Source organism: Dendrobates tinctorius, unplaced genomic scaffold, assembly GCF_039654945.1.
Source record: "Dendrobates tinctorius isolate UK_male_01 unplaced genomic scaffold, ASM3965494v1 ptg000016l, whole genome shotgun sequence".
Classification (NCBI taxonomy): Eukaryota; Metazoa; Chordata; class Amphibia; order Anura; family Dendrobatidae; genus Dendrobates; species Dendrobates tinctorius.
The window spans coordinates 403,513-512,998 of NW_027361684.1; the positions used below are offsets into that span (position 1 = coordinate 403,513).

Sequence of the window (109,486 nt, forward strand, 5' to 3'; positions counted from 1 at the left end):
AGGGTTGGAGAAGAACCCTTTTCAAGTTCTAAGCACAAGGCCGGGGTCCGGTCCCTGAGGTTGTACGGATACTAATGGTCCTGCAGCAGACACCGGAGGAATAGAAGTAGTGACCACTTTATTCCCACACAAGACTTGGGGGCACAACAGCAACATATTGGTGAGCCGGGACTTAGTAGCAAGGAGTCCCCGAAGCAGGCTACAGCTGTCTTCCGTACAAGTAGAGTTCATAGGAACGTCTGACAGGAGGAACTCCAGTGTAACTCAGTACTGGAGTACTTCACTCAAAGGTGCTATAAGAGGAGATGTTCAGAAAAGGCACATATGTTGGCGGAGTGTTGGAAAGGAGTATTCCATCTGGCCTGGAGGTTGACTGAGTCCCTAACTTGGAGGACACGGCACGGAAGCGGGCACCTGTTTGTGGAGCGCCCCACCAGGGCCTAGCGGGGTACTCGGTACCGGGCCCGTTGATCTCAATGGGAGTTGTCACAGAAGCTGTGACCCGGTCCGTGGCCCTGGGGCTCCATGGAAAAAAAGGGATGAATGAACAATAAAATAAAGTTTATGAATAGTTTGTGACACCACCTGTGGTGTTCGGCAAGTGAGGTGTTAGGCCGACGCTGCATGCAGATCCTCTGGGACTGGTGGTGGGTTGCAGCCAAGATGGTGAAGCTCCCCACAGGTGGAGCTGTAGTCCCAGGGCAGTGTAGATGTAGCAATGGAGGAGAGGCATAGGCGGTGTAGAGGCCGGTGCCCAGATGTAGTAGTGCGGGGTGTAGTGATGTGGGAATAAGTGGAGGACACCAGGGCATGTAGTTCCAAAGCTTTACTCACAGTCTGCAGTTCACACAGATGCCTGCCTCCGTGCTGTGTCCTCCGGGTCCTGGGCTCAGTCAACCCCCAGACAAGATAGGATGCTCCCTTCCAACACTCCGCCAACATGTGCCTTTCCGAACGTCTCCTCTATAGCGCCTTTACGTGAAGTACTCCTAGTACTGAGTTACACTGGAGTGCCTCCTGACAGATGTTCCCAAGAACTCTACTTGTACGGCAGACAGCTGTAGCCTGCTTCGGGGACTCCTCACTCCTAAGTCCCGGCTCACTATCCAAGTTGCTGTTGTGCCCCCAAGTCTTAGATGGGAGTAGTGCATTTACAGCCCACTACTCCACCGGTGTCTGCTGCAGGACCTTCAGTATCCATACAACCTCGGGGACCGGGCCCCGGCCTTGCGCTTAGAACTTCTAGGCAGGGTTCTTCCTCTAACCCACGTCCTCTGTGTTCCCTTTAACTCCTTCTTTCCGTACTAATCCCTCTCTCTCATAGAAGGTCAGGTTTCAGTCCAATGTCTTTCTCCTTCTTTCTTTTCCTGTGCCAGCTGGCTCAGATCACTGAGGCAGCTGCAGCACTCCTTCCTCCATCCCTCTTCCAGGGATCCTCACTCCTCTCCGAGTGACTCTCTCTCTCCCACTCATTGACTGACTGACTGAACCTTCCCGCTCCTTATGTATTCTAAACTCCACCCGCCTCCCAGCACGTTTCGTGATCCAAGCAGGGAACCACCAAAGGTGCTCTGCTACTCTCTAAGCAAGGAGCCACAATGTGGCTTTGCTACACTACTTTGTGGTGAGGGGTGCAGGTGTTGGAGCGTGGTTAGGAGTTCCCACCTTACCTGGATGGTGGGGCACCGCACCTCAGGAGGAGGTGCAGTACCTCTGCGGCGACTGAAGCCCCAGGGGTGCCACATTTGCACAAGAGACTGTGAGTAAAGCTTTGGAGCTACACGCCCTGGTGTCCTCCACTTATTCCTGCGCCAACCTGCCCAGCACCGCTACATCCCTCGCGCCTGACACTACACCATCTAAGTGTCACTTCACCTACACTGCCCTTGGACTACAGCCCTGCCTGTGGAGGGCTATAACATCACTGCTGCACCACACCATCTGTCCCAGTGGATCTGTCTGCAGCGTCGGCTTACATCTCTATTGCCGAATACCACAGGTGGCGTCACGAGTCACTTATAAACTTTCACTACCATCAGCACACTGAAACAACCCCTTTTACAATGGGCGCCCAGGGCCACGGGCCGCGTCCCAGCTGCCATGACATCTCCCATTGACGCTCATCGGGCCCGGTACCGAGTACCCCACAGCCCTGGGTGTGAGGGCGACCCACCTGTAAATTATCCTCTTCTCTTGTCCTGCAGTGTTTGCAGCATTGGTGTTTTTGTATTGTTTAGGGGGGGTGTGAGGGGGCTTCTCAGCTAATTTTATATGGTTGTAGGATTAGGATTGTAGGAACATTGATTTTGTTTCTCCTCATAGACCTACTAAGTGTGGGTTTGGGCTGGGGTCTTTCAATCCCTATTAGGGGTTTTTTCATGTTTTCTATTGCATGTTTTGCATTTTTAATGGTTTTAAATTTCTTCAATGTGTTGTTGGGTGTCATAATAAAGAATTTATACATTTTCGTATTATGTGTCTGGTGATCCCTGATTTGTACATGCTTCTTTTTGTTGTCTTTGATAATGTACCATGTCATGACTGAGACGGCCACAAAGATGGAGGCCTACTATCTGCTGTATATACTGCGGTCAGTCAGAAGTGAATTTTCAGTAAAATCTGTGTATTTGTGGATTATGGCCTCTCTCATTGAACTCTGCAACACCTGGTCCTGGCCGGTGGAAAACAACGACACCATGCGGTCTGCAAGGGCGTCTCGCCATCACAGCGACAGTCCGTGTAGGGTGTAAAACATGAGTACCTCGCCCACGGCCACCGCCCCGCGCCATGCTGTTATGTCATTCTTTGGCCACTTTGAATCCCCCCAAAAATGAATGAGATCAGAAAGCTGTATGGACCCCAAAATGGTATTGATAAAACAAGCCCTGATACCACTCTATTTGTTGGTATGGCTTTGGGAAGCCAAGGAGCAAAAACTGGAAGCTGCCAAAATCAATCAGTCCATGCAGCTGCTGGATGTGAATAGATAAGTAAGCACCTTCTCATACCGCACTGTGTGCACAGCGGCCACACACAGCACAGCACAGCACATCACATTTCTCAGCCTTATACTGGCTGCATTACCCAATACCTGCCGCCAGGGGGAGCACACCGTACACGTGGAATATGCTGCCAATGTGATGGACAGGAGGGAGAACCAACCAGAGAGTTCGGGCGTCTGCCCGCCCCGCCCGTCTCCACCAATCACTATTGGCAATCCTGTTGATTTACTGTACTGTACAGTTAGAGGCGATGTATCCAGCAGTATCAGCGCTGCGCCCAGGAGCACAACAACCGGCAGCTGGTGAGTTAACCTTTCCTGCAATCTCCAGGGTGTATCTAACGGGGTATCTAAGCTCTGGTGTACAAGGTCTGGAGCCCCCTGTGCCTCCTGTGCTTTGTCCTGTTGCGTCCTATGTCCCTTATTAATCCATACTCGGACTTAGTTATACAAGTTGTTATATAGTTGAGTGTAAAAGTCCAGTCACCTCACATTACATCTCTATCTACACACTGTATAAGTAGGTGAGTATATAAATAACATATATACTGGGAGACACATAACACTGTGTATACTGTATATAGTGTATAAGTAGGTGAGTGTATACATAATATATATACTGGGAGACACATAGCACTGTATATACTGTATATAGTGTATAAGTAGGTGAGTATATACATAATATATATACTGGGGAGACACATAGCACTGTATATACTGTATATAGTGTATAAGTAGGTGAGTATATACATAATATATATACTGGGAGACACATAGCACTGTATATACTGTAGATAGTGTATAAGTAGGTGAGTATATACATAATATATATACTGGGAGACACATAGCACTGTATATACTGTATATAGTGTATAAGTAGGTGAGTGTATACATAATATATATACTGGGGAGACACATAGCACTGTATATACTGTAGATAGTGTATAAGTAGGTGAGTATATACATAATATATATACTGGGAGACACATAGCACTGTATATACTGTATATAGTGTATAAGTAGGTGAGTGTATACATAATATATATACTGGGAGACACATAGCACTGTATATACTGTATATAGTGTATAAGTAGGTGAGTGTATACATAATATATATACTGGGGAGACACATAGCACTGTATATACTGTAGATAGTGTATAAGTAGGTGAGTGTATACATAATATATATACTGGGAGACACATAGCACTGTATATACTGTAGATAGTGTATAAGTAGGTGAGTATATACATAATATATATACTGGGGAGACACATAGCACTGTATATACTGTAGATAGTGTATAAGTAGGTGAGTATATACATAATATATATACTGGGAGACACATAGCACTGTATATACTGTATATAGTGTATAAGTAGGTGAGTGTATACATAATATATATACTGGGAGACACATAGCACTGTATATACTGTATATAGTGTATAAGTAGGTGAGTGTATACATAATATATATACTGGGGAGACACATAGCACTGTATATACTGTAGATAGTGTATAAGTAGGTGAGTGTATACATAATATATATACTGGGAGACACATAGCACTGTATATACTGTAGATAGTGTATAAGTAGGTGAGTATATACATAATATATATACTGGGAGACACATAACACTGTATATACTGTAGATAGTGTATAAGTAGGTGAGTGTATACATAATATATATACTGGGAGACACATAGCACTGTATATACTGTAGATAGTGTATAAGTAGGTGAGTATATACATAATATATATACTGGGGAGACACATAACACTGTATATACTGTATATAGTGTATAAGTAGGTGAGTATATACATAATATATATACTGGGAGACACATAACACTGTATATACTGTAGATAGTGTATAAGTAGGTGAGTATATACATAATATATATACTGGGAGACACATAACACTGTGTATACGGTATATAGTGTATAAGTAGGTGAGTGTATACATAATATATATACTGGGAGACACATAGCACTGTATATACTGTATATAGTGTATAAGTAGGTGAGTATATACATAATATATATACTGGGGAGACACATAGCACTGTATATACTGTAGATAGTGTATAAGTAGGTGAGTATATAAATAACATATATACTGGGAGACACATAACACTGTGTATACTGTATATAGTGTATAAGTAGGTGAGTGTATACATAATATATATACTGGGAGACACATAGCACTGTATATACTGTATATAGTGTATAAGTAGGTGAGTATATACATAATATATATACTGGGGAGACACATAGCACTGTATATACTGTATATAGTGTATAAGTAGGTGAGTATATACATAATATATATACTGGGGAGACACATAGCACTGTATATACTGTAGATAGTGTATAAGTAGGTGAGTGTATACATAATATATATACTGGGAGACACATAGCACTGTATATACTGTATATAGTGTATAAGTAGGTGAGTGTATACATAATATATATACTGGGGAGACACATAGCACTGTATATACTGTAGATAGTGTATAAGTAGGTGAGTGTATACATAATATATATACTGGGAGACACATAGCACTGTATATACTGTAGATAGTGTATAAGTAGGTGAGTATATACATAATATATATACTGGGAGACACATAACACTGTATATACTGTAGATAGTGTATAAGTAGGTGAGTGTATACATAATATATATACTGGGAGACACATAGCACTGTATATACTGTAGATAGTGTATAAGTAGGTGAGTATATACATAATATATATACTGGGGAGACACATAACACTGTATATACTGTATATAGTGTATAAGTAGGTGAGTATATACATAATATATATACTGGGAGACACATAACACTGTATATACTGTAGATAGTGTATAAGTAGGTGAGTATATACATAATATATATACTGGGAGACACATAACACTGTGTATACGGTATATAGTGTATAAGTAGGTGAGTGTATACATAATATATATACTGGGAGACACATAGCACTGTATATACTGTATATAGTGTATAAGTAGGTGAGTATATACATAATATATATACTGGGGAGACACATAGCACTGTATATACTGTAGATAGTGTATAAGTAGGTGAGTATATAGATAATATATATACTGGGGAGACACAAAGCACTGTATATACTGTATATAGTGTATAAGTAGGTGAGTGTATACATAATATATATACTGGGAGACACATAACACTGTATATACTGTATATAGTGTATAAGTAGGTGAGTATATACATAATATATATACTGGGAGACATAACACTGTGTATACTGTATATAGTGTATAAGTAGGTGAGTGTATACATAATATATATACTGGGAGACACATAGCACTGTATATACTGTATATAGTGTATAAGTAGGTGAGTATATACATAATATATATACTGGGGAGACATAGCACTGTATATACTGTAGATAGTGTATAAGTAGGTGAGTATATAGATAATATATATACTGGGGAGACACATAGCACTGTATATACTGTATATAGTGTATAAGTAGGTGAGTGTATACATAATATATATACTGGGGAGACACAGCACTGTATATACTGTAGATAGTGTATAAGTAGGTGAGTATATACATAATATATATACTGGGAGACACATAACACTGTGTATACTGTATATAGTGTATAAGTAGGTGAGTGTATACATAATATATATACTGGGAGACACATAGCACTGTATATACTGTATATAGTGTATAAGTAGGTGAGTATATACATAATATATATACTGGGAGACACATAGCACTGTGTATACTGTATATAGTGTATAAGTAGGTGAGTATATACATAATATATATACTGGGAGACACAGCACTGTATATAGTGTATATAGTGTATAAGTAGGTGAGTGTATACATAATATATATACTGGGGAGACACATAGCACTGTATATACTGTATATAGTGTATAATTAGGTGAGTATATACATAATATATATACTGGAGAGACACATAACATTGTATATAGTGTATATAGTGTATAAGTAGGTGAGTGTATACATAATATATATACTGGGGAGACACATAGCACTGTATATACTGTATATAGTGTATAAGTAGGTGAGTATATACATAATATATATACTGGGGAGACACATAACACTGTATATAGTGTATATAGTGTATAAGTAGGTGAGTATATACATAATATATACACTGGGGAGATACATAGCACTTTATATAGTGTATATAGTGTATAAGTAGGTGAGTATATACATAATATATATACTGGGAGACACATAGCACTGTATATACTGTATATACTGTATAAGTAGGTGAGTGTATACATAATATATATACTGGGGAGACACATAGCACTGTATATACTGTATATAGTGTATAAGTAGGTGAGTATAGATTCAAGATTCAAGATTCAAAGAAGCTTTATTGGCAGGACTAAATACACATTAGTTTTGCCAAAGCAGGTGTACAGAAGGGAATAGGGATAGGGACTGTAGGGATGTTGGGAAGGGGCTGTAGGAAAGGTGGATGGGGCAGATCCAGGTTGGGGCTATAGAAGTCCATGGCATAGGGAAGGTGGATGGCGGCATGGGGGCAGATCCAGGATGAGGCTATAGAAGTCCATGGCATAGGGAAGGTGGATGGGGGATTGGGGCATATCCAGGGTGGGTGCCATAGAAGTCCATGGCATATCAGAGTTCTCTTTCTCGCAGTCTATGGCATTCGTTCACATATTGCGCTGCTATCTCCACTGCTCTCTCTTCTTCCCCCAGCAGGATGTATGTTTTCTCTTCCTCCTTCATGGTGGTGAAATCCGGGAAGAGATGTGAGAGTCTCCTGAAGTGAGTGTCCCTCACTGCTGAGTACTTGGAGCAGTGTAGCAGGAAGTGGGTCTCATCCTCCAGGGCCTCCTGGTCACAGTGTTGGCACAGTCTTTCCTCCCTGGGCTTGTAGCTCTGCCTGTGTCGGCCGGATTCGATGGCCAGACTGTGGGCACTGAGTCTATACCGGCTCAGGATCTTGCGGTCTTTGGGGTCCTGGAGTTTCTCCAGGTATGGAGCCAGTCTGTAGTCTCTCTGTAGACTCTGGTACATGGTCAGTTTCTGTGAGCTGATGATGTCGTTCTTCCAGTCACTTACGTACCTCTCCTGGCCTTCGTCTACCATCTTCCTGATTCCGGCTTTTGTCAGGTTGTTGTGATTGGTTTTCTGGTCAGGTTGGGTTTGGGTGAGCTGTTCCGAGGGTCCTGGTTTTTCTGTTTCCCCTACATGTGTCAGGGCTTTATGGTGATGGGAGCTTGGATTGCTCCTACGTAGGTGAGCCCGGAATGACAGTGCCCTCTTTAGAACCGTTAGTTGTAGAGGGAATCTGCCCAGCTCGGCCCGGCAAGCACTGTTGGAGGTGCTCCGATGGACTTGGAGGAGGTGCTTGCAGAATTCCAGGTGGAATATTTCTGTTGGGCTTGAATCCCACCTTGACCAGTCTGAGTAGGTGTGAGGACCCCAGATTTCGCTGCCATACAGGAGGATTGGGGCGATGATAGAATCGAAGATTTTTAACCAGACCCTCACTGGTGGCTTTAGATGGTAGAGTTTCCTTCGGATGGCATAGAAGGTTTTGCATGCCTTGTCTTTCAGGGTCTCTATGGCTTGTTTGAAGCTCCCTGATCGGTGAATCTCTAGGCCCAGATAGGTATATTTGTCCGTTCCTGTAAGGGCGCAGTTGTTGAGGATAAATGAAGGGTGCTGGTCTGATTTTCTCTTTCTCTTCTGGAACACCATGATGTTGGTTTTCTTTAGGTTGACCAGTAGGGCCCAGGTGGAGCTGAATTTCTCTAAGATTTTCAGGTTGTCTTGGAGGCCTTTCTCGGTTGGTGACAGAAGCAGCAAGTCATCTGCATACAGCAGGAATTTCACCTGCACGTCGTGGAGGGTGAGACCTGGTATATACATAATATATATACTGGGGAGACACATAGCACTGTGTATACTGTATATAGTGTATAAGTAGGTAAGTATATACATAATATATATACTGGGAGACACATAGCACTGTGTATACTGTATATAGTGTATAAGTAGGTGAGTATATACATAATATATATACTGGGGAGACACATAGCACTGTATATACTGTATATAGTGTATAAGTAGGTGAGTATATACATAATATATATACTGGGGAGACACATAGCACTGTATATACTGTATATAGTGTATAAGTAGGTGAGTATATACATAATATATATACTGGGAGACACATAGCACTGTGTATACTGTATATAGTGTATAAGTAGGTGAGTATATACATAATATATATACTGGGGAGACACATAGCACTGTATATACTGTATATAGTGTATAAGTAGGTGAGTATATACATAATATATATACTGGGGAGACACATAGCACTGTATATACTGTATATAGTGTATAAGTAGGTGAGTATATACATAATATATATACTGGGGAGACACATAGCACTGTATATAGTGTATATAGTGTATAAGTAGGTGAGTATATACATAATATATATACTGGGGAGACACATAGCACTGTATATACTGTATATACTGTATAAGTAGGTGAGTATATACATAATATATATACTGGGGAGACATATAGCACTGTATATACTGTATATAGTGTATAAGTAGGTGAGTATATACATAATATATATATACTGGGGAGACACATAGCACTGTATATACTGTATATAGTGTATAAGTAGGTGAGTATATACATAATATATATACTGGGGAGACACATAGCACTGTATATAGTGTATATAGTGTATAAGTAGGTGAGTATATACATAATATATATACTGTGGAGACACATAGCACTGTATATACTGTATATACTGTATAAGTAGGTGAGTATATACATAATATATATACTGGGGAGACATATAGCACTGTATATACTGTATATAGTGTATAAGTAGGTGAGTATATACATAATATATATACTGGGGAGACACATAGCACTGTATATAGTGTATATAGTGTATAAGTAGGTGAGTATATACATAATATATATACTGGGGAGACACATAGCACTGTGTATACTGTATATAGTGTATAAGTAGGTGAGTATATACATAATATATATACTGGGAGACACATAGCACTGTGTATACTGTATATAGTGTATAAGTAGGTGAGTATATACATAATATATATACTGGGGAGACACATAGCACTGTATATACTGTATATAGTGTATAAGTAGGTGAGTATATACATAATATATATACTGGGGAGACACATAGCACTGTATATACTGTATATAGTGTATAAGTAGGTGAGTATATACATAATATATATACTGGGGAGACACATAGCACTGTATATAGTGTATATAGTGTATAAGTAGGTGAGTATATACATAATATATATACTGTGGAGACACATAGCACTGTATATACTGTATATAGTGTATAAGTAGGTGAGTATATACATAATATATATACTGGGGAGACATATAGCACTGTATATACTGTATATAGTGTATAAGTAGGTGAGTATATACATAATATATATACTGGGAGACACATAGCACTGTATATACTGTATATACTGTATAAGTAGGTGAGTATATACATAATATATATACTGGGGAGACATATAGCACTGTATATACTGTATATAGTGTATAAGTAGGTGAGTATATACATAATATATATACTGGGGAGACACATAGCACTGTATATACTGTATATAGTGTATAAGTAGGTGAGTATATACATAATATATATACTGGGGAGACACATAGCACTGTATATACTGTATATAGTGTATAAGTAGGTGAGTATATACATAATATATATACTGGGGAGACACATAGCACTGTATATAGTGTATATAGTGTATAAGTAGGTGAGTATATACATAATATATATACTGTGGAGACACATAGCACTGTATATACTGTATATAGTGTATAAGTAGGTGAGTATATACATAATATATATACTGGGGAGACATATAGCACTGTATATACTGTATATAGTGTATAAGTAGGTGAGTATATACATAATATATATACTGGGGAGACACATAGCACTGTATATAGTGTATATAGTGTATAAGTAGGTGAGTATATACATAATATATATACTGGGGAGACATATAGCACTGTATATACTGTATATAGTGTATAAGTAGGTGAGTATATACATAATATATATACTGGGGAGACACATAGCACTGTATATACTGTATATAGTGTATAAGTAGGTGAGTATATACATAATATATATACTGGGGAGACACATAGCACTGTATATACTGTATATAGTGTATAAGTAGGTGAGTATATACATAATATATATACTGGGGAGACACATAGCACTGTATATAGTGTATATAGTGTATAAGTAGGTGAGTATATACATAATATATATACTGGGGAGACATATAGCACTGTATATAGTGTATATAGTGTATAAGTAGGTGAGTATATACATAATATATATACTGGGGAGACACATAGCACTGTATATACTGTATATAGTGTATAAGTAGGTGAGTATATACATAATATATATACTGGGGAGACACATAGCACTGTATATACTGTATATAGTGTATAAGTAGGTGAGTATATACATAATATATATACTGGGGAGACACATAGCACTGTATATAGTGTATATAGTGTATAAGTAGGTGAGTATATACATAATATATATACTGGGAGACACATAGCACTGTATATACTGTATATACTGTATAAGTAGGTGAGTATATACATAATATATATACTGGGGAGACATATAGCACTGTATATACTGTATATAGTGTATAAGTAGGTGAGTATATACATAATATATATACTGGGGAGACACATAGCACTGTATATACTGTATATAGTGTATAAGTAGGTGAGTATATACATAATATATATACTGGGGAGACACATAGCACTGTATATAGTGTATATAGTGTATAAGTAGGTGAGTATATACATAATATATATACTGTGGAGACACATAGCACTGTATATACTGTATATACTGTATAAGTAGGTGAGTATATACATAATATATATACTGGGGAGACATATAGCACTGTATATACTGTATATAGTGTATAAGTAGGTGAGTATATACATAATATATATACTGGGGAGACACATAGCACTGTATATAGTGTATATAGTGTATAAGTAGGTGAGTATATACATAATATATATACTGGGGAGACACATAGCACTGTATATACTGTATATACTGTATAAGTAGGTGAGTATATACATAATATATATACTGGGGAGACACATAGCACTGTATATACTGTATATAGTGTATAAGTAGGTGAGTGTATACATAATATATATACTGGGGAGACACATAGCACTGTATATACTGTATATAGTGTATAAGTAGGTGAGTGTATACATAATATATATACTGGGGAGACACATAGCATTGTATATACTGTATATAGTGTATAAGTAGGTGAGTATATACATAATATTTATACTGGGGAGACACATAGCACTGTATATACTGTATATAGTGTATAAGTAGGTGAGTGTATACATAATATATATACTGGGGAGACACATAGCACTGTATATACTGTATATAGTGTATAAGTAGGTGAGTGTATACATAATATATATACTGGGGAGACACATAGCACTGTATATACTGTATATAGTGTATAAGTAGGTGAGTGTATACATAATATATATACTGGGGAGACACATAGCACTGTATATACTGTATATAGTGTATAAGTAGGTGAGTATATACATAATATATATACTGGGAGACACATAGCACTGTATATACTGTATATAGTGTATAAGTAGGTGAGTGTATACATAATATATATATATTGGGGAGACACATAGCACTGTATATACTGTATATAGTGTATAAGTAGGTGAGTGTATACATAATATATATACTGGGGAGACACATAGCCCTGTATATACTGTATATAATGTGTAAGTAGGTGAGTATATACATAATATATATACTGGGAGACACATAACACTGTATATACTGTATATAGTGTATAAGTAGGTGAGTGTATACATAATATATATACTGGGGAGACACATAGCACTGTATATACTGTATATAGTGTATAAGTAGGTGAGTATATACATAATATATATACTGGGAGACACATAGCACTGTATATACTGTATATAGTGTATAAGTAGGTGAGTGTATACATAATATATATATATTGGGGAGACACATAGCACTGTATATACTGTATATAGTGTATAAGTAGGTGAGTGTATACATAATATATATACTGGGGAGACACATAGCCCTGTATATACTGTATATAATGTGTAAGTAGGTGAGTATATACATAATATATATACTGGGAGACACATAACACTGTATATACTGTAGATAGTGTATAAGTAGGTGAGTATATACATAATATTATATATATTATATATAATGTATATACTATATAATATTTATTATTTATGTACTTACCTACTTATACACTATATATATACAGTATACACAGTGCTATGTGTCTCCCAGTATACAGTATATATTATGTATATACTCACCTACTTATACACTATATACACTATATACAGTGCTATGTGTCTCCCCAGTATATATATTATGTATATACTCACCTACTCATACACTATATACGGTATATACAGTGCTATGTGTCGCCCAGTATATATATTATGTATATACTCACCTACTCATACACTATATACAGTGCTATGTGTCTCCCAGTATATATATTATGTATATACTCACCTACTTATACACTATATACAGTATATACAGTGCTATCTGTCTCCCCAGTATATATATTATGTATATACTCACCTACTCATACACTATATACACTATATACAGTGCTATGTGTCTCCCAGTATATATATTATGTATATACTCACCTACTCATACACTATATACACTATATACAGTGCTATGTGTCTCCCAGTATATATTATGTATATACTCACCTACTTATACACTATATACAGTGCTATGTGTCTCCCAGTATATATATTATGTATATACTCACCTACTTATACACTATATACAGTATATACAGTGTTATGTGTCTCCGCAGTATATATATTATGTATACACTCACCTACTTATACACTATATACAGTATATACAGTGCTATGTGTCTCCCAGTATATATATTATGTATATACTCACCTACTTATACACTATCTACAGTATATACAGTGCTATGTGTCTCCCAGTATATATATTATGTATACACTCACCTACTTATACACTATATACAGTATATGCAGTGCTATGTGTCTCCCCAGTATATATATTATGTATATACTCACCTACTTATACACTATATACAGTATATACAGTGCTATGTGTCTCCCCAGTATATATATTATGTATACACTCACCTACTTATACACTATATACAGTATATACAGTGCTATGTGTCTCCCCAGTATATATATTATGTATATACTCACCTACTCATACACTATATACACTATATACAGTGCTATGTGTCTCCCAGTATATATTATGTATATACTCACCTACTTATACACTATATACAGTGCTATGTGTCTCCCAGTATATATATTATGTATATACTCACCTACTCATACACTATATACACTATATACAGTGCTATGTGTCTCCCAGTATATATTATGTATATACTCACCTACTTATACACTATATACAGTGCTATGTGTCTCCCAGTATATATATTATGTATATACTCACCTACTTATACACTATATACACTATATACAGTGCTATGTGTCTCCCAGTATATATTATGTATATACTCACCTACTTATACACTATATACAGTGCTATGTGTCTCCCAGTATATATATTATGTATATACTCACCTACTTATACACTATATACAGTATATACAGTGCTATGTGTCTCCCAGTATATATATTATGTATATACTCACCTACTTATACACTATATACACTATATACAGTGCTATGTGTCTCCCAGTATATATTATGTATATACTCACCTACTTATACACTATATACAGTGCTATGTGTCTCCCAGTATATATATTATGTATATACTCACCTACTTATACACTATATACACTATATACAGTGCTATGTGTCTCCCAGTATATATTATGTATATACTCACCTACTTATACACTATATACAGTGCTATGTGTCTCCCAGTATATATATTATGTATATACTCACCTACTTATACACTATATACACTATATACAGTGCTATGTGTCTCCCAGTATATATATTATGTATATACTCACCTACTCATACACTATATACACTATATACAGTGCTATGTGTCTCCCAGTATATATTATGTATATACTCACCTACTTATACACTATATACAGTGCTATGTGTCTCCCAGTATATATATTATGTATATACTCACCTACTTATACACTATATACAGTATATACAGTGTTATGTGTCTCCGCAGTATATATATTATGTATACACTCACCTACTTATACACTATATACAGTATATACAGTGCTATGTGTCTCCCAGTATATATATTATGTATATACTCACCTACTTATACACTATCTACAGTATATACAGTGCTATGTGTCTCCCAGTATATATATTATGTATACACTCACCTACTTATACACTATATACAGTATATGCAGTGCTATGTGTCTCCCCAGTATATATATTATGTATATACTCACCTACTTATACACTATATACAGTATATACAGTGCTATGTGTCTCCCCAGTATATATATTATGTATATACTCACCTACTTATACACTATATACAGTATATACAGTGCTATGTGTCTCCCCAGTATATATATTATGTATACACTCACCTACTTATACACTATATACAGTATATGCAGTGCTATGTGTCTCCCCAGTATATATATTATGTATATACTCACCTACTTATACACTATATACACTATATACAGTGTTATGTGTCTCCCAGTATATATATTATGTATACACTCACCTACTTATACACTATATACAGTATATACAGTGCTATGTGTCTCCCAGTATATATATTATGTATATACTCACCTACTTATACACTATATACAGTATATACAGTGTTATGTGTCTCCGCAGTATATATATTATGTATACACTCACCTACTTATACACTATATACAGTATATACAGTGCTATGTGTCTCCCAGTATATATATTATGTATATACTCACCTACTTATACACTATCTACAGTATATACAGTGCTATGTGTCTCCCAGTATATATATTATGTATACACTCACCTACTTATACACTATATACAGTATATGCAGTGCTATGTGTCTCCCCAGTATATATATTATGTATATACTCACCTACTTATACACTATATACAGTATATACAGTGCTATGTGTCTCCCAGTATATATATTATGTATATACTCACCTACTTATACACTATATACACTATATACAGTGTTATGTGTCTCCCAGTATATATATTATGTATACACTCACCTACTTATACACTATATACAGTATATACAGTGCTATGTGTCTCCCCAGTATATATATTATGTATATACTCACCTACTTATACACTATATACAGTATATACAGTGCTATGTGTCTCCCCAGTATATATATTATGTATATACTCACCTACTTATACACTATATACAGTATATACAGTGCTATGTGTCTCCCCAGTATATGTATTATGTATATACTCACCTACTTATACACTATATACAGTATATACAGTGCTATGTGTCTCCCCATTATATATATTATGTATACACTCACCTACTTATACACTATATACAGTATATACAGTGCTATGTGTCTCCCAGTATATATATTATGTATATACTCACCTACTTATACACTATCTACAGTATATACAGTGCTATGTGTCTCCCCAGTATATATATTATGTATATACTCACCTACTTATACACTATATACACTATATACAGTGGGGAAAAAAAGTATTTAGTCAGTCAGCAATAGTGCAAGTTCCACCACTTAAAAAGATGAGAGGTGTCTGTAATTTACATCATAGGTAGACCTCAACTATGGGAGACAAACTGAGAAAAAAAAATCCAGAAAATCACATTGTCTGTTTTTTTTTCATTTTATTTGCATATTATGGTGGAAAATAAGTATTTGGTCAGAAACAAGCAATCAAGATTTCTGGCTCTCACAGACCTGTAACTTCTTCTTTAAGAGTCTCCTCTTTCCTCCACTCATTACCTGTAGTAATGGCACCTGTTTAAACTTGTTATCAGTATAAAAAGACACCTGTGCACACCCTCAAACAGTCTGACTCCAAACTCCACTATGGTGAAGACCAAAGAGCTGTCAAAGGACACCAGAAACAAAATTGTAGCCCTGCACCAGGCTGGGAAGACTGAATCTGCAATAGCCAACCAGCTTGGAGTGAAGAAATCAACTGTGGGAGCAATAATTAGAAAATGGAAGACATACAAGACCACTGATAATCTCCCTCGATCTGGTGCTCCACGCAAAATCCCACCCCGTGGGGTCAGAATGATCACAAGAACGGTGAGCAAAAATCCCAGAACCACGCGGGGGGACCTAGTGAATGAACTGCAGAGAGCTGGGACCAATGTAACAAGGCCTACCATAAGTAACACACTACGCCACCATGGACTCAGATCCTGCAGTGCCAGACGTGTCCCACTGCTTAAGCCTGTACATGTCCGGGCCCGTCTGAAGTTTGCTAGAGAGCATTTGGATGATCCAGAGGAGTTTTGGGAGAATGTCCTATGGTCTGATGAAACCAAACTGGAACTGTTTGGTAGAAACACAACTTGTCGTGTTTGGAGGAAAAAGAATACTGAGTTGCATCCATCAAACACCATACCTACTGTAAAGCATGGTGGTGGAAACATCATGCTTTGGGGCTGTTTCTCTGCAAAGGGGCCAGGACGACTGATCCGGGTACATGAAAGAATGAATGGGGCCATGTATCGTGAGATTTTGAGTGCAAACCTCCTTCCATCAGCAAGGGCATTGAAGATGAAACGTGGCTGGGTCTTTCAACATGACAATGATCCAAAGCACACCGCCAGGGCAACGAAGGAGTGGCTTCGTAAGAAGCATTTCAAGGTCCTGGAGTGGCCTAGCCAGTCTCCAGATCTCAACCCTATAGAAAACCTTTGGAGGGAGTTGAAAGTCCGTGTTGCCAAGCGAAAAGCCAAAAACATCACTGCTCTAGAGGAGATCTGCATGGAGGAATGGGCCAACATACCAACAACAGTGTGTGGCAACCTTGTGAAGACTTACCGAAAACGTTTGACCTCTGTCATTGCCAACAAAGGATATATCACAAAGTATTGAGATGAAATTTTGTTTCTGACCAAATACTAATTTTCCACCATAATATGCAAATAAAATGAAAAAAAAAACAGACAATGTGATTTCTGGATTTTTTTTTCTCAGTTTGTCTCCCATAGCTGAGGTCTACCTATGATGTAAATTACAGACGCCTCTCATCTTTTTAAGTGGTGGAACTTGCACTATTGCTGACTGACTAAATACTTTTTTTCCCCACTGTACAGTGCTATGTGTCTCCCCAGTATATATATATATATATATATATATATACTCACCTACTTATACTCTCTATACAGTGCTATGTGTCTCCCCAGTATATATATATATATATATATATATATATATATACTCACCTACTTATACTCTCTATACAGTGCTATGTGTCTCCCCAGCTCAGGCCATGCACTCAGTCACGTACATAATGCCGGTAGTCAGTCTCCTCCCTGTGATGTGTGCACTGATTGCTATGTAAACTATCTACAACTCCTAGAACTAATGTCCATGTGCTGAGTACTGGAACTCTGGAAGGAGCCCCTCTGTTTATCAATAGGAAAAAGGCACAAATCCAAAAAAACTGTGTGTGGGTATATGTAGTATATAGTATTTAACTTGGTTACAGCCCACAATTCCTTTACTATAAGCTGATTGATCTCTCCCTCTCTACATCACCATATTGACCTGAGTAGGAGCCGTTAACAAGTAAATAACAAATCAAACCTCCTGCTAGGAAGCGGCTACCAGATTCTTCGCAGCATAGGCCATGTCATCACTAGTGCCAAAATATTCACTTGCTGAATAAATGTTTACTGTTAGGCTTCCAAAGCAGAGATAGCGATGCACCGTGCCGCTTCATTTCTGGGCAGCTGCGCAGTTGGCCTTTGAGGCTAGGGCTACACGAGCGTATATTGTCTCCTCCGAGAGAATCGGATCAGTTATGGTAATGAATCTCCGATCAATCTCTGATCCAAGTGTCAGCTTACAGTCATCCGATTCTGTCGTATGAGAGAACTGTAGCACAGGTGAGAAGATGGAGAACAAGATTTCTCCATCTTCTCCATTGTGTCAGTCTGAGAAAATTGGATAGCCTCAATCCCCTGATGACGCCACTTGTCTGGTGAAACATGTTGGGGAGTCGATAATTTTGTAAATAGCATTAGTCAGGAATGTGGATACTAAATGAATATACAGTCATATGTAAAAGTTTGGGCACCCCTATTAATGTTAACCTTTTTTCTTTATAACAATTTTGGTTTTTGCAACAGGTATTTCAGTTTCATATATCTAATAACTGATGGACTCAGTTATATTTCTGGATTGAAATGAGGTTTATTGTACTAACAGAAAATGTGCAATCTGCATTTAAACAAAATTTGACCGGTGCAAAAGTATGGGCACCCTTATCATTTTCTTGATTTGAACACTCCTAACTACTTTTTACTGACTTCCTGAAGCACTAAATTGGTTTTGTAACCTCATTGAGCTTTGAACTTCATAGCCAGGTGTATCAAATCATGAGAAAAGGTATTTAAAGTGGCCACTTGCAAGCAGTTCTCCTATTTGATTCTCCTATGAAGAGTGGCATCATGGGCTCCTCAAAACAACTCTCAAATGAACTGAAAACAAAGATTATTCAACATAGCTTTTCAGGGGAAGGATACAAAAAGTTGTCTCAGAGATTTAACCAGTCAGTTTCCACTGTGAGGAACATAGTAAGGAAATGGAAGAACACAGGTACAGTTCTTGTTAAGCCCAGAAGTGGCAGGCCAAGAAAAATATCAGAAAGGCAGAGAAGAAGAATGGTGAGAACAGTCAAGGACAATCCACAGACTACCTCCAAAGACCTGCAGCATCATCTTGCTGCAGATGGTGTCACTGTGCATCGGTCAACAATACAGCGCATGCATAACGCCTTTTTGTATGACCAAACAACTCAATCTTTGTTTCATCAGTTCACAGGACCTTCTTCCAAAATGTAACTGGCTTGTCCAAATGTGCTTTTGCATACCTCAGGCGACTGTTTGTGGCGTGCTTGCAGAAACGGCTTCTTTCGCATCACTCTCCCATACAGCGTCTCCTTGTGCAAAGTGCGCTGTATTGTTGACCGATGCACAGTGACACCATCTGCAGCAAGATGATGCTGCCGGTCTTTGGAGGTGGTCTGTGGATTGTCCTTGACTGTTCTCACCATTCTTCTTCTCTGCCTTTCTGATATTTTTCTTGGCCTGCCACTTCTGGGCTTAACAAGAACTGTACCTGTGTTCTTCCATTTCCTTACTATGTTCCTCACAGTGGAAACTGACTGGTTAAATCTCTGAGACAACTTTTTGTATCCTTCCCCTGAAAAGCTATGTTGAATAATCTTTGTTTTCAGATCATTTGGGAGTTGTTTTGAGGAGCCCATGATGCCACTCTTCATAGGAGAATCAAATAGGAGAACTGCTTGCAAGTGGCCACCTTAAATATCTTTTCTCATGATTTGATACACCTGGCTATGAAGTTCAAAGCTCAATGAGGTTACAAAACCAATTTAGTGTTTCAGGAAGTCAGTAAAAAGTAGTTAGGAGTGTTCAAATCAAGAAAATGATAAGGGTGCCCATACTTTTGCACCGGTCAAATTTTGTTTAAATGCAGATTGCACATTTTCTGTTAGTACAATAAACCTCATTTGAATCCAGAAATATAACTGAGTCCATCAGTTATTAGATATATATTAAACTGAAATACCTGTTGCAAAAACCAAAATTGTTATAAAGAAAAAAGGTTAACATTAATAGGGGTGCCCAAACTTTTACATATGACTGTAGTAGCATAGGATAGTGTAGGTCCGTGGCGACACTGTGCTACATCTTAAATAGAGTGACTTTGATTAGGGGATACCTCAGAGAGTGATGACAATGAATGATATACAAGATAGAGATTGGGAGTATCCCCTAGTTCGTCTGAACTACATACTGACCTCTGCACCTTTAATTGTGTATTCCTTTTAAATAGTGTAAATAAAAGTTAAACTTTAATAGTGTTTAATTAGGGATTTTATTACCTTTGGCAATTTGATAATCAGAAAGCGGACTGCACTCTGATGTCATCTAAGTGCAGTCAGATGTATTCCACGCACCCATAGACTTGAATAGCTCAGTGCAATCTGATCCACTCGCTGCATGCTGCTATTTAATTCTCATGCCGAACTGGCAAGAGAAAAAAAAACGCTGATCAGCACTGCCTCATAGATCAACATTGGTCTGACTGCTATATCCGATCAAACATCTATATACACTGCTCAAAAAATAAAGGGAACACTAAAATACCACATCCTAGATGTCACTGAATGAAATATTCCAGTTATAAATCTTTATTCATTACATAGTGGAATGTGTTGAGAATGATAAAACATAAAAATGATCAAGGTAAATCAAAATGAATATCCCATGGAGGTCTGGATTTGGAATGATACTCAAAATCAAAGTGGAATATCAAATCACAGGCTTATCCAACTTCAGTGGAAATGCCTCAAGACAAGGAAATGATGCTCAGTAGTGTGTGTGGCCTCCACATTCCTTTTCGACATCCTTTCAATGCTTGGGCATGGTCCTGATGAGGTGGCGGATGGTCTCCTGAAGGATCTCCTCCCAGACCTGGATTAAAGTATCCGCCAACTCCTGGACAGTCTGTGGTGCACAGTGGCGTTGGTGGATGGAACGAGTCATGATGTCCCAGATGTGCTCGATTGGATTTCGGTCTAGGGAAAGGGCAGGCCAGTCCATAGCATCAATGACTTCATCATGCAGGAACTGCTGACACACTTCAGCCACATGAGGTTTAGCATTGTCATGCATCAGAATGAACCCAGAGCCCAGTGCACCTGCATGTGGTTTCAAAATGGGTCTGAGGATCTCATTCTGGTACCTAATGCAGCCAGGGTACCTCTGGCTAGCACATGGAGGGCTGTGGTGCCTTCAAAGAAATGCCTCCTCATACCATTACTGACCCACTGCCAAACCAGTCATGCTGAAGGATGTTGCAGGCAGCAGATCGCTCTCCACGGCGCCTCCAGACTCTGTCACATCTGTCACATGTGCTCAGTGTGAACATGCTCTGTGAAGAGCACAGGGCGTTAATTTCAAATCTGCCAAACACTGGGTTCTCTGGCAAATGCCAATCGTCCTGCACGGTGTTGGGCTGTGAGCACAACCCCCATCTGTGGACGTCGGGCCCTCAGACTATCCTCATGGAGTCAGTTTCTAACTATTTATGCAGACACATGCACATTTGTGGCCTGCTGGAGGTCATTTTGCAGGGCTCTGGCAGTGCTCCTCCTGTTCCTCCTTACACAAAGGCGGAGGTAGCGATCCTGCTGCTGGGTTGTTGCCCTTCTACGGCCCCCTCCATGTCTCCTGGTGTACTGGCCTGTCTCCTGGTAGCACCTCCAGCCTCTGGACACTATGCTGACAGACACAGTAAAGCTTCTTGCCACAGCTCGCATTGATGTGCCATCCTGGATGAGCTGCACTACCTGAGCCACTTGTGTGGGTTGTAGAGTCCGTCTCATGCTACCACAAGTGTAAAATCACAACCAACATTCAAAAGTGACCAACACATCAGCCAGAAAGCATTGGTACTGAGATGTGGTCTGTGGTCCCCACCTGCAGAACCATTCCTTTATTGAGGGTGTCTTGATAATTGCCAATAATTTCCATCTGTTGTCTATTCCAGTTGCACAACAGCATGTGAAATTGATTGTCAATCAGTGTTGCTTCCTAAGTGGACAGTTTGATTTCACAGAAGTTTGATTTACTTGGAGTTATATTCTGTTGTTTAAGTGTTCCCTTTATTTTTTTTGAGCATTGTATATACGCTTCTATGAGCGAGGCCTGACACTGACTATACAGTCTGCAAAGCAAGGAAGGAAGCACCCAATTAGAAGCTGTAATTTATAAGAAGAATGTATCCCAGCAATGGACGGGGACCTCATGGAGGCGCACACAATGTGATTTCTGCATTTACCTTGGAGTGCTGTCTGAATATCGTATTTATACAACCTGCCAATGAAGCAGTGCTGCGCCCATAGAAATGACGCTTTCAGACCTCAGCAAATAAGACATTTCATGAGAAGGAAAAAATAGGAATGTAAATGTGGAAAATAATGCAAAGTACTGCTAATAATGAAAAACATAGTAATAAATACATATAATAATACAAAAACAAACCATACTTAGTTGTAGTAAACCGTATACTATATATATGACATTCAGTTTAGAAAATCTAACATTTCCATGCCTCACCCATGAACTACAATGTAATAATAGTTTTGCATATCTAGTGACCTTTATGTATCACATTGTTCTTCTGAAGAATGACTGATCTATGTGGCTTCACATGATTGTTTTAGAATGTGGCTTCACCTGCATGTTTTAGAGTTTACAAAAGGCAACGAATGTGTCTATAACACTCATGGAACATAATAGAAACCACTTGCGGTATCCTATGGATGCTGGGAATGACAGCTCGGCCGCCTTATGGGATCGAGGGCTGGCTGAGCGGTCAGGATTGTGAGTGACAGCTGTTATGAGCTCATTTTCTGCTCCACCAGTTGAGAGTTCTCCTTCCGTTCTCCCTCTGGTGGTGACAGGAGGTAGTGAGGTTGGTTTAATTGGTAGTGATCTGCCACCTGGTGAGGAAGATAACGATTGGATCTCTGGAGTATCAGACTAGATATAAGACAGCCGACGCCCTATCCTGATGCTGGTGATTCAGTCTGCTTCTCAGGTCTTGGACTCAGCTCTGTTCCGGTCTTCTCAAGTTAAGTTTGTTTTTGCTAATGTTCACACTTGCTCTTGTTGGTCAATTCAGTTTTTTGTGTGGTCAGCCAGCCCGGCTGGGCTGTGCTGAATTTCCATTCTTATTTATCTGTATTTGCCAAATTGCCTTTTTTGTCCCGTATTAGATTGGCCTCTTTTTGCTCTGTCTCAGAATATTTCAGAGTGCTGATATAGTGGGAGAAGTCTAGTGACTTCAGGGTTAATTTTGCTATCAGTTGTGTTGGACATTTTGGTAGGGTTTTTGGCAGATTGCAGACAGTGTCTTTCCTTTCCTGTCCTTTCTAGTTAGTTTGGCCCCATCGTTTGCTCAGCCTATTTTCCTGCCTTTGTTTGTGTTTTCATCTTGTTTCACCGTCAATACATGTGGGGGGCTGTCTTTCCTTTGGGGTCTGCTCTGGGGCAGTTAGTTTTCCTCTTTTCCTGCTTTAGGCTTATTTAGCTCTCCGGTTGTGACGAGGCGTCTAGGACCACCATAGGAACGCTCCACGACTGCTGCTAGTTGTGTGTTAGGATCAGGGGTCTGCAGTCTGCATAGTTACCAACCTCTTTGGTTTTCTGAGACTTAGCTTGTGTTGTTTTTTATTTCCTCCTCGGTGACCCGTTCATAACAGAATCACCAGCCATACCACAGATTCTAGGGTATTCAAAAGCAGGGAAAAGTTGTTAAAAAAAAAAAAAAGAAAAGAAAAAAAGTGTCAGAATTTTTTTATTTTTTATTTATTTTTTCCTCTTTTTTTTTCTCTGGGGCCGTACGAGGATTTTTTTTTCCTAATGGAGATTAAGCAATTGCCTGATCGTGTGGAGCAACTTGCTGCTGAAGTACAGGGAATTTACACCTACCTCATTCAGTCACATGCTGCTGAACCTAAGATCCCTACTCCTGATGTGTTTTTTTGGGGATCGGTCTAAATTTCTGAATTTTAAGAATAATTGTAAATTATTTCTTGCATTCAAGCCTAACTCATTGGGGAGCTCTGTGCAGCAGGTTAAAATTGTCATCCCCAGGATTGGGCGTTTTCGCTGACACCTGAAAATCCTATTCTGACTAATGTGGATGCATTTTTTTCAGGCCTTGGGGTTGTTGTATGATGAACCTAATGCCGTTGATCAAGCTGAGAGAACCCTGTTGGCATTAAACCAGGGTCAGGATCCTGCAGAGTTATACTGTCAAAAATTCCGAAAGTGGGCGGTCCTTACTACATAAAATGAGTGCATTGGCAGCTCTCTTTCGGAAAGGTTTATCAGAGACCGTAAAAGATGTTATGGTGGGATTTCCTGTTCCCTCTGGTCTGGATGGCTCTATGTCATTAGCCATTCAAGTTGATCGGCGTTTACGTGAACGTAAAACTACACGGGAGGCGCTGCCACCTTTTGAACAAATGTCAGAACCTATGCAATGTGATGGGGTTTTGTCTATAAAAAAAGATTATAAAAAAAAAAGATTATAAAAGATTATAGGGCGCAACGTCAGGAGTTTAGAAGGCGTAATAAGCTGTTTTTTCTGTGGAGACGCCTCTCATACTATTTCTGTCTGCCCTAATCGAGAGAAACGGTTTGCACACACATTTGCTGTGGGCAGTGTACAACCTAAGTTCCTTTTGGCAATTACTCTGATCTGCTCCTTGTCCACGTTTTCCACTAAGGCTTTTGTGGATTCAGGAGCAGCTCTGAATCTGATGGATTTGGACTTTGCTAAACGTTGTGGTTTGTCCATGACACCTCTGCAAACGCCTATTCCTTTGAGGGGTATTGATGCCACTCCGTTGGCGGAGAATAAAACCTCAGTTTTGGACCCAGGTCATAATGCCAGTGGCCCCAGACCACAAAGAAAATTGTAAATTTTTGGTGCTGCATAATTTGCATGATACTATTGTTCTGGGTTTCCACTGGTTGCAAACTCATAACCCAGTTTTGGATTGGAAATCTGTGTCTGTGGTGAGTTGGGGTTGTCAGTGTGTTCTTAGGGGCGCTCCTGTTTTCTCCACCTCTCCTCAGTCTCATGATATTCCTGATTATCTGGCTGAATTCTCTGATATATTTAGTGAGAGTAAGTCTTTGCCTCCTCATAGGAGTTATGACTGTGCAATTGAGTTGATGCCTGGGTGTAAATTTCCCAAGGGTCGGCTTTTCAACTTATCTGTACCCGAACATGATGCTATGCGATCCTATATTAAGGAGTCGTTGGAGAAGGGTCATATTAGACCATCCTCGTCACCTTTAGGTGCTGGGTTTTTTTTTGTGGCCAAGAAAGATGGTTCATTAAGACCGTGTATTGATTATCCTTCCCTTAACAAGATGACGGTTAAATATCAGTACCCATTACCTCTGATGTCTGATTTATTCTCCAGAGTTAAGAGTGCCTGCTGGTTTACTAAGCTTGACCTCAGGGGCGTATAATCTTATTCGCATCAAGCACGGGGATGAATGGAAGACAGCGTTTAATACTCCGGAGGGACATTTTGAGTACCTGGTGATGCCTTTTGGGCTCACTAATGCCCCTTCTGTCTTCCAGTCCTTTATGAATGATATTTTCCGTGACTTTGTGGATAAGTTTTTGATCATCTATCTGGATGATATTTTGATCTTTTCTAGTGATTGGGATTCCCATGTGGAACATGTCCGGACTGTGTTCCGGATTTTGAGGGAGAATTCCCTGTTTGTTAAGGGATCGAAATGTCTCTTTGGTGTACAGAGGATTTCATTTTTGGGATTTATCTTATCTCCATCGACTATTGAAATGGACCCGGCCAAGGTACAGGCCATTTATTATTGGGTTCATCCTACTTCTTTGAAGGCTCTTCAGAAGTTTTTGGGTTTTGCTAATTTCTATCGTAAATTTATAGGTAATTTTTCTAGTATTGTCAAACCGCTGACTGATCTGACCAAGAAGGGCGCTGATGTGCTGAATTGGTCTCCTGAGGCTGTTTCAGCATTTCAGGAGCTTAAGCGGAGATTTACTTCAGCTCCAGTTTTGCGGCAACCTGATGTCTCACTTCCATTTCAAGTGGAGGTAGACGCTTCTGAGATTGGTGCAGGAGCTGTTTTGTCCTAAAAAGATCCTGTGACTTCTAAGATGAATCCCTGTGCCTTCTTTTCTCGAAAGTTCTCCCCATCTGATCGCAACTATGACGTGGGGAATCGGGAATTGTTGGCCATGAAATGGGCATTTGAGGAGTGGAGACATTGGTTGGAGGGAGCTAGACATCAATTTGTGGTCCTCACCGATCACAAGAATCTGACTTATCTGGAGTCGGCCAAGCGCTTGAATCCTAGACAGGCTAGATGGGCCTTGTTTTTCACGCGTTTTATCATAGAATCATAGAATCGTAGAGTTGGAAGGGACCTCCTGGGCCATCTGGTCCAACCCCCTGCTCAAAGCAGGATTCGCTAAATCATCCCAGTCAGATGTCTGTCCAGCCTCTGTTTGAAGACTTCCATTGAAGGAGAACTCACCACTTCTCGTGGCAGCCTGTTCCACTCATTGATCACTTTAACTGTCAAAAAGTTTTTTCTAATATCTAATATGTGTCTCCTCCCATTCAGTTTCATCCCATTGCTTCTAGTCTTTCCTTGTGCAAATGAGAATAAAGTTGATCCTTCTACAATGTGACAGCCCTTTAGATATTTGTAGGCAGCTATTAAGTCTCCTCTCAGTCTTCTCTTTTGCAAACTAAACATTCCCAAATCCTGCAACCTTTCCTCATAAGACAGGGTTTGCAGACCGGTCACCATTCTGGTCGCTCTTTTCTGAACTTGCTCCAGTTTGTTGATGTCTTTTTTAAAATGTGGTGCCCAAAACTGGACACAATATTCCAGATGAGGTCTGACCAAAGAGGAGTAGAGGGAAATAATGACTTCACGTGATCTAGACTGTATGCTTCTGTTAATACATCCTAGAATTGCATTTGCCTTTTTTGCTGCTGCATCACACTGTTGACTCATATTCAGTCTGTGATCTATTAGTATACCCAAGTCTTTTTCACATGTGCTGTCACTTAGCCCTATTCCTCCCATTCTATATATGCTTTTTTCATTTTTATTGCCCAGATGTAGTACTTTGCATTTGTCCCTGTTAAAAACCATTCTGTTAGTTGCTGCCCACTTCTCCAGTTTATTTAAATCTTTTTGAATCCTCTCTCTCTCTTCTATAGTATTAGCTATCCCTCCTAGCTTTGTGTCATCAGCAAATTTAATCAGTTTACCCTCAATTCCTTCATCTAAATCGTTGATAAAGATGTTGAACAATACAGGGCCCAGGACAGAGCCCTGTGGTACCCCACTTGAGACATTCTTCCAATTGGATGTGCAGCCATTTACGACCACTCTTTGGGTCCGATCACTAAGCCAGTTATGAATCCACCTAACAGTTGCCTTGTCCATTCCATACTTAGTCATTTTTTCAATAAGGATTGTATGAGAGACTTTGTCAAATGCTTTGCTGAAGTCAAGATATACTATATCTACAGCATTTCCTTGATCCACCCAATCAGTGATACCGTCATAGAAGGAAATTAAGTTAGTCTGACATGATTTATTAGTTACAAACCCATGCTGACTCTGTTTAATCACTTCATTCTTATCCAGGTATTGACATACATGTTGTTTAATAATTTGCTCAAAGATCTTTCCTGGTATAGAAGTCAGACTCACCGGCCTATAGTTGCCTGGGTCCACCTTCTTCCCCTTTTTGAAGATAGGAACAACATTTGCTCTTCTCCAGTCTTCTGGCACTTCTCCTGTTCTCCAAGAATTTTCAAAGATTATGGAGAGGGGTTCAAAAATTTCTTCTGCTATCTCCTTCAGTACTCTGGGGTGTAATTCATCTGGACCTGGAGACTTGAATTCATTTAGGTTAGCTAAGTGTTTCCTCACTATCTTTCTGTTTATAGATATCCTGGATTCTTCTATTCCCTTAATAGGACAGTGAATAACAGTTGATGTTACATTTCCTTTCTGAGAGAAAACAGATGCAAAATAGGAATTTAAAAGTTCAGCCTTCTCAACATCCTGTCTTACCATTTCATCATTTTCATCCTGTAAAAATCCTATAGCATCTTTGACTTTTCTTTTACTTTTGACATATCCCCAAAATCCTTTATTATTGCTTTTGACATCTCTTGCAAGCCTCAATTCATTTTCAGCTTTAGATAATCTGATTTGTGCCCTGCAGGTTCTGCAGACAGCATTATATTCTTCTTTAGATATGCCTCCCTCTTTCCATTTTATAAACATTTTTTTCTTCCTTTTTAGCATGTGCTTAAGTTCTGTGTTCATCCATCCTGGTTTCCTTAAATGCTTCCTATTCTTCCCTCTTTTCGGAATTGTTAACAACTGTGCTTTGAGAATTTCATTTTTCAAGATTTCCCATCCCTCCTGGACATTTTTGTCTTTTAGGATATCCCATCCCATTTTCAGGAGTTTTGAGATTTGGAGAGTTTACACTCATTTTCTGCTCAGTTTCTGCTCCAAAAGCCCTGTGTGCACATAGCCTTAGGGTGAATTTAGAAGATTTTATACCATGGCTGACCTGTATGGGAGAACTCTTCAATTTTCTTGCAGTGCCCCCATAGGAAAAAAGAATTGCACCATTCCACTGAAATAAACGGTGCCTGTGTAACGCAGAGATGTTTTGAGTCCTCCAGTTCAAGAGTCCCTTTACGTAGCTTCTTCGAGAGTTCCGAATGGGGAATCGGCCACTATTACCACAGAATCCTCTAATAGGGCAGTAGAAAATAAATTTTCATATTTATCACAAAGCCTCAATGGAGGTCAGGCAAAATGGAAAGCACAATTTCTGCCCTGATTTCCTAATCATTCGGCTTTGGTTCAGCACTGATGAATAATCCTCCTGATTTGTTAGGTTTTCTTTCATCATTCCGTTTGAAGGCAATTTAAAAGGATTAGAGAGAGAACTATGCTTCCTGTATACTGTCTACAGCACAGCAGTTTATAGATGACAATTTATGTCCAAAGTCCAGTTGTCATAGTGAGAAGTTGTAAAGATTGGGAGTATGTGGCTTTTTTCAGTACTCAATACCGATCTGGGGCTGACGTCACTTCAAGGCGCAGTGGAGTGAGCGATGCCAGAAAGGATACTCTAGATCCAAAATCTTACAAACTGACTTGTATAAAGTTGGTATCCCCTGACAGTGCCAAGTTCTGAATCAATTAGCTTATTCAATACAACCCATGCTAATTGCAATATGTGTTTAAATATATTGATAGGTCACCTCTTTCACAAATGGGTCATATTTTATGTAAAGTACTCAGTGGTGTAACTTGAAGTTCATGGAACTCAATTCAAAATCTTCAAAGGGCCTTAAAGGGGTTATTCCCCCACCAAATAAACAAGCTTTTCCTTACCTTTGGGATAGGAGAGTATGTGCTTATTGCTGGGGGACATTCAATGGTTCAGAGATTGGGGCTTTAGAACCCTGAGACCTGGGCTTTGTAACCCTGTAATGAATCAAGTGGAGGTGAGCATGCTCAGCCTCTATTCTTCTCATTGTCTGTGGGACAAGCAGAGTGCTATAATTTGGAGTCCCATAGAAAAAAAAATGGAGCCAGGCCACGCATTCGCACCACTGCTTCATTCATGAATGTGCTACTGAGTTGAGCCCAGGTTCTAAATCCTTGATCTCAGGATCCAAGAGGTCGGGCTCCCAGCGAAAATAAGCTACACCTTATCTAATCTTATCTTACTTTTTTGGGGGGGCAATAATCCTCTAATAATATTGGTCTACCATTTGGATTAAAGCCAGGGTTGGAAACAAATGGCCCATGGGCCGTATTAAGCCCACTAAATTATTTGGTCTGGCCCTAACCAAGGCAACCATTTCTGCACAGTAACTGAACCTTCTGACGGCACAGGCTTCTATTCTCTACAGAACACACCACCACACTTACACCTGGAAGACATGCGTATACTATCTCTACCACATCTTCAGTGCTCACATCCATCACATCCCCCCTCATTAAGTCTTGGTGGAAGCTTCGGTGTGTAATTTCTATCAGCATCCCCCTCAGTAAAGTTGCATTTACACGGAAATCTTGTCTTGAATGGGCATTCTTAGAAACACTTGTTTCACAATAGTCTTTTCAGTGTAGTCGGGCTGCCGATCACCCGAAGATTGAGCAAAACACGCATTCATTCGGCGAAATTACGCTTTACACAGATCAAAAGATCATCGTTGTCGGCAGCGCGTCGTCTTGTGTAATCAAGACTCGTACTTCCAAGAACAATAGCAGCTTATGTTCACTGAGATATCTACTACAGATCCCTCGGTGCGCATTGTTTACTGCAGTCTGCCTATGTAACAAGATATTAAAGAACCTCCAGTCGGTTAATGTTTGCCGATCGGCAGACGTTTAGAGCCAATGGTTGTTCTGTGTAAACAGCTCTTGGATTTGATTGAATTATCTCTGTGATTTCAGTTTTCCCATGTCTACCGGGTAAATCCTTGGCGCTCTTCTTTTGAATATGATTGCGGATGTGCACCAAACTTATTGGCAGATTCCGTTTTAGTAGTGTGACATGTCACAGTGACTACAAGGTTATGATCTTTCCTAGAGAAATTAACAAATGATTTTTTTTTGTTGAAACCAAAAGGAGAAGCAGTTCCAGCCATCAAATAAGGGCAAGTTAATTAAAGGTTTGACCAAATATGGGATAATTTATAAGTTGATAATTTTGTACGTCCCACAGATGATGTCATAAATATCTAAATGGCCCTTGGCAGAATGGTTCCCACACCCCTTGGTTTAAAGTGATATTTTTGGCCACCTCTAGGCTGAAGAGCTGGGGTGCAACTGCAACCCCTGCACATACTTTTGTTATGTATTTGGAAGTACTCCAGGGGGCTGTACTGGGATTGTTACGCATTAGATTAGAAAAAAAAAGGACCAACAAATAAACCAAAAATATATAACAACCCCAATCATTGTTTTGAATGAGTTCATCCAGTCATTGTTCGTTACAGTAAAAATCAGCCATTTATATAAACTTTCACCTACTGCTCCAAAAAGCGCACCCTAAGGCCACATGCACACATTCAGTATTTGGTGAATTTCTTACCCCAGTGTTGGTAAGCCAAAACCAGGAGTGGGTGATAAATGCAGAAGTGGTGCAAATGTTTCTATTATGCTTTTCTTCTGACCGTTCCACTCCTGGTTTTGGCTTGCAAATACTGGGGTAAAAAATTCACCAAATACTGAATGTGTGCATATGACCCTATAACCTCTCTTTAAAACATGCAAAATTTGACTCTACACTTCCTCTGTGTCCACAAAAGACCCAAAACTCAGTATTATTGTGCATATTGTTCAGAATATCATATACTTACAGTACAGGATGACTTGGATAAACTATGGGCAGCAAAATGACAGATGCGGCTCAATTTCTGAAAATTATAAGGTTGCACATTTTGGTGCTATTATATACTGTCTATATTTTTAATGGATCACTACTGAGTGAGTCTCCAATGGAGAAAAACATAGGTGTAATTAATAACAAACTTGTCATGATCCATGCTGGATTATGACAGGTTTTGAATAAGTAACCTTTTTTTCCTTTGAGCTGGTTGCTTGGAGTTGGTTTTGTCCCCGGTGGCCATTGGGGTTATTGCACAGTGGAGTCTTTTGTTCCAGTTTGCCCCCGGTGGTGGTGAGCGTTATTGCACGGGAATCTCTATCAGGTGTGAGACTCTGGCTCCTAACTATAAAGGTGTGTCAGGTGTTCTCACTCACTGTTGGTGATATTGGTGTTTTCCAACCATCCTTGGTGAAGGAAGGAGCTAGAGAGAGTTCCTGGCAGCTTAGTCAGAATCCTGGAGTGGCAGCTATGGTGTCAGCGAGGAGTTCTTGAAAAGCTTGGTAGAGTGGCAGCTATGGTGTCAGCGAAGAGTTCTTGCAAAGCTTGGTGGAGTGGCAGCTATGGTGAAAGCTGCACTCAGATGCTGGACTCTGTTGCTGGAAGAGAGCTGCACTCAGAGTCTGGTCTCTGTTGCTGGAAGAGAGCTGCACTCAGATGCTGGACTCTGTTGCTGGAAAGCTGCACTCGGATACTAGACTCTGTTGCTGGAAAGCTGCACTCAGGTGTTGGATCCGGTTGGAGGAAAAGATGCACTCAGGTGTCGGACTCTGTTGCTGGGAGCATTAGCAACAGAGCAAAGCTAAGTGGTGTTTCCCTGTTTGTCACTTTCCTCAATGTGTGTTTTAGTGCAGTGGTGGGATTAGTTTCTGCACCGTCCACTTCACTAGTAAGGGATTGGTTCAGGACGAGCTAGGGATTTCAGGTATCCTGATCGGCGCCCGGTGCGGAACCGGCCTAGGGATCGTTAGGAGTGTAGAGACACTGACTCAGGGGAGTGCAGGAGGTCTCCATGTCCCTGTTCCCTATCGCAGGGCCACCATTGTAATTGTTTCCCCTTCCCCCGTGTCTTGTTGTTTTAGTTACCGGCCTGCGGGTCGTGTCACACAGGGCAGTTACACGTGCTGTGTCTTGTTGTTTTAGTTACCGACCTGCGGGTCGTGTCACACAGGACGGGTCCACGTGACAAAACTAAGTTAGAACATGATATTCTTCTGAATCAAAACTAACAAGATATTGTCTTAGGAAAGGAATGGTGTCTAGAGGTGAAAGTATCACTCTTCCCCTTTATGAAGCTGTGACCCCCTTGTAACACAAATGCCGGCGTCATTCAGTTTCCCCCTGCCTCCTCCCAGACATACCTCCCAGGCCACACCGCAGTGTCCCCGTTCCCTGCTCTTGTTCCCTGTCCTGCTTACGCCGCACAGGTCTCCCGGTGGCACGTCTAGTGTGCGTGGTCCCTGATTAAAGAGGTAATTCGCACACTTTAGAAAAGCCCCTAGCCAATGGCTGGGAGGCATCAAGTATATAAGGCACACTCCCCAGTAGGGAGGTACCAGAGAAATGCCTCCACCTTGATTTAGTTAGTGTTTTGTAACTAGTCCGTTGCCAGGTCTGAACTAGAATATGTTCCTGAAACCCCGTGCAGTCTGAACCAACATCTGTTCCTAAAACCTGTGTTGTCTGAGCATAACCTGTTTCTGAAACCCCGTGTTGTCTGAACCTGAAACCACTTTGGTCATACCTGAGCTTGAAACCGCTTTGGCAGTGCCAGAACCTTCTCTGACGGTACCTAAACCTGAAACCGCTCCGGTGGTACATAAACCAGTACCAGTGTCCGTTCTGTCTTGTGTTACAGAATCCGCACTGTCTGAACCAGAACCAAGTATTTGAATCTTGTCCCGCCAGTAACTCCCAAGTTATTGTCCGTGACTGTGATCCTGATCCTTGGGCTCAGCTGCTTCACTACTGGGGACTGCCCAGTAGTGGTACTTAAAAATAAAACTGCATTCCTTAATCTTCTATTTTTTTTATCCTGTGTTTTTTCCTTATGCTGAAAAACTTGTTTTGACTGAGAAATATATAAAGAAACTCTTTTCTGCGTGTCCCACAAGCTCAACCATATCCTCCTCACATTCTCACTGTCCTGTGTCCAGCTGTAAGACAACTGGCTGCAGCAGGAGCCTCCCCCCTCTGCCTTATTTTCAAAAGGACAAAATATTGTGAAACTTTTTCCCGACCCAAAAGTCAGCAACTAACCCAGGTTCTCTACATGACTTCTACATGTCTGTTTGTAAAAAAATCTACAGGTTATTAAACTGTGGTGATCACAATATCTCCTGATTACTTTTATCATTCATTTCTTGGGTTAGTCTTGCCTCTGTAGAGACAGGATTTCATCACATGCTTTATTATACTTTTTATTCACAGGGATTTAAACACCATAAAGAACTATGGCAAATTTTAAAGGACATGCCTTACCTGGGAGCTTTTTCCTCATGTTTGGTCTTTGGTGGTCGGTGAAGTACCCCCTGAAGTATGCCTGCAGGAAAGTGAAGAAGGTCTGTTTCTTTGGGTCAAAAGTTGGATTTCAGCGTGTGGAAGTCATAGAAGGAGCAGTGAAGGCAATATTTGCTTTAGTAGGTGTGTATTACTGTCGTCCTTTCTCATTAATTTGCTGATAAAGTCATTTTCCTAATGTCAGGTTGACCAGACCTGAGGCCTTAGATTTCTGCATTCACAATGGAATTTGTGTATTGTTCCAAGAACAGATGGGCATTTTCTGTTATCTGTATAACTAACTGTGTCATGTCCCAGTCACAGTGGGGATAATCATATTAAAAGAGTACCAAAGAAGTTTGGCAAAGGAAATAAAAGCAAAGGTTACAAGGCAGACCTGCCGAAATTACATTAGGTACAGTAGGTTTTACGGTGGTTGACCATAAAGGGGTTAATTCATCATACCTCTTACATCAGTTGCTTGGTAAATAAAAGTGGCCAATTTTTTTTCACCAGATCCTCCACTTTAGGCTTTATTCACTCATCATTATTTGTATGCCAAAACCAGGGGTGTCTCTAAAACATAGAACAGGTGTCAATCTTTCAATTATAATTTTTTTCTGTAAGTTCCACTACTAGTTTTGGCATACAAACACTGATGAAAAATACTGACCAAATACTGACGTGTGAATCAGTATTTGGCCAGTATTTTACATCAGTATTTGTAAGTCAAAACCAGGAGTGCGTGAAAAATACAAAAGTGGTGACGTATTTCTATTCCTCTGATTGTTCGAATCCTGGATTTGGCTTAAAAATGCAGAGGTCAAAAACTCAAAGGGCTCTCTCACGCCAGCTAATAAATCAGACAAGTGCAGTCAGATAAAAAAAAAATCATCATCATCATGCTGTGAGTGGATGCGAATTTCAGATCGCAATCTTGAATGTAAGTCAGTGGGTGTGAGGAAAAAAATCTCACGGCACTAGGACCATCCGTGTGCCTGTCGTGCGATTTTTGCTCACCCATCTCATAGGAAACCAAACATTTCATTAGCTGAGTACAGTATATTCACAGCATAAACCATCAAAATAGAATAGATTTAAAGATAGAATAAAAGAAAAAAATGGCGTGGGGTCCCTCATATGTTTGTTAGCCAGCTGAGGGAAAGCCAACAACTGGGCGCTGATGTTTATAGTCTGAGAATGGGTTAATAAACTTGGAGCTTCCCAGGCTACTAGTATTAGCTCACAGCTGTCTACTTAGCCTTTACTGGTTAATAACAAGGGGAGACCCCCCCTAAAAAATCAGGGTCCCTCCTATTAATAATAACCAGTAAAGGCTAGTCAGACAGCTGCAGGCCAATATTAATAGCCTAGGAAAGGGCCATGGATAGTGGGCCCCTCCCATACTAAGAACAACAGCCCTCAGCCGAGCCAGAAATGATGCTCTTCCCACTTGCCCTGATGTGGTGGAAGTCTGGGAATCTTCTTGTCTATTACCCTCTTCCCAGACTATAAACATCAACCTCCAGCTGTTAGCATATTTAGAAAAATATGGGGGGACCCCACACCATTTTTTCCCCTTTTATTTATATAAATAAGCTACACATGCCCTGTCCAGATTATATACTCGTATATCACTGACTTCTATCTATATCTGTATATAAGATTGCATTATTAGTTTGTAAGCTAAGTTGAAATGACAGAGAATTACTGTTTGTAAAAGCTGATGTTAAAGTCGCATTGCTTACGGATTGTATATGCATGTCACACGGATGTCAAACGGATGCTACTTGTTAAAAATTGCATTGTACTTGCATGACATTCGTCCTACTCTCCTGGATATACATCGAACCGAATTTTTAAATGCTAGTGTGACGCCAGCCAAATACTCAACGTGTGCACGTGGCCTTATTTACACCAGAAAGTGGAGTAGTACATTACAGCAAAATCCTTCCTCAGCTCATAGCTGGCATAGAAAACAGATTATGGTGTATAGAAAGCTAAGGATTCACCAAATGTGTTAGGATGCATCCACCTCAATGAGATGATTTTTTTTTTTCATACTGGCACATGACACACCATCTTTGATGACTTGCCCATGATGTATTTTGAACTTTTTTGCTGCGTTTTTATTTTTTATTTTTTTTTTAAAGTGAACAGATTTTATAGATGTAACTACTTTCTCCTATGCATCTTTTAGGAGATTACAAAATAAAAAACACAATCAAAAACTCTTGAAAAGAATGCTGTTAAAAAGGCTTAGAGACATTTGGGGAGGAATGTATCAAATGCTGTAGTTTTGCTGGAGGCAAATACATATACAGCCCTGGCAAAAATTAAGAGACCACTGCACAGTTTTATAAAAATCAGCTTCTCTACATGTCTGACAGCCCCTTCCATTCCAGTGTCAGTTGAATTCCAACTAGAGTGCACCTCATTCTACTTACTGTGCTTCTGATTAGGTGATCACCTGAACCAAATCTTATTTAACAAAGCAAAGTATAAAAAAAACCCTGCTGTGGTGTTCACAATCTTCTTGCAATAGGACAAGCTGAATGGCAAAACAAGTGCTAGTAATATCCCAAACGTAATAGGAATGAAAAAATAACTTTTAACCATGCCAAAGGCGTTGAAAAGAAAAGTCTTGAGTGAGGAAAAGAAGGGCTCGATTCTGGCCTTACTAGCAGAGGGATACAGTGAGCGTCATGTTGCCTCCATCCTTAAAATTTCTAAGAAGGCAGTCCATTACAACAAGGTCAAGTAGCAGGCATTGGGGACAACAAAGCTACAGACCGCAGAGGGCAAAAACGACTCTCCACTGACCAGGATGACCATCATCTTATTTGAATATCGCTCAGCAACTGCAGGATGACATCAAGTGACCTACAAAAGGAATGGCAAATGGCAGCTGGGGTGAAGTGCATGGCAAGAACAGTTCCTAACAGGCTCCTAGAGGCAAGGCTCAAGTCATGTAAAGCTAGAAAAAAGCCTTTCATCAATGAGAAGCAAAGGAGAGTCAGGCTGAAGTTTGCCAAAGACCATAAGGATTGGACCATACAGGACTGGAGTAAGGTAATTTTCTCTGATGAGTCTAATTTTCAGCTTTGCCCAACACCTGGTCGTCTAATGCTTACACAGAGACCTGGAGAGGCGTACAAGCCACAGTGTCTTGCACCAACTGTGAAATTTGGTGGAGGATCAGTGATGATGCGGGAATGCTTCAGCAAGGCTGGAATTGGGCAGGTTAATCTTTGCGAAGGATGTATGAATCAAGCCGCATACAAGGTTATCCTGGAAAAACAGTTGATTTCTCATGCTCAGGCAATGTTCCCCAACTCTGAGGACTGTTTTTTCCAGCAGGACAATGTGCCATGCCACACACCTAGGTCAATCAATGTGTGGATGAAGGACCATCACATCAAATCCCTGTCATGGCCAGCCCAATCTCCGGACCTGAACCCCATTGAAAACCTCTAGAATGTAATCAAGAGGAAGATGAATAGTCAGTCACAAGCCATCAAACAAAGAAGAACTGCTTACATTTTTGTACCAGAAGTGGCATAAGGTCGCCCAAAAGCAGAGTGAAAGACTGGTGGAAAGCATGCCAAGACACATGAAAGCTGTGATTAAAAATCATGGTTATTCCACAAAATATTGATTTCTGAACTCTTCCTGAGGTAAAACATTAGTATTGTTGTTTCTAAATGATTATGAACTTGTTTTCTTAGCATTATTTGAGGTCTGCAAGCACTGGGTTTTTTTTTGTTATTTTGACCATTTCTCATTTTCTGAAAATAAATACAAAATTTAGTGCTTGGAAATTCGGAGACATGTTGTCAGTAGTTTATAGAATAAAAGAGCAATTTACATTTTACTCAAAAATATACCTATAAAGAGAAAAATCAGACAAACTGAAAATTTTGCAGTGGTCTCTTAATTTTTGCCAGAGCTGTTTATAGTACAGTATGTAGGGAAGGTGACCTAACGGACGGACGGACTTGTCAGAATAGAGAGAGGAAGGTTTGCACAGTTTAGACAGGTGTCAGTTATTACAGTGGGAAAACAGCTAGGAAAGTGTAGTGGACGTGCAGTACCTTGGGTTGATCATTAGAGGGCAGGGAGGAGTGTGACCATAGGACTTGACATCAGCTTAGGGCTTAAGAAACCGTTGGTCATGGGGGGCGGAGTTAGAGGGAACCGGGAAAGATATAAATTTGACAGGAGGGTTCCAGAAAGTTCCAGTCCCCAGGGGGAGCTCAAGTGACAGGAAGACTATGACAGTTGGTGCACTGTGAGGAAAACCAAACCAGGGGACTGAGGAGAGAGAAAGTTAGGGGGATGGTCCTGACACGAAGTACCGCAATACAGGCGAGGCCCCAGGGGCAAGCACACCGAATTAAAGACGACAACCGACTAGTAAAATTGCTGTTGGTGTACAGGCCTAAGGCGACCACAGTGACTGAGCTGTCAGGAGTGTCGTGGAGTTGAAAAAGGGACGGTGCGTATAATCACGTCTCTGGTGAAAAGCACGTTGTGTGTAACAGTGCCTGAAAACGGAGGGCCGAGAAAAGGGATTGCGGTGTATCCGTGAGGGCCGTCAGTCGGACAGCGGAGAATAAACTTGGACCTGTTGCACCCGAAACCTGCCTCCATCTTTTGTCTGTGACGTCTCTGCCCGGAATACAGAGGGACCACCCCCCAGCCCGGCCCACCGACCCTACACTTGGCGTAGTCGGCAAGATCAACGCCGCTAATACAATATCTTCTGCGGCAGGCCTGCCTCTGAGGAATCGACACGGACTTGGACTGCACTGTGTGGATTATAAACCCCTGTGGATTACAAATTACCAACCTGTGGATTACAAATTGGGAGCGCTGTGGCGCATCTGCGTTGCCAGCAGAGGATCCGGGGCAGTACCAGGTCCGGAGAAAGATGGCGGTGCTACTTCAGCGCAGAGGAGAGATCCAGGTGTTTGCTGTTGTCCCCAATGGACTGGGGCCCCCTCCTACGTATCCCTGGGGACAGCAATATGTACCAAGAGGCCGACGCCCCCACATACTGGACCCTGACAGGTGGGTGGAAAGGCCTGCTGACGCCCCACCCCGCAGAAGGAGTGGCATAGAAGAAAATTTTGGCTGCGGCTGTCTGGCGCCATTCGAGTGCTGCCCATCGGACGATATGCGGCGCTGTGGATGTCGGGGCATCGGGCGCCTGGAGTGGCAGTGGCGCCGGGAGGTCGAGTCACGTCAGAAAATATCTCCCCCAGAGTCACAGGCAGGAAGCTGGATGCTGAGCGGAGAAGTGGAACCTTTGCGGAGCCAGCGGGAGCGGCAACTGAAGATACCAGCAGGGAATCTGCCCGCGGAGCTCCTGAGCCTGGAGGCTAGCCCCGTCGTACGGCAGGGTGAAGAGCGGAGACTGCAGGAGGAGCCGCGCAATAACGTGACGAAGGCCACGGTGCCGGGGAAGGTAAGAGTTCCCCCGGCCCCATCAGTGGCTCCGCAGGCGGCCCCCACCATGCAGCCGCAGCACGCAGCATCTTGTACCCCCGAGAGCCTGACCAGGGAAGGTCCTACCGTCTACGCGGAGCTAAGCGAGGCCTCCGCTCCTGACCCCGAGCCATCCTGCCCGGTGTCGCCGGTGCAGAGCCTGCCGCCAGAAGACGCTGTTGCGGTATCTCTGCTGATAGCGACCTCATCTCTGAAAGCGGTCGCTGCTCCAGCTCAGTCTGAAGTTCCAGGTGCGGCCTACCCCGCGGCTGCAGCTATGCCGGTGTTGGAGCCGTCTGAGGCCTATTTGTCAAGCCCTGTGGCCCAGTCTCCGGAGGACATGGCTGTCCCTGGTTGTCACCCGGCCCCAGCGGCTGCTGGACCTTCGACAACACCAGCCGCCTCTGCCCTGTTTTTGTCCCCGGCTAAGTCCCGCCCACCGGACTCCCGGGCTCACACCGGACCGTCCGTTTGGGTCGTAGAAGTGGTGAAAAAGAAGAAAGCCAGGGAGCAGGAAGTATGGAACCTGCTTCATGCAAAGGGGGAGGCTGGCATGGCGGCGACACGATCTATGGGACGGCTTGTGTATACAAATATACCCAGGGGGTATGGGTTCATACGCGATCTGGCTACCAGCCAGAAGGTTTATCTTAATGTGGCCTCTATTCGTCACGGCCGGGCTCTACACGAGGGGGACTCGGTGTCGTACTACAAAGAGTACTGTCCCCGCGGCTACTACGCGGTAGCTGTGATTGCTGAGTCCGAAGGTCACGAACCCCCGTAGAAAGAACTCACAGGACACTCCTTACATACCGGGAGCTCCACGGCTGTGGGGCCACTCGCTACCGGCCACTAGGAGGTGGCTTGAACGTTCGAATTTTCGTTGCACCGTTGTGCAAATCACAAGGACAGTTTGCGTCCAAGTTAATGGAAAAAAAAAAGGTTTAATATAAAAATTGAAGTTTTTTGTGTGTTAAGCCTGACAAAAGCGGGGATGTAAGAAGAGAGGGAGTGTCCTTGTCAAAGGAAGGGGGAGAAAAAAAAAAGTAAGAAAATGGGTACTTGTGATATTATAGAGTTGTTCAGATGTATGATATGCACAACAAAATGCAACAGGTCCGGGTAAGAGAGGGTCTGAGCGACCAAAGGGAAGTGTGAGACCCAAAGGGGTCTATGTGTTGAGAAGGTCTGGGAGACCGAGACGCTGACCATGACGTGTAACCAAAAGAAAGGCAAAGAGATGGAAGATGTGAGAAAGACAGTCGTCCTAGGTGAGGTCCCTGACACCACGACACCCCTGAAGGAAGAAGGCGGACGCCGACAATGATCTGGTAGGTGTAAGGCCTCGATCATGGCGTACCGGATAGTGGAAGGTGACAGAAGGGGAGAGTAGGGGAAGGTACACGCCGGAAAGAGAATCCAGGTGTACCTAGCCCAATTTGAAAGACGTTGTCATGTGGCGTGCGCGCTGGCGAGTAGCAGTAGGCTGCTCGGAGCATGGTGCTCCCGGTTTGGTTCGGCCCCCGCGGGTAGTGGGTTTGGCCCAACAGCTGGTCCGACAACAGAAGGTAGGGTAAGTTTCAGAACGACGAAGGCAGGGATTACGATTGTCGAGGACGGCAATAGACAAAGGAAGGGGGAGTGTAGGGAAGGTGACCTGACGGACGGACGGACTTGTCAGAATAGAGAGAGGAAGGTTTGCACAGTTTAGACAGGTGTCAGTTATTACAGTGGGGAAACAGCTAGGAAAGTGTAGTGGACGTGCAGTACCTTGGGTTGATCATTAGAGGGCAGGGAGGAGTGTGAGCATAGGACTTGACATCAGCTTAGGGCTTAAGAAACAGTTGGTCATGGGGGAGGAGTTAGAGGGAACCGGGAAAGATATGAATTTGACAGGAGGGTTCCAGAAAGTTCCAGTCCCAGGGGGAGCTCAAGTGACAGGAAGACTACGACAGTTGGTGCACTGTGAGGAAAACCTAACCAGGGGACTGAGGAGAGAGAAAGTTAGGGGGATGGTCCTGACACAAAGCACCGCAATACAGACGAGGCCCCGGGGGCAAGCACACCGAATTAAAGACGACAACCGACTAGTAAAATTGCTGTTGGTGTACAGGCCTAAGGCGACCACAGTGACTGAGCTGTCAGGAGTGTCGTGGAGTTGAAAAAGGGACGGTGCGTATAATCACGTCTCTGGTGAAAAGTACGGTGTGTATGTAACAGGGCCTGAAAACGGAGGGCCGAGAAAAGGGATTGCGGTGTATCGTGAGGGCCGTCAGTCGGACGACGGAGAATAAACTTGGACCTGTTGCACCCGAAACCTGCCTCCATCTTTTGTCTGTGACGTCTCTGCGCGGTATACAGAGGGACCACCCCCCAGCCCGGCCCACCGACCCTACAAGTATATGTAGCAATAGTGGAATTCATGTATTCATTAATTGCAGGGGGCTGCTGCAAAGTGTTCATGTATGTATATACACAATCTTTTAATGTCTATTTGCCTTCTATACTGCACAGTGCTGCTATAAGTAGAGCTCCGCTATCTCTGACAGTCCCCTAGACAATGAACAGAAGTGGGTATGACCGACCTCCCTGCTCGTCAGATGGGACTCTGCAGAGTCCTGATCTAGGGACTCTCAATGAACAAATTATCCTATAACGTATAAATTTAGCTCAAACCCTTTCACATTAGAGCAAATTGTTCTGAGCCTTCTACTTTCGGTGGGTCCATTGAACTATCTCATGTATAAGGGGGGGTCGCAATTTTTTCCCTGAAGTCAAGCATGTTTAATTTCGAAGTTCAATCCTTTTGTTCTCAAGGGAAATAAAATGCTGCACTGGGTGTCTAACTTCATCTTCCCCACTGATAACACCCGCATGCTGGGCCAAGCCTCGCATTCATGTGCATGGCTGTGAGCTGACCGCTATTGCACGTAAGGTGCCATGCTGCCAAAATCTTGCTCACACGTGGTGGCAAATGACTGTATTTTTTTAAGGTGAAATTGAGTTATTAGCTATAACGTTGTGCGGCTGTTGGGCACCACTTGTTGGTTTCGTATCGTCTGATCCCTTTGTTCATTTATTGCAATCACCATATTGATCTGTATAAAATATAGTACATTTTTGCATACTTTGAGACATGTTATCCCAGGGGTGTACTCTGTATAGGGGCCCAAGAGGTACGGGGACCAATTCTACCTCCAAAGCAGGTGGAATTGTGCACCATGAGGAGCTCTTGGGCTGCAAGGAGCCCATATATTGTCCTTGCACAGGGGCCTCTTCTGCCTGTGTCCACCAGCGTGTTCTCAGTTCCCGCACTATCTGATTTTGGCTCCACTGATGTCTGATCTCGTTGCTGCGCTATCAGCGTATTATAAAGTAGAGCAGCACTTGGGCCATGTGGTTTTCCTCATGTGAAGCTGCTAATTTTTATCATTTGTCTAAATCCTCCTTTCCCCCCAGGGATGTTAGCGGAGCAGTTTGTGCCAGATGGGCCTCATCTCAGATTGTACGACCAAGAGGAGAAGCAGTGGAGCCATCTAATGAACTGGCAGCACTCCACCATGTACTTCTTCTATGGCATCTCAGGTGTGGTAGATATCATCACGCACACCACCAAAGCCGTTCCTGTAGCTATGGACAGACTGATGCTGGCCATCGCCGTCTTCGTGGAAGGTATTCATCTCTCTGATATTGCTGCGATACATTACAACACAGTCTGTACATACTAATGGTGACAATGCTATCTGTTCTTGTTTCAGGATTCCTGTTTTATTACCATGTTCACGGCAGGCAGGAGCTCGACATGCACATTCACGTGCTCCTCTTATTTGCAGTTTTCGGGGGAGCGTTGTGCATCTTTCTGGAGGTCTTTTTCCGGGGTAACATTATACTGGAATTGTTCAGGTCAAGCTTATGTATCTTACAAGGCAGCTGGTTCTGGCAGGTAGGTGAAGATTCTGAAGTTTTGATTCATTCCTCTTTTCTGAGAACATTTACAACATTATTCTAATTTGGTCGGCTTTCCAAAAGTGGGTAGGGTGAGCAGGAGAGGGCATGGCCAATGGTCTGGGAGACTTCATATAATTTAGGCCTGAAATTAGATAATGGAAATCTATAACCAGCTTAGCTTGTGTTGCACGCACCACCCAAAAGGTGCCAAAATTAATTTAGTGGCTTGCAACTTTAAAAAAAAACCAAAACGTGTCTCTTCCTACACCAGATGACTCCTGTGTTTGAGTGGCAAATAAAATGCTAGTTTTGGAAAGCTCAGCCAACTGTGTCTCGGTATACTTCCTACTGCTGCATTTATGTGGAGACTTTGAGATAAGCAGCTGCACTTACAGACTGACTCTATGGGTCACAGGGTTAGCTCCCAAGCAGGGCATGTGTCTGTGATAGTCATAGCGTCTAAAAGGGGCAACGTCTTGCCCAGTGTCTAAGCCAGGGGTGCACAACATTTTTTTGCTTAAGGGCCAAATTGTCACACTGAACCAATCCCAATGGCCACAACCATTTTTGAAAGGGTACTTGCATTTACATATCACCAGAACCACCATCAGTACATGTAGGGTATGTGCACACGCTGCGGATTCTGCTGCGGATCCGCAGCGGATTTGGCCCTGCAGATCCGCAGCAGTTCCGTAGACAGTGTACAGTACTATGTAAGTCTATGTGATTTACAATCCGCTGTGCACATGATGCGGTGTTTTCACTGCGGAAAAGCTGCGGTTTTAAATCCGCAGAAAGAATTGACATGTCAATTCTTTCTGCGGATTATGCTGCGGTTTGACACATATTCCATTGTCCAGGTGTCAAACTGCAGGTCACTTTACCTGCTGTTTTACCTGCGGATCCGCACGGAAAATCCGCTGGTGAATCTGCAGCGTGTGCACATAGCCTAATACATCACCAGAACCAAGTTTTTAGCATTTAAAGAGGATTTGGAGAGTTTCTGCAAAAACTCGATATATCTTTCTCATAATCTCAAATCTTTATGTTAGGATTTTTTTTTAAGTTTTAACATAGCACGTTATGGATTGCTACATGTGTACAAGACAAGAACCACTGTCTGCACATTATTTCAGTACGAGAACCACCGTCAGTACACGAGTTTAACACCAGAACCACAGTCAGTACATGAATGAAACACCAGAAACACCACTTAGACTGGCATAAGAGCAGGCGAAACCTAAGTCCTTTTTTGGTTTATGGTTGCTATCGACAGGCTTGAAAAGACTGGAGTTGTTAAGCAACAGATCCTTAGTAACCAGACGTACTACTGAGCTGTATACAGGAATAGCACTAGTGATTGTGGAAACCAAGTTCTGTCACTTCTCACATCAAGCTACAGTATGTGAATAGTTAGAAGTTTCTAAAATACATACATTAAGGTGGGGAGTTTCCTTAAAATGTTCACATATGCAGCTGTTTTGAGAAAAGCAAACTTAGTTATGCAGAATTGTCACAGAAAAAAGGCAAAGGTGTCTGTGTCTGGTCTAACCGTCGGTGTTCGGGACATTTCTGTTAGTTTCGCAGTTGTTTTTCCTGAATGGAACAAAAATACTATTCACAAAGCGAGAAGCAGAAGACTGATCTATATTAATGGGGTTTTTCAGCTTCTCAGTTTTCCATACACACTGCTGGGCCAGGTAAATTGGTCGGATATTTGTCCATTACCAGCTGGGTGGGCATTAGAGAGTTGCGGAGGCCGCCGCCCCACCCAGCATGCAGCAGCATCTCTCCACTCTTCGGCACAACCCCCTCCAGATAAAATAATTAACAAAATAATACCGCCATATACTACTGAAATATGGCTTAGGCCATGGTCACACATGCGAGAAACACAGCCGAGTCTCGCATGTTAATACCCAGCACTGCCGCCAGCACTCGAGAGCGGAGCGTGCAGCTCCATGTATTGCTATGCAGCCGCATGCTCCGATCCAATTGTCGGCGGCAGTACCGGGTATTAACATGCGAGACTCAGCCGTGTTTCTCGCATGTGTGATCCTAGCCTTAGTGTCTAACTAATATGGTCGTCTTGCCACCTAAACACTGTGCCATAAAGCGCCCAAATAGTAATGGATAGTGCAGTGTGTATCTTCTTTTTTTTTTTTTTTTGGGGTGGGAGGGGGTCTCGAGAGGAGCATATAGCTAGAGGCGAGGAGCTACGCATGGTAAATATTACAGGAGACTTGCAAGTCAGGAAAGACGGTGGTTTGCAGCCTGTGCTGGAGATGGGGTGCGGCGCCACCAGAGGGCGCCCGCACCCCATCTCCAGCACAGGCTGCAAGCCGCAGTCTTTCCTGCTGGCTGTGACTGCACGGAGGTGGGTGGGCCGGCAGCGGCGGGGTCCGGCGCATGTAGTCAGGCGGCGGCGGGTCCTGGCGGCGATCCGGCAGCAGGTCCTGGCAGCAATCCGGCGGCCAGTTCGCGGCCGAACTGCATCTGTCGCTGATAGGTCGCGGCCGGCTGATCAGCGACGCGGGATTTCCGTTACAACCAGACAGACAGACAATTAGATGATTATATATATAGACTATCTGAAGAGCCCGGCACTGCCCGGGCATAGTAACTAACTACGGTTAGTTATAACAAATTATAATGATTATATCTATATCTATATATATAAAGCTGGGTGTATAGCCCCGCCCACTCCGCATACCACTTTCACTATAATATCCCACATCATCCCGTCAGCCAGAGCCACCGGATTACTACCCCTAATATCCCACATCATCCCATCAGCCAGAGCCACCAGACTACTACCCCTAATATCCCACATCATCCCATCAGCCAGAGTCACCGGACTACTACCCCTAATATCCCACATCGTCCCGTCAGCCAGAGCCACCGGACTACTACCTCTAATATCCCACATCATCCCATCAGCCAGAGCCACCGGACTACTACCCCTAATATCCCACATCGTCCTGTCACCCAGAGCCACCGGACTACTACCACTAATATCCCACATCATCCCGTCAGCCAGAGTCACCGGACTACTACCCCTAATATCCCACATCATCCCGTCAGCCAGAGCCACCGGACTACTACCACTAATATCCCACACCGTCCCATCAGCCAGAGCCACCGGACTACTACCCCTAATATTCTACATCATCCCGTCAGCCAGAGCCACCGGACTACTACCCCTAATATCCCACATCATCCCATCAGCCAGAGCCAACGGAGAACTACCACTAATATCCCACATCATCCCGTCAGCCAGAGTCACCGGACTACTACCACTAATATCCCACATCATCCCGTCAGCCAGAGCCACCGGACTACTACCACTAATATCCCACACCGTCCCATCAGCCAGAGCCACCGGACTACTACCCCTAATATTCTACATCATCCCGTCAGCCAGAGCCACCGGACTACTACCACTAATATCCCACACCGTCCCATCAGCCAGAGCCACCGGACTACTACCCCTAATATCCCACATCATCCCGTCAGCCAGAGTCACCGGACTACTACCCCTAATATCCCACATCATCCCGTCAGCCAGAGCCACCGGACTACTACCACTAATATCCCACACCGTCCCATCAGCCAGAGCCACCGGACTACTACCCCTAATATCCCACATCAACCCGTCAGCCAGAGCCATCGGACTACTACCACTAATATCCCACACCGTCCCATCAGCCAGAGCCACCGGACTACTACCCATAATATCCCACATCATCCCGTCAGCCAGAGTCACCGGACTACTACCACTAATATCCCACATCATCCCGTCAGCCAGAGTCACCGGACTACTACCCCTAATATCCCACATCATCCCGTCAGCCAGAGTCACCGGACTACTACCCCTAATATCCCACATCATCCCGTCAGCCAGAGTCACCGGACTACTACCACTAATATCCCACATCATCCCGTCAGCCAGAGCCACCGGACTACTACCACTAATATCCCACACCGTCCCATCAGCCAGAGCCACCGGACTACTACCCCTAATATTCTACATCATCCCGTCAGCCAGAGCCACCGGACTACTACCACTAATATCCCACACCGTCCCATCAGCCAGAGCCACCGGACTACTACCCCTAATATCCCACATCATCCCGTCAGCCAGAGTCACCGGACTACTACCCCTAATATCCCACATCATCCCGTCAGCCAGAGCCACCGGACTACTACCACTAATATCCCACACCGTCCCATCAGCCAGAGCCACCGGACTACTACCCCTAATATCCCACATCATCCCGTCAGCCAGAGCCACCGGACTACTACTACTAATATCCCACACCGTCCCATCAGCCAGAGCCACCGGACTACTACCCCTAATATTCTACATCATCCCGTCAGCCAGAGCCACCGGACAGCTACCCCTAATATTCTACATCATCCCGTCAGCCAGAGCCACCGGACTACTACCCCTAATATCCCACATCATCCCATCAGCCAGAGCTACCGGACTACTACCCATAATATCCCACATCATCCCGTCAGCCAGAGTCACCGGACTACTACCCCTAATATCCCACATCATCCCGTCAGCCAGAGCCACCGGACTACTACCACTAATATCCCACACCGTCCCATCAGCCAGAGCCACCGGACTACTACCCCTAATATCCCACATCATCCCGTCAGCCAGAGCCACCGGACTACTACCACTAATATCCCATACCGTCCCATCAGCCAGAGCCACCGGACTACTACCCCTAATTTATTCGGTCGTCCATGACAGCACCACCTGAGCAGCACCACCTGAGAGAGGGGATCCGCCCTTTAGGAACAGGAAACCTACAGATACAAAAGGGTGGCACCTCTCCCACGCATCAGTTGGTTTCCTGTTCCTAGAGGACAGGACTCTCTACAGATCGTCAGAATCATCATGGAATACCCAGGCCGGCTGACCGACCCAGGTAGCAAGGGGGTCTCCTACCTCGGTCAGTGCGGGGTCCCTGGAAGCGCCACGGTGGGGCCGGGTAGGTCACCACGGCAGTGGACGAAGCAGGTGGAGCAAGGGTCCGGTGGATGCCGTCTCCAGAGCCAGCACCTGGTAGGTATGCCCCGGTGCGCTTCCCCAGGCCCGGTCCTCCGGGTCAGTGCTGTCTCCTGGCCGGGCTCATGGCGGCGGGCGCGGGGGGTGCTGGCACTCCGGGCGGGCCTGCGCGGCTCCTTCGCGCGCGCTCCCGCAGGGCTCTGTGAGCGGCGGAAGTGACGCGGCGGAAGGGGCGGAGCGATGGCGCCGATACCGGAAGTCGGGTGCCGGCGGCCTTCGGCGCGCGCCGCGGGTGCATGCCGGTCCGGGGGTCGCGCGGCGACCCGGCGAAGGCGAGGGGGGCCGGAGCATGGGGGAGGGAACGCAAATGCCGGGGGGTGGTGCTAGGACAGTATGCCTGCTGACCCGGACAGGAGGCCATATAAGGCAGATGGGGACGCCGCTGGGGTGCTTCTGAAGGCCCCAGCAATGGAGACGTCGGAAGCCCCCTTAGTCCAGCAGGACGAGACGCAGGAACACCCGCAGAAACAGGCGAGTGGCCAGCAGAAGAGACAGAAACGAACCAGCGACCAGAGCCGAGAAAGTTCCTCCAGAAAGGACCCCCCTGCCTCCCTCCGTGATCCGGTACCTGCCTCATCTGCATGGGTAAGAGATCTCCGTGAATGTACCCTGATGCAGTGTTCCTTTATGCTTTTTTTCAGGGGAAGAAGGTTACGGGAAAACAGAAACACAGGGAATGTGCCCTCTGTAGTTCCCCCCCTTCCAGATGGCCACCCTAAAAAATTATGCCAGCCATGCATACGGCAGACGGTAGGAGTTATTAAGGACAGGGAGTCCAGGGGTAGATTGTCAGGCCCTTATACTCTCCCCCGTTTATGCAGGTAGCGGAAGAGACACCTGACTTCACTTCAAACCTGAGAGACATGATCAGGGCAGAAATGAAAGCTTTACCTCAAAGAGAACCTTCTAGGAGAAGAGAGGCTAGTGGTTCAGGCTCGGAGGCCTCAGTCGCCCCTGGGAAGGGGGACAATTCCTCGGACTCCTCGGCCTCATCGTCGTCTTCCTCGGATGAAGACTCTAGCCGGTTCTGCTTCCCCTTAGACCAGATGGACAAATTAGTGAAAGCTATACGGTCCACCATGGGGGTAGCGGACAAAAAACAGGAACTCTCAGCACAGGACATTATGTTCGGGGGGTTGGACCCCAAAAAACGTAAAGCCTTTCCATTAAACGAAAAGGTTCAGAGCCTAATTGATAGAGAATGGAAGAGACCGGAAAAAAGGGGCTCCATGCCACCAGCCTTTAAGCGGAGATACCCCTTCGAGGACCCGGTAGTAAATAGATGGGATAAAGCCCCGAAACTAGATGCTGCAGTAGCCAAAGCATCTAAAAAATCCGCCATACCATTTGACGATATGGCCTCCCTGAAAGATCCGTTAGATAAGAAAGCGGATTCTTTCCTTAAAGGGACATGGGAGATGTCAGCAGGCGCGTTAAGACCAGCGGTAGCTGCCACCTGTACAGCCAGATCCATGATGGTCTGGCTAGATCAGCTAGATTCCGAACTAAGAGATGGAGCATCAAGATCATCTATTCGGAAAAATTTACCCATCATTCAGAATGCCGCAGCGTTTTTAGCCGATGCTTCTGCAGACTCTGCAAGAATGGCGGCAAAAGCCGCAGGTCTGTCTAATGCAGCGCGAAGAGCGCTCTGGTTAAAATGCTGGCCAGGAGATATTCAAACCAGGTCCCGTCTCTGTTCCATTCCCTGCGAAGGGGAGTACCTATTCGGTCCCGTCTTGGACGAATTGTTGGAGAAAGCTGGAGATGACAAAAATAAATTTCCCAGTCTCCCGAACCCCTCGTACAGACGTCCCTTCGCCAGGAAAGGGGTTTTCCGGAGAAGGCCGTCCAGAGATCAGGGCAGATGGGATGATAAAAAAAGGAAAGGTACAGGATTCATGTTTGGGGGAGGGCGCCAGGAAGGTCCAGCTCGGGATACGAAAAAGCCGCCCCAATGACTAGTTGCCCCGGTAGGAGGGAGACTAGCTGCCTTCTACCCATCCTGGTCTCTGATCTCTAATAGCAGCTGGATATTGGGGATAATAGCCGTGGGACTACGACTAGAGTTTTCTAGGGTTCCCCTTGATCAATTTAAAATCACCCCTCTCAGGTCATCTGCGGCAGAACAAGCTGCCCTGGAAGCCGAGGTTCATATCCTGTGCGCTAAGAAAGTCCTGATAGAGGTTCCAGAGGAAGAATGGGGGAAGGGATTCTACTCCCCTCTGTTCCTGGTCCGCAAACCGGACAGCTCCTTTAGGACAATAATTAACCTTAAAGCCCTCAACAAATTTTTGGTCATACGTCCCTTTAAGATGGAAACGATTAAATCTGCAATAAAATTGCTGTTCAAAAATTGGTTCATGGTGGTGTTAGATTTAAAAGACGCATACTACCATATACCCATCCATGCAGGCCATCAGCGGTTCCTCAGAGTGGCGGTTCATTTGGATGGGTCAATTCGACATTTCCAATATGCGGCCCTCCCTTTTGGAGTGGCAGTCGCTCCCCGAGTGTTTACTAAGGTGATAGCGGAGGTCATGGCCCATCTACGTGAATCAAACATTCTGGTGATCCCCTACCTGGACGATTTTCTTATTGTAGGTAAAACGGCGAACCATTGTTTACAACAGCTACAAAAGGCAATGTCTGCCCTAGAACGGTTAGGATGGTTGCTGAACGTCAAAAAGTCCCGGTTGCAGCCAATGAAAGTCCAACAATTTTTGGGCCTAACCCTGGATTCTGAAAAACAGGAATGCCGTCTGCCTCCGGACAAGCTCGTTCGCCTCCATTATCAGATCCTGAACGCCTCCAATAACCCCACCATGTCCCTCAGAAAAGCCATGTCCCTTCTAGGCTCTCTCTCGGCCTGTATCCCGGCAGTCCAGTGGGCCCAGTTTCATGCAAGGAAACTACAGAGCGAGGTCTTATTACATCAAAAAGTCCTTGGAGGTTACTTGGAGGGTCAGCTAACCTTATCCCGTAACACAAGGGAGTCCCTAGAGTGGTGGTTACACAAGGATAACTTATTAAAAGGGGTGCCCTGGGAGTATAACGTAACCCGCATAGTCACCACGGATGCTAGTCCTTACGGTTGGGGAGCTCATATGGGTGAAATTTTAGTCCAGGACCGATGGCAACATCATCAGTTAGGAATGTCATCTAACCTAAAAGAATTAACGGCAGTAGAACAGGCGGCTAAAAAGCTCCTTGTGTATCTACAGGGCCATCATGTATGAGTGTTCTCCGACAATCAGGTCACCGTGGCATACATCAATCACCAAGGCGGGACTCGTTCCAGACCCCTGATGTTGGTAGCAGAACGGTTGTTCCATCTAGCAGAACAATACTTCCTATCTTTAACAGCATTGCATATAAAAGGAAAAGACAACATCACGGCAGACTTTTTAAGCCGCAATCGGCTAAAGCAAGGGGAATGGTCTTTAAACACCTCCATATTCAAACTGATTGTTCAAAAGTGGGGATATCCAGAGGTAGACCTATTCGCCACCAGAGACAACACTCAATTGGAACAATTCTGCTCCCTGAATCCCAGAGAAAATCCTCTGGCGGTAGATGCCTTCCTGATAAACTGGGACTTCAAACTAGCCTACGCCTTCCCTCCCCTATCTCTTCTACCCCTAGTGATGAGGAAAATCAGGAAAGACAGATCAAGGGTGATAGTTATCGCTCCGTTTTGGCCCAGGAGAGCATGGTTCTCATGCCTCAGGACCATGTCGGTGTCCGATCCTTGGGTTCTGCCGGACATCCCGGATCTCCTGTCTCAGGGCCCAGTCTTCCATCCTCAGGTGGCTGGCCTTCATCTGACGGCGTGGAGTTTGAACGGTCATTATTAGAAGAAAAGGGTTTCTCCACAGACCTAATTAACACCCTTCTTAAAAGTAGGAAAATCATTACCACAAAAATTTATGTCAGGATTTGGAAAAAATTCCTTCAAAACTCAGAAGTAATCGCTGGGGATTCAGCACCTATAATGCAGATATTAGAGTTCCTACAAAAAGGTCTAGACATGGGACTCTCTACCAGTACCCTTAAAGTACAAGTGTCAGCCTTGGGGGCTCTGTTTAGCTGCAACATTGCTGGTAATTATTGGATAAGCAGATTCATTAAGGCAGCAGGTAGATCCAGGCCAATAATGAAGGATAGGTTTATGCCGTGGGACTTGAACCTAGTCCTCACTGCTATGACAGAGACTCCATTCGAACCTATCTCGTCGGCTTCCCTAAAAATCCTGTCCCTCAAGGTAGCCTTCCTGGTAGCTCTGACATCAGCTCGCAGAATAAGCGATATTCAGGCCTTATCTAGGTGTCCTCCTTATTTACAGTTTAAAGAGGATAGGGTAATACTCAGACCTGATCCAGCGTACTTGCCAAAGGTAGTTTCTAGTTTCCATAGGACGCAGGAGATAGTTCTGCCATCCTTCCTCCCTAATCCAACTAATGAGAAGGAAAGGAAACTACACACCCTGGATGTCAGGAGAGGCCTCATAGAATATCTGTCAGTCACTGATCCCTGGAAGAAAGATAATGCCCTATTTATCTCTCATCAAGGCCCCAGAAAAGGTTGTAGAGCATCAAAAAATACACTAGCCAGATGGATTAGAGAGGCGATTGCAATAGCATACACATCAAAGGGCAGGTCGCCACCCGGAAAGCTGAGGGCGCATTCCACCAGGGCAATGGCAACCTCCTGGGCCGAAAGATCAGAAGTCTCCATCGACCAGATATGTAAGGCGGCTACTTGGTCCTCTCCGAGCACCTTTTATAGTCATTATAGGCTAGACCTAGGTGCTTCCACAGACCTCTCTTTTGGTATAAGGGTGCTGCAGGCTGTAGTCCCTCCCTAAAACTGATATTACTCTCTGTAAATCTCTCAGGTGGTGCTGTCATGGACGACCGAATAAAGTCTTAGTTACTCACCGGTTAACGGTATTTTTCGGAGTCCATGACAGCACCCGTATATTCCCTCCCTTTAGTTTAATTGGGGTGTGCACGTCTTTTTTCTTGTATATACCCACTGGTGATAAAAGTTATAATTGTAAAGAATACTGTACATAAATCATGCATTAACCTTGGAAGTCCTCTTGTGCTCTGTAATCCAACTGATGCATGGGAGAGGTGCCACCCTTTTGTATCTGTAGGTTTCCTGTTCCTAAAGGGCGGATCCCCTCTCTCAGGTGGTGCTGTCATGGACTCCGAAAAATACCGTTAACCGGTGAGTAACTAAGACTATCCCACATCATCCCGTCAGCCAGAGTCACCGGACTACTACCCCTAATATCCCACATCATCCCGTCAGCCAGAGCCACCGGACTACTACCACTAATATCCCACACCGTCCCATCAGCCAGAGCCACCGGACTACTACCCCTAATATCCCACATCATCCCGTCAGCCAGAGCCACCGGACTACTACCACTAATATCCCACACCGTCCCATCAGCCAGAGCCACCGGACTACTACCCCTAATATTCTACATCATCCCGTCAGCCAGAGCCACCGGACAGCTGCCCCTAATATTCTACATCATCCCGTCAGCCAGAGCCACCGGACTACTACCCCTAATATCCCACATCATCCCATCAGCCAGAGCTACCGGACTACTACCCATAATATCCCACATCATCCCGTCAGCCTGGAGTCAGAACCACAGAGCTGAGTGGAACGGTCCTAACTTCCATACCGGAGATCCCTTTAAGAAAGGCCTGGGGTCAGTACCAAAGCGCTGGATGGATTTGCTCTGACTTCCATATCAGAGATCCCTTTAAGAGGGAAGATGTGCCTACAGGATGGAGGATGTGTGATGGGGATATAGGCACGGGAGGGGGATTCATTTCTGTCCTGTGCTCTCTGCTCCTTTCAGGGGGGCAGACAATGGCTGGGAGCTTATGTTTCCAGGGATGCTAGATTTCTCCCACCCAGTCACTGTCTGCTGAGGTGTTGTCTGGAATGAGAAAACTGTTGCTCATAGCAGCCAATCACAGCTCAGCTTCTTTTCAACAGCTCTGGTGAAATGAAAGATGCTTCGTGATTGGTTGCTGATACACACTGTGATAAAACACTCCGGGATCGCCTTTGCTGGGGTCAAAGGTCACGTGCATTCAGCATGAAACTCAGGCGCAGAGCTGGGATTCGTGTATAACTGACACTGGGTCAGGTTTATTAATAGTGAAAGCAATGCAAAAGGAAATAAAACATAAAACAAATCCTTGCCTGTCCGGCACTAACTAAACAATGGACAACCAAACTACCAACTGGCGGGCTTCTCCCGTCCAGCCAAACCACAGTTGCAGTGGGCACTGCTTTCACTCACGTGTGTGTCTCTCACACAGACAAGCTCTCTGTGTTCCCAGGCTGAGACACTCACACAACCACCTGGCATCCTTTTATATCCACCTCCCATTATCCATTAGTAAGCAGGTGCGATACTGACCAGACTAGGCCACATAGGAAAGGAATCTGGGCGAGATATACCTGCCCTCATCCACTATTCCCACATGATTCTCACATATTCCCCCCCTCTGCTCAGACCACTCCGGTCGAGCAATGACACCCGCCAAACAGTGCACTCGGGACAGGGCATCTGCATTCCCCATCTGTACCCCTGGGCGGTGCTCCACCGTAAAAGTGTAGGCCTGCAGGGCAAGGAACCACCGGGTCACCCGGCTATTCCGTTCCTTGTTCAAGTGCATCCACTTGAGAGGGGCATGGTCAGTGATCAGCCTGAACTTTCAGCCCACCAGGTAATATTTGAGGGCCTCTAGAGCCCACTTAATGGCTAGGCACTCTTTTTCCACGACTGCATACCTTTGCTCGTGTTTATTCAGCTTCCTGCTGAGATATAGGACTGGGTGTTCCACTCCGTCCCTCACTTGTGAGAGTACGGCCCCGATACCGGTATCAGAGGCATCCGTTTGTACCACAAACTCGCTGCGGAAGTCCGGAGTCACCAGTACGGGCTGAGAGCAAAGTGCCCGTTTTAGGCCATGGAAGGCTTCTTCAGCCGCTAAACTCCATTTAATCATGACGGAGTCTTTCCCTTTTGTAAGATCTGTCAGGGGGGTAGCGATGGCTGCAAAATTGGGTATGAACCGGCGATAATAACCGGCGATCCCCAGGAATTCTTGCACCTGCTTCTTGTTGACAGGTTGTGGCCAGTCCTGAACCGCCTGAATCTTATCAACCTGGGGTTTAACAACACCCCTCCCAATTACATACCCCAAATACCGGGCTTCTTCTAGCCCGATGTGACATTTCTTGGGGTTCGCGGTTAGACCTGCCTCCCACAGGTCGTCAATCACAGCTTGTACTTTCTGGAGATGAGTCTCCCAGTCCAAGCTGTAAATGACAATGTCATCCAAATAGGCCGAAGCATACCGCCTATGTGGCCTCAAGACTCGATCCATCAGTCTCTGGAAGGTCGCCGGTGCCCCGTGCAGTCCAAACAGCATATACACATACTGAAATAAACCTTCCGGCATAGCAAATGCTGTCTTTTCTCTGGCAGCCTCCACCAGAGGGATCTGCCAATACCCCTTTGTTAGGTCTAGGGTCGTAATATACCGGGCTTTTCCTAACCGATCTATTAACTCGTCGACCCGGGGCATGGGGTAGGCATCAAATTTTGAGACCGCATTCAGTTTCCTGAAGTCATTGCAGAACCGGATGGTGCCGTCCGGTTTAGGAATTAGCACAGTCGGGCTGGACCACGCACTGTGCGATTCCTCAATGACTCCTAACTCTAACATTGCCTTCACTTCTCGGGAAACGGCTTCACGGCACGCTTCCGGGATTCAGTAGGGCTTTACGTGAACTGTGACACAAGGTTCCGTTACGATGTCATGTTTCATTAGCATAGTCTGCCCGGGTTTTTCTGAGAAAAACTTTTGGTTGTGAAGTAGAAACTGCCTGACTTCCGTCTTTTGCCGCTCCGAGAGAGTCTCTGCAACCCGTACCTCCGATACGGTATGCGAGCAGACAGGACGGGCCAGCTCCGCTGACAAGGCAGACCGATCCTTCCAGGGCTTTATCAGATTTACATGATAAATCTGTTCAGGTTTCCGTTTACCTGCCTGGTATACTTTGTAGTTTACTTCACCAACTCTTTCCTTGATCTCAAAGGGGCCCTGCCACTTTGCCAGGAACTTACTGTCCACCGTGGGGACCAGGATCAACACCCTATCTCCGGGTGCAAACGTACGGATCTTGGCGCCCCTATCATAGATTCTTTTTTGGGCTCCTTGAGCCTGTAACATATGTTCTTTGACGATAGGCATAACAGCCGCAATACGGTCCTGCATTTGTGTGACGTGATCTATCACTGTTTTAAACGCAGTGACCTGACCCTCCCAGGTTTCCTTTGCAACGTCTAACAGTCCGCGAGGACGTCGGGCGTACAATAACTCGAAAGGCGAGAATCCCGTGGAAGACTGGGGTACTTCCCTGATGGCAAAAAGCAAATACGGAAGTAAATAGTCCCAGTTCTTCCCATCCTTGTCTATCACCTTTCTCAGCATCTGCTTCAGAGTTTTATTGAACCGTTCGACCAACCCGTCTGTTTGAGGGTGATACACGGATGTGCGTAACGGTTCAATTTGTAACAATCGGCAGAGCTCGTTCATTACCCTGGACATAAAGAGAGTCCCCTGGTCGGTGAGTATCTGTTTTGGTATACCGACCCGACTAAACACATGCACCAGTTCCTTGGCAATCGTCTTGGTGGCCGTGTTACGCAAAGGGATGGCCTCCGGGTAACGAGTGGCATAATCCAAGATGACCAGGATATGTTGGTGTCCACGTGCAGACCGTGGAAGGGGCCCAACTAAATCCATCCCAATCCTCTCAAACGGGACTTCAATAATAGGTAGGGGTACCAAAGGGCTACAGAACCGGGGCTTAGGTGCAGAGGCTTGGCAGTCAGGACAAGACTCGCAATATACACGAATATCGTGATGCATGCCTGGCCAAACAAAACAGTGTAGTATCCTTTCGGTGGTTTTCTGGACTCCCAGGTGACCTCCCATCACATGTCCGTGGGCCAGGTCCAGCACCTGCCGCCGGTAGGGTTTTGGCACGACTAATAGTTGCACCGTATCTTCCCCCTTTTTCTCTATCTGATAGAGTAAATCATTCTCCAGAACCATGTAAGGATATGCCAGCCTAGAGCCAGGTTCGACGGGTACCCCATTTATCACTTTTACATTTGTCCTAGCCTGAGAAAGGGTAGGATCCTTTATTTGCTCGCTTTTGAAGTCATCTTTCTGAACTTCCAAATCCGGCAAACGGGGAGGTGGACGGCTGTCGGCCTCCTCCTCTTCCCCGGTCTCCTCCGTACCACCCGCCATGACTGAAAACGGGAACGGCAGGTCATTTCCCGCAGACTCTTCCCCAGAGTCTTCCGGGGAGACCTCTTCCAGGGGTTCGGGACCCACACGTGCCCTGGGAGAAGAATCATGTACACTATTACCCTGGGGTATCAACTGATTCTCCCACAATTGCCAGAAGTGGGGAAAATCCCGGCCCAGGATAACATCATGCAATAACGCCGGGACGAGTCCCACTTTATGTTGCACAGACCCATAGGAAGTAGTAATGCATATGACCGTGGTGAGGTACGAACAGGTGTCTCCATGCTCATGCTTGCAACGTGATGCCCGCGTTCTCCACCACAATGTGATAAAACACTCCGGGATCGCCTTTGCTGGGGTCAAAGGTCACGTGCGTTCAGCATGAAACTCAGGCGCAGAGCTGGGATTCGGGTATAACTGACACTGGGTCAGGTTTATTAATAGTGAAAGCAATGCAAAAGGAAATAAAACATAAAACAAATCCTTGCCTGTCCGGCACTATCTAAACAATGGACAACCTAACTACCAACTGGCGGGCTTCTCCCGTCCAGCCAAACCACAGTTGCAGTGGGCACTGCTTCCACTCACGTGTGTCTCTCACACAGACAGGCTCTCTGTGTTCCCAGGCTGAGACACACAACCACCTGGCATCCTTTTATATCCACCTCCCATTATCCATTAGTAAGCAGGTGCGATACTGACCAGACTAGGCCACATAGGAAAGGAATCTGGGCGAGATATACCTGCCCTCATCCACTATTCCCACATGATTCTCACAACACACACACACACACACATTAATTTTTATATAGAGAGATTATATTATTTCCATATTTGTTATTGTAGAGCTCTACTGCCCTCTTGTGGTCACAGTTGTTTGCTGTAACTGTTGTAATGCTAGAGTGTGTAGCCGACGGCTACTTTACACAGGTTGTGTTTTTTTGGTGAGGATTCTCCTCTGGGAACTGCACGCAGAAAATCTGCAAATAATACAGGACCAGCAAAGTAAATTGTGATCTCATTGAATTTGTTTTAAAGAAATAAATGTATCTATTAAATCAATAATAAGTACATTTATGTGTGGAAATATTGAAACCTGCAGTTTGTCAATTCTTTGTGCATTTTTGTGAGAAAAGATTTATTATAATCTGTGTTTTATTCATTTAAGGCCGGGATCACAGTAGTGTATGGCATCCGATGCGAGATGCTAAAGACCCACAGTTCCAGCTCTGCCGCGAGCCGGATCTGAGTGTCAGTGCTCTTGAGCTCCGATCCTCTAGCATGCGGAGGAGAAGGAGAAAGTAAATTTCTCCATCTCCTCCACTGCAGGAATCGCACTGCACTCGGGTGATATCCGAGTGCAGTCTGATGTTTCTCACGCACCCATAGACTTGTATGGGTGTGTGCAATTCGATTCATAGATGCAAGGCTGCCATTGTTTTGCATGTCGAATTGGCATGAGAAAATAATCGCAGATGTGAGCTGCCCCATAGGTTAACATTGGGTCAAGTGCTATCCAATTTTTTTTTTAACAAATTCCACTAGTCCGATTACATCGCAAGTGTGATTAAGCCTTAAAGCTGCCGATCAGTGATTGACAGCGTTCTCTGTATAAGTCTGCATGCAGATTTACCAAAGCCAAATAGTATCAAAAAGAAAGCATGACATGACAAACCAACAAGAGATAAGAAAACGCAGCATCAAAAACAGGATAAAAAGGCATGTAAAAAAAGCAACCTAATAGGTAGAGAAAATCTGCAACAGCCAAAACTCAGCAAAAAGCTCATCTTGGGAACATGGCCTACAGGCATACCTCCATCTGCACAGGGGTGCTACAATTAGCCACGACACAAGTGACTTCCACAAGACACCTAGGGGCAGAGTTACAAATTTGGTGTAATATAGAACATGAACTTAAAGGGAACCTGACAGGTGATACATGATGCCTAAACACACAAATAGACAGAGGCCTGCCAGTCACCGTCAGCGGGCGGGGAGAAGCCGCCGGGGACCTGCCTGTATGACCAGCCTACAGCACCGCTCGGTCCCTGGCGGCTATTAAAACTGTTTTTCTTTGAAATGCCGCACCCTTTCAGAGTCAGATATACAGTACATGTCTGTGATCGTGAAGCCAGTGCCTGATACTTGCTGGCCACAGTTTGGGCACCAAGTATCAGCTGTCAGGTTCCCTTTAACTCTGATTTCCATTTGTATTCCCTGCTGGTACGCTAGGGTTGTTACAAGTGGGAATGCAGCCGTATTTCACCACCATGTGAACGTTACCACCTTATTTTTTTCCATTGACTGTTAGCAGTGGATCAGTAAAAAACAGATGAAACTACAATTAAACTCTAAAGCCTGTCTCATTCCTTTTACTTTGATCCCCATAGGTTTCAATTGCCAATAGGACATAGGCCACATGCACACTTGACTCTATGGGGCAGTGTGATGACACTGATGTATGAATGCAGCTGAATACTGACTAAGTGGTCCTTAGTGATGAGCGAGCATGCTAACCACTCAAATAGGCATCAAGTGCTCGAGTGCCATGCTCGAATCCTCACCCCGCACGTTCCATGGCTGTTAGACAATCAATAAACATGCGGGGATTGCCTTCCATATTGCTACGGCACTACTGTGTATGGTAGGCAATCCTTATATGCGGGGTAAGGACTCGAGCACGGCTCTCGAACACCAACGATACTTGATGCATACCCGAGCACCCCGATGCGCGTTCAAGTGGTGAGCACGCTCGCTCATCACTACTAGTCTTCTCTAGTTTATTAGAACTGTGACTAAATGATTATAGTTATATGGCAGCAAATGAAGTAAAGTAATATAATGAATCCCTTGCAGATTGCGTTTGTGCTGTTTCCCCCCGGAGGGGGACCTGAGTGGAACCAGAACGATCACGGTAACATCATGTTCATCACAATGTGTTACTGTTGGCACTACGCCTTTGCACTCCTCATTGTTGGTGTGAATTATGGTGTTATAACGTGGTGAGTATCATTGTGTTACTCCTTTGTGTAATTAGATGAGGAATATTAGTTTCCATATATCACAAATGTAGAGAACAAAAATGGTTATTTTACCCCATTTACGATCAGACGGCAAAGTAAAACATACACTAGCTAAATGTATCGTTATTACTTTCACTCCTTCTCATATTGTACGCTGAAGTATTTGTAATAAATTTAGTTTTGCTGTTTTTGCCTTACCCTGCCCCCTCTTCACTATTCTCATACATAGCTCAGTGGCTGTGGGGCAGTCTGCTGCAGCAGGAGCCTCTCCCCACAGCTCTGGCTGTAATGGAGGTCCATACAAGCTGTGCACTACCCTTTTAGTGCAGTCTCCCTTCCATCTGTGCTTTAGCTTAGTAAGCAGTGAGTAGAAGCAGATGATTTTCTTCCAAGATTTCTGCCATCATGTTTGGGTAGATTCACACGATCATATTTTTGGTCCAAATACTGTTGGTAAAAAAACACTGAAGTCATACGACCAGCACTCGGACCAATGTTATGCGGTTAGACTGTCAGATGACTGGTTTATTTTTTCACATGGGCTGAATGTCACAGAGCCAGCGCTGTGGGGAGAGGCTCCTGCTGCAGCAGACTGTCTCACAGCCACTGACCTATTTATGAGAACCCCTATGGTTCAACTGTATAGCTTACGATTTTAGGAAATCCTTGCCATTACTGTATTTGATATTGTAAATTTAAAAATTAAAGGGGTTGTCCACTACTGAGACAATGTCTTCTCAATCCATGTGTTTCCCCCTTTTAAAATAACACCTCCGGTGCCAGCTCTCCCGGTGATCGGGTAACGTCTCGCTAACCGTACCGCCAAACACTCTCCTCGCTCACATCCGGAGGAAGTGGTGCGCTCTCTCCCTCTAGATGTATGTGACATGTCAGAAAGCGGGGAGAGTGGCCGCAGGATTAGCGTGACATCACTTCGAGAGATAGTGCCGAGACCGCTAGAACGGTGCCGACACCCGGGTGAGTATGAGTGTTATTATTTTGAAAGAGGAAAACATACGGATTGAGAAGATGTTCTCCGAGTAGTGGACAACCCCTCTCATGCCATACAGATGAAACTTTGGACTTTTTTCCGGATGACAATCAGAAGATTTTTTTTTTATATGGTTGTGTGATAGGGGCTGGAAGAAAACTGTGCGGACTGACAAGTAGGCCCACCTTTGTCTTATTCATTTCTTGAACTTACTACTCTTTAGTAATCAGCTACTTGCTTGTGTGACTCGTGGAGAAGTTCCACAGTGCTGTGATGGAAACTAGCAGTAGCAAGCAGCTATTCCACAAGGGAAGAGATATATACGTATATATATGCAGTATATGTATACCAATTGTGCAAAAATAGTGCACAGTGCAATTAGTAAAAATAATTAATTAGGATTGCAAAATTCAGCACTGCTTTCACAAGATGTCACAATCCAATCAAGTATACAAAGCCGCATCCTTAGGGACTTAACCAGAGGATGTAACCTCCGATGTGAAGTGATCATTAAATTAATAAGGCTGAGCTCAGGTTGAGGTAGAACAAGTCTATAACAGCCGGACGCTGATATTGTCGCTGTGATCCGGACCCCTGAGCGGTGTGTTCCGCACGGATACACTGCCGTATAAGTGAGATGTGATTATAAAGCGATTGCTTCTGCCAAGTTATGGGCCCAAAGTGTACGTCCTTTACATGGACACACTCGTAAGCTTATTTTTGTAATGAATTTCTTACAAGCCCTTGAGAACTAAAATAGTTGCATGGTCCATTTCTCATCCATGTGGACTGTATTTTCTTTCATCTGTGGCAATTGGTTCAGTTTTGCTAATCACACCGATCAGTGTTTGATTATAGCACGATCCGATTTTCTCTGTTGAGGACAAGTTGTGGAAAAAAAAAATTCTCGGTATTCTCCATTTTGTCAGTTCACGGAAATCAGACTGCACGCAGATGTCATCCGAGTACAGTCCAATGTTTTCCGACCCACTCATTGACTTGCATGGTCGAGTGTGGTCCGAATATTGGATGCATCAATTTTTTTTTTATTCGTTGGACTGATGTTGGTCCTAGTGCTATCTAGTGTTTTACAGGATAACACTCAAACCGAAAATACGGTCATCTGCACAAGCCTTTATAGTGAGTCATAGTGATTGCAATGTAAATCCGAGGAATTGCCAGCACTAACCATCTGGGACACCTGATTTTTTTGTTGCAGCGCCATAGACAAGCATCACATTTTGGGCTACAGATACAGTTGAAAACTATAGAAGAGTACACTGGGTGCAGAATTATTAGGCAAATGAGTATTTTGATCACATTATCCTTTTTATACATGTCGTCCTACTCCAAGCTGCATCTCTGTAATGAGGAGGGGTGTGGTCTAATGACATCAACACCCTATATAAGGTGTGCTTAATTATTAGGCAACTTCCTTTCTTTTGGCAAAATGGGTCTGAAGAAAGATTTGACGGACTCTGAAAAGTCAAAAATTGTGAGATGTCTTGCAGAGGGATGCAGCAGTCTTGAAATTGCCAAACTTTTGAAGCGTGATCACCGAACAATCAAGCGTTTCATGGCAAATATCCAACAGGGTCGCAAGAAGCGTGTTGATAAAAAAAAGGCGCAAAATAACTGCCCATGAATTGAGGAAAATCAAGCGTGAAGCTGCCAAGATGCCATTTGCCACCAGTTTTGCCATATTTCAGAACTGCAACGTTACTGGAGTATCGAAAAGTTCAAGGTGTGCCATACTCAGGGACATGGCCAAGGTAAGGAAGGCTGAAAAACGACCACCTCTGAACAAGAAACATAAGATAAAACATCAAGACTGGGCCAAGAAATATCTTAAGACTAATTTTTCTAAGGTTTTATGGACTGATGAAATGAGAGTGACTCTTGATTGGCCAGATGGATGGGCCGAAGGCTGGATCAGTAAAGGGCAGAGGGCTCCACTCCGACTCAGACGCCAGCAGTTTCTGGAAGACGCCTTCTTCAAGCAGTGGTACAGGAAGAAGTCGGTATCGTTCAAGAAAAACATGATTTTCATGTAGGACAATGCTCCATCACATGCATCCAAATACTCCACAGTGTGGCTGGCCAGTAAAGGTCTAAAAGAAAAAATAATGACATGGCCCCCTTGTTCACCTGATCTGAACCCCATAGAGAACCTGTGGTCCTTCATAAAATGCGAGATCTACAGGGAGGGAAAACAGTACACCTCTCGGAACAGTGTCTGGGAGGCTGTGGTGGCTGCTGCACGCAATGTTGATCGTAAACAGATCAAGCAACTGACAGAATCTATGGATGGAAGGCTTTTGAGTGTCATCGTAAAGAAAGGTGGCTATATTGGTCACTGATTTTTTTTGTTTTGTTTTTGAATGTCAGAAATGTTTATTTCTAAATTTTGTGTTGCTCTATTGGTTTACCTGGTGAAAATAAACAAGTGAGATGGATATATATTTGGTTTTTATTAAGTTGCCTAATAATTCTGCACTGTGATAGTTACCTGCACAAACAGATATCCTCCTAAGATAGCCAAATCTAAAAAAAAAAACACTCCAACTTCCAAAAATATTAAGCTTTGACATCTATGAGTCTTTTGGGTTGATTGAGAAAATAGTTGTTATTCAATAATAAAAAGAATCCTCTCAAATACAACTTGCCTAATAATTCTGCACACAGTGTATTTATTCTCACAGTGAAATGAATGCAGAATTAACATAGTGTCCTGAAGAAACAATGTAAAGAAAAAATATTAGCTGAGATTCTCAGCCAGAAAAGTTGGAGTGTCAGGCGAGCATCATGCGTTTTCTTTCTCACCTAGCATCTGTATGACATACTGTACATGTGCAGTCTGCATGCAATGTGTTTTTATGTATCAACTTTTATGTACTGATTTCAAGCTAATTTTCAAACTAATAAAACAATCTTATATACAGATACAGTTAGAAATATGTCAGTAAGATATATAATGAGTGCAGGGCCTGTGTAGCTTACTGTACATGTATTTAGCTAATAATTAACTAAATTAAAGTGAAATAATAAAGTTCTCATGCAGCGAGCGGTGACATTAGTGAGGTGACCGGCGTTCATCGGCTTTGAACTCCAGTCACCTTACTGACGTCAGTGCTCATCAGAACTAAAGCTGCGCTCTTCACGCGCAGCTCAGCTTCTCCTGGATGTCAGGCTAAGTGGTCGCATTTTATGTGACTGCTCAGCAAAGCATCCAGATGTTGCTGAATTGGGCTCGTTAGTGGACAAGTGAGGGTTTCTTTGTTTTTTTTTTTTTAATTTTTCTTCGGATATTTCTTTGAAAATTTCCACAGTGCTCCCACTGACGTCAGATAGGTGTAGTGAGTTAATTGGCTGTGAACTCCCAGGACCTGTCTGATGGCACAGCGAGCAGGAGAACTTTTTCAAGCTCGCGGTGCCGTCAGACTGGTAATAGGAGTTCACAGTTGAGACACTGAGCACACGCTGCTTAGTATTTCTGCTGGATGACAGGCTGCATGGTCACATCGTGCAACCATGCAGCCTGACATCTAGATGTAACAGAGCTAGACCCATCGTGGGACAAATGGATTATCAACTTTTCTGCAGAAAGGTGAGGAATATTGTTGTTTGTTTTTTTTAACTCTTTTGCAGAAGATATTAGCGTCGGTGGAATGGGCTAGGTCGTAAGTATGGTTTAATTAAGATTTATTGAAGGAGTCTGTGTCATTCTTTCAATTATAGGACTTTTTTCAGGGTTTGTGTGTTTTAATACAATATGACTATGGAGTTAGTAATGAGAGCGTCTCATTGACTCCTCTCCATTACTAACCTCGGAGCTTGATGTCACAAGACAATACAAAGGTGACATTAACCCCCCCAAAAAAAACTATCACCCCACTTGCCACCACTACAGGGCAAGTGGGAAGAGAGAGGCTAAGTCTGCATAGTCTTTGCTGGTTAGTACTTATAGGGGGACCCTATGTCATTTTTTTAGGGTCCACCATTTTAATAGCCAGTAAAGGCTATACATACAGCTATGAGACTATATTAATAGTCTGGGAAGCTCCATGGGTATTACCCCCTTCCCAGGCTATAAACATCGGCCCCCAGCTGTTGACTTTCCCCCTGCTGGTTAAGAAAATTATGCTTGAGTTCACGCCACTTTTTTCAGAAAATTTTTTTTTTTAATTAAATACATGTGCAGTAAGCTGCACACGCACTGTACTAATTGTATATGTCACTGCCATCTATATATCTATGTATTCTATATGAATATACTGCATGTAATCCATTTATCCTGTCGGCTCCTGCAGTGATTTTACACTACGTGGCTGCAGAATTGTAGGCTTTTTTTCTATCTTTCTATGTAATATATATATATACAGTATATATATATATATATATATATATGTGTCTCTGACATCTATATATCTATGTAATCTATGTGTATATATCTATTCTATAATAACCTGTCACGCTCTGATTTTACTGTACGTGGCAGATGAGTTGCCTGCTTTTCTTCTATCTATCTATCTATCTATCTATCTATCTATCTATCTATCTATTATCTATATATCTCATATCTATCTCTCTCTATATATAAATGTATATATTGAAGAATGTTTCCTTTGAAAGCGATGTGTAAATGACATAGAGAATTGCTGTATGTAAAAGCTCATGTTAACATCGCATTGCAGTCTGATAGCAGTTGCACTGCATTTGGATGTAAATCGGATGCTAGGTGTGAAAAATCGGTGTAACTTTACACCAAGTCCAGACACAAAAATGTGTCCGTATCAGCGCAGCGAGTCCATGTCAGCGCACATTAGAGTAATGGTTTTGGTGCCTTATAACTCTATTGGACTTGTAGAAGTCTCAGCACTCAGGATTGTAAATGAATAGATTTTAGTGGCGATGATAGTTGTGTTCTCTTTTTATAACCTGTGATCTCTTCACTCTTCCCAGGGTGGTAAATACAAAGCTGAAATCTGCGCAGTCGATGGAGTTGGAATTACTAAAATCACCGCAGAGAGATCAGGACTCCGAGGATGACTTACAGTAAAGGCTGCTGCTAGCCTTCAGATGCCTTATGATTATGTCAGGATTTCAAACCATGTCCCATGTACTGTAGCACTCGGTGTAAAGTGACCAAAAAGTACTGCAAGACTTCTCTTCCCTGTTACCATCATCTGGTATATTTCATGATAGGAAAATACTTGTCCATTATTATTGCATATTCGTCACTGTTAATGGTTTCTGATTTTTAGGGCTGATGTACAAGTATCAGATGTATTAGATCACGTTCAGTATTTGGTCAGTATTTTACCTCGGTATTTGTAAGCCAAAACCAGGAGTGGGTGATAAATCCAGAAGTGGTGACGGGTTTCTATTAGACTTTTCCTCTGATTGTTCCACTCCCGGTTTTGACTTACAAATACTGAGGTAAAATATTGACCAAACACCGAATGTGTGCACGTGGCCTTAAAGATTTGTTCCCACAATGAGCTTTGGGTGAGTTTTTGATGTTGCAGATTTTCTGCACCCACTAAGTAAAATAGGTTACTTGAATTTTTTTGTTAAATACGCAGCGTAAAAAACTCACCAAAAGCTCATCTTGGGAATGTAGCCTAAGGCCGGGATCACACACAGCGAGATACGGCCGAGTCTCGCAGGTTAAAGCCAAGCTCTGGCGCCGGCACTCCGGAGCGGAGCGTGCAGCCGCACAGCAATACATGGAACTGCACGCTCCACTCCGGAGTGCCGGTGCCAGAGCTTAGTTTTAACCTGCGAGACTCGGCCGTATCTCGCTGTGTGTGACTCTGGCCTAATAGGGCTGCTGGTGCCCGGGGACCTCTATATGCTTCATACAGTTGTACATGAAGACTATTATCCATATTCTGTACATTGCCGCTACCAGAGAATATCTCTATGCACGCCATGATCAGGCGCTGAGCACAGGGATCTGCCATTTATAAGAGCCCTTAATACAATCATAATGTAAAATAGACAAAGCGACTTGAGTAATTAGAGTTTTTAAATTGTCATTGGGCTGCTGTAGGAAATGGCCGAGTTACATAGGTACCATATGCAGAAGCCCTGTATTCTTATATGGCCGCACTTATCATCAACACTGCATACGCCACTGGATTTATTATATCGCTCGGCAGCACTGAACAGTCCTGACTGCAGTGCGTCACATATCATCCTGAAACGGACATGGATGTGTCGTGTATTGAGCTTTACCCAAATCCCATGTTACCCAAGTAAAATCTATACCTGCTGAGAAATTAGAGGTCAGACTTGACTGCTGCCATTCATTAAATCTATATATTAAAGGGGTTTACCAGGGAATGAGTCTCCACCACTGCTCCTGGCGTCAGTCATTGTCTGCAGCGCTGATGTCACATCGACAACGCTGCCGCCAATAACTGACCCAACTGGCGGTGTCTGAGTAGATATACTGAGCTTGCGGATTGGCTGCAGCGCAGACAATAAGACACCGGGGGCAGCAGCGGAGACTCAGCTCTACATCCGGGGAAGGGGAGTAAAGCCCAGATTGTGTTTTTATTGATTTTTTTTTTTAATAAATTGCAGCCAGAAGACAGGGATTTTCCAAAACTGGGAAACCCCTATAACGTACAGTATATTGAATCCTTGTTCCTGTTATATACAGCTGTAGCCATAGAGACTCCTTGTGCCACTGTACAAATGCCGTAAGCTGAGACCATATCTCCGGGAGGGTTTTTAAAAAGAATGTTCAGCAAAAGCTCCTGGAAAAGTCCGGATTATGGCAAAACTGCTGCTTTTGCTGTATTTTAGGCTCCATATTTTGGCACTTGGATCATTCCCCCCATTCTCCATGTGAAATCTGTCTTAGTTTGTAGTCTGATATTTATTGATCGTGTATAATTGTTCTTATCTGGACTAGAGCAGGACTAATATAACATACTAGTCAGTGGCATAACTTGAAGCTCAAGGGGCCCCAATGCAAAATCTCCAACAGGGTCCCCTGCTCTCATGGGTCTGTATTAGAATTGGTCCTCTACTATGGGCCAATGTGACCATTTGGGCTCTTCAGGCTCCAGGGTCCCTAACCCCTGCACATATCATAGTTACATCCCTGATACTAGTGAATTTTCAGTACTTCGCATCTCCTACAATCATTCCATTGTAACTATGTGTTTGTATCTTAAGTCATTTTCCAATGTCATGAATGTATGCACAGTTGTAAATTGTACATCTCCGTGAACTTTTTTTTTTTTGGTTTGTTTTATACCAGGAAAACAATGAGAGCTTTAAGAAAAAAAAAAAGCCTTTATTTACATTATATTGTTCTTCTTTATATCATTGTACCGATGTAGATGACATGGGAGGCCGGGGGGGGGCTTCATTAATGATTTTTTTAGCAATTTCTGGAAGAGAATACAAAATATAAATGACCCTTAGTCCCCCGATGTCATCTGCACGCAATTTAATTTTTTTTTTAGTAGTGTACCAGTGCCTGGAGTACCAATCATGTATCATTATATCTTGTAGTAATACTCTACTAATTAATTTATTTCTTTGCATGTATACCCCAGCAGTAGTCTGGCTCCAGTAGGTTAATACATATTTGCACTTTTCAATATATTTTTAAAGGAACGCCAGAAAAAAGATTGATACGTTGATACACCAGGTTATCATTAGTGCAGCCTATGAGGGGGCTTTGATATTGCCAAAGATAGCAGTCATGCCCCGCCCCTGCGGAGCCCACACACCAGTGATAATGTAGCACATCGGTGTGTACCTTTAAAACAGTTTTATTCTTATGTAAATACAATTATGTGATACATTTTGCTGCGATCTATCATAATAAGGGGCAGATGGAAGTGTTGATAGTCATTTCCGAGAATACTCGCACCCTACACAAAGATGTACGGTACCTATCCATGTAACGTGGTCATACTGTACCTGCATTTCTCAATGACCTTGAAAATTTACCATGGATAAGAATTACTAATGCATTTACTGTATTTAACTTGTACTGAATACTTTTATGTGTATTGTATAAAATCCATTTCAGCTGGAAAAAGAAAAAGTTTACTTTCTTCTCTCAGGAAATATTTCCTCCTTTGTGTGTTTCCTAAAATGGATATGGTAATAAAAGAGCGTGCAATATTAATACATGAATGTCAGTGCGAGAGTCTGTATTTTCCAAAAGTCTGTAATCTATATTTCCATGGGGGAAAAAATAGGAAATCCTATGATTCATACACTTCTTAGCAAAGTTATTCTGCTTTGGCAAAAGGATTGTTCTGGTGTGTTTTTTTTTTTCATTTTATTGCTCCCCCCCATTACCATTCAATAATAGGCATGTAATGAGTGCATTAACTTACTTACCGTTCTCCGTCTTCTGCCGTTTCCAGTGCTGTTTCTGTCTTCTCATGCATCACATGACCACATTTATGTCCAGACGGTTCACACACTGTCCTCTGTGTGGACTGAAGGTCTGTTTCTCAGTGTAAGTCTACAGTATGAGACTCAGAACGAGCCTTACATAGACTTATAGTTGTGTGAAAAAGTGTGGGTCTCCTTCCCGATTTCCTATTCTTTTGCATGTTTGTCACACTTAAATGTTTCAGATCACCAAACAAATTTAAATATTAGCCAAAGATAACACAAGTAACCACAAAATGCAGTTTTGAAATGAAGGTCTTTATTATTAAGGCTGAGTTCACACGTGGTGTTTTTTTCGCGTTTCCGCGGCGGTTTTAACCGCGCGATTTTGCCGCGAAAACGCGAAAAATAAGCATCCCATGCATTCCTATGGGATTCCGCAATGCTGTGCTAATGCTGCGGTTTTTACCGCGGCGGAATCGCTTCGCGGTAAAAACCGCAGCATGCTCATTAATTTGCGGAATCGCGGCGATCCCGCACCCATAGGAATGCATTGTTCCGCTTATTTCCCGCATGTGGCTGTGCACACCATGCGGAAAGTAAGCAGAACAATTGCGGATGGTACCCATGGTCCGGAGGAGAGAAGACTGTCCTCCGGGCTTTGGGTACCATATTCCTGTAAAAAATAGAATTTAAAATAAAAAATATTGTTATTCTCACCCTCCGACGTCCCGCGCAGCCTTCCCGCTTCTCTCCACGCTCTCGTTCCTAGTAGTCCTTTGCGAAAATGCTCGCGATGACGTCCCTTCTCGCGGGATCGCGAAGTCTCGCGGTCATTCGCGCGACGTCATCGCGAATGACCGCGAGACGTCGCGATCCCGCGAGAACTGACGTCATCGCGGGCATTTTCGCAAAGGATTACTGGGAACGGATGCGCGGGACATCGGAGGGTGAGAATAAGACTGTTTTTTTTTTTTTTTTTACATTCTATCTTTTACTACTGATGCCGCATAGGCGGCCTCAGTAGTAAAAAGTTGGTCACACTCGTCAAACACTATGTTTGACGAGTGTGACCAACCTGTCAATCAGTTCTCCAAGCGATGCTACAGATCGCTTGGAAAACGCTAGCATTTTGCAAGCTAATTACGCTTGCAAAATGCTAGTCTTTCCGCGGGAAAATCGCGGGAATTTAAAATGCGATTTTCCCGCGGACTGGAATTCCGGAATTCTCGCGGTAATTTCCGTGAGAGTTCCGGTACGTGTGCACTTAGCCTAAGAGAAAAAAGAAATCCAAACCTACGGGGCCCTGTGTGAAAGTGATTACACCCTAAACCTAATAATTGGTTGGGCCACCCTTAGAAGGAGCAACTGCAATCAAGCATTTGTGATAACTGACAATGAGCCTTTTACAATGCTCTGGATGAATTTTGACCCACTCACCTCAAAATTGCAATTCAGCCACACTGGAGGGTTTCCGAGCACGAATCGCCTTTTTACAGTCATACCACAGCATCTCAATCGGATTAAAGTCAGGACTTTGACTAGTCCACTCCAGTCTTAATTAACTACTACCACCACCATGTTTTACTGTTGGTATGAAGTTCCTTTACTGAAATGCTGTGTTACTTCTACGCCTGATGTAATGGGACATACACCTTCCAAAATGTTCAACTTTTGTCTTGTCACTTCACAGAGTATACTCCCAAAAGTGCTGGGGATCATCAAGATGTTTTTTGCAAAACTGAGACAAGCCTTTATGTTCTTATTGCTCAGCAGTGCTTTTTGTCTTGGAACTCTGCAATGCAGGTCATTTTTGGGCATTTTTCCCAGTCTCTTTCTTGTAGTGGAGTCATTTACACTGACCTTAACTGAGTGAGGCCTGTAGTTTTTTGGATGTTGTTGTGTGGTCTTTTGTGACCTATTGGAGGAGTTGTCGCTGTGCTCTTGGAGTAATATTGGTTGGCCAGCCACTCCTTGGAAGGGTCACCACAGTTCCATTTTTTAGCCATTTGTGGATAATTGCTCTAACTGTAGTTTGCTGAAGTCCCAAAGCTTTAGAAATGGGTTTATAACCTTTTCCAGACTGATAGATCTCAATTACTTTATTTATCATTTGTCCCAGAATTTCTTTGTATCCTATCATGATGTCTAGCTTTTAAGAAGCTTTTGGTCTACTTCATTTTGTCAGGCAGCTCCTATGTAAGTGATTTCTTGATTGAGAACTGGTGTGGCAGTAATGAAGCCTGGGTGTGACTAGGGAAATTGAACTCCGCATCCCAAAGATGTGATAAACCACAGTTAATTTATGTTTTATGGTGAAGGGGGAGCAATTACTTTTTCCCTGGTTGTTTAGATTTCTTTTTCCCTTAATGATAAAGATCTTCATTTAAAAATTGCATTTTGTGTTAGATGTGTTATATTTATCTAATATTTAAATTGGTTTGGTGATCTGAAACATCTAAGGCCTGTTTCACACTTCAGTTTTTTGACGTCAGTCAAAATCTGCCATTTTGCAAAAAAAACGGATCCGCCATTTTTTTTGGTGGATCCGTTTTTTTCCCATTGACTTGCATTAGCGGCGGATTTTGACAGATGGTCATCCGTTGCATCCGTTTTTTGACGGATCTGTCATAATTTTGGTGTCCGCTGTCTTTAGTGGACGGACAATGAAACTTTTTTTTGTGTGCGTTAAAACAGCGGATAGCAACGGATCCGTCGTTGTCCGCCATGCGTTATAATGGACGCCTGTGGGCGGCGGATCAGTTGCCAACCGTTAATTGACGGAATCCGCCTTTTTATACCTAGCATGCCCGTAAGAATTTCCTTACATTATATTTAACCCAAAATCCCGTTCTGGCAGTGAAAAATTCTCTCTCTCTCGATTTCAGGCACTAGCTGTTAAAGCGGATACGTCAATAAAACAGATCCGGTAGCATACGTTTGTACGTTTGTGCCAAAACGGAGAAGGATCTGTTTTTTCACACTCTGGCGGATTTTGACTGATGTCAAAAAACTGAAATGTGAAACAGGCCTAAGTGTGACAAACATGCAAAAGAATAGGAAATCAGGAAGGGGGCAAACACTTTTTCAAATCATTCTACATTTAGGAACTAGCAGTCTTTAGTGTGAACTGGTAACAAAGGCCTGCGGTCACATGATGCAGGAGAGCGCCGAAGCAGAACTGGAAATGGCAGAAGACGACGATCGGTAAATATTTTATTGTACTCACAGCACACACATTGCTGATTGATAACAAAGGGGGGAATAAAAATAAATGCTAGAGTGCTCCTTTAAGGCTATGTGCCCACGTAGCGTTTTAAACCGGACACTCAAAACTGGACTCCTTCCCAGAAAACGCGAGTTTTTTTCGCGCGATTTTACAGCAATTATGTTCGCGTTTTTGCCGCGATTTTCGCATGCGAAATTCAAGCACTTTCCAAGCGATTTGAAGCATCGCTTGGAAAGTGATTGACAGGTTGGTCACACTCGTCAAACATAGTGTTTGACAAGTGTGACCAGCTTTTTACTATTGAGGCCGCCTATGCGGCCTCAATAGTAAAAGATAGAATGTTAAAAATGATAAAAAAGTAAAAAATCGGGGTATATTTACCTTCCGACGTCCCGCGCAGTCTCAGCGACGCTCCCGTTCCCAGCAATGCCTTGCGAGACCTGTGATGACGTTGGTCTCGCATTGCTATAGTGATCTCACGAGACCGCTAGAGTAACGCGAGACTGCGTCATCACAGGTCCTTGCCGCAAGGCATTACTAGGAACGCTGAGGCCCGGGATGGCAGCGCGGGACGCCGGAAGGTAAATATACCCCGATTTTTTTTATTTTTTACTCTTTTTTTTTTTTTACAGGGGTATGGTACCCAGGGCCTGGAGGACAGTCTCCTCTCCTCCACACCGTGGGTACCATCCGTACATGAGACGCTTATCTTTGCGCATGGTGGGCATAGCCACATGCGGGAAGTAAGCGGTTCTCATGCATTCCTATGGGTGCGGAATCGCGGCAATTCTTTACGATTCCGCAAAAAGAATGAGCATGCTGCGTTTTTTTCCGCAATGCGATTCTGCCGCGGAAAAAAGCGCAGCATTAGCACAGCATGTGCGGTATGCCATAGGAATGCATGGGGTGCGTTCTGTACAAGTTTTTTAAACGTTTTCGCACCGAAAATCGCGGCAAAATCGCTTAAAAATCGCATCGTGGGCACACAGCCTAAAGCTTACCTGTGTCCACTAGAAAATAACGATCTTCCCATCCTCTCAACAACTTATGCTTTTGGTGCACATGCCAGTCTAATATGTCCAGGAACAGTGCCAAATCTCATATTCTGTAAAATGCCAGTCGTTTTCAGTGGCTGCTTCTTCATCAGCATTTTGACAGCACAATAGAGGCTGGAACTTCCATCCTTCTTGCTTCCATGCTTGCATTGACCCTGACATTGTCCATTGGCTTGCCTTTCCAGATATGAATGCCGATCTCTCTATTTTACTTGTATGTATTATGACTGACAGACTATTTGGTAATGTTTCTATGCTAGTTTGTAACATAGGATCTACCCCCACACCACTATATTCTGGATATATTGTTCTTTTTTCATAAGAAGGCCACCCCTCTAAAATACCATTTTAAGTGGAGATTTCAAAGAGGATTCACTGTAGCATAAGATATAGAATGTTATGTTAGTGTAGCAACTAACTCTGGAAAATAGGTAACATACTAAAAGCTGCCTGGTTCCTGTACGCTAAAAGTCTCAAGGCAAGGTACACATATGCAATATGCGGTCTAAAAACACAGTCAGTGACAAAGTAATGATACCACCATATGTGTACCCATGGACAATACAGAGGACAAATCGGGAATAGACCAAACACAAAGAAGAAAAAACAGAATTGTGTCCAATAATATAAAATTATATCCTTTATTGATAATACAAAATAATATATAAAAAAATGAAAGAAAAGGGTGGGGAAACAATAGGACACAACACACGAGACACCAAAAATACCAAAGTATTGCAACCCAGCAGAGACAAAATTGGCTATTAACAATATATCATAGATAAAGTTGTCAACACCATAAAGGTGCCGCTACAATGGGTACATAAAGTGCAATATAAAAAAGTGTCATGTGCAGAGTAAGGTGCTAAATGAAAATCTCAGTGCAAATTGCTAAGGTAATCCAGGAGAGGCCCAAAAAGATTGCAAATATAAAGGAAATAGTAATGTGGACCCCAATATTAATGAGACCAAATAAATATAACTATAATTAGTGCCTCTTGGATGTATTATCTTAGTGTGCACACACAGCAGATATCTCCTGGATATGCCAAGCCACGACACGCGTTTCAGCGTCAGGCTTCGTCAGGGGGTGGCGTCATCCAAGGGAAGGAAGTGTATATAGCAAGGAGCAGCCAATGGAAGTGAGCACAGGCATTGTGACACACGCCGGCATAGAAGGTTATCATGGAGACCCCCACCCCCGGTCCACCCTACCCCTGTCGCCGTGATCAGCTGACGCGGCAGTGAGTATGCGAGCACAGTGGGCGGGGACTCCTGGATCACTGAGATTATCATCTAGCACCTTACTCTGCACACAACACTTTTTTGTATTGCACTTTATGTAAATTCCAGGTAATTCCAACTTCCTGGAAAAAGTGGGTAAGTATATTGATTTTATACTTCAACCGTCAGTTGAATGCCTTCCTTCCTTTATTTGGGATACCAGTGATTTTTTTAAGGAAAATTGATGGACTTAATATTGATGATGACACTATTTTAGTTACTTGTGATATCGAATCAGTATACACAAACATAAAACATTCTGATGGTAAACATTCATATTTTTTAACTATGTCTAATAACTCCCCTGCCATGAATGACTTTATTTCGGAGATTTTAGAATTTAGGTTAACACATAACTTTTTTACTTTCAAGGGGTCCTACCTACAACTCCAGGGCACAGCAATGGGCGCATCATATGCATCGGCTTACGCCAATTTATTTCTGGGGCTGTGGGAGAGGGACCTCTTTTTGTCAGACCAACATGAATGGATGTGTCGTGTCCTATTTTGGACACGGTATATCGACAACATTTTTTCCATATGGCAGGGGACTACCGAATCTTTGGATTCGTTTATATCTCACCTAAACGAGAATCAATTGAATATTCATATGACATACCATCACGATACCAACTGTATAGAGTTTCTGGATGTAATTGTGAAATGTGATGTTGATAACATCCTTCAAACTGACATTTATAGGAAACAGACTTCCACTAACGCTTTGTTACATGCTTCATCGTCTCATCCAACATCATTAATTCGATCCATTCCAGTGGGTCAATTTTTAAGACTGAGATGTCTGTGCTCTGCCAATGAGGATTTTGAGACACGTGCTAAGGAACTTACAACCAGATTTATCCATCGCGGTTATAGCCACCGCAATATAAAAAAAGCGTATAATAGAGGAAAATACTCATCCAGAAACAAGCTATTATATTCATCATCTGAATCTTCTACTACATCACAAGTTCGCTTTTTTACTAATTTTAATGTTGGTAATATGCATGTTAGGAATATTTTATGAAAAGCTTGGCCAATACTTCTGATCAAATATTAGTTAATTATCTTTCTAAAGAACCTAATATTACATTCCAGCGATCGAAGAACATTCGTGACATTCTTGTCAAAAGCCATTATCAAAATGAACCACAAACCTTTTGGACTCAGACACATCAAAGAAAAGGTTCTTTTCAATGTGGGCATTGTATGGCCTGTCCCAACATGGATCGTGCCACTACATTCTGTGACTCCTCGGGTTTAAAAAGTTCTACCATTGAACATTATATCAATTGTGAAACTAAAGCTGTGATCTATTACGCGACATGCCCTTGCCCAGGGGCGTATCTAGGGGGGGCAGCCGGGGAAGGTGCCCCGGGCGCAGCCGGCAGGGGGCGCAGTCGGGCCGCCTAATGCAGCGGTCCGCAGTGTCCTCCCTGGCGGCTGCATTCTGCTGCCCCGGCGCCCCCCTGGCCTGAGAGTCGGCGGTTCTCTGAGTCAGCTGTCAAGCTGACAGCTGGCGGAGAGAAGGTGCACGTGCCGGCTTCCAGGGACCAATTTTACTGGCATCTATACAGACGCCAGTACAACTGAAGCTCTGACCGCCGGGCCAGAGCGACGTCAGCAGCGTGATCAGGTCATGTGATCACGCTGCTGACGTCACTCCCCGGCACCCAGAGCGAACGCTGGTGGTAAGTGCTCCACTGGAGCTGAAGACACCGAAGATGGGGGGTGTTAATGTGGGGAAGGGGGTTAATGTGTAGGGGGGTTAATGAGTGGGGATGGGGGTTAATGAGTGGGGGGGTTTGTTACGTGTTACAGAACCACTTAGCACCCAGAATATGTTGTGCAGTTATATGTATGTATAATAGGTTCTATGTGAGACGCATGTCCCTAATGCATCAGCCCACAGGCTGCGCCCCTGGGCAGAGGGGACACGATATTCTCCTTTTGTCCGCCCTCCCCCCACCTTTGTAATTCCCACAGTAAACATCGGCTTTTCTATTGGCCTGCCCTCTGTATCTGTGTGATATATTCTGTGTCCTGTGAGTAAAGTGTTGTCAGACTGGAAATACGTGGAGAAGCAGTGATCTTTTATATGCGCCCATGTAACCAAGGAATTCCAGCCAGCGTCATTCATTCAGACTCCAGCCAACGCAGAGCGGACCTCCGAAAACACGGGGTGGTACTGAAAGAGGTACCCCAGCCTGGGTAGTCCCCGTTACAATGGTGGCAGACAGCGGGATTTGATACCCCTTCTACAGGAGGAAAGGAATGAATGGAAAATAACTACCAGAAGTTAAAGAGGACTACATTAAAAGATCTGGTGGAAGCCCGAGGGTTGATCGCCAGCAACAAAACAAAAGCGGATTTGATAGCAGCCATCGTGGAACACGACAGTGCAGCGCCCCCCAATGTGAATGTGGAGGAGACCGAATTCCAGAGGGAGGTAAAGAACAGACTGGAGTTCTATGGCCTAAACCCTGCAGTAGAGATCATACGAGAGGTGATGGCTGATGTGCGTACTGATCTGAAGGAAAAGATGGCCGAGCGGACCAGGATAGAGATAGCCAAGATGGAGATGGCAGAGCGGACCAAAGTGGAGCTGGCCAAGATGGAGATGGCAGAGCGGAGAGAGGAGAGCCAGCGAGCAGGGGGAGCTCTGGCCTTCGACCAGGTACCTTCAACAGTAAGCCACAAAAAGATCCAGTATAATGCCTTCCGACAGTTGGGGGAGGCAGAGGAAGCCATTGATGGCTTTCTGCAGGACTTTGAGCGGCAGTGTGCCCTTCATCAAGTGAAGCCGGAGGAACGGGTTCAGATTCTGGCCAGCAAGCTGACAGGCGGGGCAGTGGACGCCTGTCGCACGGTACCTGATGAGGACTGTATGGACTATGAGCGGATCAAAGTGATCTTGGCCCAGTATGCGCTGATACCAGAGGCCTACCGCCAAAAATTCCGCGGACTTATAAAACGCGTAACCGATACCCACGCTGAATGGGCCTGTAAATTACGGCGGTCACTGCTACAGTGGGTACAAGGGAGCCAAGCAACCACTAAGGAGGACGTCCTCCAGCTCTTCCTGTTAGAACGATTCTTTAATGGACTAAACCCCGAGACACAGGAATGGCTTCGGGACAGGCGGCCATCGACTCTTGAGGAAGCCGCTCGTCTGGCCGATGAACATCATGATGCCAGGAGGCCGCAGTTGTTCAGATCAAAGGTGGTCACTAGGGGCCCGCCCATGGACCTGGAGGGCCCCAAACCACTGAAGATTGTAGGGGGACCAGCTAGAAACCCGGCCTACCACAGTCCCCCTGGGGCGCAATGCCACACCTGTCGTCAGCTGGGCCACCTGCAAAGACAATGTCCCAACCGGACTCAGCATACCCAGTGGCCAAAGGCGGGAACAGCTACCTTCAGCCGGGCTGCTGTACACTGCTACCAAGGCGAAGCTGACCCGGCATTGGGGGCTACGACTAACCAAGGGGTGGAAGAGATGGAGGAAGTGCTGCATGAAGTAGACCCCATGCAGGCAGCCCGGGCAGATAATCGACAACAGCATCGACAGGTCGTGTGGGTTAATGGGAAATGTATGCAGGGACTAAGAGATTCCGGGGCAACTTTCACCCTTGCGAAGCCTCATCTCGTCCGGGACCAAGAGAAGACGGACCAGACAGTGGCAGTCCGTGTAGCAGGGGGAGCTATACATCGACTACCCACTGCCAGGATTTAACTGAACAGGGGAGTCGGGGATGGCCTTGTTGAGGTTGGCTTGATGGAGGATTTGCCTGCAGACGTCTTGCAGGGAAATGACTTGGGGCCCATGTTGTCTGCATTCTCGGTGGCCCCTCTGGCTGAGACCTATCCTGTGACCACCCGGAGACAAGCTCGAGCTGCGGAGGCGGAATCACACTCAGAGTAGGCCCAGGTAAGACATCCCAGCCCTGCACGTATTCCCATAGCCAGACACATTTCTTGGGCCACCCCAGATGAATTTAAGAGGGAGTTACTTGAGGATCCTTCATTAGAGGGATATCGTGGGAAGGCACAGGAGGGGAGAGGAGTACTGGAAGGGGAACAGTTTGTATGGAAGCAGGGACTCCTCTACCGGATCACAGAGCAGCACCACACAGGGACGAGCCCCACTATAAAACAACAGCTGGTAGTTCCCAAGAAGTATAGGCAGGAGTTACTGCGAATCTCTCATGATATACCCTTGGCCGGGCACTTCGGCGTCAGTCGTACCAGGCATCGTCTGACACAAAACTTCTTTTGGCCGGGGGTAACCTATGATGTTCGTCAGTACTGCCAGACCTGTGACAGTTGTCAGCGCATTGGCAAGAGGGGGGATCGATGCAAGGCCAAATTACGCCCCTTCCCCATTGTGGAGGAACCATTTAGCTGAGTAGCGGTCGATCTGATAGGGCCGTTAGCCAAACCCAGTCAGTCAGGGAAAAAGTATATATTGACAGTGGTAGATTATGCCACACGGTATCCAGAGGCGGTTGCGTTACCTAACATACTGGCAAAGACGGTGGCGGCCGCCCTGCTCCAGGTTTTCTCACGGATTGGATTTCCCCGGGAGGTTATCTCGGACCAGGGTACCCAGTTTACAGCAGAGGTGACCAACCAACTGTGGAAGCTGTGCGTCGTAAAGTCCATTAGAAGCGCCCCATACCACCCGCAAACCAATGGGTTGTGTGAACGCTTTAACGGGACATTAAAACAGCTCATTGGGACTTTTACCAGGACCTACAGGGACTGGGAGAAATTCTTGCCACACCTCCTGTTTGCCTATCGGGAGGTTCCCCAAGAATCCATGGGGTTCTCCCCGTTCGAGCTGGTATACGGGAGACGGGTAAGGGGACCCCTAGACTTAGTGCTGGAACACTGGGAAGGGGAGGGCCTCATGGAAGGGGTACCTATTGTACCCTATGTGCTGGAATTCCGGGACTGCTTACAGGAGCTGACCCAGGTTGTACGTGAGAACCTGCAGGCGACACAGCGGCGCCAGCGCGTATGGTACGATCGGAGGGCCAGAGAGAGCACTTTGGAAATAGGACAGAAGGTCCTGATGTTAGAGCCCACTAAGCAGAATAAATTTCAAGCTGCATGGCAGGGGCCCTACCAGGTAGTGGGGAAAATAGCCGACACAACCTATAATGTCGCCGATTGTGATGACGCCAGGGTTATCCGCATGTTCCACTTGAATATGCTGAAGCCCTACCGGGAGCGCCCTGAAGAGGTAGTGGCCATCTGTGCACCTGAAGCAGAGGATTTAGCCGGACTTCTCTTGCCGGATGTCTTAGGGGAAAAGACTCAGTCTAAAACATGGGACCAGGTACACTTGGGTGAAGACCTAGGCCCCCGGGAAAGACAGCAGGCGGAGGCGTTGTTGAGGCTGCGACAGAGGATGTTTTCAGAGAGACCGGGGTACACTCGCCTGGCACAACACAAGGTTGAGACCCAGGATCAGACCCCCCTGCGACAAAACCCCTTCCGCGTCCCTGAGTCTGTACGAGAGGGGATGCGACAAGAGATACAAGAGATGTTGCGTTTAGGGGTCATTGAAGAGTCAGTCCCTGGGCATCCCCCGTAGTGTTAGTCCCCAAGAAGGATGGGACTACACGGTTTTGTGTAGACTATCTTAAGCTCAATGAGAAAACAGTGACGGATGCATACCCCATGCCGCCTGTGGATGAGTTGTTAGACCGGCTGGCGGGGGCAAAGTATTTGACCACCATCGATCTATGCAAAGGCTACTGGCAGATTCCCCTTAGTCCTGACGCTATTCCCAAGTCGGCATTTGTCACCCCGTTCGGCTTATTTCAGTTTCGAGTTATGCCATTCGGGATGAAGAATGCCCCGGCGACCTTCCAAAGGCTGGCTGACCGGCATCTGGATGGTCTCCAGGACTATGCTTGTGCCTACCTGGACGACATCGCCATCTACAGTGCGACATGGGAAGAGCATCTAAATCACCTAGAGACAGTATTGGACAGGATCCACCAGGCCGGAATCACCCTGAACCCAAACAAGTGTCACGTGGGCAAAGCAGAGGTTCAGTGTTTAGGGCATTGGGTGGGAAGTGGGAAACAGCGACCAGAACCAGCCAATATTGAGGCCATAGCCAAATGGCCCATCCCACACACTAAAACCCAGGTCATGGCGTTTCTAGGGACAGCGGGGTATTACCAGAAATTCGTTCCCAATTACAGCAGCGTAGCCAAGCCCCTCACCGATTTGACCCGTAAGAACCAACCCCGCCAGGTAACCTGGACCTCAGAGTGTGAGGAAGCCTTCCGCCAACTAAAGGACGCCCTCACCAATACCCCTGTATTGGCCGCACCCGATCCAACTAAACGTTTCCTTGTTAACACAGACGCTTCTATGTTTGGATTGGGGGCAGTACTGAGCCAAGACGGGCCGGACGGCCAAGAACACCCGGTAGCTTACCTGAGTCGGAAACTACTGCCCCGTGAAGTAAGCTATGCGGCCATCGAGAAGGAGTGCCTGGCGGTAGTATGGGCACTCAAGAAGTTGCAACCATATTTGTATGGATGACAGTTTTCCCTCCTAACGGACCATAATCCTCTAGTCTGGTTTAATCGGGTCTCTGGAGACAACGGCAGATTGCTGCGGTGGAGTTTAGCCCTACAACCTCTGGACTTCACCATCCACCACAGACCCGGCAAACAAAATGGTAACGCCGATGGACTAAGTCGACAAACGGAACTTGTACCAACCCCATAAACTTCGGTCATCCCCAAACCGATCCGTTGAGGATCAGACTGTGTATGCCGATCACGTCGCTGAAAAGGGGAGCCGTGTTACAGAACCACTTAGCACCCAGAATATGTTGTGCAGTTATATGTATGCATAATAGGTTCTATGTGAGATGCATGTCCCTAATGCATCAGCCCACAGGCTGCGCCCCTGGGCAGAGGGGACACGATATTCTCCTTTTGTCCGCCCTCCCCCCACCTTTGTAATTCCCACAGTAAACATCGGCAGGTTCCGGCCACCTGCGGCTTTTGTAATGCATGTCTGGCCTACCACTTTTCTATTGGCCTGCCCTCTGTATCTGTGTGATATATTCTGTGTCCTGTGAGTAAAGTGTTGTCAGACTGGAAATACGTGGAGAAGCAGTGATCTTTTATATGCGCCCATGTAACCAAGGAATTCTAGCCAGCGTCATTCATTCAGACTCCAGCCAACGCAGAGCGGACCTCCGAAAATACGGAGTGGTACTGAAAGAGGTACCCCAGCCTGGGTAGTCCCCGTTACAGGGTTAATGAGTGGGGATGGGGGTTATTGTGTAGGGGGGTTAATGAGTGGGGATGGGGGTTAATGTGTGGGGGGTTAATGAGTGGGGATGGGGGTTAATGTGTGGGGGGTTAATGAGTGGGGATGGGGGTTAATGTGTGGGGGGTTAATGAGTGGGGATGGGGGTTAATGTGTGGAGGGGTTGAGTGGGGATGGGGGTTAATGTGTGGGGGGTTAATGTGTGGGGATGGGGGTTAATGTGTGGGGGTTAATGAGTGGGGATGGGGGTTAATGTGTAGGGGGTTAATGAGTGGGGAAGGGGGTTAATGAGTGGGGAAGGGGGTTAATGTGTGTGGGGGGTTAATGAGTGGGGATAGGGGTTAATGTGTGGGGGGGTTAATGTGTGGGGGGTTAATGAGGGGATGGGGGTTAATGTGTGGGGGGTTAATGAGTGGGGATGGGGATTAATGTGTGGGGGTTAATGAGTGGGGATGGGGGATACTTAATATGTGGGGGGATTTAGAGTGGGGATGGGGGATACTTAATGTGTGGAGGGATTTGGAGTGGGGATGGGGTTAATGTGTGGGGGGATTTGGAGTGGACAGTACATAATGTGTGGGGGGATTTGGGAGTAGGGATGGGGGGTTATTTTATGTGTGTGAGGGATTTGGAGTGGGGATAGGGGGTTATTTAATGTGTGGGGGGATTTGGAGTGGGGATGGGGGATTTAATGTGTGTGGGGAGATTTGAGGACACAAAATGAAGAGTATGTATGAGGAAACAGTATGGGGGATGGGTGCAGACAGTATGGGGAGCGAACAGGTTAATGTATGTGGACACAGTTTGGGGAGTGAGGGTGATGGGATGTGTGCAAACACAGTATATGAGTCGGGGGTATGTGTGAGCAGACAGTATAGAGAGTGAGGGGGTAAATATATGAGGAGACAGTATGGTGAACAGAGGGATGTTGGAGGAGACAGTATGAGGAGGGAGGGGAATAGTGTGAGACGACAGTATATTGCAGACATTTTTATTTAGGAGCATTATAATGACACTTCTATCTTTAAGGGGATCGTGTGGAGATTTGCTGCAGAAGACCGGAGAAGATGGAAGTCTGCAGAGACGGCTGTGGATGAGAAAACTCATCATGGAGTCTGGACAAGAAGAAGAAAAGGAGACCGACTGCAGAGACGACGTCATCTATAAGGCACCTGGATGTAAATATTATTTGTGATACTGACTAATTCTCATGTTTTTATTTGTTAGGAGCATTAAAGGGGTTGTCCAGTCTATGTGACTGCAGACTTCTGAATTCTTGCAGTGCTCACTGAACGCTGTTAGGATTCTCTCGTGTCGGTAATTTACATACATACGGTCCCATGCTGACTAGACATATGTGGCCTCACTCAATGAAAATGAACAGAGCGAGGCCGGGCACGTCTAGTAGGAATGTGGCCAGAAGTATACAAATCACATACTTGTGCTGACATGACTGTACATCGGCAAGGGAGAATCCTAAAAGTGTGCAGTGCATTCGTTGTGAGAATTCAGAAGCTGCAATGTCAGGATTCAGCTCTGTAGGGGTTCCAGTAGTCATCACACGGACACTTCACTCATATGCGATTTTCATAGTTATGGTCCTGTGACAACGAGCTTCTCTTCCTGTCTTCAGTTTTTTTCTGAACATTGAGAGGATTAGGAAGAGCAGCTCGTGGGTACGTGACTAACTGTGCAAGTCGCATATGTACTGGGGGGGGGGGGAGTGCCGAACCAAATTTTTGCCCCGGGTGCCTGAAAGCATAGATACGCCTCTGTCCTTGCCCCAAGATCTATATTGGCCTTACCACTCGCCAACTAAAAGTACGAGTACGTGAGCATGTGAATGGCATCACTGCGGCACAAAATGTGGATGACACATCTGTCCTTAAAACCATTCCTAGACACTTCAAACAACATCATAATTGTGATCCATCAGGTCTGAGGGTAAGAGGTATTGATAGAATTCTGCCCTCTATACGGGGAGGTAATGTTAGCCAAAAATTGGGCCAAATGGAAACAAGGTGGATATGGTCCCTTGATACTGTACATCCTCTCGGTCTGAACGAAAATATGAGCTTTGTCCCTTTTTTATAACGACCCCCCCCATTTTTTAGTCCCCCTTTTTTAGCCACCTGATCATCCTTTTCACTTCATTATTTTTTTTCCTTTTACTATGCTTATTATTATATCCTATATGGTTCATGAATTTTTATTTATTTATCTTTTAGAAGCACTTATATATCCCCTTGTAATTTTAAATTATTAATTTTCATTTTATCTCCATTGGTCCTATACACGTCACGTATTTACATATTTGTACACTACTTCTACTATGTAGTAATTTATTGTATTTATTTTTAGTTATCTTCCTTTGATATTGATTTTCTGCGGACCTTGTCATCTGATATGGGGATTTCCATTTTTCTATCCTGGATGGCCTGTGACGTCTGGATCCTGTTGGCATCCTATTTTCTTCTACCTCTGATGTTTCTTTAAATTGGACACAGATATGGACAATGCATGGCTTCATATTTAAATTCATTATTATTTTTATTTATTTTTATATATTTTTTGTCTATTAATCTTTATATACCGTATATATTTTTTATTCTTTATCTACCTTTATGCACTCTATTTTTTGCACGGTTTTTTTGCATATTAATAATTTGTTTTTATATGTACTCACTGTTTGATTTTACATCTATATCATATATTATTGTTGTACACTGTTGATTCACCTTTCTGTAATACTTTCACCTTATTATGAATTATAAATATTTTTCACTGTATATTTATTAATAATTGTTGTATTCACTTAATTATGTCTACTACGCACTTGATTGCTTTATTTTCTTTATTTTATTTTTTATGTAATATTTTTATTTTTTATTTATTTTTTCTTTTCATTTTTTCTTATTTATTCTTTCTTTTTTGTTGTGCTTGTCTCTTTTTATTATTAATACATATATTTCTTTACCCTTTTTCCTTTGTTCCCTTTTTGTATATATATGTTTATATGTTCCTTTCACTTACCAATAATCAACTACAATCTCCATTTTCATTCCTATAAACTTTTTCAAATAGGACCTTTCATTATTTCATTTGTACCTCCAGGACCTTTTGATCACATGTTGCCTTGTGACTAATGACAGTGGGCCGGGTGGAACGCACACCGGCATTGCGTTCCAGGAGTCCCCGCCCACCGTGCTCGCGTCCCCGCTGCCGTGTCAGCTGATCGTGGCGCCGGGGGTAGCGTGGGTCGGCTGTCTCCATGGTGACCTCCTATGCCGTCGTGCATCACAGTGCCAGTGCTCACTTCCATTGGCTGCTCCTTGTTATATATATTTCCTTCCCTTGGCTGACGACACCCCCCTGACGAAGGCTGATGCCGAAACGCGCGTCGTGGCTTGGCCCATCCAGGGGACATCTGTGTGCACACTAAGGTAATACATCCACGAGGCACTAATTATAGTTATATTTATTTGGTCTCATTAATATTGGGGTCCATATTGCTATTTCCTTTATATTTGCAATCTTTTTGGGCATTTCCTGGATTACCTTTGCATTTTGCACTGAGATTATCATCTAGCACCTTACCCTGCACACAACACTTTTTTGCATTGCACTTTATGTATCCTTTGTAGCAGCACCTTTATGGTGTTGATAATTTTATCTATGATATATTGTTAATAGCCAATTTTGTCTCCGCTGGATTGCAATACTTTGGTATTTTTGGTGTCCCGTGTGTTGTGTCCTATTGTTTCCCCACCCTTTTCTTTCATTTTTTATATATTATTTTGTATTATCAATAAAGGATATAATTTATATTATTGGACACATTTTGTTTTTTTCTTCTTTGTTCCTGTACAGACTAGAGATCCTGACCCCACAGCCCCTAGTGGCTACTGCGTGAGCTCAGATAGCCCTAACCACAGACTATACGATGTCAACTCTGACCTATGCTGCCTGAAAGGCAGTCGAGTGCTTCGTGTTCTTCCTAAAGAACTGGAGGGCAGAGCAGAGTGTGAATTACCTACAGAAGGGAAAGTGCTGAAATAGAAAGAAATCCCAGTGAGTAGTGAGTAGAACAAACTACGAAATACAAAATAAAGGATTAAGTACATACTATTAGGAAATGTGCCGCCCACTTCCTAAAAAATAAACAAGATAGGTGCAAGGTAAAAAACAAACAGCAGAGACGTAAACCCTATCTGGTTTTTCACTGACTGGCTTAAGCTACAGCAGTATGGCTGGAGATCTAGATGAGACCATCACCAGCAGGATATACCAGCAGGATGAAAGTACATAAAGCCACACCTGAAAGGTGATAGGGCAGACAAATGAGTAGCTGAAAACACCTGTTATCCTAAAAAGACTGAAGCAAGGATTACAGAAAGTAAACACCCAGAGAAAAAGTATTTGATGTGGTTCGGCGGAAAGAGAAGCCGACCACTACACACAGGCTCCAGGGTTTGAACCCAGGCGCATGACAAAGGGTCATAGCTGTGTTTTTAGTTAAAGAGTGAGGTGCATAATGATAAATGTTGTCGTCATGGTAACTGCCTCTGCATACAGCACGCAGAAAGAACTCTAGCATTTCATACACTCAGCTTTCAAATACAATAAGAAAGTCAAACCTGAGGGTGTAAATATTGGCATTTTCTATGTCCTCACATAATACGAGGAAGCATTGCAAAACTGCATGCTGCATGAAAGCTAACGAGTGTGGGAAGTTTCATGATATCATTCTTATTCTTTATGTGAATAAATATTTCACGTTTGTTCTCGTACTGTTTTAGTGTGCGAAACACGAAAAATCATTACGATCTTAGATACAATATATATTTTTTTTTAATATGTACAGCATATACGCACGCACACACATAGCAGCCGTCAGGGAGCAGAGTCAGGGCCTTTGAGGCTTAAATTAATTAAGAGAAAGCAGGTGTCCTAGGTGTTGCATACAAGAGGTGATGGATTCCCTTGAGTCTTTTCACAATGAAGGTGTAACAAAGGAAGATTGTGCTCATATGACAGATGTAAGTCACCTGTCAAAATGAGAAGACATCAGAGGCGCGCCCAGAAATCTAACCTGAATCCTGGAGATTGCAGCAAGTGATGCATGCGGCGTAATGTATCAGGTTCGTTAACTGTGCGAATAATAGATGTGACTATATTGCTCACAAAGATTTTTTTCCCACACCAAACAATGTGTAGCGGCCTTTTCTAGGTACTGAAGCTTAGCTCCTTTGGAAGTATATAGTAACTAAGTTGCAGTTTTGGAGAACAGTCATCACAGTGATCGTACCTGTGCTGTTTCTTCTCCATACACTGTGTACATTTACAGTACACGCCGTGAGAGCCAAAAATGGATTGTGTGTCGGGTGTTGGACTCCTGTTGATCTAATATTGCTGACATGTCCTAAATCATTGGAAACCACCTTGGGGGCTAGGTGTCGGTTGCATGTGTTGTCTATGTTAGAGACTAAAACAATTCCCAACAAGAGGAAAAATAGGGTATAAAATATCAAATATAAAATCTAGTGATTTACAGACAAAAATATGTCAACCCCAAAATCTACAAAAAATGGACTAAAATTGTATACTCCAAATATACATAACAATACACAGAATTGGAGTTCCATACAAATATTAATAAAAAATATATCACTTTTATTATATCATAAATTGTACATATGTAACACACAATTAGAAAAACCCTAATAAAATCTTTCATAAATTACATTGGTCCCGGGCAAAAAAAAAAAGCATTAATTGCACATATACCACAATATATTATGATTGATTACAAAAAATCCCGCACATTCATAGCATATGAAAAAAACTTTATATGTCCTCAAAAAAATTGCAGGCATTAACTCACATATACTGGGGATTAACCCTGAATCAATAAACCGCCCAACGTTAAATTAGGGGACAACCATATACTATCATACAATATGCTTAATGTTGATTACCCATAAATCTGTTGTGCCCGGGAGACAGAGTACCACCCCTTGACGCGCGTTTCGCGTGTGCTTTATCAAAAATTGTAATTTATGAAAGATTTTATTAGGGTTTTTCTAATTGTGTGTTACATATGCACAATTTATGATATAATAAAAGTGATATATATTTTTTATTAATATTTGTATGGAACTCAAATTCTTTCTGTGTATTGTTGTCTATGTTAGGTGTATATGCCTGTTGGAAGTGGCGCTATAGACTTCAAGTCCTCTTTCTCTCTCTGAAGAGGCATTTTGTGCATTAAATTTCCCAGAGGAGCATTGCACGGCAAATAAGCCTCCTTACCTTGACAAGCCAGAGCTGATATGTCACTCTCCACAAGGAGAAACCTTACCCCTTAGACCTCAGTCCAGAGCCTCTCACCTAGCCAAATCAGTTCTCATACTTTGCACTGATGAGGGCCAATAGCCCGAAACACCGTGTCTGCAAATTGAGATTCTGATTTGGCTTTTATCCCAAGTCATATTGCAAGACTCGTTAAAGGGTTGATTGTGACTTGAAGGATCGCTACTATCAACAGGTGGCGCTATAGAGTTCAAGGGGCAATTTGCATCTTAGGGAGGAGAGACATTTTAACCGAGGCTATGCTGCCGATTAGTGAAAGTGGTATCCACTTATTCAGTAGCCTATTCAATTCTGTAAAGAAAGGTGGAAAGTTGTTATTATATAAGTTGTTATAGGATGAAGATAAGTTAACCCCTAAATATTTAATGGCCTCAGTTTTCCATCTAAACTTAAAAGATTATTATTAATTGCTCTATAACATTAGGAGGCAACTCAAGGGCAAGACTTCTGTTTTGGAGGTGTTTATTTTATACCCGGATAAGTGTCCATATTCCTTTAAAGTGTCAATGAGGTTAGAAAGTGATGTATGGAGCTTAGTGAGGGTCAGCAAAACATCGCCCGCACATAGTGATATTTTAAATATCTTATCTTTGACTTCCACCCCTGAGATATTGGGGCGCTGACATATCATTGCTGCCAAAGGCTCCATACACATTGGATGTAAAAGAGGGGAAAGGAGACACCCCTGTCTTGTGCCATTTGAGATGTTAAAGCTAGGGGAGATATTGATGTTTCAGGAGGGTTATACTGAACTGTGCCATCTTCACCCCCTAAGAGCCTGAGGGCTTGAGGATGTAGCACAGTCCTTCAGTAGGCGGCCAATAGTGTGTGGGCCCTATCACCTTTTTCATAATATTTTTGTTTAGTGTATACGAGTATGTTTTCAATTTCACATATGGATCAGTCTTTGTATTTACTGTATATCTGATCTCCAGAACCCTTCTTAAGGTTTTCATAGAAGTGGATGTGGCCAATTTAAGTTCCGAGATTTTAAGTTGGGAGGTTAGTTCATTATATAAAACATTTCAATTAATTCAGTATCAAGTATGATTGCCACAGTTAGAGATACACACACGCACAGTTTGACATGTTATCAATGAGATTATTAATGGTCATCTGAGACTTGTTTCCAGTGTGTGTGTGTATGTGGCACAGCTGAGTGTGTGTGTGTCTGTGTGTGTAGCAGAGCTGACTGTGTGTGGTAGAGATGAGTGTGGCAGAGCGGACTGTGTATGTGCGAGTGTGTGGCAGAGCAGAATGGCAGAACTGAGTACATGTGTGTGGCGGAGTAGAGTGTGTGCGCGCGTGGCAGAGCTGAGTGTGTATGTGTGGGTGAGCTGAGTGTGTATGTGTGGCAAAGCTAAGTGTGTGTGTGGCAGAGCTGACAGTGGCAGAGCTAAGTGGTTGTATTTGTGTGGCAGAGCTGAGTGTGTGTGTGTGGATGAGCTGAGTGTACAGTATATGTGTGGCAAAGCTAAGTGTGTGTGTGGCAGAGCTGAGTGTGTGTGTCAGAGCTGAGTGTGTGTGTGTGTGTGTGTGTGTGTGGGGGGGGCAGAGCTGACTGTGTGTGTGGCAGAGCTGACTGTGGCAGAGTTGAGTGTGGCAGAGCTGAGTGTGTGTGTGCGTGTGTGTGTGTGTGTGGCAGAGCTGAGTGTGTGTGTGTGTGTGTGGCAGAGCTGACTGTGGCAGAGCTGAGTGTGGCAGGGCTGAGTGTGTGTGTGTGTGGCAGAGCTGACTGTGGCAGAGCTGACTGTGTGTGTGTGTGTGTGTGGCAGAGCTGAGTGTGTGTGTGTGTGTTGTGTGTGTGTGTGTGGCAGAGCTGACTGTGGCAGAGCTGAGTGTATGTGTGTGTGTGTGTGGCAGAGCTGACTGTGGCAGAGCTGAGTGTGTGTGTGTGTGGCAGAGCTGACTGTAGCAGAGCTGAGTGTGGCAGGGCTGAGTGTGTGTGTGTGTGTGGCAGAGCTGACTGTATGTGTGTGTGTGTGTGGCAGAGCTGTGTGTGTGGCAGAGCTGACTGAGCCTCTTTTAAAAGAAACCAGGTGGAAACTGCCATGAAAGTCTTGGCCTTTGTAGGCTACTGTGTCTTGGTTTAATGCAGGAAAACATTCTGCTCAAGTCATGCACCAAAGTTATATATCAAGCTGGGCACCACATATGGTCACTCCTGACTGCTCTGCCAGAGGTTCCTCTCATCCATCCTATAGGCTATATACACCTTCACATATCATTTTTTAAATCTTTATTTCTTGAAAGCAAAGATAAGCAACTTTGTAAATATTCTTCATAAAGTAGATCTTCCAGATAGAATTGTACTGCTTAATCCCTTCAGAATATACTTCTAAAACACTTACAAATCACAGTCCCCCTTCTCTCTGGATTACTGCACCACTCCGCTCCTCTTCGGGACTACTCAGACTAGTCACCTCCTACAGGGTCTTTCTAATGTGAGGACCAGAAGTAGGTTTCTCAGTCTAGTAGTTTCCTCAGTCTAAGTCTTTGGGAGTCTTGTTCTGAGTCTCATAGGGTTACACTGGGAAAGTCGCTCCGGCCCTTCACATACGCCCCTGTGTGTGAGCCGACCAGTCTGATTTACAGTCATGTGGTTGCGATGTGGAACAGCGCAGTATTTTTACATTCACTACACTGCAGTTACAATCAGGGCTCGCTCACACTAGCATATAAAAAGTCAGTCCCATTCTCACCCAGGAGAGCGGGACGATTTTTTTTCTCCCTTGTCATCGCTGTACTGTCCGTGTGCAATCAAATGTTTTAACGTATTGCACTCGATTCATACGCTAGTGTGAGCGAGCCCTCAGAAGGAATTAGGCAGTAACATTTTAGCTGGGAGAGCTACTTTCACACTTTTACCATTTGGCTGCTGCAGTGTCTGTGGTTTTCCTAGTTGAGTCGTCTGCTAAAATGTTACAAATCCATCAGCGTTCCTGCCCAGTTCTGACGGCTTTCTCTGCTCTCCTCCTACTTTTTCTCGGAGATGGGAGGAGGGCAGGTCCCGACTGGCCATCTGGCAATTCTGGAAAATGCCACATGGACGGTCCAGGCGTGGGCCGCATTGATTGCTATACTGTCAACATTATCAGTGCCCTCAGGGTGCAGTTAAGACTGAGCATCAGGGGGAGAAAAACATGGGCCTATGTGATTTATAATGCCAGGGGCTGTATTTAAATTCCAGTCTGTCCCTGGAGGGGGTACACAAATTGGCAGTGGAGAGCGGAGAAAGTATCTCAAGGAGGGCAAAGAAAACAGTTTTTATGAAAGGAGAAAAGCACATGAAGAGGAAATTCTCAGCACCCTGGATAAACACAAACCTCATATCCAGCCTATATTACTGTGAGAGACACTCCCGCAAGGGTAAAGTCTGAAACTTGGAATAGGCTGCAATCTGAAAATAAAGGAATGAAGATTGCAGGCTGATTTGGGATTTTTGGGCCGATCAGTGACTGACATCTATATCCGTATGTACACTTACACATAGATAGCTGTCAGTCACTGATAGGACCGCCCACTGGACCCAAAGTCCCAGAAGGAGCAGAGGAATAAATGATCAAAGCAGGTTATACGGAATCATTCTGCTCAGCTCCCCCTGCTCTATAACATGGGGCCGGCAGATTGGGCGGCATTTACCTAAGGAAAGTTTTTTTCTACTCCTCTTCTGATCTTTCGCTCCTTTTCCTTTCCTCTCTACTTTAGCTCTTTTCTTTCTTCCACTGTAGTCAGGTATTTGACGGCCGCGTACTCAATAACGGATAGGAAGACGAATAGAAAGCTGATCCACAAGTAGACGCCTACGGCTTTAATGTAAGACACCTGAGGCATTGAGGCACTGACTCCCGTGATGATTGTGGACATGGTCAGTACAGTGCTGACACCTGTTCATTGGAAAGAACCAACACCAGGAATTCATTGTGGCAAGAAAACTGTGCTTTGTGTTCTGCTGACAAGCTGAATATATAATGGGAACCAGGCAGCCCCCATTGTAGTCGATAGGGCCCATCTGCTTCCACTATATAGCGGATCTGTATTCTTCTTGAGTTTTATTTCTCTGTTCTTGGAACAGAAGAAACTAAATTAAAATACGCAAGTGTGACTAAAGCCTTATCCAGATCCATTTGTAGCATAGCACTATCCTACTTTGTATTAATAAATGTTGTAAATTTATTGTAAACTGCAATATTGATATTTTCTTGTGCAATCGTCCTACAAGGTGATCAATAATTATATTAAAATAGAATTCAGTGTCAGTTATATTCATAGCAGTACCACATAATGTCCAGTAGATGGCGAACTTGAAGTACAGAAGTCAGTCACGGTTAGCGCCTGCAGTGCTATAATACGGGTTCTATGTATTTTTTTATGACGCTAAGAGAGTTGCCAATATTTAAGAATTTTTTTTTAATTTAAATACTAGTATCATTTTTGTAAATGGGTTTCATTAAAAATTTTGCACCGTTTTACTTTTTTACTTTAGTTTCTCTGCACATTCACCATTGATGTGGTCTGTAGTCATCAATCAGTTAAAAGGAGCTCAGAAAAAAAGACAGAGTTAAAACGGCCTGTGAGATAGTCAAGGCGGGCTGACTGATGGTTTCTCAGTTAACTCCTTCTGCAGCCAGGAATAGACAATGCAACACCAAGGCTATAAAAAGTAAATGGTGCAACATTTTTAATCAAACCCAACTGCAGAAATGTTTTGTTTTTAAAAGCCTCAATTACATGCATTTAAATAAGAAAATAAATTGTCCCCAGGGGTGAATAACCCCAAGGTGCTTTTCTGGGGAGTCACGCTTACCTAGTAATCCTCTGGCAGGTACAGCTCTCCTGTCAATCCAGAAAGAAACCCATGACAGCATCACCATGAGCATCGCTGGGAAATAGGTCTGAAGCCGGAAGAAGAATATGTGCCGTCTCAGGATGAAGTTGATGAAGAGTCTGTTGTACCATCCTATTAAACAGACGACATTTGTGTAATATTCATCCTGCCGGTTACAGGAGCATGATACAGGATTACTTGCTCTATGGGAAGAATCTTTAGGCTAAGTTCACACTGGGCATTTTTTCAGCATTTTTTTATGGAAATTTTCATCTGCGTTTTACAGCACCAGCAAAGTCTATGAGGTTTCAGAAATCCCATACACACACATTGGGGTTTTCATTACCATTATTTTGTGCTTTGCATGTGTCTTTGGACATAGAGCATGTCACTTCTTTCAGCGTTTTTCACCCGTTGACTTGAATGGATGGTGAAAAATGCTGCAAAAATGCAGGTATCAGGTTTTGATGCGTTTTTTGTGCCAAAACCTGATTCTATGGAAAAGGACTTTTTTTTCAACACCAAACTTTAATCAGTATGCACAAGAGACAAATCAGCAAAATCCGCAGCATGTGCACACAGCCTAATTGTATACAGTGGGGAAAATAAGCATTTGATACACTGGCGATTTTGCAAGTTTCCCACTCACAAGGAATGGAGAGGTCTGTGATTTTTATTATAGGTACGCTTCACCTGTGAGAGACAGAATAATAATAAAATAATCATAATGTCTATTTATATAGCGCCAACATATTCCGCCGTTCCTTACAATTAGGTGGAGACATATACAGACCATAAATTCAATACAAGGTAATACAGTTAGTGAGTCGAGGTGATAGGCTTGTTCACAGAGAAGTGTTTTTAATGCACACTTAAAAAGTGGTGGCTAGGTATCAATCTAATAATAACAACCAGAAAATCACATTGTATGATTTTTAAATAATTAATTGAATTTTATTGCATGAAATGAGTATTTCATCACCTACCAACCAGCAAGAATTCTGGCTCTCACAGACCTTTTAGTTTTTCTGTAAGAATCCCTAATGCTCTGCACTCATTAACTGTATTAAATGCACCTGTTTGAACTCGTTACCTGTCCACACACTCAATCACACTCTAACCTCTCCACCATGGACAAGACCAAAGAGTTGTCTAAGGACACCAGGGACAAGATTGTAGATCTGCACAAGGCTGGGATGGGCAATAGGATAATAGGCAGCAGCTTGGTGAGAAGGCAACAACTGTTGGCACAATTATTAGAAAATGGAAGAAACGCATGATGATTGTCAATCTTCCTCGGTTTCGGGCTCCATGCAAGATCTCACCATGTGGGGTAAGGATGATTCTGAGAAAGAACATGAATTGGCACAGAACTGCATGGGAGGACCTGGTCAATGACCTGAAGAGAGCTGGGACCATGGTCTCGAACATTACCATCAGTAACACACTACGCTGTCATGGATTAAAATCCAGCAGGTCACGCAAGGTCCTCCTGCTCACGCTGAAGTTCACCAGTGACTATCGGGATGATAGTGGGTGAAACATGATACTTTGGGGGTGCTTCTCTGTGAAGTGGTCAGGACGACTGCACCTTATTGAAGGGAAGATGATTGGGGTCATGTATCGCGAGATTTTGGTCAACAACCTCCTACCCTCAGTTAGGCCATTAAAGATGGGTCGTGACTGCATCTTCCAGCATGACAATGACCCAAAAACAGCCAGGGCAACTAAGGAGTGGCTCTATAAGAAGCATTTTGGGGTCCTGGAGTGACGCAGCCAGTGTTCAGACCTGAACCCAATCGAAAATCTTTGGAGGGAGCAGAAACTCAATGTTCCCCAACGACAGCCCCGAAGCCTGAAAGATCTGGAGAAGATCTGTATGGAGGAATGGGCCAAAATCCCTGCTGCAGTGTGTGCAAACTTGGTCAAGAACTACAGGAAACATCTCACTTCTATAATTGCAAACAAAGGTTTCTGTGCCAAATATTAAGTTCTGTTTTTCTATTTTATCAAATACTTATTTCATGCAATAAAATGTAAATTAATTATGTAAAATTCATACAATGGGATTTTCTGGATTTTATGTTTAGATTCTGTCTCTCACTGTTGATGTGTACCTGCGATAAAAATTACAGCTCTCTTCATTCTTTGTAGGTGGGAAAACTTTAAAAATTGGCAGTGCATTATTATTATTATGATTTATTTATATAGCACCATTGATTCCATGGTGCTGTACATAAGAAGGGGTTACATACAAATTACAGATATCACAGTAAACAAACTTACAATGACAGACTGAAACAGAGGGGAGACTGCATCAAATATTTATTTTCCCCACTGTACATTGGTTTTCTTGTTTTATGCTGTATATAATGGGATTGACTTCTACAACCTCTGTAATACCTTGGCAACATCTGATGCACTTGTACAGTGGATGTGTGCACTGCTTGCATTGAGCATGCTCAGGAACTGGGCCCGTTCCATATAGTGAGGGTGGTGGCTGTGTTAAACAGCAAGCACCAAAAGTAGGTGCTGCGACAATTGCGCGTGTTGCGATTCCCAGTGTCTGGACTGAAGTTGGTTCCGGAGAGATAGGTTGAAGTGCCGCTTTCACTGGGCTCCTCGTCCCGCTGTTACTTTGTGGTCCATTCTGGTGTAGCTGAAGAAGCTAGGGAAAGCTGAAGAAGCTGTATTGCTGGTACCGTGTCAAGTGTCCTAAAGATGTATTGGATGTGCTGTGTCCTGAAGAGAATAAATCTTTATCGTTTGAAGTTATCCTGGGCTCTGCCTCCAGTCCTTTGAACTCCAGGAAGAATGTGGGACGCACCAGTGAAGAAGCAGCAGACAGCACAGTGAGTACAGAACGTGCTGATGGGTCTACCCCCGACATTGGTTTTACAAAAGAGCAAATCAAGTTATGTCCGGAGCAGGTACAGTATATTACTGCATCATTTACATTATTTTCTAAGGAGACCACCTAATAGGAATGCAACTTACTTGAACTGGTGGCATTCTCATAGGAAATAATGAGATTAGCAATTGGTCAAATTACAAATGTGACCCTCCATTAACAAGAGGGCTTCGCTCTTCAAAAATTCTATAAAGAATATGAGGACACTGTACAGTAAGAGGAGTTGTCCAGGTTGTCCAATTCTTTGGGGGTCCAGAATTTCACCTACAGACCCCAATGCCACAACTTATGATCTAGGTGTCTAAAGAAGCCAGAGGAACTTTCCAATTTATGTATCAATTTATTTATTTTCATACAAAAAAAAAAATCAAAGATGAAATACTGATGGTAGAACCTGAAACACTGAGCAACACTGATGAAAATCAAGACCGTTTTTCACATACGTAAGAAATAACTAATTCGAACTTTTTGACCAACTGCTATTTTTTTCAGCATTTCTCCCATGTTTTTGGGTCACCTTTTTCTGTTTTTTTTTTTAAAATCCATTTAACCCCTTCATGACCCAGCCTATTTTGACCTTAATGACCTGGCCATTTTTTGCAATTCTGACCAGTGTCCCTTTATGAGGTACTAACTCAGGAACGCTTCAACGCATCCCAGTGATTCTGAGATTGTTTATTCGTGACATATTGGGCTTCATGTTAGTGGTAAATTTAGGTCGATAATTTTTGTGTTTATTTGTGAAAAAATCAAAAATTTGGCAAAAATTTTGAAAATTTCGCAATTTTCAAATTTTGAATTGTTATTCTGTTAAACCAGAGAGGCATGTGACACAAAATAGTTACTAAATAAGATTTCCCACACGTCTACTTTACATCAGCACAATTTTGGAAACAAATTTTTTTTTTGTTAGGAAGTTGTAAGGGTTAAAAGTTGACCAGCGATTTCTCATTTTTACAACAAAATTTACAAAACCATTTTTTTTAGGGACCACCTCACATTTGAAGTCACTTTGAGGGGTCTATATGGCAGAAAATACCCAAAAGTGACACCATTCTAAAAACTGCACCCCTCAAGCTACTCAAAGCTACATTCTAGAAGATTATTAACCCTTCAGGTGCTTCACAGGAACTAAAGCAACGTGGAAGGAAAAAATGGACATTTTAATTTTTCCAACACAAATTTTCTTTAGCATCATTTTTTTCATTTTCACATGGGCAACAGGATAAAATGGTTCCTAAAATTTGTTGGGCAATTTCTCCTGAGTACACCGATACCTCATATGTGGTCATAAACCACTGTTTGGGCGCACGGCAGGGCTCAGAAGGGAAGGAGCACATTTGACTTTTTGAATGGAAAATATGCTGGAATATTTAGCGCTTGCCATGTCGCGTTTGGAGAGCCCCTGTGCGCCTAAACATTGGAGCATCCCAACAAGTGACACCATTTTGGAAGCTAGACCCCCCAAGGAACTTATCTGGATGCATAGTGATCACTTTGAACCCCCAGGTGCTTCACAAATTAATCCATAAAAAAAGTACTTTTTTTTCACAAAAATTATCTTTTAGCCTCAGTTCGTTCATTTTCACATGGGCAGCAGGATAAAATGGATCCTAAAATTTGTTGGGCAATTTCCCCTGAGCACACCAATGCCTCATATGTGGTCATAAACCACTGTTTGAGCGCACAGCAGGGCCCGGAAAGGAAGGAGCACCATTTGACTTTTTGAATGGAAAATTAGCTCCAATTGTTAGCGGACACCATGTCGCGTTTGGAGAGCTCCTGCGTGCCTAAACATTGGAGCTCCCCCACATGTGACCCCATTTTGGAAACTAGACCCCTTAAGGAACTTATCTAGATGTGTAGTGAGCACTTTGAACCCCCAAGTGCTTCACAAAAGTTTATAACGTAGAGCAGTGAAAATAAAAAATATTTTTTGTTCCTCAAAAATGATTTTTTAGCATGCTATTTTTTATTTTTACAAGGGTAAGAGGAGAAATTGGACCACAAAAGTTGTTGTCCAGTTTGTCCTGAGTACGCTGGTACCCAATATGTGAGGGGGTACCACTGTTTGGGTGCACGGCAGGGCTCAGAAGGGAAGGAGCACCATTTGACTTTTTGAAATGAAAATTAGCTCCAATCGTTAGCGGACACAATGTCGTGTTTGGAGATCTCCTGTGTGCCTAAACTTTGGAGCTCCCCCACAAATGACCCCATTTTCGAAACTAGACCCCTAAGGAACTTATCTAGATGCATAGTGAGCACTTTGAACACCCAGGTGCTTCACAGAAGTTTATAACGCAGAGCCGTGAAAATAAAAAAATATTTTTTTTTCCTAAAAAAAATATTTTTTAGTCCACAATTTTTTATTTTCACAAGGGTTACAGGAGAAATTGGACCCCAAAAGTTGTTGTACAGTTTGTCCTGAGTATGCTGGTACCCCAAATGTTGGGGGGGAACCACTGTTTGGGCACACGTCGAGGCTCAGCAGGGAAGTAGTGACATTTTGAAATGCTGACTTTGATGGCGTGGTCTGCGGGCGTCATGTTACATTTACAGAGCCCCTGTGTGCCTAAACAGTAGAAACCCCCCCACATGTGACCTCATTTTGGAAACTATACCCCCCAAGGAACTTATCTACATGCATAGTGAGCACCTTGAACCCTCAAGTGCTTCACAGAAGTTTATAACGCAGAGCCGTGAAAATAAAAAATCATTTTTTTTCCTCAAAAAAAGATTTTTTAGCTTGCAGTTTTTTATTTTCACAAGGGTAACAGGAGAAATTGGACCCCAAAAGTTGTTGTTCAGTTTGTCCTGAGTACGCTGGTACCCCATATGTGGGGGGAACCACTGTTTGGGCACACGTCGGGGCTCAGAAGGGAAGTAGTGACATTTTGAAATGCTGACTTTGATGGAATGGTCTGCAGGCATCATGTTACATTTGCAGAGCCCTTGATGTACCTAAACTGTGGAAACCCCCCACAAGTGACCCCATTTTGGAAACTAGGCCCCATAAGGAACTTGCCTAGATGTGTGGTGAGCACCTTGAACCCCCAAGTGCTTCACAGAAGATTATAACGCAGAGCCATGAAAATAAAAAATCATTTTTTTTCCTCAAAAAATGATTTTTTAGCTTGCAGTTTTTTATTTTCACAAGGGTAACAGGAGAAATTGGACCCCAAAAGTTGTCCAGTTTATCCTGAGTACGCTGGTACCCCATATGTGGGGAGGAACTATTGTTTGGGCACACGTCAGGGCTCAGAATGGAAGTAGTGACGTTTTGAAATGCAGACTTTGATGGAATAGTCTGCGGTCGTCATTACGTTTGTAGAGCCCCTGATGTGCCTAAACAGTGGAAACCCCCCACAAGTGACCCCATTTTGGAAGCTAGACCTTCCAAGGAACTTATGTAGATGTCTGGTGAGCACTTTGAACCCCCAAGTGCTTCACAGAAGTTTAGAATGCAGAGACGTGAAAATGAAAAAATCTTTTTTTTTTCCACAAAAATAATTTTTGAGCCCCCAATTTTTTATTTTCCCAAGGGTAACAGGAGAAATTAGTCCCCAAAAGTTGTTGTGCAATTTTTCCTGAGTACGCTGATACCCCATATGTTGGGGTAAACCACTGTTTGGGCACACGTCGGGGCTTGGAAGGGAGGGAGCACCGTTTGACTTTTTGAACGCAAAATTGGCTGGAATCAATGGTTGCACCATGTCGCGTTTGGAGACACCCTGATGTGCCTAAATAGTGGAAACCCCACAATTCTAACTTCAACCCTAACCCCAACACAGCCCTAACCCCAACACATCCCTAACCCCAACCCTAACCATAACCCTAACCCCAACACACCCCTAACCCTAATTCCAACCCTAACCCTAATCCCAACCCTAACCATAACCCTAACCACAACCCTATCTCTAGTTCCAACCCTAACCCTAATTCCAACCCTAACCCTAACCCTCTTTCCAACCCTAACCCTCTTTCCAACCCTAACCCTAACCCTCTTTCCAACCCTAACCCTTGTTCCAACCCTAACCCTAACCCTCTTTCCAACCCTAACCCTCTTTCCAACCCTAACCCTCTTTCCAACCCTAACCCTTGTTCCAACCCTAACCGTAACCCTCTTTCCAACCCTAACCCTCTCCCCAACCCTAACCCTAATGGAAAAATAAAAATAAAAATATTTTCTTTATTTTATTAGTTGTGCCTACCTATGGGGGTGATAATCGGGGGGTTTATTTACTTTTTATTTCATTTTGATCACTGTGAGAGTGATCAAAATGAAAGAATGGAATCTGCAGCCGGCAGATTCGGACGGGCGCACTGCGCATGTGCCCGCCATTTTCCAAGATGGTGGCGCCCACGATCCGGACTCGCGGGACACCGGGAGCGACAGGGGGACTCAGGAGGTACCTGAAGCGGATCGGAAGCTGGCGGGGAGCGGAGGGAATGAGAGGGGGGGCAGATAATGACAGCGGCAGCAGATTGCCGCTGTCATTCAGTGGCGGGGGGCGATCGCCCGTGGGGGAGTCGGATCGGTGTCTCTAGCCAGGTCCGATGCTACAGCAGCATTGGCCATGGCTGGATTGTAATATTTCATCAATTTTCATTGATGAAATATTACTATCGCTCTGGCTGTTTCACTTTTAACAGCTAATCAGAGCGATCGTAGCCACGTGGGGGCGAAGCCACGCCCCCTGTGGTGAATTACATAGCCCCCTGTATCTGCGGGCAAGGTGACCTTTCATTGACCCTGGTCACCCGACCCGCAGAGGGGCTTTGAAGTCTTGACACAGAGTATGCGTCATAGGTCGGATTGGCACCGACTTTCATGACGCATACGCTGTGTCACAGGTTGGGAACCGGTTAACAATGAAGAAATTAATGGATTTTCAAGCAAAAATGCTGGCAAAACGCTCAAGAAAATGCTTGGCGTCTTCTGGGCATCTCTACAGAGCCTTTTCCATTGACTTCTATTATAAAGTACAGCGCAACTTCAGAGCAGAAGGCATCAGAAAAATGGTCTGGTCACTTCTATTAACCTTCTATTAATCAGATATCTTGTTATCTGACCATGCTCGAGTGCTAACCGAGTGTCTTCGGCGTGCCGAAAAATGTTTGAGTCCCCGCGGCTGCATGTCTCATGGCTGTTAGACAGGTCCAACACATGCTGGGAATGTGTAACAAGCAGGCAATCCCTGCATGTGTTGCGCCTGTCTAAGAGCCGTGAAACATGCAGCCGCTGGGACTCAGTTAGCACCCGAGCATGTTCGGATAACACCTTATCCAAGCACGTATGCTCATCACTATTCTTCTGGCTTTCATTCTGTACCGTGAAGTTGCCTAAGGAATGAGCACTTCATTTATTTTGAGTGCTTCAGGATTTCTGAAGCATGAAACTGATAAAAGATGTGGCATAAGACTGAACATGTGCACAGCAGTGACATTTCAACCCCTTATCGACATCTGCCGCACATGTACAGGTCAAGTCTGTAGCAAGTGTATGGATCGGACTCACAGGGTGAGCTCACCCCATACCCGGCAGGTAATGCCTGTGTGTTACAGCAAGGACCTGCCCTAACACCCGGAGGTAGCACAAAGCGCCATCGGTGTTATTCTTAACCTGTTAAATGCCACTGTCAAATTCTGATAGCAATCTTAACATCATTCAAAGTGACCATCGGTGTGCCTGTGACGTGATCGTGGGTCACCGTAGCATTGCTATGACAGCAGGAGGTCTGTTGAAGACCTCCATTCTTGCCATTACGGAGCTACCTTGAAACCCAGCCTTTGGCCAGCCTTGAAGGAAGACTATGACTTTTACTATATACAGCAATGCTGTGATATTGCTGTACAGAGGACAATCAATCAGACAATTGCAGGTTATAGTCCCCTAAAAGGATTAACAAGTGCAGCGAGAAATAAAAAATACAAAGTTTTAAAAAATAATCAAATGTTCAAATCACCAGCTTTTCCTCATTAAAAAATAAAGGTAATACAAAAATACACATGTGTTATCGCTGCATTCAAAAACATCCAAACTATCAAAATATAAAAATAATTAATCTAATCGGTAAACACTGTAAACTGATAAAAATCAAGAACGCCAAAATTACCATATATGCTAGTGTATAAGCCGACCCTTGTATAAGCCGACCCCCTAATTTTGCCACAAAAAACTGGGAAAAGTTATTGACTTTTGTATAAGCCTAGGATGGAAAATGCAGCAGCTATAGGCAAATTTCAAAAATAAAAATAGATACGAGTAAAAGTAAAATTAATTGAGACATCAGTAGGTTAAATGTTTTTGAATGTCCATATTGAATCAGGAGCCCCATATAATGCTCCATACAGTTCATGATGAGCCCGATAGGATGCTCCATACAAAATACACCCCATATAATGCTGCACAAAGGTTAATAATGGCCCCATAAGATGCTCCATAGAATAATATGCCCCATATGCTGCTCCATAGAGGCTATAGCCCCATAAGATGTTCCATAGATTATGCTCCCACATGATGCTCCATAGATTATGCACTCATAAGATGCTCCATAGATTATGCCCCCATAAAATGCTCCATAGATTATGCCCCAATAAAATGCTCTATAGATTATGCCCCCTTAAGATGCTCCATAGATTATGCCCCAATAATATGCTCCATAGATTATGCCCCATAAGATGCTCCATAGATTATGCCCCAATATGCTCCATAGAATATGCCCCCATAAAATGCTCCATAGATTATGGCCCATATGCTGTCCCGTAGAATATGCCCCATATGCTGTGCCATAGACTATGCCCCCATATGCTGCTCCATAGATTATGCCCCCATATGCTGCTCCATAGATTATGCCTCCATATGCTGCCCCATAGAATATGCCCCCATATGCTGCTCCATAGAATATGACCCCATATGCTGCCCCATAGATTATGCCCCCATTTGCTGCCCCATAGAATGTGCCCCCATATGCTGCTCCATAGACTATGCCCCCATATGCTGCTCCATACAACTCGTTCCGCAAAAAATAAGCCCTCACATGGCCATATTGATGGAAAAATGAAAAAGTTATGACTCTGGGAAGAAGGGGAGCGAAAAATGAAAACGCAAAACCTGAAAAAGCTCCGGTCATTAAGAGGTTAATGACAGAAAAACCCACAATGGTGACAGAAATAACTTGAATCTGATAAAAGTAATGATAAATAAAAAATCTATGAAAATAAGCAAATGAAAGTCAAACATTGTGTTTCAACCATGCTTCCACGGAATTAAAAAAAAAAAAAATAAACCTCATGAAATAGGCCTGGACAGAAATGATGGTACCCTTAACCTAATATTTTGTTGCACAACCTTTGGAGGCAATCACTGCAATCAAACAATTCCTGTAACTGTCGATGAGACTTCTGCACCCCTCGACAGGTATTATGGCCCACTCCTCAAGAGCAAACTGCTCCAGCTGTCTAGTGTTTGAAGGCTGCCTTTTCCAGAAAGGATGTTTCAGGTCTTTTCCAAAGATGCTCACTAGGACTTAGGTCAGGGCTCATAGAAGGCCACTTCAGAATAGTCCAATGTTTTCCTCTTAGCCATTCTTTGTTGTTTTTATCTGTGTGTTTTGGGTCGTTATCCTGTTGCAAGACCCATGACCTGCAACTGAGACCTAGCTTTCTTACCCTGGGTAGCACATTTCTCTCTAGAACCCCTTGATAGTCTTGAGATTTCATTGTACCCTGCACAGATTCTAGACACCCTATGCCAGATGCAGCAAAAAAAGCCCCAAAACATAACAGATCCTCCTCCGTGTTTCACAGTAGGGACAGTGTTCTTTTCTTGATATGCTTCATTTTTCCATCTGTGAACATAGAGCTGATGTGCCTTGCCAAAAAGTTCCATTATTGTCTCATCTGTCCATAGGACATTCCCCCCAGAAGCTTTGTGGCTTGTCAACATGTAGTTTGGCAAATTCCAGACTGGCTTTTTTATGATTTGTTTTCAACAATGGTGTGCTACTTGGTCATCTCCCATGAAGTCCACTTTAGCTCATACAACGATGGATGGTGCGATCTGACACTGATGTTCCTTGAGCTTGAAGTTCACCTTTAATCTGTTTAGAAGTTTTTCTGGGCTCTTTTGTTACCATTCGTGTTATCCATCTCTTTGATTTGTCATCAATTTTCCTCCTGCGGCCACGTCCAGGGAGGTTAGCTACAGTCCCATGGAGCTTAAATTTCTGAATAATATGTGCAACTGTAGTCACAGGAACATCAAGCTGCTTGGAGACGGTCTTATAACTTTTACCTTTAACTTGTTTGTCTATAATTTTCTTTCTAATCTCCTGAGACAACTCTTTCCTTCGCTTCCTCTGGTCCATGTTGAGTGTGATACACACCATATCACCAAACAGCACAGTGAGTATCTGTAGCCCCCTATACAGGCCCACTCACTGATTCCAAGACACCTGTGATGCTAATTAGTGATGCACACACAGCCCAATATTGAATGAAAAAAGGCTTTATTAATACAATGGCAGACAGACAAGGATAATTAACCCCTTAGTGACAGAGCCAGTTTGCAGCTTAATGACCAGGCCAATTTTTACAATTCTGACCACTGTCACTTTATGGGGTTATAACTCTGGAATACTTTAACGGACCCCGCTGATTCTGAGATTTTTTTTATGACATATTTTACTTCATGTTAGTGGTAAAATTTCTTCGATATGTCTTGTGTTTACTTTTGAAATGCCCCTCCTGTCTTCCAGTGCTTCATTAATGATATTTTCCCGGACTTTGTGGATAAATTTTTGATCATCTATCTGGATGATATTTTGATCTTTTCCAGGGATTGGGACTCATGTGGAACATGTTCGGACAGTGTTCCGGATTTTGAGGGAGAATTCCCTGTATGTTAAGGGATCGAAATGCCTTTTTGGTGTATAGAGGATTTCATTTTTGGGATTTATTTTGTCTCCGTCAACTACTGAAATGGATCCGACCAAGGTACAGGCCATTTATGATTGGGTTCAGCCCACTTCTTTGAAGGCCCTCCAGAAGTTTTTGGGTTTTGCTAATTTTTATCGTAAATTTATAGCTAATTTTTCTGGTATTGCCAAACCATTGACTAATTTGACTAAGAAGGGTGCTGATGTGCTGAATTGGTCTCCAGAGGCTGTTTCTTCCTTTCAGGAGCTAAAGCGGAGGTTCACTTCTGCTCCAGTTTTGCGGCAACCTGATGTCTCACTCCCGCTTCAGGTAGAGGTGGACGCTTCTGAGATTGGTGCAGGAGCTGTTTTGTCCCAAAAAGATCCGGTAACATCTAAAATGAATCCCTGTGCTTTCTTTTCCCGAAAGTTCTCCCCATCTGAACGCAACTATGATGTGGGGAATCGGGAACTGTTAGCCATGAAATGGGCATTTGAGGAGTGGAGACATTGGTTGGAGAGAGCTAGACATCAAGTCGTGGTCCTCACTGACCACAAGAATTTGATTTACCTTGAGTCGGCCAAATGCTTGAATCCTAGACAGGCTAGATGGGCCTTGTTTTCACACGTTTTGATTTTGTTGTCTCTTTTCTTTCGGGCACTAAGAATGTCAAGGCAGACGCCCTCTCTAGGAGTTTCTTTGCTGATTCTCCTATGGTGACCAAGCCTGCTACCATCTTAGATGAGGGGGTAGTTCTTTCTGCCATCTCGCCTGATTTGAGACGTGCTCTGGAAGAGTTTCAGGAGGACAAACCTGAGCGTTGTCCCATTGGAAAATTGTATGTTCCTGACCAGTGGAGGAAGAGAGTAATGTCTGAAGTTCATTGCTTCGCATTGGCTGGTCATCCAGGTATTTTTGGTACTAGAGATTTGGTGAGTCGGTCTTTTTGGTGGCCCGCCTTATCTCGTGATGTCAGGAATTTTGTGCAGTCCTGTGGGACTTGCTCCCGGTCTAAACCTTGTTCTCGCTCTAGTGGGTTGTTGATGCCTTTGCCGGTGCCCAGGAGGCCATGGACCCATATTTCAATGGATTTTATTTCTGATCTGCCTGTCTCTCAGAGAATGACTGTTATCTGGGTGATTTGTGATAGATTCTCTAAGATGGTCCATCTTGTACCACTCCCTAAGTTGCCATCTTCCTCAGAGTTGGTGCCCTTGTTTTTAAGTCTCTGTTGAAGAGGTTTGTTGAGCCAGTAGTTCCTTTGGTGGCACCTCCTGACCCTGTATTGGTTGAAGGTAGTGTGGAATATGAGGTTGAGAAGATACTGGATTCTCGTCTGGCTAGACGGAGACTCCAGTATTTGGTTAAGTGGAAGGGTTATGGCCAGGAGGATAAATCTTGGGTCTCTGAATCTGATATTCATGCCGAAAGATTGGTTCGTGCTTTTCATCGGGCCCATCCTGATCGGCCTGGTGGCATGGATGAGGGTTCGGTGACCCCTCCTCAAGGGGGAGGTACTGTTGTGAGCTCATTTTCTCGTTCACCTTTGATGTCCGATGAACTCCCTCTGCTGGTGAAAGGAGGTGGTGAAACTGATTTGGTGGGAGAAACCTGTCACCTGAACAGGTGGATTGCAATTGGACATCCAGAATCTCTGAGTGGATATAAGGCACCCGACGCCCTGTAGGGTTGCTGGTGATTTCTCTGCTCTGAGCTCTGGCCTCCAGTTCAGTTCCTGTCTTCTAAAGCTAAGTTTTGCTCTGTTATTGTTCCATGAGATTTTGTCTGATTTGCTTAGTTTTGTGTTCAGCCAGCCCCGGCTGGGGCTTTGCTGAATTTCCATTTTTGTCCCTGATCGGTTAAATCTCTTTTGCTCTGTCTTCAGAATATATCGGAGTGCTGATATAGGGATTTTGAAGTCTAGTGACTTCAGGGCCTTTTTTTCCTATCAGACGTGTTGGGACATTTTTGATAGGGTTTTTGTGGATTGCAGCTAGCATCTTTTCTGTCCTTTCCTATCTAGTTAGTTGGGCCCCATCGTTTGCTCTGCCTGTCTTTCTGTCTGTGTTTGTGTTTTCATCTGTTTTCACCAACAATACATGTTGGGGGCTGTCTATTGCTTTGGGGTCTGCTCTGGGGCAGTTTAGATTTCCTCTTTCTTTCTTTAGTCTTATTTAGCTCTCCGGCTGTGACGAGGTGTCTAGGATCACCGTAGGAACACTCCACGGCTACTGTTAGTTGTGTGAATAGGATCAGGGGTCTGCAATCCGCTAGCTACCAACCTCACCGGTTTTCTGGACTTAGCTTGCATTTTTGTTTTTTCCTCC

At 43.6% G+C, this 109,486-nt stretch overlaps 1 protein-coding gene across 1 annotated transcript; it reads left to right on the plus strand.

Annotated features, from left to right (window-relative positions):
- The first annotated feature begins 3,238 nt into the window (after positions 1 to 3,238).
- TMEM45A (transmembrane protein 45A) lies at positions 3,239 to 68,541 on the plus strand. Its single transcript, XM_073564744.1, has 6 exons — positions 3,239 to 3,304; positions 34,910 to 35,122; positions 43,928 to 44,140; positions 44,227 to 44,411; positions 61,724 to 61,869; positions 67,844 to 68,541. Exons 2-6 carry the CDS (start codon positions 34,933 to 34,935, stop codon positions 67,938 to 67,940), a joined length of 831 nt encoding a protein of 276 aa, XP_073420845.1. The 5' UTR covers positions 3,239 to 3,304; positions 34,910 to 34,932; the 3' UTR covers positions 67,941 to 68,541.
- Positions 68,542 to 109,486: the final 40,945 nt, after the last annotated feature.

Bases quoted from the DNA above. Each gene is read 5' to 3' on its own strand.
- TMEM45A (XM_073564744.1), top strand. From the start codon at position 34,933: ATGGCAAATTTTAAAGGACATGCCTTACCTGGGAGCTTTTTCCTCATG. The intron at 44,141-44,226 runs GTATTCATCTCT...TTCTTGTTTCAG, and splicing joins CATCGCCGTCTTCGTGGAAG to GATTCCTGTTTTATTACCAT. The intron at 61,870-67,843 runs GTGAGTATCATT...CACTCTTCCCAG, and splicing joins AATTATGGTGTTATAACGTG to GGTGGTAAATACAAAGCTGA.